The sequence below is a fragment of the Argopecten irradians genome, chromosome 13, assembly GCF_041381155.1.
Source record: "Argopecten irradians isolate NY chromosome 13, Ai_NY, whole genome shotgun sequence".
In the NCBI taxonomy this organism is placed as follows: Eukaryota; Metazoa; Mollusca; class Bivalvia; order Pectinida; family Pectinidae; genus Argopecten; species Argopecten irradians.
This window is the reverse complement of record NC_091146.1, coordinates 16,451,039-16,556,521: the sequence shown is the minus strand read 5'-3', so window position 1 is coordinate 16,556,521 and position 105,483 is coordinate 16,451,039. Positions and strand designations below refer to the sequence as shown.

The window sequence follows — 105,483 nt, the reverse complement described above, 5'->3', positions numbered from 1 at the left end:
TTTAGCGATACGGTAACGTTGACATGTCGCACCAGTCCAATCTTCTAGTCTACTATAGCACACTCTGTGTGTCATACTTTTATCAGTTTTGTGAAGTTTTCTTGGTACAATGAAATGTTGGTTACGGGAGGAAAATACAGGTAAAAATAAAGAATAGGAACACGTGCGTCGCTAGGCCGTGAAGCTCCCAATTCAATGGACCTAGGTTACTTTGGTCTTTTATTGACTCGGCGACTCTCGTGTGTAGGAACGTTAACGCTATGTCGTCTTTATTTGACTTTCGTCAACAAGGACAGGATATTGTAAGGAGAGAACGAACTGGCTCAGAATACACTCTCCAGGACAAAAGACGTGAATACATGCGGTGAGTAGTTGTGGAAAAATACATACTCGTCAAACGTATTTTATTATCGGTTTTTGTATATACAGTATTCAAGAGAGATATAGTGTACCAAACTGTATAACCGGATAGGAATGGATAATTAAAAATATTCTCTCGGTCGATCAAAAATTGATGAAAAAAATATTCAAAGTTTAGTTTTAGTTAACCTCGAACAGTCAACCCGTAAACGTTTCAGTTGCGACAGTTACTACAAATCGAATGAAGGCGATCAAAACGAAAGTATACACTCTAACAGGAGTAATTCTTCCTGGTTCTACATAGTTATACAGCCAATCCTAACTGGGTTACGTGTGCTTTGTAATAGTTTACGGGAATATAAAGGAGGGGGGTCTTTTGAGGATTTACACTTTAAACATTCAGTTTGATTGGGTCTGGTTGTACTAGATCGGCGATACGACCAAGTCCGTCGTTTCTGTGGACTTTTGAGATCAGTTGCTATTTACCGTACATGTGTGTGTATCGGCCAACACAACGGGGTACCCTACACACACTCAAATACCACACCTGAATGGACAGGTAAAAACCAGCCTCGTTATCGCCAAACCACGTGGAGTAAGGCATATACATACCGATATAGTAGCTGAACGTCACATCGTCGACCCGGAGGGTTAAATGTTTATTACGGGCTCGTAAAACAGTTATCGAAACTCCCCAAACGTCAACACGGCTGATTGGTACACGGACGTACATCGACAGGTATGTGTGTTTGATGCTTATATAAAGTTGTGAGGTGAGGGGCTGGATCTGTGTTAGAGGTTTGGCGTGGTCCTTTGTTTGATGGCTACGGGTACATGTTGTAGCTAGGTCAAGCACGTTTCACAGGTTACTCGTGTGTGCGTTATACGCCGAACTAAAAAAAAAAAAATGTTTAGGAATCAAACTCGATTGGATAGTTTGATTTTCGTCTTGTCGGAATGATGTTTTAATGTCGTACTTTGGGAATAAGTGTATTTCCAATAAATTGAACTACGATACCTGTATTAAACTTTGTTTTCACGATTTTTCGAGGGTGAAGTTCGTACAATGGTATTTTTTTCGTCAAATATATTGTTGGAATTACCCCCATTAAATTGACGCTTGACGTCTTTGTGCATTGTATTTACCAAAACAACGCTGGTCGAAATTTAGTTCGAATGATAGTGTGGACGGTAAAATGTTATCCATAAAATGTTTGTTGACAGGGAGCGTTTCCTTGAGATCGTGAATTCTACGTAATCCGGGAATACACGGGTAAAGATAGCTCCCGCAAGTCACGATGAACCTAACGTACTAGTGGACATTGTATTCCTTGTCACGTTCTCAAAAGTTTGACAATAGAAAGAACACAACATATTGAAATTTTCTAACCGAAAATAGATTTTTTTTTTTTAAATACCTCAACAGAGATCCTTCTACGATAAATATCTGCAGACAGCTTTAATATCTTTACTAATGAAGTTTAGAAAACTTTTATTACTTTTTCATCGATATTGATTTATTTAATTCTCGCTAATCACAGTTTGTAATCTACTCATATTAAATCGATGGTGTACTTAAATATGAGTTGAGGGTTATGTGCTTTCTCTATCGGCTGTAATAGTATGATTACAGACTACGTAATACTTAATCGCTTAAGTTACCAGATCTAGATACGTGTTATAACTTATTTGTATAATGATTATTTCCCCCACAGAACAGCACTACCCCAAAATAATATTATATCTCTATGGTATTTCCAGAGCTGTTGTGAGTCCAATCAATTTGAAAATTCATAATGGACCATAGTATGAATTAAATTGAAAAAGTACCTTTCTGCTGATTTTGGAATAATTTGATTTTAATAAAGATAATTTTAAATGGGAGGGAGGGGGCAATTTCATTACGCCACACATTTATCACGCCATGAACGTCATCGTGACGTCATACCGTAGTATACAGATTTATATGCTGATTCATTTTCCGTGATCAACCTGTATTTGCGTCGGCAATCGTCATTTATATTATGGGTTCAATGTACGAATTTTGTGTATGACAGTTGGGTGTCATTGTTAGTCTCGCATACCACACATTCGTATCACGTGTAAGTATATAGGCTGCTTCAGTATTCCATTACAACTACATTATCCTCGATATTTTACGGACATTTTGTTTTCGGAATTTGAGAAACGGTCTAGTCTTCATCGTAGTTGTTCTCGTGTCGTAGGACGTTACTTCTCAAGACGTCCAAACAGTACCGCGTGTTTGTCCTATAGCTAATTGATATAATAAATAAGCTAAAACGCCATAATGTGATATTCAATTTGGCCTTGTTTTGTTACTGACTGATAATTCTGTGGTAATCTATGTGTGAGCTCAAAGAGACATTGCGTTTCGCAGAATTATTTTTGTAGCAACCAAAAGATATTCATTTTTAATGTATTCGTTTATTTGTGATATATTTTCTATATCGGCACGTAACGGATAGGAAAATCGCACTATCAAGAATATCATGGATAGACATGTTTGTAAACGTATCCTGCTCCAATGAAATCCGTTTGAGGTTTAAATTTTGTGTTGAATAGTATTTTTTATTGACGTCTATAAAACAGCTATGGGTGCACCTGGACCAGTAATATCTTTACATAGGCAGCATATTGGGTATTATATTTTAAAAACCTCGATACAGGTATAGACTAAAGGTGCCATGAACACAGAATTTCATTATTGTGAAAAGATCTCGATTTAAAAGAGATGGTGATTGTATGGCTTCTTTCTCCAAAGTATATTTTGATTCTAAAGCATTTACAATTCTTGTCTTGTACATACTTGTAATGAAGGTGCTAGAAGATTAAGTAAGGTGTCTATTAGTTAAACAGCACAAGGTTTTCATAGACATCGTATCGCAGACCGGTACGTTTCTCCAATGTTATAAGGCCTATTTTAAAATTCTTGCCTTATCTGCTAACCGTTTGTGGATGTGGATCTATAGTGTTGCAAAGATATGACTAATATGTGCACCCATAATGTTTTTCTTGCTAAAAGTACTTTATTATAATATGCTAATATTCCTAAGTAGTTTCCACCCTTTCAGACGTCATTTGTTTGAAGGTACGCTTTAGTAAGTTATGTTCTATGTCTAAGACTAGGCTAGCGCTCTTTAGAGATTAAAGCCCACGTGGTTTTCGTCATACATATGTGGAGTGGGTCTTTATATGATTTATTGCACATGAACCGCGTCATTTGTCTGAATTTATTGTGTTGCATGGTCTTAAGTGTGTTGTCATTAGTTCCGAAAATGTTTATTTTCCGCTTCCGGCATTGGTATGATGATGCCGGAAAGGTTTTTGAGTGCTTAATAACGTACTGGGATCGTATGATGATGTCGGAAAGGTTCCGGGTGCCTTATAGCGTACCCGGATTCCAAAAATACCGCTAGTTTTTAAATACGGAACTGCAGTATCATAAAGGGGTGGGGCATTATCAACATAACTGGCATCAATATATTTTATGTCCATCCTCTTATTACGAACAAATACAGTATTGTCAAAGCTACTCCCATTAGAATAGAGAATGAATGCTTGGGTGTCTGAGTCCAAACTCAATCAAGAGCGACAAACCAATGTTAGATTTGCGATATATATATTTATATACTGGTCGGGATACTGTCGTGGTGACAACAATGTGCGATAATCCCGTTCCTTAAATAACATTCCTCAACTTCAGTTTTCACCTGTTGGTGTGGAGAGCCTTGTCGTCTCAGTGGTATCCTGTGTTGTTGTATCTTAGCGCCAAACTATGGCCGATCTTACCATTCCTGATGAATCTCGTGTATTTGTCAATACGGTTTTAGTATCCCTGTGTTGAATTTTACTACTGGGTCGTGCATAACTCGGGAGTCCACCTCTATTCACCGAGTTACACCGCATGTTCACACATGGATTACTTTAATTTTGGAGTAATCCCCATTTCTCGGATGATAGACGCTCATGCATACCGTACCATGGTTGTTCATGTATATGAATATATATACGACAGTTCTACTACCGTAAAGGGATTATGGGGAAATACTCAGGGATAGTGAAGCAATGGTAATGTGATGATGGTCTTTATGAATGTGTCATAATCTTAACATCTATTTCAATTTGAAAAGTCGTGGATAAATAGTCCATCTTTGGACGGGAATTGGTCTTGAACGTAAGTCTTGGTCACAGACCCAAGACCGGGTACAGATGAAACACATAAGTACGACAAGATGACCAGTCATCTGTTCAAAGTAATTTTGAACCAGTTAGGTATAGGTCCATACATGTAGCTATACAATATATTATATGTAGTTGTGCCTTTCCCGAAATATAATTATTTGTTTAGCATAGTATTAGCAGCTATTGTCCAAAACTATTTTTGGAACTAACATCTTAAAACCATACATACATATACCCACTCTGTATATAAATATAGGCGTTTCAACAAACATATAAATATAGGCGTTTCAACAAACACATGTTTGTTGTGAATCAAAATCCGGTCCTACGAGAATACCGTTCTGTCGTAAAGAACACTTACCTACATAGTCCGAATATTTACATAACGTTTTACCTGTGGCAAACACCCCCTACATCCTCGCCTCTCGGCTGCCTGTAAAAACTAATAACGCACCATTGGTGAGACTTGCCTTGGAAGCTCAAGAAAACCTTGTAAATGAATGACAAATTTACATAATGCAAAGTCTTGTTGCCTCGAACTTAAGATTCAGGATCTGAGAGTTAGCGTTATAAGAATTGGCACATTGTAATTAAAATATTTCACCGCCATTGTAAATTGTATGTGGCGTTTAAAATATACAGAAAAACTTATTGTATGTGCTGTTTTGGAACTCATGGTGTGTTTACGAGATTGTCATAGAACTCGCTAGTTTGTGCGTCTGTGTGAGGACGTTTTGGTGGGTGGTGGGAGGGGTGATGGAGAATACAGCTGTCAGTTCTTGCAACTACTCCAAATGACTTCGAACTAGAGACCCAGAGGTGGAGGGCTTGTGTAGTAATACGTCGTGTAGTAATACGTCGGGACATCTTAGCCACCGCGGCCCCATTACCATTTGTGTCTAATGTCCTGTCCTATGTGTCCCGTGACAACATATCGTCTTTAGTACTGTCTTTGTTGGACACGAGCTTTGTTTGTTTTCAGGCTTACGTGTACAAAGTAGGCCAGGGCAGTAGGCCACAATGGGCGGGAAAGTCGGGTAGTGTTGTAAGCGTGAGTCGTGGGAGTTCTCTCAGGGATACAAATGTTGAGGGAGGAACTGTATAAAATATCGATTCTTGATGTTTTAATGTATACAGAATGCATTAAATTTATACTGCTTGGGACTTATGGCTATTGCATTGACTTGTATTCAGTCATGTATGTTTAGAACATTTTTGAGCAATTTTGAATCATCGGTTATTGTATAAGCAAAACACACGTGCACGCCTTTAAATTAAAGGGTTTCAAAAGACAGGTTGGAACGGTTTTCGCATTTGTAAGATCTTTATGCCTACATATTAAGATCTTTATTCTTAGGGGGCTATAAAAGGTGTCTAATTTGTATTGGTAGCGAGAAAGAAATGTGAAATAATTTGTCTGGAGGACGTGCTGGCTGTTCCATAAACAGGATCCTCCTCAAATATAACTGGATCCCTCTGTGGTACGGACAAAAAAGTGGGGACTTTTTCATTTTCTGCGCTCATAGAGTATTAAATAGCATTGATAAAAGGGGATGAGGGCGGTTACCACGGTAGACATAATTGTGTAAATCAACCACTTATGGTGTAGGTTTTTGTTGAATTTTTAATTGAATTTAAAAATTGATTGATGACATGCGAATAGAAATCCTTTGTTTTAGATTCCGCCCGATACCACCAGTAGAAGTGACAATTGTGTTAGTCTTACAGGGACGTTGTGTGGCCATGCCTTGTGTATTGTACAGTTACGGTATATATACTACCAGTTCTAGCTGAATGTCAGTAGAAAAACCCGGGATCGCGTTTCTTATACTTATGACAAAATATTTGGTAGCGCGCCAAGCGACGCTAGGTTATTAACAAACGAGATCAGTAACAATGACCGGCTTTGTAAGGATTTATTGTCGTAAATTTGATCAAGTTCGGACGCGGTGTTGAACTTATTATATTGCAATGGAATTAAATGTTGGTGTCGGGGGTCAAGGTCGACCTGTTCATTCAATCTTGTATATGTGCACTGACATCGTCACGGGGTCAAGGACATCGTGTCCGTCGTATATGTGCTCTGAGCCGCTGACACTGTCATAGGAAAACTATTGATAATGCAATGTGCTATGCATTTTGTCCCCGATGCCGTTTGATGGCAAGACAACATTAATATTTCAATGTCCATATTACCATAGTAGTATTCATTTTAAGTTGTCAAGGTCAAGAATTGCACATTCATATGCATCGGAGTTTAACTCTGTAAGCGGCGTAGCTTACAAGACTTTTGGGACATTGAAGGCTCTTAATGTAGTACAATGCAACGACCAAACAACCAGACGCCAACAGTCTCTTGTTTGGACGGGGGGAAATATGCATTATCAACTGTACCAATCAAGCACCCAAGTACGGCAGGACCACAATGTCCATTGTTGGCTCGGTTACTTAGGATTCGACCAAATCCGACATTCTCTATTCTCCCATTTGTGAAAACAGCACAACGCTGCGTTAGATGTGTGCAGTAGTATGTGTGATTGACGTGTTTTATGACGGTGTATTGTTTTGAGTCTGGTACCTAGTATACAGGGGAATGTAACTGATGACCCCGCTCATGGTGTATCATACCTTATTATCAGTTTGTGGGTCTGGCAGCTGACTGTGCATTTGTTGTTTGAATTTCAAAATTTCACATCCCGAAACACCACATGCATCTGACGAGCGGATAAAATGTCCGTATTGCGAATACTTTGAACGTGAAATGTTTGCGTATAACATCTTCACAGCAGAACTAAACGGCTGTCGTCCATTGAACTTTTGAACTCGTTTTCTTGTATAAGTCATAATTAATGGATTTGTAATTACAATCTATTCAGTTTTCTCCGATTCGCATGCTATAGAGGGATACTTGTGACTTTCAAATCGTTTATCCGGATCCAGATTGGTTCATTACCAGAACGAGGCTTTAAGTGCCCGGATGGTTGAGTGATTGGATCATTGCAGTGACCGTTGTTCTAATTTACCGAGTCGGCAAATGCCATCCGTCCACCCGTAGCCACCACAATGGTCGGGTTCGATCTGATAACGTCGGAGAGATACTCCCGTCCGATTGTAAGCCCTCTTCTCTGATCTCTGGCATGATAAGGCACCAAACCTCGACTCGGGATATAGTAGTGTGTTTAGTCTCCAAACATCTTGTCATTTACTTGCTACTACTTGTGGGTACGTGTAGATGGGTTCCACGAGGAACGTACGCTATTTGTATACACAATTAGGTCATTGCTAGAACTAGTTAAAAGTGCATTTCTGTCATATTTGACCTTGCATCATATTATACTAAATAGGGTTGTATCAAAATGCCTGTGCCCAAGTCACATTTTACGTTCAAACAATTTAATCCTTTTCTCTGTACGGGAAAACATTGAATATTGATATTCGTCACGGTTAGCAATGAATGAACGACCAAAAAAAGAGATTATAACATAACATGTGTTATAAATCAGGAAAAGGTATATCGAATACGTGTGTACCGTTATTGGACAAACGGGTGGTATATCCTATAAACGTGTAAGTCTATGGTTTCAGCTATTGGGTATATCTTGTAGGTGCGGCTGCATCCGGTAAGTAGTTGGGTCACTGGATCTGGACACACAAATCCTACCCACCTGAAAACCACAAAGAAATTTGATATTACAAGTCATGTGACTTGGTATTGTTACCATGGTTACAGTGGCTGACTGTGGTCAGTTGGGTGTGTACTGGACTTTGTGGTCAGTATTGTTACCATGGTTACAGTGGCTGACTCTGTGGTCAGTTGCGGTCTGTACTGCTACTAGAACCTTCCGTAACAACAAAGAATCAGTTCTTCTGCTTGGATATCGGTTTCTTTGTGTGGAAGTCGATATCAAGATCAGTGTTCCCGTACGTAGGGCCCCGCCGGTATATCTATTTTATATCTATGTACCCGGTTAGGATTATTTCATACATTGTACTCAAGGTAGTTAGAAGTAAGGTTAATGAAATATTTGGGGAGAGTATCCGGAAGAAGTAATATTAATGAAATATTTGGGGAGAGGATCTATGCAGAAGGAAACAACACATGAAAGTTATAACGGAATTTATTAGGTTTCTACAAAGCTTCGAATTTTCTGTGACTTCAACGAAAGGAATCAATTGCTCTTTTTAGTTTTATTTTTTCACCAATATTTTTAATAAAGTGAAATGTTGGTAGTTAGAACTGCAAGGTGCCCCTTACGATGACTTGAATATAATCGGTGCGGTTATAAAGAACACGTACTTGGTTTTCTTGGCGATGTACATATGTAGAAGGTTCGCTCTCGTTCCTTAGTGCCAGCTTAGATATCCAATATATTCAATATGTATGTACTTGTAATGTATGAATACTTGTAGGATCTTGACAGGGGCTGGACACTAACGTCAAAAGATCGTATACCGATAATATATGCATCTCCGTATAAAACCACGTATACAAAAACATTTTATACATACAATACTATTTAAATACCCTAACAACACGTACGTTATTTCCGAGTAATTATTCTCATTTATTCTCATTCACAAGGGTCTATTCTCAAGATTCCTGGCCGTATAGAATAACAAAAGATTGATAACTATTGAATAGATAAGAAGCGCTGCCATGAGAATTACTCTGTCGCTTGCTGAAGGTCATTCGTAGTCTTCAAGGACGTTCTTCTTTACGTCAAGGACGCGCGTTCTTAGGTCGGTATTGAGTACTGTGACGTAAATCATTTTTAATTGCCTTTATTTTCATATATTTATTATTTAGCGTAGAATATAGAAAAATCTGTATGAATATAAGATTATCAAGGTGGGTTATGAACACGATAGCATTGCTCATCTTGACTGTCTTTACACAGAACCGCCAGCTGAACTTATCTGCTTTAGTGATATTGACTTTAACGCTCATCAAATCAAATTCTTCCAGTTGAGGGCATAGTTGTAAGACGCAGGCAATCAATACGTAATGTGTATATTGGATGAATATTTTTATGTAGGTATGTGATACAAGATAGCTAGTATCTGAACGCTCTTCACAAACTCTATTGAAGACAAACTAAAGCGTATATGACACAGGTTTTGACTCTATAGATATACGGATTCTATATAGGTATAATCTGGACCATATATATCTAGGTATTCGTATATGTATAGAGTCAAAAGCCTGTGACAGGACATTGTCGTCTTAACCGATATACCGATATTATTAGTCTTGTTTAAGTGCATAGTCATGATGCAGTAATATATATTTAATTCCAATTACTTTATTTCAGCACACAATATATAGTCTATAGATTTCTTCAATATGCTATTATAGATATCAAACAATTATAATGGTTATCCAAGCTGTTATGGAAGTAAAACATCGGGTTTCTTTCTTGCCCGACAACTCAAAATACCCCGTCATTGTACTATATTACTATAGTATAGGTTTCAAAGAAACCTGAAATAAGTATATGTTAAGAAAACTACCTGTTTAGATATCCAATATTGTATATAATTTGCATTAAACTGTCAACGCTTTGTGAATGTATGGTTAATCTTTTAGAGTAATTTACAAATTAGGTGCAAAGAAAACGTTCAAGGACCACATTATTGTCGTGTGTTTACATTATGTTTGTTAAACTGTGGTATTGATATTTAAAGTCGCGTTGACATGAAATTAACTCGGTATTGAGCGACAATTTGTCGACTTTATATTGAACCCTAAATCGTCAAGGTTAAGATCTGTTCAGTGATGTATATTCAACTACATTATAGTAAAGTTAACATACTTTTTCAAACCGTTTTCTAAGATCTTTGACGTCAAATCTACTTGGGTATTAATATCCTTGAAAATAAGTTACGCAAGAATTGAACTTCACTGACACTTAATTGATATTTTTAATGAAATTTTGTTTGATCTAGAATTAAAATATTGCTTCACATTATCTGTAAAAAGTTACATTGTTGTGAAGTTTAATTAAATTCCCCGGTGTATTGTATAACATATATCCGTAATAATTACTTAAGAAACGCTCCGAATGCCACAACAATTGTAGCATGTGAGATAAGCCTTGATATAAACAACAATAGTGTGTGAAGGTTACATTAAAATGTTCATGAAGCAGTTTCTAATCGGCCCATACCTGTCAACATTTAATTTCTAATTTGTTTTGCCCTTCAATTACTTAATTCGATTAAGGTGTTTAACGTATAGTTACAGTCTTATTGCCTGAATATTTAACTCATTCCCCCCTGAAGACACATTTAGCCCCTCCTAAATCAAAGACTACACCAGTCCATTATGAAATTTCAGGGGTGATTAAGTCAAGGCATTTAACTTCTAACTCGTAAAAGAAATATAACTTCGGAAAATTAAAGCAAAAGTCGATGATTTGTAAAATCTTTCATAAAACTTTATTCAGTTATATTATCTATTCATTTTATTATAATTTGATTAAGGAAAATTGGAGTACTCTGAGAAAAACTTCCGATATGTTTCACGTTGCTCTATTAACTACTTGGTACACAATAGAAATGTCACGTCGGACACTAAGTCGGTTAAAGTATCCGACATGACATTTGTATTACCTACATATTCCGATTTAAAATTTGCTTAATGTGTAATGTATAATTATGACGTGAGATTTAAAATTCGTATCAAAATCCTTTAAATCCCGGTGTAATTTAGTGTTGGCACTAGTAAACTGTTCCCTCCATTAACAGTAAAAGTCTTTCATTCAAACAAAAATCGTGTTTAAGTAAATTATATCATTTCAGTTTACCTGTATTGGTTTTTCACAAGTATATATCTGTACTCGAGCCTTTCCGCTATTGTCACTTGTAACATTTTAACTCCACACTTAAGAGCTCCCTTTGTTGTCTCGCCACTAACCCTACCGTAAGCCTTCGAGTACCCCTCGGTCTTTTTCGCCTGATTACACATCAATAAAGACCTTTTCGGTAAGCCTACTGACTCGGATAAGACGATTTGGTTCAAAATCATGTGCTGCTCTGCTATTGATGGCTGGCACCGCAACACCAATACCCTTACCTCTATGGTGGGAAGTTTAACACGACCAGGCCAGACAAAACAAAATATATGTTTTAAATTGGAGATCTATATCAAACAATGTAATATGTCATCTTTTTGTCGTTCATTTGATGTTGATCATATGATGACGCCGTCGTTGGTATTTTGCAGTCATTTGAAATGATCAGGTTCAGGTATTCCTTGCATGTAAACCGCCTTTTCAAACCTCTTTTGTATTATCAAAATTTATCTTCTTAAGATGCTGGGGCTTCTTGTACAATAAAAGGAAGCAAATAGATTTTGTGAGGTCCTGTTTGTTACATCTCATTAAAAATTCCCATGGTATATCAGAATTCTACTAATCTGACCTTGAAACTAAGTTTTAATTAGGCGTGTCCTAAGCTGACAATACGAAGAGGTTATTTACAATAGTCGTATGTAAAAGGTCATTAAATGACTAAACGTTGTATGGTTAACCTTTAGGTTCGGGCTTCATAGTTTGTGTCATACATACTCGTGTAATTATAGTCTTATCGATATGGATTATAATGGTGCCACTCTGGATTTCTTTGGGTGAAGTTGGTAGATGTTAGCGAATTTGTATCGAAACTCTTGCCTTGATTAATGGATTAATATCCTTGTTGTTCCTAAAGGTAGTTAAAGTGTGCTCGATTCACATTTCATATGCTCTTTTTTGTATGCCTTTACTTTTCATTTGCTATCTAAAGAAGTTGTTGAGTATTTCATGTTTGGTGAAAGTGGACCGGAACCGGAAGTAATAGGCGCCTACTACAGGTCGTGCTGGATGCAATCGTTCATATTCACGTGAATTGCACCTGTCCCGGCCTGCTGTAGGTGACCTACGTCATCTGTCTGCAACGGATTTGTTATCGCCTTCCGTTTTCGATATTTGCTGTCATTGGGATCGCTTTCGGACTTTGCTAGGACGATATGGTCGTATGGCATGCTATGGACTTCTAAGGATGTTGGACATATTTTGTATCTGTGGGCGTTATCTGATAGTTTTATTGCCTCGCTTGGAAGACATACATTTTCAGGATGTTGTTTGGTCATTAGTATCTGGATTTGGGGTTTTTGGCCTCCCCTAAGGTTAATAGTTTGTTTTCAATATATAACGCTCTTGATAAGATAAAATTGTACTTTCATTATTTACGTATAAGTATAACCTCACCTCTATCTTAATGTCTGTTTCACTTTTGTGTTTTGCAGGATGATAGAGAAGCCTACAACTTCCACTGTCGTCGTCGGAAGTAGCTGACAGAACTTTGCCCATCCTCAATGATATGCAACTATCCGAAAAACGTGATGTCCGTCCCAAGGACACTGGTCATGGTGGACCTTAGATTATGCCTGTTGCTTCTCTACAAACACGCTCTGGGATAAACTCGGCATTTGACACGAACCTCAGCTAGGAGCAGATCACTCCATAATACAGACACGAGCCGAAATGGTCTTACATACTAGCAGTATTCGTGAAATTGAAAGTAATCTCGGCGAACACCTTCCTTCCAACGCCATCTGATTTGCTGCTAGAACGTCGCCTCGGTCGTCAAATATAGTTTTGTCTTTACGGTAATATCCGTGATTCCATAGCAATCCTGTGTTGTGACCAATATTTCATTTGGAATTTCAAGCCAATATCCTTTGTTTTCTTTAGTGTATTGTTTGTGGTTAGCGTCAGTCGTTATTTTGTTTGTGGTACGGTTTTTGGTTATGGATTGATTAAGTCTAGATGATTAAAACACTGCTCCAAGTGAAGTGAGGTCGCTTGTAACAAGTCTGGAAAATGGTGTTCAAGGGGAGGCTACTCCAACACGTATACGGTGTGGTTCCGAATCTGAAAGGTTCATTGACTGCGAGTTTGGGTTACATGGCGGCGATAATAAAAACAAATCAACACTTAATAGAGGAATACAAATGTCACGAAGAGGTCTGGACTTGTGTAATATTTGGTTGTTATGATATCCAATTGCACTCGTCCCGGCCTGCCCCGTGACTGATATGCTGCAAGCGTCTCGAAGACGCAGACAATACTTGGAGAGGACTGTGTCAATTTCTTGTTTCAAATTCCAGATTTGTGTTTATGTTTAAAACCTCTTCGTGTTGCAAATTGCTAATTATTTTCATTCTACAAAGTGGTTTGACTTTAGTCAGCTGTGTATGATAAAAAGTTCTCAAGACGGCGACAATGAGTTATCTTATAATTTCACGCACAATGGTTGTTTTATAGTGTATAGTAACATATTGGTAACCTGGTGTTTCATTCTCCATACTAACGAGTTAATTTTGTTTATGGTGAGAAAACGTATCCTCAGATCGACAAATTGATTATTACGAAAATGCATGTGACCTTTGAACCAGAAGAAGAAAAAGGCAATGATTGGAGCAGGCGTGACTTTTGCAATCTGTTTACTCTGAAATTTCAAATTGCACTCGTCCCGGCCTGCCTCACCTTGCCACATCTCGTCAGCTGACGTCTTCAAGGCCAGGTGTAATGGCATCGAATGATGTATCTGGATGGGGACTTTTGGATAATGATTTATCTGGATGGGGACTTTTGGATAATGATTTATCTGGATGGGGACTTTTGGATTCGATCAAGTAAGTTGTACTCCTAGCAATGTTTGATTTAGTTCCATATGTTATATGCTTCACGTCCAATCAGCAGTTAAGGTCATTTGAGGTCACCGTTTTATTTATGGTGATTGAAAAGTATTTGGGGAGGAATGTATGTTTATATTGTGTCTTCTTGCGGTTGTGGAACACTCTGTATGACGCTATTTCTGACACACCCAATGTGATCACATCATTATACTTACGACAGGCGAACATTCATCGTGTTATTTGCACTTTTAAAACAGGAATAGCCTACACCAGAAAATTGGTCATTAAGACTGATTTGGTGTTAAATCCTTTATAATCGTGAATAAAATCCCTTAATCATGATCGCGCTAATAGAAATTGATCTCCTGTAAATCATTACTTATATGCAGTTTGTGTGTTATTCAAGTCTCTTTGCAGCTTTCAACCAAACACGCGGAATTCTGTTGTCTCCATAGAATTCAGAAGTATGTGACGTCACCGGAAGTTATTGCCTGACCAATGGTGGACATTTTGAAAGTTAATATAAACAGTCGTGCCTGTTTGGGAGGACTGCGTCATTCGTTGATTATTTGTGAATTTTACAGATGTCAATTTATCCCGAAATAAAGAAAAATACGAAAATATAACTGCGTTTTTGTCTGTGAGTCTGAAAAGAATTAATGGTTTAGTTATATTAAACTAACGTCCTATTAACAGCCAGGGTCATTTAAGGACGTACTATGTTGAAATGGTGGACTAAAACCGGAGTACCTGGTGAAAAACAACTAACTATCAGTACCTGGGAACTGCACAACATAGGATTCGAACTCGCGACCCAGACGTGAATGACTAAGGCAACTATTCATAGGACGTGACTTTTTTATACACTAAATGGATCCGACATTGGGCCTTTAGCAGTTAGGGTTCAACTGATTAAGATATATCCTTATAACCACTCCGTTCAATAGAGGATCTGACAACATCCCATAAGGGGTCACGTTGTGATGACCTTTATACCACGTGGACTTTAGATCAAATGCATTTTTTCTACATCTTGTTTTCATTGGGCGATATTGTATATATTGTATTTCGTCTCCTGAAAGTAACTTCCGAGAAGCAGCAATTAGATTGGCCAGTTCCATAGGTCGTAAGGACGTGACTCCTGATGAACTGTCGGATAATTTATTTTTTAATCTTATTGGTTAGGGTCACGGGCTAAAAAGTCCATTCAAAATATGAATGAACGACCTTCATTCGGGGTCAGAGGCGTCAAATTATAAGAAATCTTTAGAGGGGTGGGGCAGAACTCGCCGGTAAAAATTAACTTTCCTAACTAAACTTGGTGTGGATTCTAGAACGAATATACGTACCCGGCCTACTATACCTTTCGGCCGGGTATGAATTGGTCCCTATGTGTCGTAGTGGAGCACTGCCTCCGAAAATCACTCTGGCACAATTTTCTATTCTTTTTTGTAGGTTTCCAATTATTTAATGGGTATACATGCATTTACATATTGTTTTTGTCCAAAACAAACATAACTACCATTCATAATATCTACCGTACCGCTCACAAGACGTCAAATTCACAATTTGTGGACTTGCCGTATAAATACCCTTCAGAAAGACCTCCACATGTATTATGTAAAAAAATAATGCCTCGATGAGAATTTGATATTTTATGTGGTTCAGTTTTATTGCCTAGTAGGTTGGCGATATCAAACAAGTACGATAAAATGCCAACAAACGTTTTATAATGGTTTGCATAATCATTACTTTGCTCCATTAGCAGTAATAAGCATCAATTGTAGCTCTAAAGACGACACCATTTTCTGTCTAAAAGTCTTTTGAGCTACAATATTGCAGCTTGTGTCGATTCTATCAGCAATGAGTCCGGTAGCGCACATTTACGGTGACCTCAAGTTTTATTTATGAACACACCAGCCCCAGGCACCTGTATTATTAAATAGCAACGGTTTTGGAAACAGAGAGTGATCTTTGATGTTTGTGGTGTCTTTGTTGATACATTGAACTTGTGATCACTAAATTTGCACTAACCAGTGAGTTCAGTATCTTCTCATTAGGGCTTCGATGTTATCTATATCATTCAGTGTCAAAATGTCTAAGTCTCTTTTCAAAGGTTTCCTTGGCAACAACAAAACCCCTCTGGAACCTAACGATGAATGCTACACATGTAGTGAAGAATAACCATGTTTGTCCAAATGAGCAATTTAATTTCATGCAAGGTCATAGCGGCAAGCTACATCCCAACAACTTCTTTTCAATAATTTTAAAACCAGATATTCATCATGTTTGCTTGCAAACATTTCACAAAGTTTCGTGTAATTAGCACAACTGGTCAACAGGGACATGGTCTAACAGAGTTATCTCCCTTCACACACCAAACTCTTGTTACAAGCCCCCTGTGTCCGAATCTAATTAAAATTAGACTTGTAATTCCGCTCTACGTTACTCTTTTATTGGAGCGTAACGTAGAGTATCGTAGTGGAGCGGAATTACAAGTCTAATTTTAATCCCGAGTCTCTCGGTCTAGTGCAAAACGACCTACCAGAATGGGACGAACAGATTAATTAGAGAGCAGGATAATGGCATTTAATGGAACATGAGTATGTTCAATATTTTGGCTCTTAAAATATAGCAGTAGAAGAGTAAATAAAAAAAAGAGTAAATAAAAAAAAAACATATAAAAATAAATTGGAGATGCGGGGGATCGAACCCCGGGCCTTTCACATGCAAAGCGAACGCTCTACCACTGAGCTACATCCCCGCCATATTCACTCATAATAACTATCTCAAATGGCTCACTACCTAAAATAAACTATGATTGTTCACAATTATGACGATGGTGTAATCTTCTGCCACTCGACATTTCTGTTATCGTATCTATAATCAATAAACAACTTTAGCATGTATCTAGCTGCAGTAGTAGCTGGTGGCTAGGTAATGGAATGCTATATACATTGGATATTAGTCCGCTAAACCTGCCTATATTATTAGGCTTTTTTATTTATCTATTTTTTGCCTAATATATATATATTAGGCAAAAAATAATTAAAAAAGCCTAATAATATAGGCCAGTTGAGCGCACTAATTGTATATGTGTACATGTTTGGTATAGACAATAGACAATGTTTATTAAACCAATCAAGGTCCCGCACGGGGCATTTACATACAAAACATTTATGATTACATAAAGTAGACATCATACAGGACAACTTTTAAAGTGAAAACGCACTTATATGACGAGAGATTCTTAACCAGATAACTATAAAGGTTATATAATAGTATAAAGCCAGTACGCTGACCCACAGGGACCTGGCACGAATTTCTAATCAACAGTATATAGTATTATAGTATCAAATGTATGCAATCTACGGTAAAGAAAAACGGACATATTGTTGTAATCCGAGGGTTTTTTTTTTAAATAAATGGGCTCTATATATCAGTGATACATATCTTACCTTAAAGAGAAATAATTCATCTTTCCAATGAGTGCTTGATGAACAATGATATACATTTTTTGTATACACGTATATACTTTTGGTTAGAAATTCGTGCCAGGTCCCTATGCGCTGATTTGTTCACTTTGTGCCTTGTGGACAAATGACAGCAAGTGAGAGTCATTCTGTGCAGATTTTGTTCTACACTGCCCGATTTAATTGCAAATCGATGCTCATCCTCAATGGCTGTTTCTTTGTACATTGTACACTAAGAGCAACACGTATGATAAAACCACTATAATTTATATCAAGGGGATGTAGCTCAGTGGTAGAGCGTTCGCTTCGCATGTGAAAGGCCCCGGGTTCAATCCCCGGCATCTCCAATATTTGTCACATTTCGAACCATTAATCTTTTTGCAACCATTTTAACATTTATTTTAACATTTGAAATATTTCGTTTTATACATGTATATAGGTGTGGACATACATCGAATACGATAAATACCCCATGTACATGTATTGTAGTGAAATCAGTTATCAACTGTTGATTTCTGCGTTAGACTTGTACCTGTTGTCCCTATGGCTCATTGACTTTCCTCTTTCTAACTATGTTCTTCCTAACGTCTCCCTTGACACCGCCTCACTTTCTGTGAAGTAGGTTTTGGGTTCTTTCCCCTCATCGAGACACACCATAGTCTAAAAGGGGGAGTGGGACGACTGGTTTGCCCTTTGGCAGTGTAATGTGACCGGGTGATATGTGATACTTATTCGAGATACAGTGGCATTGTTCGCCCCTGTGAGGAAGGCTCTGGGTTCTGTCCCCTGGCCGAGACACACCAAAGTCTATAAAAGTGGTAGTTTCTGCTCCTGCTTAGCGCTCAGCAAAAAGGGAGTGGGACGACTGGTTCGCCCGTTGTCAGTATAATGTGACCGGGTGGGGTGTGTTGCTTGGTGTCTTCGGCGGCATGCTCCAGTGATATAGCACTATAAAAAGGGCAACAGTTCCACTATACAAGAAGACACAACATGAATATACCGCAGTCCCCCGAAACACGCACCTCGCACAACATACACGCAGCACACCGCATACATGGGAGGCCGTCCTTACATGACCATAGCTGTTAATAGGACGTTAATTAAACAAACAAACAAACAAACAAATGGAAGATAAAAATGTAATTGGGGAGGGGGGGGGGGCAAAGGTCCTCAATATTTCGTCAGCACCCCACTCCCCCATCAACTATATAAACTAACCAAGGCAAAGTGAAGTATATGACGGTATAAGTGACACTCAAAACGTGACCATTGTGACGTCACTAATGTTGACGTGGTGACGTCAACTGATCACCGTCAAAATGGCTGTTCCATCTTGTGGATTAAATTGCCGTTGATAAACGGTTTTCCTGGTCTAGCTTAAACAATGTTAATGCAGAGACCCTAAAATGAGTTGATATTAAGCCTTATTTGTTTTAGATATACTAGCTACAAACCTGGTATATACTATATACAAGACAATTAATCAAAGTACATTGTTATGTTTGAAATTATGCTCATATGGCATTGTAATTGTGGAATCATATATATAAACTTTAAAGCTATTCATAACGATTAATCGATTCATATTGAAGAAACTGTTTTCATCATTTCAACTCCAAATATATAAGTATATCACCTTTTCAAAAAAATTCATCAATGGTGCATTGGATTCGATGAAACAGTTCTTATAGTTAAACTATCATATGTATTTATAAATTGTATCTACTAAATGAAATATGTGATCAATTTACAGACGTGATTTTGGTATCATGATAGAACTGATAATTAATTGTCTATGTCCATTTCTTTCTTTATCCAATACTACTATTTAAAACAAGATACATATACTTATCTATTCTTATTGAAATTCTAAACACTTATTTTGCATTATTTATTACCCATAGATTCATTAATGTTAAGGTATTAAACAAGTAATGATATGTTGACGGATATACTACATGCAGTTGATCTCGACAAACTTCAATTTGCTTACTTTATTTTTTTGTATAATAAATACACTTAATCCGTACAATTTCCCCTATTTTATGAAGATAAGTGATTACCATCAAAAGGAAATATGCTTACATATACATTTATTTAAGCATTTCATCGGGGTATGAAAGAAATTTTGTTTGCAAACCGTGTGAATCCACGTAGTGAAATGACTTAACAATGTTACATTTGCAATTATCTATCAAATCTTTTCGATATAAAACGATCTTGTCATATGGGGGACTTACTGTTCAGTAACCCATGAAATATTTGTATACTATTATTATTTTTCACGTAGGCAAATTATATACTAAAACGTTTTAGATACAACTTGTTTCTGTGCTGGCACAACGTAAAGCTGCGATACATCTGTCTGAGTTATCTCCCTTTGTTTACTCCATGATGCAAAAATGATACAAAAAAAATGAAAACTTGTTTACCCGAAACGCTTATATGAGCATGTTTTTTTTAAGTTTATCTTATGATCTGCATAATACAAGAAATAATTCCGAGTCCACAAAACCGCTTCCTGACTACTTTTTTTTTTTTTTTTAAATTGGGAGAAATCATTATTTCTGACAAAGTTTATCTCATTTAAAATGTTTGAAAACCCAACAGTCGTTATTTGTATCTGAAAATTTACCAAAATGTTTATATTGAAAAAGCCGTTTTGCTCTCAGTATCAACACTTATTTCAAATGTCGAATTTGAATAGAAATCTTAAAATAAAAACGAACAAAAAACACAAACTGGTCCCACTTCACTTTTCAAATAAACTCAAATTCATTACAAAAGAGAATATACTCGACCTATGCCAGCTGAAACAAAAATAATTTCCTTTGGTGAACCTGAATAAGCGTAGCTCATGACTTTGAAAGTGATGTCGAAAGCATTACAAAATACGAAACTACACACTCGGTTAGCTCCATATCTGTCATAAAAACAACATGGCTGCGCCCAGTAACTGCAATGTGTTTTAGAAAACAACGAGTAAATTGACATCTGTTCACAATAAACTCTACATCGTAAGTAGATATCAAATCAACTGACGAATGTGGTATATCTCTAACTTTCTGCAATAAGTCTCTCATACTACATACAGAGTTTTCAATCTAATTTACAGTCGAATCATCGTGTTGTCGCAGAGATTTAAATCTCTGGTTGTCGTAAGGGTTTTTCTTTCATTAAATAATAATGATAGAATTGATTAGACATATTTCCTAAAAAAAACCTCGGAACGGATAAATCAATATGTGGTATTGTATATTTATTGTTTATCATCATATATATAAACGATAGGCCTACAATATTTCGTGAATTATTGAATTTAAAAAAAAATCGTAACAAAAAAAAACTCTTTCAAAAATATGGAACGCTTCACGAATTTGCGTGTCATCCTTGCGCAGGGGCCATGCTAATCTTCTCTGTATCGTTCCAATTTTAATATATGTACTGCCGATTAAAGCGAGTACATCTACCGTAGGACTGTGACACTTTTATATACCCGTGTGTAGCTTTCGTCGATCAATCTAAGTGATGAATGATTTGCATACCACTGGATATGATATATGTTTAACGTATTGTGAACGTTGAGAGGGGAGGTAACTCCCTTAAGACATTCATAAAATGTGTTACGTCATAAAACGTATTATAAACGTTTCATATTACTTGATAGATAAGGGGAAATAACTCGTATAAAGTTGATAAGGTCCAGCATACATGTGCATATATATACGGCATCGTTAGAATGTCAATAATTTCTGCATATTGCACAAAGATAATAAGGACTTCACTTCATAATCATATTCATCGAGATCAAACTGTTTCGTTACTAGCCTGAAGCAAGTTAACTTATAATTATTGACATTGAATCATATACGAAGTCAAGTGCAAGCGGGTTTAAAAAGAAATTAAAAACAAATAATAATATTTTAAAAATATATGTGGAGATGCGGGGGATCGAACCCCGGGCCTTTCACATGCAAAGCGAACGCTCTACCACTGAGCTACATCCCCGACTTATTTAACATCATTGACATACTCGACACATAAGCTATTTTTAAAAAAAAAAACTTTTAATGTCATTTTAATGGGTAAAACGCACTCTTTTTGTCCTCTTAATGGTTTGTATACCCTTTTAATATAGATTCCCTACTGAATATCCATCGCTGACAGATTTAGAGTTAGCCACCGGCTACTACTCTCAAGACACTATCCTGTTCGGTTCGACCAATCAACCCTATTAGGCACTAGATTTCTAGGGCGACCAGACAGAAATAGGCTTGTCATGCAACCAATAGGTCGAGGTCACCAAGACACCTACCCAAAATTATTTTTATTGTTAATTTATAACTTACGTTCACGCAGTGTGGTCATCTAAACTATTGATATTTTGTATTTTTTAGTAAGAAAACTAATATAGATAAATTCAATGAAGTGAAAAACACTTTTTGCAAAAAGCTTGTGCACTTCTTTAACCATTAAAAATGAAGTAAGATTACAATATAATTACATATATTAATAAAAAAAATATGGAACGCTTCACGAATTTGCGTGTCATCCTTGCGCAGGGGCCATGCTAATCTTCTCTGTATCGTTCCAATTTTAATATATGTACTGCCGATTAAAGCGAGTACATCTTATACAGGACTGTGACACTATTATATACCCGTGTTTATCTTTCGTCTATCGATCTGGGTGATAAATGGTTTGCATACATTGTTAATGACGTCATCAAACGTATAATAAACGTTGTGGTATTTAGGGGAAGTAACTCCTATTGGTATATCCTATTTTCACATCGATCATAGCTGACCACAATGAATTTTACAAAAGCCACAGAAGAAACCTATAGAGGAATTGTTTAGAAAAATCTAGTCATCGAATCAGTACAACACGTGGTTTAACGTGTTTATGAAAGATGAATCCCCAGGAACTAGCATGTTATATCAGTGGGATTCAACTTATTGAGCTAGTACCAAATATATTGTTGAGGATATATCAATTTTTGATAACAACACACAATCTTATTATTTTTTTTTATTTAATTCGATTTAAGTAACATAGAAAATGACAAAATTGTCTAAATTAGACTAATATTGTGTCACATAGTTTATAAAGTTTTGTTCTTCGTGATATAGAATAAAAATAAATGAAATGTCGGAATATAGTTGAAGGATCTTCGCAATGAATTTGTTCCTAATTAGTGCAGTGAGTCCCATCCTCCACAGGAGGCGCGCCGATTGGAGGCGCGCTGCAGAAATTATGAAAACTTATTCGAGTTACTTCCCTTTATCTGTGTAGAATGCACTAACTAATCTGGGTGTGATGCAGAGGCTAGACTTCAATATCAAACGGTTACTGAATCTATATTTGCCTGTATATATGAAACGCGTAATTTCAACTGTCGATATAATCTGCGAAATCAAATCCATTACGTTGAATGAGCCTTACCTATTAGCCCCTACATTTCAAGAATAACCCTATAAACATTTGTTAATTAATTTGAAAATAATCCATCCAGCTATCATAAACGATACTCATCATTTTAACTATCAGTATAACACATACATGTAGTGCCATAGATTTTATAAACAATTAATTATTTTTAATACTTTTATCTTGAAGTAAACTTATAAACTCAAACTTTTCAATGGCGGTAATGGTGTAAAGTAAGTAACTTTTGTAATGGAAGAAAAAATACTACTATGCCTGCTCCTGTATTTTTTATTGGGAAAAATACTATTTGTCAGTGATGGAGCATTTTTAAAATGTTCCACGAATTATTGAGGAAATGGCAACATAATTTGGAATCATTTGTACGTAACGCAACATAGTCTCATATGCATTGTCATATGATGAGCATAGCATAAAATGATATGCATAATGGGAAGAAAACGTATATAAAAATGAACTTGGAGATGCGGGGGATCGAACCCCGGGCCTTTCACATGCAAAGCGAACGCTCTACCACTGAGCTACATCCCCTACACATTTCAAAAAGATTGACACATTGAACAAATCGTGAGTATTTCTATTTGTAGCCCACATTCCTTGTAATCCCTTAGGATAGAGACGATCGTCACAATGTGGATAACTGGATAGTGTTCACACGGTAGCCCCCAGCTACTACTTAATACATTACAAACTGTCCAGTATTAGACAAAGAAACCTAGCAGTTCAAAACAAACAAACAAAAAAATAGTCTGTCATTCAACTAATAGAAATCAAGCAAAACAGCCGAGATATAAGTTTAATCTCTTAATTTGCTGCTGCAGACAATATGCTGAAATTAATCAAATGTTTATTTATTTTATTTTTATTGCGAAACGGCAAAATGGGTACGAGTATATAAATTCTATGAAATAGGACTGAAACAATTTATATTTTTGAAATCAAGGTCACCTTCATTGTGATATTTGAAATAAATCGTAAGAAATATCTTCACAGAATTTTTAATGTAAAAAGACCATAAAAAATATGGAACGCTTCACGAATTTGCGTGTCATCCTTGCGCAGGGGCCATGCTAATCTTCTCTGTATCGTTCCAATTTTAATATATGTACTGCCGATTAAAGCGAGTACACCTCTTACAAGGACTGTGACAGTATTATATACCTGTGTGTAGCTTTCGCTTATCGATCTGGGTGATGAATGATTTGCATACAGCGTTCTCTGACGTCATCAAACGTATGGTAAACGTTATGGTATTTAGGGGAAGTAACTCGTATGGTATTTCCGATTTCCACGTCGATCATAGATGATCAATGAATTTTACAAAAGATAAAGAAGAAACAGAGTATGGTAGCAACTTTATAAAAAAAATCTAGGACTCGAGAATCTGTAAAGAAAATGGTTAAATCTATAAAACTTATGACAGTTGAAAAGCAACTAGAATTTTATACCAGTAAAATTAACATTATTGGGTACTTCAACGAAACGAAAGTACAAAAAATAAAGTTTTCCTTTAAGGATAATTTTAATTTTTGATAACGTCACACAATCATAAAATTTCAAATTAAACCGAACTACATAATGAAAAAAATAAATTGTCTAATATTATGCATACATAGTTTAGAAAGTTTTGTTTTTCATAAAATAAAATAAAAATGAATAAAATGTCGGCATAATCGGATGATCGGAATTTAAAATATGTTTTATCTTATGTATTAGTGCAGCGAGTCATAAAAGGGTGGCCCATCCCTGGCCAGAGGCGCGCTTCAGAAATTATGAAAACTTATTCGATTTACTTCCCTTTATCTGCACTAACCGGGATGTGACGGTTTATCTGAAACGTGTAATATTTGCGAAATCAAATTCATTTCGTTGAATGGGCCTGATGTCCATTAGCCCCTTCTTTTCAAGAAAACACTCCTTAATTTGATTATCTAAAAATGATCCCTGGTTTATTGGGGAAATGGTAAACTAATTAGGAACTGATTGTACGTAACGCATTCAATGTTATTTTATGAAGGAAATACATTAGTAGATTTTGTTCATCAAAGAAAATTGATTAAAAGTTTGTAAAGACCGCGTAGTGACATTAACTGCACTATCCTTAGTTTAAACATATCATGTTGTCATAATTAGCAGCATCCTCGATACTCCAGGGGTTCCGATCACTTACGATTGGAACACCTGTAATATCAAGGATGAATTAGCTCATGGATCGATCAAAAGTTAAATCAAACTTGCAAACGCAAACAGTCATAATAGTTGAATCAGAGATGTACTAAGTATTTGAAATTCGACAAATTATTCACACTTTTGAAAATTTCATGGATTTTGGGGCCAAAAAGAACCCAATTCATACATAGTCCCTTGCACATTATAGCTGAATCAGAGATGTACTAATTGTTGAAATTCGACAAATTATTCACAGTTTTGAAAATTTCATGGATTTGGGGGCCAAAAGGGGCCCAATTTGCACGTTTATTGGAAACAAGACAGTTCTAATGGAAGTTGGAGTAGTTGGGATTATTATAATATACAGACCACTTGCATATTACAGAGTTATCTGCTCTGGCGGGTAGGTATTGATTGTGACGTCATGTGTTTGCGAGTGTAACGTCATACTTTTCGGAGAAAACGACGTGAACTGCGCTCAAAAAACAATGACGTAACAATCGATACCTACCCGCAAGGGAGATAACTCTGTAATATGCAAAGACGGTGCATGCACCTGCTTAATCGTATTGCCTTATACGATTTGGAATTTCAACGTTGCCAATTAAAATACTTAAAATTCCACTACCTTCCAAGTGGCTTTTACTTTTTTAAACGAATTGTAAAACAATATCGTTTTTTTGTTTTTTTGTATTTTTTGCAGAGACGCAAAAATTATTAGATTAACTTTAATACTACACTCATCATCATCTTTTGAACAATCTAATTGAAATAAATCAAATGTTAATTTTCATAAGACGGGTCGTCCCAATTACCGCTCGTTTAGTTGACTATCACTGCGCTAGACGGTAAAAACAGCGAAATGAATCTTGATTGTTCATATAGATAACGGAGAGAATTTTCCATTTATTTGGTGTTGTAACCTCATCTTTGGCCATCTATATATATGTTCTTCTGTTAGTGTTGGTTTTAAGATACTCGATTTTTGTTTTGTTTCGGAGAGGTAGTGGGCCTTTAACAATGTCTTGGAATTTGTCAATAGTTTTTGTTTTATGTTTCATGAGGAATGTCGAACAATATACTTATGCTATATTTTGCTTCGTGGTTATCATATGTAAATGAATTAGCCTATTGATTGTGTCATTGTGAATTAAAGTGTTACACACCTCGGAAACCAATTATCAATATCTAATATATATTTTGGAAATTCCAAACTAGTAGATATAGTCGATCCACTGAAATCACCACACACAAAGTTTAACATGTAGACTCTAACACATCTATTCAAAATTATAACTGGTTTTATGAAAAAGGAAAGACACCAATGAGAATACGAAATAATGTAATTGTTTTGTTGTTAAAGTTTACGTACGAGCGCTCTGTTTATGTGTTAGTGCTTCCTTAAACTTTTATGTATGTTGTATTGATGTGGTTTTAAAAACGCTTTCATTGGCATTTAGGAAGACAAGAGTCTGAAAGATTATGACTAACTCCGATTTAACACGTTAGTCGGCGTCACAAAAAGCTTAATTTTTAATGACAACTAATTCATTAATAATTTAATATCTGCGACAAATAGTCTAATAAGGGACATCAAAGATACGCCGCTTATATTCGGGTATAGATCTTAAAATGACTAGCCGTCAGACATTCAAAAGGTGAATCGCTGGAGACGAATTCCACATAAAATAAAATACCGACATCATTTCGATTACTATGGTTACTCGATCGTAACATCAGAGCGTGAGAAAAAAATGCATCGATATCCAATAAATAGCTTTGTCGTTCTAAATTGATTGGAGTTATGTCCCTTGCTTGGTCACGATCCGAACTCGGTTTTTAGTTGTCAATATCTAATTCTAATTTAACTATAGATTTACATATATAATATGAAGATAAGTATATTACTTTAAGTAATGTAAAATTTGAAAAAAACATGTATATTAGATAATATTACTGATAACAATATACATATATGTGGTAAAACCTCGAGCACCTGATAATCATCATTGATGCATCATCGATAATCCAGGCGTTAACTATTTCTATCTCATCCTCGATGCTCCAGGGGTTATTATTGCTGATGTTATATCCACGTCAGTGATAGTAACTCCTGGAATATCGAGAATGTCACTTTCATGGATATAATGTCAGTGATGCTAACCCCTGGAGCATTGGGAATGTGATTGTCAAAATCCTCAACTGGCTATATCTATTTGTCCAGTCAAGGACGTATACATCCTTGGTCCAGTACATATGTCAAAAGACAGGTATATGACGGGAAAGGTGATTTTTTTAAAATAAGGAAACCGTAAACGTTTTGCTTAAAATGTAATACATGTAAAGTTTATCTTCCACAGTAGTTTTTTTTCCTTATCTGTTCCAAATTATAGAGGTTCCGTAAAACGATCGCACAGGGGTTTGTTTATTATTTAAAATGTATTTATTTATTTTTATATACTTTGATTTTATGCGTTTATATTTTTAAATTAATGCGTTTGATGGGCATTGATCTAAGTCTAAATCTAGACCCTTGTAACATTTACTAATGGTTTATGGACACTACATCATCGAGACTCCAGGGGTTACTATCACTGTCGTTATATGCACCCCTGGACTATCTCATTGTAACACTGGCGGCAACAGAACACTCATTAAGTCCTCAATGTACATCAAAAGTGTCGTATAACGGTACACTGTGATTGACGGTGTGGTTTTGAAGTTGGGCGTCGCTCTCTCTGTAGTCTTCATTGCAAGTCTTTGCAGACATGTGATTGGTCAGACTTTTTCTGCTGAACTGTTTTCAGTTTTACTATGAGATAGTGCAGGAGTGGATGTAACATCAGTGATAGTAACCCCTGGAGTATCGCGGATGTGGACACTAAGGTGGGTTCGAATAATATGTAACTAATTCTGAGATCCATGTGGGAGTATCGAGGTCGTAAAAAGTCTGAATATCGGTAATGAACTGTTACAAACACTCCTCAAAATAATCAATTAAAGTCATTATCTTGATTTTCTTACATAATTTATATTTTCACTTCTTTTCATTTCTATGTACAGTAAGAATTAAAGTTGTCAAATCTACACAATTTAGACTGTAATTAAATTGCCAAAATTATGATTTAATATGTAACGGTAAAGACGACTCTGATTTCAATCATCATGAACATGTATTAATCACTGCGAATGGTCTTTTTTTAAGTATATGGTGTCTCTATCGTAACAACCCTGTCACCAGTGTCATAGCGATCTATTCCATCAACTAGAACAGCTTCAATAAAACAATGCCTCAATGTCTGCCATTGTACGTTTAATCTGTCAAGAAATATATCATGCTAACTTCTTATTAAAACTTCAGTCTGAAAAAAAATAAGAGAAGTCCATTTTTAATTCCTTTGTCTTCTAATTCCAAAGTCTACATGTAGTAAAAGATTCGGTATTTACTTCGTGTTAATGGATAATCCTAAACTGATGTATTGATTACAACTTTTGTTTGTAAGATATGTTACATTGTATACAAGTCAGTGTCGTATGTACAAATGAACCTGAAACTCAAAATATACTTTTAACATTTAGACCAGAGCTTCAACTATCAAACTGTCAAGGTATTCCGTTGAATGGTCGATCAACTCTGAGCTGCAAGTTAGAAGCCCATGCTATGTACAGAAAGAACATTTTTTTTATGATTTTTTGAAGTGTAATCAGGCTTTCACATCTTGAAATGATGCTGACTGGTTTTGATGACATAAAACAAACAACAATATTAATGATAATAATAATAATAATAAAAAAACAACGTTTTCATGATAACATAAACGAATTCATTATTCGTCGATGTCTGAAATATTTTTAATAATTTTTACATATCAAATGAGTATGGAATGTTAATACTATCTACATAGTACGTAGTAGTATTCGATCGTACGTGTAGTAGTATTCGATCGTACGTGTAGTAGTATTCGATCGTTCGATCGTACGTGTAGTAGTATTCGATCGTACGTGTAGTAGTATTCGATCGTACGTGTAATTCGATCGTACGTGTAGTAGTATTCGATCGTACGTGTAGTAGTATTCGATCGTACGTGTACTAGTATTCGATCGTACGTGTAGTAGTATTCGATCATACGTGTAGTAGTATTCGATCGTACGTGTAGTAGTATTCTATCATACGTGTAGTAGTATTCGATCGTACGTGTAGTAGTATTCGATCGTACGTGTAGTAGTATTCGATCGTACGTGTAGTAGTATTCTATCATACGTGTAGTAGTATTCGATCGTACGTGTAGTAGTATTCTATCGTACGTGTAGTAGTATTCGATCGTACGTGTAGTAGTATTCGATCGTACGTGTAGTAGTATTCGATCGTACGTGTAGTAGTATTCTATCGTGTAGTAGTATTCGATCGTACGTGTAGTAGTATTCGATCGTACGTGTGTAGTATATTCGTGTAGTAGTATTCGTCGTACGTGTAGTAGTATTCGATCGTACGTGTAGTAGTATTCGATCGTACGTGTAGTAGTATTCGATCGTACGTGTAGTAGTATTCGATCGTACGTGTAGTAGTATTCGATCGTACGTGTAGTAGTATTCGATCGTACGTGTAGTAGTATTCGATCGTACGTGTAGTAGTATTCGACGTACTTCGTCATGACGGTAGAACCTGTATCTGATTCGATTTGTACAGTAGAACCTTGTTAGTCGACACTTTGGTTTGTGTGTACAGTAGAAACCTTGTTAGTCTGGACACTTTGGTTTGTGTGTGACAGTAGAACCTTGTTAGTCTGGACACTTTGGTTTGTGTGTACAGTAGAACCTTGTTAGTCTGGACACTTTGGTTTGTGTGTACAGTAGAACCTTGTTAGTCTGGACACTTTGGTTTGTGTGTACAGTAGAACCTTGTTAGTCTGGACACTTTGGTTTGTGTGTACAGTAGAACCTTGTTAGTCTGGACACTTTGGTTTGTGTGTACAGTAGAACCTTGTTAGTCTGGACACTTTGGTTTGTGTGTACAGTAGAACCTTGTTAGTCTGGACACTTTGGTTTGTGTGTACAGTAGAACCTTGTTAGTCTGGACACTTTGGTTTGTGTGTACAGTAGAACCTTGTTAGTCTGGACACTTTTGGTTTGTGTGTACAGTAGAACCTTGTTAGTCTGGACACTTTGGTTTGTGTGTACAGTAGAACCTTGTTAGTCTGGACACTTTGGTTTGTGTGTACAGTAGAACCTTGTTAGTCTGGACACTTTGGTTTGTGTGTACAGTAGAACCTTGTTAGTCTGGACACTTTGGTTTGTGTGTACAGTAGAACCTTGTTAGTCTGGACACTTTGGTTTGTGTGTACAGTAGAACCTTGTTAGTCTGGACACTTTGGTTTGTGTGTACAGTAGAACCTTGTTAGTCTGGACACTTTGGTTTGTGTGTACAGTAGAACCTTGTTAGTCTGGACACTTTGGTTTGTGTGTACAGTAGAACCTTGTTAGTCTGGACACTTTGGTTTGTGTGTACAGTAGAACCTTGTTAGTCTGGACACTTTGGTTTGTGTGTACAGTAGAACCTTGTTAGTCTGGACACTTTGGTTTGTGTGTACAGTAGAACCTTGTTAGTCTGGACACTTTGGTTTGTGTGTACAGTAGAACCTTGTTAGTCTGGACACTTTGGTTTGTGTGTACAGTAGAACCTTGTTAGTCTGGACACTTTGGTTTGTGTGTACAGTAGAACCTTGTTAGTCTGGACACTTTGGTTTGTGTGTACAGTAGAACCTTGTTAGTCTGGACACTTTGGTTTATGTGTACAGTAGAACCTTGTTAGTCTGGACACTTTGGTTTGTGTGTACAGTAGAACCTTGTTAGTCTGGACACTTTGGTTTGTGTGTACAGTAGAACCTTGTTAGTCTGGACACTTTGGTTTGTGTGTACAGTAGAACCTTGTTAGTCTGGACACTTTGGTTTGTGTGTGTACAGTAGAACCTTGTTAGTCTGGACACTTTGGTTTGTGTGTACAGTAGAACCTTGTTAGTCTGGACACTTTGGTTTGTGTGTACAGTAGAACCTTGTTAGTCTGGACACTTTGGTTTGTGTGTACAGTAGAACCTTGTTAGTCTGGACACTTTTGGTTTGTGTGTACAGTAGAACCTTGTTAGTCTGGACACTTTGGTTTGTGTGTACAGTAGAACCTTGTTAGTCTGGACACTTTGGTTTGTGTGTACAGTAGAACCTTGTTAGTCTGGACACTTTGGTTTGTGTGTACAGTAGAACCTTGTTAGTCTGGACACTTTGGTTTGTGTGTACAGTAGAACCTTGTTAGTCTGGACACTTTGGTTTGTGTGTACAGTAGAACCTTGTTAGTCTGGACACTTTGGTTTGTGTGTACAGTAGAACCTTGTTAGTCTGGACACTTTGGTTTGTGTGTACAGTAGAACCTTGTTAGTCTGGACACTTTGGTTTGTGTGTACAGTAGAACCTTGTTAGTCTGGACACTTTGGTTTGTGTGTACAGTAGAACCTTGTTAGTCTGGACACTTTGGTTTGTGTGTACAGTAGAAACCTTGTTAGTCTGGACACTTTGGTTTGTGTGTACAGTAGAACCTTGTTAGTCTGGACACTTTGGTTTGTGTGTACAGTAGAACCTTGTTAGTCTGGACACTTTGGTTTGTGTGTGTACAGTAGAACCTTGTTAGTCTGGACACTTTGGTTTGTGAGTACAGTAGTACCTTGTTAGTCTGGACACTTTGGTTTGTGTGTACAGTAGAACCTTGTTAGTCTGGACACTTTGGTTTGTGTGTACAGTAGAACCTTGTTAGTCTGGACACTTTGGTTTGTGTGTACAGTAGAACCTTGTTAGTCTGGACACTTTGGTTTGTGTGTACAGTAGAACCTTGTTAGTCTGGACACTTTGGTTTGTGTGTACAGTAGAACCTTGTTAGTCTGGACACTTTGGTTTGTGTGTACAGTAGAACCTTGTTAGTCTGGACACTTTGGTTTGTGTGTACAGTAGAACCTTGTTAGTCTGGACACTTTGGTTTGTGTGTACAGTAGAACCTTGTTAGTCTGGACACTTTGGTTTGTGTGTACAGTAGAACCTTGTTAGTCTGGACACTTTGGTTTGTGTGTACAGTAGAACCTTGTTAGTCTGGACACTTTGGTTTGTGTGTACAGTAGAACCTTGTTAGTCTGGACACTTTGGTTTGTGTGTACAGTAGAACCTTGTTAGTCTGGACACTTTGGTTTGTGTGTACAGTAGAACCTTGTTAGTCTGGACACTTTGGTTTGTGTGTACAGTAGAACCTTGTTAGTCTGGACACTTTGGTTTGTGTGTACAGTAGAACCTTGTTAGTCTGGACACTTTGGTTTGTGTGTACAGTAGAACCTTGTTAGTCTGGACACTTTGGTTTGTGTGTACAGTAGAACCTTGTTAGTCTGGACACTTTGGTTTGTTTTGTGTGTACAGTAGAACCTTGTTAGTCTGGACACTTTGGTTTGTGTGTACAGTAGAACCTTGTTAGTCTGGACACTTTGGTTTGTGTGTACAGTAGAACCTTGTTAGTCTGGACACTTTGGTTTGTGTGTACAGTAGAACCTTGTTAGTCTGGACACTTTGGTTTGTGTGTACAGTAGAACCTTGTTAGTCTGGACACACTTTGGTTTGTGTGTACAGTAGAACCTTGTTAGTCTGGACACTTTGGTTTGTGTGTACAGTAGAACCTTGTTAGTCTGGACACTTTTGGTTTGTGTGTACAGTAGAACCTTGTTAGTCTGGACACTTTGGTTTGTGTGTACAGTAGAACCTTGTTAGTCTGGACACTTTGGTTTGTGTGTACAGTAGAACCTTGTTAGTCTGGACACTTTGGTTTGTGTGTACAGTAGAACCTTGTTAGTCTGGACACTTTGGTTTGTGTGTACAGTAGAACCTTGTTAGTCTGGACACTTTGGTTTGTGTGTACAGTAGAACCTTGTTAGTCTGGACACTTTGGTTTGTGTGTACAGTAGAACTTGTTAGTCTGCACATTTTTGTGTTGTGTGTACAGTAGAACCTTGTTAGTCTGGACACTTTGGTTTGTGTGTACAGTAGAACCTTGTTAGTCTGGACACTTTGGTTTGTGTGTACAATATTACACTTGGTGTGTTAACTGTACACTTTGGTTGTGTGTACAGTAGAACCTTGTTAGTCTGGACACTTTGGTTTGTGTGTACAGTAGAACCTTGTTAGTCTGGACACTTTGGTTTGTGTGTACAGTAGAACCTTGTTAGTCTGGACACTTTGGTTTGTGTGTACAGTAGAACCTTGTTAGTCTGGACACTTTGGTTTGTGTGTACAGTAGAACCTTGTTAGTCTGGACACTTTGGTTTGTGTGTACAGTAGAACCTTGTTAGTCTGGACACTTTGGTTTGTGTGTACAGTAGAACCTTGTTAGTCTGGACACTTTGGTTTGTGTGTACAGTAGAACCTTGTTAGTCTGGACACTTTGGTTTGTGTGTACAGTAGAACCTTGTTAGTCTGGACACTTTGGTTTGTGTGTACAGTAGAACCTTGTTAGTCTGGACACTTTGGTTTGTGTGTACAGTAGAACCTTGTTAGTCTGGACACTTTGGTTTGTGTGTACAGTAGAACCTTGTTAGTCTGGACACTTTGGTTTGTGTGTACAGTAGAACCTTGTTAGTCTGGACACTTTGGTTTGTGTGTACAGTAGAACCTTGTTAGTCTGGACACTTTGGTTTGTGTGTACAGTAGAACCTTGTTAGTCTGGACACTTTGGTTTGTGTGTACAGTAGAACCTTGTTAGTCTGGACACTTTGGTTTATGTGTACAGTAGAACCTTGTTAGTCTGGACACTTTGGTTTATGTGTACAGTAGAACCTTGTTAGTCTGGACACTTTGGTTTGTGTGTACAGTAGAACCTTGTTAGTCTGGACACTTTGGTTTGTGTGTACAGTAGAACCTTGTTAGTCTTGACACTTTGGTTTGTGTGTACAGTAGAACCTTGTTAGTCTGGACACTTTGGTTTGTGTGTACAGTAGTACCCTTGTGAGACACTGGACACTTTGGTTTGTGTGTACAGTAGAACCTTGTTAGTCTGGACACTTTGGTTTGTGTGTACAGTAGAACCTTGTTAGTCTGGACACTTTGGTTTGTGTGTACAGTAGAACCTTGTTAGTCTGGACACTTTGGTTTGTGTGTACAGTAGAACCTTGTTAGTCTGGACACTTTGGTTTGTGTGTACAGTAGAACCTTGTTAGTCTGGACACTTTGGTTTGTGTGTACAGTAGAACCTTGTTAGTCTGGACACTTTGGTTTGTGTGTACAGTAGAACCTTGTTAGTCTGCACACTTTGGTTTGTGTGTACAGTAGAACCTTGTTAGTCTGGACACTTTGGTTTGTGTGTACAGTAGAACCTTGTTAGTCTGGACACTTTGGTTTGTGTGTACAGTAGAACCTTGTTAGTCTGGACACTTTGGTTTGTGTGTACAGTAGAACCTTGTTAGTCTGGACACTTTGGTTTGTGTGTACAGTAGAACCTTGTTTGTTAGTCTGGACACTTTGGTTTGTGTGGACAGTAGAACCTTGTTAGTCTGGACACTTTGGTTTGTGTGTACAGTAGAACCTTGTTAGTCTGGACACTTTAGTTTGTGTGTACAGTAGAACCTTGTTAGTCTGGACACTTTGGTTTGTGTGTACAGTAGAACCTTGTTAGTCTGGACACTTTGGTTTGTGTGTACAGTAGAACCTTGTTAGTCTGCACACTTTGGTTTGTGTGTACAGTAGAACCTTGTTAGTCTGGACACTTTGGTTTGTGTGTACAGTAGAACCTTGTTAGTCTGGACACTTTGGTTTGTGTGTACAGTAGAACCTTGTTAGTCTGGACACTTTGGTTTGTGTGTACAGTAGAACCTTGTTAGTCTGGACACTTTGGTTTGTGTGTACAGTAGAACCTTGTTAGTCTGCACACTTTGGTTTGTGTGTACAGTAGAACCTTGTTAGTCTGGACACTTTGGTTTGTGTGTACAGTAGAACCTTGTTAGTCTGGACACTTTGGTTTGTGTTTAAAGTAGAACCTTGTTAGTCTGGACACTTTGGTTTGTGTGTACAGTAGAACCTTGTTAGTCTGGACACTTTGGTTTGTGTGTACAGTAGAACCTTGTTAGTCTGGACACTTTGGTTTGTGTGTACAGTAGAACCTTGTTAGTCTGGACATTTGGTTTGTGTGTACAGTAGAACCTTGTTAGTCTGGACACTTTGGTTTGTGTGTACAGTAGAACCTTGTTAGTCTGGACACTTTGGTTTATGTGTACAGTAGAACCTTGTTAGTCTGGACACTTTGGTTTATGTGTACAGTAGAACCTTGTTAGTCTGGACACTTTGGTTTGTGTGTACAGTAGAACCTTGTTAGTCTGGACACTTTGGTTTGTTTGTACAGTAGAACCTTGTTAGTCTGGACACTTTGGTTTGTGTGTACAGTAGAACCTTGTTAGTCTGGACACTTTGGTTTATGTGTACAGTAGAACCTTGTTAGTCTGGACACTTTGGTTTGTGTGTACAGTAGAACCTTGTTAGTCTGGACACTTTGGTTTGTGTGTACAGTAGAACCTTGTTAGTCTGGACACTTTGGTTTGTGTGTACAGTAGAACCTTGTTAGTCTGGACACTTTGGTTTGTGTGTACAGTAGAACCTTGTTAGTCTGGACACTTTGGTTTGTGTGTACAGTAGAACCTTGTTAGTCTGGACACTTTGGTTTGTGTGTACAGTAGAACCTTGTTAGTCTGGACACTTTGGTTTGTGTGTACAGTAGAACCTTGTTAGTCTGGACACTTTGGTTTGTGTGTAAGTAGAACCTTGTTAGTCTGGACACTTTGGTTTGTGTGTACAGTAGAACCTTGTTAGTCTGGACACTTTGGTTTGTGTGTACAGTAGAACCTTGTTAGTCTGGACACTTTGGTTTGTGTGTACAGTAGAACCTTGTTAGTCTGGACACTTTGGTTTGTGTGTACAGTAGAACCTTGTTAGTCTGGACACTTTGGTTTGTGTGTACAGTAGAACCTTGTTAGTCTGGACACTTTGGTTTGTGTGTACAGTAGAACCTTGTTAGTCTGGACACTTTGGTTTTGGTGTACAGTAAAACCTTGTTAGTCTGGACACTTTGGTTTGTGTGTACAGTAGAACCTTGTTAGTCTGGACACTTTGGTTTGTGTGTACAGTAGAACCTTGTTAGTCTGGACACTTTGGTTTGTGTGTACAGTAGAACCTTGTTAGTCTGGACACTTTGGTTTGTGTGTAAAGTAGAACCTTGTTAGTCTGGACACTTTGGTTTGTGTGTACAGTAGAACCTTGTTAGTCTGGACACTTTGGTTTGTGTGTACAGTAGAACCTTGTTAGTCTGGACACTTTGGTTTGTGTGTACAGTAGAACCTTGTTAGTCTGGACACTTTGGTTTGTGTGTACAGTAGAACCTTGTTAGTCTGCACACTTTGGTTTGTGTGTACAGTAGAACCTTGTTAGTCTGGACACTTTGGTTTGTGTGTACAGTAGAACCTTGTTAGTCTGGACACTTTGGTTTGTGTATACAGTAGAACCTTGTTAGTCTGGACACTTTGGTTTGTGTGTACAGTAGAACCTTGTTAGTCTGGACACTTTGGTTTGTGTGTACAGTAGAACCTTGTTAGTCTGGACACTTTGGTTTGTGTGTACAGTAGAACCTTGTTAGTCTGGACACTTTGGTTTGTGTGTACAGTAGAACCTTGTTAGTCTGGACACTTTGGTTTGTGTGTACAGTAGAACCTTGTTAGTCTGGACACTTTGGTTTGTGTGTACAGTAGAACCTTGTTAGTCTGGACACTTTGGTTTGTGTGTACAGTAGAACCTTGTTAGTCTGGACACTTTGGTTTGTGTGTACAGTAGAACCTTGTTAGTCTGGACACTTTGGTTTTTGTGTACAGTAGAACCTTGTTAGTCTGGACACTTTGGTTTGTGTGTACAGTAGAACCTTGTTAGTCTGGACACTTTGGTTTGTGTGTACAGTAGAACCTTGTTAGTCTGGACACTTTGGTTTGTGTGTACAGTAGAACCTTGTTAGTCTGGACACTTTGGTTTGTGTGTACAGTAGAACCTTGTTAGTCTGGACACTTTGGTTTGTGTGTACAGTAGAACCTTGTTAGTCTGGACACTTTGGTTTGTGTGTACAGTAGAACCTTGTTAGTCTGGACACTTTGGTTTGTGTGTACAGTAGAACCTTGTTAGTCTGGACACTTTGGTTTGTGTGTACAGTAGAACCTTGTTAGTCTGGACACTTTGGTTTGTGTGTACAGTAGAACCTTGTTAGTCTGGACACTTTGGTTTGTGTGTACAGTAGAACCTTGTTAGTCTGACACTTTGGTTTGTGTGTACAGTAGAACCTTGTTAGTCTGGACACTTTGGTTTGTGTGTACAGTAGAACCTTGTTAGTCTGGACACTTTGGTTTGTGTGTACAGTAGAACCTTGTTAGTCTGGACACTTTGGTTTTGTGTGTACAGTAGAACCTTGTTAGTCTGGACACTTTGGTTTGTGTGTACAGTAGAACCTTGTTAGTCTGGACACTTTGGTTTGTGTGTACAGTAGAACCTTGTTAGTCTGGACACTTTGGTTTGTGTGTACAGTAGAACCTTGTTAGTCTGACACTTGGTTGTACAGTAGAACCTTGTTAGTCTGCACACTTTGGTTTGTATATACAGTAGAACCTTGTTAGTCTGCACACTTTGGTTTGTATATACAGTAGAACCTTGTTAGTCTGCACACTTTGGTTTGTATGTACAGTAGAACCTTGTTAGTCTGCACACTTTGGTTTGTATGTACAGTAGAACCTTGTTAGTCTGCACACTTTGGTTTGTATGTACAGTAGAACCTTGTTAGTCTGCACACTTTGGTTTGTATATACAGTAGAACCTTGTTAGTCTGCACACTTTGGTTTGTATGTACAGTAGAACCTTGTTAGTCTGCACACTTTGGTTTGTATATACAGTAGAACCTTGTTAGTCTGCACACTTTGGTTTGTATGTACAGTAGAACCTTGTTAGTCTGCACACTTTGGTTTGTGTGTACAGTAGAACCTTGTTAGTCTGCACACTTTGGTTTGTATATACAGTAGAACCTTGTTAGTCTGCACACTTTGGTTTGTATGTACAGTAGAACCTTGTTAGTCTGGACACTTTGGTTTGTGTGTACAGTAGAACCTTGTTAGTCTGGACACTTTGGTTTGTGTGTACAGTAGAACCTTGTTAGTCTGGACACTTCGGTTTGTGTGTACAGTAGAACCTTGTTAGTCTGGACACTTTGGTTTGTGTGTACAGTAGAATCTTGTTAGTCTGCACACTTTGGTTTGTGTGTACAGTAGAACCTTGTTAGTCTGGACACTTTGGTTTGTGTGTACAGTAGAACCTTGTTAGTCTGGACACTTTGGTTTGTGTGTACAGTAGAACCTTGTTAGTCTGGACACTTTGGTTTGTGTGTACAGTAGAATCTTGTTAGTCTGCACACTTTGGTTTGTATGTACAGTAGAACCTTGTGAGTCTGGAAACTTTGGTATGTGTGTAGATTCAGATTCTTTTATTTCCTTGTATTTTTTTTAAAACATCGGAGAGTTGACATAAACATATACAATATAACAATGCAGACAGTGCTGGACAAACATAGAACCTAGTCTGGATTTCGATATAACCTTTTATGAACCCTGGTTGTTCTATGCATTCGAGCATCGCTGGTCCTGACTCTCTTCCCAGACCATGACAGTATTTTGCTATATTTGCGGTTTTTTGGTTAGACACATATATAAGTTTTCAATTTGTATAATCTTTTATAACGTTCATGGAGATTTGGAGTATATTAAATTCTTTATATCCAGACGAATCCTGAAAAAAGTATTCGGTTCTGTAACTAAACAATTTAACATACTTTGTTTAATTAGAGAAAACATTCCCGAAACAAAATCTCCCAGTGTGATCTTAGTTAATAACTTAACACGGAAGATTAATTTCGCTGTTTTGTCGTCTGGCGCAGTGATAGTCAACTAACGCACGGGAAACATTTATTTAATTGAATAGTTCAGAATGTGATGATAAGTGCAGTATTTACGTTAAGCTTTCCTAATCTGTAAAATTATTTATCTCGTTTTTATATTTCATTTTAAAAACCAAAAGCTGTTTCAGAAAGTTAGTAGGCATTTATAGATGCATTCGATGGCGGAGCCTTCCTTTTACAACAAAAATAAAACAAGGTACATTATTTATTTATCAACAATAAAAATCGAATCAGTCAAAAGTTATATTTTAAAAAAAACTATTAACATTGAAATATCGGCACAATGTGATAAAAAATAGAGTTTATCATTACAATTACAATCGAATGTCGCCTAAAAATGATAAAAAATAAATGCCAATCGAATAATTTCAGCGGTAAAATAAAGAAACTACCCTTGTGCAAGCTAATGAATATTCAGTAGATGTGTGCATTATATATGATACATGAGAGCATGGCTAGCCTGTCCGTCTCGTGGCCCTATTGTCTCTGTGTCTCGCCGACCGTATCATCTGCCCACATCTAATTGAACAAACTATCTAAACAATAAACCTAGTCAGTTTGACGGACGGCAGAGATCACGAAAACGTCCGGATATTTTTAACGTGTTGTTTTATCAGTTTTATTAGATGCGTTTGCTAGACTAAAGTTAATTGCATGTTTTTTCTTTCAATAGTGAAAATTGTTTTTCAATTTGTCAGATTCGTGAAAAGAATATAAGTATTTATTTTATAAAGCTTCTCACGCCCGAACAAGTTGTCTCCTACTCGAGTATCGACTACTTTAGGATGGTAGCGTTAGCTTTGTTCTCGACTCGTAACTGTAGCGAAGCAGCGCCATGTTGGCGGGGCGGGGCTTAGCTTTCGTCTCGTGCGGACAATGGATTGTCATTAGTGGCGCGTGCTCTTAATTGGTTGTCAATTACCATGGGGCATCTGGGGATTTATACACAGGTGCGAACGTGGTATAAAGTTATAATTATGGTCGATAGCTGGACATCGTATTCTATTCTATTTCAGCCACCGAGACAAATAATAATGAAATTGTGAGACGTAATTTTTTTTATCTCGCGTAATGGTGATAATGAAAGCTAGAAAAAGAGGGAAACATAGAGACAGGGTCCTAGAGTTTTCACACTTACAAACCATCTAATCAATATATGTAATAATTAGAATGACTTCTTGTCTATGACCGTCCGATTCCTCGCGAAGTATTACTTATATTTATATATGACCAAAAGGCAATCGTAGAAAAAAGTATAGCAACATCTGTTAACGGGATAGTAACAAAAGCTATAACACGGAACACTAATTAATTATAAAAGATGGCATTAATGCGATTTTTTTTCTGCGTAATTTAGACAACAAGACCTTCGATAAATTAGACCTGAATGAGTTAATCAGCGATATACATAAAAATTCCTTTCGATTTAGAAGAGCGCGTTATTATTTTATATGGTTTTAGCTTCAAGTAATTTAATAAAGTCACTTTCAATTCTACGTGCCAGTGTAATGCATTGGTTTTAAATTTATGTGAGATACGGTTATTCTAATCTATTAGCCATTGAATTTTCTGAAAAAAGTATAAATTAAGCCATTTCTTTCTTTCAAATAAAATACTAAAAAATGCAGATAACGAAATGAAAAAGTGAAATAAAATAAGTAGACTTTTCTTAATGGTGCGCCGTTTTATCAGAAACGGTCGACAGTTATTTAATGTGATGCGTAAAGAAACGGAAATTCAATTTAGAAATAAATTATTGAATTCAATCAATCTCGGCATCCTTTATTTTTTTTATCTTAATTGAATCCTCCAACATGTTGACACTTTGATAAAATCATTTATTTCAATTTTATTTACTCTGTAAAATAAAACAGATTTGAAATTCTCTTAATTGAAATATCGAGTTTAAAAAAACCCCATAAAATTATCTTCAAATTGAAATAATTTCAGTACACGGAATTATGCCTGCAGGTATGTTTGCGTTACCTGTATACAAGTAACGTCATTTTATCTATATTCTCTCAATAAATATTTTGATGAAAAAATCTTAGACATTTGGCGACGTAAATCTGTTAAAACAGAAAATAAAGTATAAAATAAGATAGGATTGTTTATTATCGTTATTTTTTATTATAATATCCGGAATAAACGATTTTCTTGCTACACAGAATACAATCCGTCATGGCGTTATTATTTCGGGGAATGAAGTCAAAAGATCGTCCGCGACAATTCAGTGGTTTAAAATAGAGTCGAGCCCTTTACTGTCTATACTATATAGCATACACACGACTAGTAACATACCTCTCCTATATAACATAGACCAGGCCCGCGCCAAAAAGTCTAGACCGATCACGTGGGAGCAACGAACCAATCAAATAACGAGATATCAGAATAGCTAGCGAGGTCGCAGCGAAATTCAGGTACCGTGTGTTCCTTACTGCGAGATATTTACCGAGCTTCCAGTTTAATTTGTACAAAACATCCACAAATAAACATGTATAATGTCAAACTCGATAAGAAATCCACAGAGTGTTTTAAATTGTGCACCATATGTTAGTGGACGGGGTGGTTTTATGTCTGGACACTAAAAACTACCACTAACGTTAATGAATAGCTCAGGTAAACTCATGACCTTAGCCCCCGATTTCAGAATGGACTCGTCCGGGTCATACAATTGGCGAACGATCTATGAGAAGAAGGGCTACACTGTGTCGAGAAATACCGTATTTTGGATGTTTTATTGAGCTTTAACCTAGGTATGGACACGGGGATTGTTTTGAATGTTCCGAAGAATACTTGTGATCCGAAAACAGGATTTATAAACGTATGTTAGTGGTTTGTTTCGCCGAAATAGTGCGATAGACTTAGTGTCTCCGAGAGATAAGTGGAGAAGAAAGCAGACTTCGGTAGATATCTGTGTTGTTTGTAGACCAAGCATCATTTTGTGGGATTCTCAGAGTGTAGTTCACATGTGTACAGTGTTATTTGTGGTCGTGTGGATAAAATTAACATCTATGGATTAACGACGGACGTGGTATTATTAGAGAAATATATATATATATATATATATATATATATTGTGTGACCCCGGAGTTCTGAAGTTCATATACGTGTATGTGTACATCCTCACATTCCACGGCCTCGCGTGTTGTGATTCCGAGGTTTCGGAACCGGCCGAGCGAGCAGGATTTAAGATGTTTGTTTACAATATGTAAAAAAAATCTTTCAAGATTTACACAATAATACACAAAAGGAATGTGTATTCGATTGTAAGATTCTGTTAAAAACACATTCGGTGTATATTATAAACGAAGTATTACATTGTTGGCAAACAAATTCATACTATGTAATATTATTGTATGATTTAGCTGTATGTAAATTATTCTGGACCTAATTTACATAATTAACAGTTTGTTAATATTATATTTAAGTTTATGTTGAAGGGATATATTGAAATATCTCAATGTCCGATGCGTTTGCTGATTTATGTTCCGATCTAAACGATCAGCCCTCGTGAAACGTCTTTGGAAAAACAGATTACACAATGAAGCCACGGGTGAGAATGAAAGCTCATTATCCTTAAGTCCAGAATTGGATACTGAAATAAAATCTGTGGCTCAGAGTATGCTGAAACGACTGAAAGAAAAACAGTTAGAAATGCTTTGCCAGAGCATCGAAACCAAAGGTGGTGAGACCACTGGATGTGTACTTTTACCAAATAGTGATTTGAGGTTAGGGAAACGGTCAGTGGCTCCTCACATTTTGTGTTGTCAGTTATGGAGGTGGAGTGATATCACTCCAAATACAGAACTTAAAAGACTGCCCCACTGTGAGTCTGCGGATGACCCCGCATACATGTGCTGTAACCCCTACCACTGGAGTATCCAACAAAAGACAGGTAATTATCAATTAACAGGTAAAAGTTTTAAGGACAATTCATAATCATATAATTTGAAATTATTCATCGACTTCAGGTAAAATTCTCACTTTATAAGTTAACTTATGAATCTATGTAAAATGTGGTTTTGATGCTTCAGTAATTTTCTTTTATTATATATATATTTGGACTATTAAAACTGTAAATTTCATACAGTAGATTGGCGAAATCAAATTTTAAAGTAATTGATTTAATGTAATTTTATTTCAAAGTTCTGCAATCCTATTTGGGAGAAACTACACGTTTGTACATTAAATTCATTCATTGATTGACAAAAACATGATTTTCCTGGTATAATCAAATAATGATTAAAATATCATCTTGATTATTTAATTTGTTCCTCGATGGTGACCCCAGTCTTTGATTCTTCTGTGAAGAATTTAGAATTGACCTGAACATGAACCAGATATCCTAAATTTGAAGATACTGGCAGCGAGAGCGATGCATGTTGTTGTTTTGATGGTTGTAACAGTAACTGGATCTGACTGCAGTCTGACCTGCTCTAGTTACAATTTAAACGTTATGTTATATAAACAAATACATGTTGATAGACATGCAGGATGACCTATTACTTATTATATATCAACCACTTTATTATGTGGTCGAAGCAAGGCTGGAATGAAACATGTACATTAATATTATATATCATATTTTAATTTTAATTTGAACTTGCAGCAGGGAAAGCATAAAATATCATTTTGTATGAGATCTATGCATACATGTAAATGCTTGTTTTGATAGTTGATTTGTAGACTTGAGATCTTGTAATTTTAATAGATATCTAAACTTTCAAAAAATTTGGTCCAAAAGAATGAATATGTCAGATGATATGACTCTTGATGGATTATAAGGCTAAATGATAGACATGTAAAGCTTGAACCTGTACAGCCACAATATAAGGTAAATTTTTAAACTATTGCACTATCACTTGGATAGAGGGGGGTGGGGAATAGAGTGGGGGAGGGGGGTAAGATACGGAAAATTGTATCCTATTGGATTTTGATGGAAGAAGGTGAATGATATATTGGCTCGCATGGCATGGCACATTCATGAATACGTTTGTGTGAATGAAACCTCAGCTATATCTAGACAAATTAATTTCAGTAATCAGTATGTAAATGAAGGCTGCGTGTGGAATAATTCGTGCATTGCGTATAGTACATGTACAGGTGGTCATATGTGTGTCAGACTTGTATACATGTGTACAACATGTGTATTCTCACTAGTAATAATATTGTAGTATACCATTCACGATGTCGTATAATATTAAACCATTTTATATACAACTGTATGACCACTAAACTGTTTTTGACAGCGATTTCGTAAATCTAGATTATCTCCCCCTACATCGGATCTTGTAGAAACAAAACTGGATCATCAAGTCAATTTGTAGGCCTTCATATCATATTGAAATTTGTGGCAGGTTTGGGGGGGGGGGTGTTATAGCCTTAGAATTATTGCTCTCCAATTGTCATTAGCGGAGGCTCTCGGGTATTTCTATTTATTGACGATATTAAACTTTTATGGGGATACTGTTGTCACACCACTTTATATTTTGGTTCATGTCTGAAAACTTTTAGTTCATGTCTGAAAACTTTTTTCCTTGAAGCTTAATTTGTCTAATTGGGTTACATGGTTGAATTGGTAATTTTACTCATTCAAATTACGCATTCACATAAGTATAATTGTATATGATTTTTATTAAATTTAAAACTTCTATGGCAAAAATCATAGTTATAAATTTTGATTTATATATAAATGTTAATACATGTTTTTGTATGAGTACATTAACATTTTCTCAGATATAACCTGAATTTGAGATGAATATGGATCAGGTTAAAATATTTCTAGAACACTAATAAACATTTCGGAGACCCCTTCAGCTAAATAATATTCCTACATTTTTTTTTGCATTTTTGTTATGTCTGTTAATAGAATTGTTAAGGATCTTCCATTAAATCAGTGGCCATTTAATATGGAATTCATTAACTTGTATAGAATTCATTATTAATACATATACTTTGAATACACATGCATTAATTTGCTAGTAGTATGTAGCTTGAATACACATGCATATAATTGATTAATTAGCAAGAAGCATACATTATTTAACGAGTTTAGATCAATTTTTATTGTAAAGTTACTCATGAGAGATTCTGTTTATCACAAAACTAATAAGTTTCATTTTTTGTTGACGTTTAAAAATCTCTCAATACACCGTAAAATTAGGAACCTAAGAAAATACATGTTTATATGTCAAACATTTTCCTGAATATGACATCATTTTAGATTTTTTGATTTCTCCATAAGGGGCAGTGGTGGCTGAGTGGTTTAGATGTTTAGATAACATATTATCACAAGCTATCCACCTGTGGGTTACAAGTTTGAATCCCAGTTGGGGCAGTTACCAGGTACTGACTGTTGGTTGATGGTTTTTTCTCCAGGTACTCTGGCTTTTCTCCACCAACAAACTTTGCATGTCTTTATTACATGGCCCTAACTGTTGATAGGACGTTAAACTAATTAAACCAAAACTTACACAATGGTATTACATGCATATGTCCAACACTGATGACAAAGCATGCACAAAATGACTTGACAAAACATGACAATAAAATCAGTTACATGGTAATTACATATAAGAGGTCAGAGAGACATCATGCTCAATGTCTACAGGCATAAAGTGGTCAGATGTAAGCGTGGATGATAAAGAAACTAGATTTCCAATATCCATAAAAATGCTTGTTCATCTTTCCGATTTGAGATGGGTTGAATTAGAAAATATGTTAAAAAAATGCCTTGAATATCTTCTCAGAAAAAATACAGTTTTTTTTGAAGTGGTGAAGTTTTTGGATGGGTTTGAGTGTGTATTTTTAGATATGGGTACACAAGCTGTATCGGTTGTGTGTTATATAAACCTATAACTCTTGTCTTATACTTGACTCTCATACAACAGGTAAAACTCTAGTGTTATGTACCAGCTAAATGTACCTATTGCCACAGCCCCCCAACCCCCACCTCCATCTCCCCCCTCCCTCAGACTTCCAGCTTGTCTATCTAGCATGCTACATATCTATCTTGAGAGAAAGACCTAGTTTTATGATTGATTTAATTCCCCAGCAGCTCAGAAAACCAAAATGCATTTTTTGAATCTTATACCTTAAAAAACCCTACTAGGAATATATGTGTAGGATACTTGCGTCACTGTACTCAACTACTCCTACATTCATCTCCATCCCACCACAAATAAACCTACAACCCATATATATATAGTTTTAACATTAGATAGAAAGCACTTTCCTGTGTCCCTCACAAGACTTTTATTATATTATAGGGGCTTGGGTGGCAGCAGAGTGGTTAAGATGTCTCTATTGTCTTCCATATATTACCACAAGCCCTCCACCTCTGGGTCGCAAGTTCGAATCCAATATGCATGTGGGCCAGTTGGCAGGTACTAACCGTGGGTCGGTGGTTTTTGTCTGGGTACTCCAGCTTTCCTCCACCAACAAACCCCGCCTTACATGATGCTGGCTTTTACTAGGACTTTAAAAAACTAATAAACATAAAACATAACCTTTCTCTCTTCCCTGAGATCTGTCTCCATTTTTGGTGTTTGTAGCCGATCTGTAAATAGTTAAGATGTCCCAACATATTACCATATTATTACCACCCTTAGGGGGCAGTTGCCAGGTACTTAATGCTGGTCGATGGTTTTTCTCCAGGTACTCCGGTATGTTCTTGTCAGCACATGGACTTGTAAAGTGTCTGAAATCATGATTATTGGCAATGGATATATGTATGCTGTCCCATTTTGTCCTGTCCCACAGGCAGCAGCTCCGAGTCCCATGCATTTTGTGTGTATATGGGTGGATGGGGGAGGGGATGGGGGGTGGGGGATATTTCTGTCTCTCAGACAATACTAGCATATAGTTATAACAGTCATTATTAAGATTGATCTGAATTTCAAAATTTGTCATCTGAACTTTGTAAACAGAATCTGGCAGTCAGGAAAAATTCAAACCCGGACCATTTGTACTAGCCATGGGGACAAAATGTTAGGGGATTATCAAATATTGAGGGTCAACACCAAGTCATATTGACCCTTGACCTTGTGTCCTGTGAAACATCTGATATGTAACATTGAGTCATAGTATTACTATTGTGGCGCCCATAGTACTTGTTAGTATAATATTGTGTATCGAGGGTGGAGGGGTGTGGTATGTAGAGCGAGGCGACAGGAACTAAAACACTGGCCAAGCTGCAGACTTATACAGGGCGAAACAGTGGTGGGTTCATGACTTGAGGATGTTTGGAGACATGAAGACTGAAGATCGCAGTGTGGGCTGTGGGGTTCTGCTTCACTCTGCACGTACATATACAACATACATATATTGATATAGCAGATGAACAGAATAATGTAGGGTCTAAATATGATTAGTAGTGGGTGGCTTGGTGTATCTGGGGTGGGTGGGATATATTGATGTAGGCTAGGAGAGGCAGGATAGTTAGATGATGGGGGTCAGATTCACTCTGCACGTGCATTTACAACACACATATTGATCTAAAAGATGAACAGAATCATGTAGGATCTTAAAGTCTTAACTAATTGTATTGGGGTGGTCAGGAATTCAATTTAGGGTGGTTGTTGGTTCTTTGGGCAGGGGGGGGGGCAGGGGGGGGGGCAGGGGGGGGGGCAGGGGGGAATGAATTTCAAATGAGATAGCTATTATTGCCCTCTGTATGTAGGGTATAGACCTATGGTTGGTGACTTGGATGATTAGCAGAGATATGTTTATATAATATAAAAGGGGGCTAGTTGGTTTTTGGGTGAGCCTCCAGATTGAAGGGGATAGGGGTTGGATGGGGGGGGGCGTGTTGAGGAGGGAGGGGGGGGTTAAGACATATGGGGATCAGAATTGTCTGGAGCTGAGAATGTCAGTGGTATGGGTATAAAATGTATATGATATAGAATTGATAGGGGTGTGATATGAAAATTTGGGATTTGGATACCAGAAAGGTGGATAGTAGTGAAGGTTAGCTTCGTTCATTCCAGAGACTTAGAGTTGAAACTTTAGGCTGAAGCTTGAGGCTGTCAGTTGGGTTATGATGTACTAGAGTTGTGGTTGTCATGTCTGTCCAGGGTATGGTGGGGGTGGGGGGGGAGTGGGGGATGGGGGGGGGGGTGGGGGTTACTTGGTTGTCATGTCTGTCCAGGGTATGGTGGGGGGGGGGGTGGGGGTCACTTGGTTGTCATGTCTGTCCAGGGTATGGTGGGGGTGGGGGGGAGTGGGGGATGGGGGGGGGGTCACTTGGTTGTCATGTCTGTCCAGGGTATGGTGGGGGGGGGGTGGGGGGAGTGGGGGTCACTTGGTTGTCATGTCTGTCAAGGGTATGTGGGGTTTGGGGGTGCATGGGAGGGGTCTCTGATGGTGCTGAAGTGGACCTCAACTAGCTATCAGCCAGGCTTGTTTAGATCAATGTTGATGATTATAAAGAATTATGACAATGACAACATCAATGATATAATATAATTTTGTTTTGTCGGTTTGATCATCTCTGTAGAACAAGCTAGTCTAGGTTGATTGTACATCAGTCTGACAAAATATACATCCCATTCGAATTCCCCCAGACCAGAAGTGGAGAAGTCCTTATCAGAGTGTAAAGTCATTTCACGATTTAAGCAGAATTTGTGTCTAGTGAAGATTGTACTTTACTGCAGTTTTTCCATGTGTTTTTTCTTCACAATAAAAGCTATGACTAATTTTAGCGTTAAATCCATTGATAATCCTCTGACCTTTTGCTGGCTGCCAAATGCAGTTTCCTCGATAATCCCATAGGACTATCTATCACACAGCTTCCAATGCCCTGGTAAATAAAACACCTGGGTTTTGTTAGATTTCCTGTAATTTTTAAATATCAGAACAATTTGTTTGCTTTTATCGTTAATAGGTTAATGTGAATCTGTCGGCTGTAGACTGCACTAGTTACCATGGTGATGACATTAGACATTTGTACAGGTGTTGTAAATACCTGTAATAAATTGGAGAAAAAGTTTTTAGCTCCTCCGAATTAAAAAAAAAGGTTTGATGGATGCACTTCACACTTAGTCCTTTTAATTCTCACTCACAACTCCCCCACCCACCCCCCACCCCCCCCCCCCCAACCCCCGCCAACTCCCCCCCCCCCCCTAAAACATTTGAGCTCTTCTTATTTAAAAGTTGGATGAGTTCATTATGAACTTTTAAAGGTGAATGGGTTAATAAGGCCTAAACCAGCAGAATATTGAAATAAAATTGATTAATTCATATCTCTAAGTAAGTAGGTGTTTTGATTTATATATACGTTAAAACAGGATGTTTCTTAAAATCTCTATTTTGCTTCAAATAATTGAGGTATGAAATGAATTCAATTTTTGAAGTGATGCATATATCAATTTGATTTTAAATTGGTTTTATGTACATTTATATAGGGACATTTAGGAGTAGTTCTGTTGAAATGTATCCATGACTATATATATATATATATATATACTAGTGCATATTTGTGTGTATAGTTAGATGATTACATCTTGAGATCTCTAAGGCTGTACGTATACCATTCTAAATTTTAACTATCTCAGGGGGAGATAACCCTGTATAGGTATGCAGTGGAAGCATTCATATTAAATCTTTAATGAGAATTTTGGATATCAGTTTAGCAGCCTTCATATATATAATATGTATATATATATCCGTACAATTAGATTGGAAACTCCTGTTTGTTTTTGTATAGCCACTTATAATGATTGTGGCCAATATTATAAAAGTGGATCCTAATAATTTGATTTCTTCAAATCCTGACTTCTATACACATGTATTACATCTACACACATACTGGTACCTGGTATATATATCCAAAGTAAGAGACGAATGTAGAGTAGTATGACCTTGACTTTTTCTATGGTCCCAACTTTATACGTTAATAAAACAGATGATTGTTGTCAAGAAATTCAACTTGTTGAGATGTTTTCAGTAAAACAATACATGTGGTGTGCCTGGATCCCTTCACCTCTAGGTATCAGCCCTTACCCCAAAGGTTGGTGGTATATCTTCAGGTACTCTGGCTTTTCTGCTACATAAACCTGGCATGTACTTATATAATTAAATGACCCAAATGGAGAAAAAAAAACCAGTAGTAAATTTTTTTCCAGTGATTTATGGGACTGGCGCACCTTGACGAGTCCTGGACTCATGATTTTTCTGTGGGACTTACGTAAATTTTGAGAACCCTCTATATTTCTTTGTACTGGGACTCAAAATTTGAAAATTTGTGTTCTGGACTCACCTTAGAAAATGCTACATAAATTGTGTGTATGATCAGTATTCAAATTTTCAAAAGTTAACTATAACTAATACTGGTATGTCATTCTAATATTTGACTTTCTGGTGCGAGCTGTATTCTACCTGTGTTGTTTCTTTGTGTTTGACTTTCTGGTGTGGCTATATATATCCTACAAGAGTGTATTTGACTGTGTATGCTACCTGTGTTGTTTCAGTGTTATATATAAGAACTGTGTAATAACACAATCTGTTACATTGTGGTAGGCCTTCAAGGCCATTAAGACAACCCCAGTTGATGACAGGTGCTTTCATAAACAGTCAGACGTGACAAAATGCAGATATTTTTCTTCATGATTTTTTTCCACACTACCAAAACACTTACAACAGCTCCAATGTAGGCCAATTCATTCATAATACCTTCACACAACCTGCTGCGGTTAGACTGTTTACATAGGAAGTGCATGGTAGAAAAATTTGACACCCACATGTAGTGGTTGGGGGAGGGGGAATACAGAACAAACACTCTGCACCATCAACAAGTACTAGGCAAGAGAATTCCTGTAAGGAATTACTGTTGTAAATGTCTAGGTATTGGCTAAAGTACACACATATGTATATATTCAGAAACTTGAGGACTATTTAAAACATGAATTAGGACACAATTTGTGGTGTCATGATCAATGTTTACATTATATATATGAAAAAGGAGAAAGAGAGAAGGAGGGGTGAGGGATGGAAAGAAAGATAGAGGGAAGGGGTTAGGGATATATACAGAGAGGGATGGGAAGATAGAGGGAGGGGCTGAGGTATGTATAGAGAGGGATGGAAAGAAAGATAAAGAAAGATACAGAGATCTAGAGGTATGGAAGGAAAGATAGAGGTAGGGGTTGAGGGATGTACCGGTATATGGAGAGAGATTAAAAGAAAGAGAGAGGGAGGTGGTGAGGGATGTATCCGGAGAGAAATGGAAAGGATACAAGAGGAAATGAAGAATGTGGATAGAAAGAAAATGGAATGACAAGGATAGAGAGAAGGTGTACTAACGGGGAAATATGATGATCTGGATAGATAGAAGGTGAAAGAAAATTGAAGGACATTGATAGAGAGAACTTAGAAGGGGTAAGGAAAGTTTTAAAATCTTAGCTATGAATAGTGAATGGACATGAAAGATACGGATAGAGAGATGGAGGGGAGGTTAGGAGAGAGAGATGATGTAGGGAAAGATTAGTTGAGAAAGAAGTAAAAGAGGAGGAAATTAACAGAGTGATTGGAGAATTAGTGAAGCAATGGTTTGGAGTGAGTTTAGTGTTGGAGTATAGGGTATATGGATTAAAACTTTGCTGGTGCATCTCAAAGGCTCCACCACCATCAGCCTGTCTCTACCACTATCTATATATACTGGGGCACCATAGGGGGAATCTCTCACATCAGCCTGTCTCTACCACTATCTATATACTGGGGCACCATAGGGGGAATCTCTCACACCAGCCAGTCTCTACCACTATCTACATTTACTGGGGCACCATAGGGGGAATCTCTCACACCAGCCAGTCTCTACCACTATCTACATTTACTGGGGCACCATAGGGGGAATCTCTCACACCAGCCTGTTTCTACCACTATCTATATATATGGGGCACCAAAGGGGGAATCTCTCACACCAGCCAGTCTCTACCACTATCTACATTTACTGGGGCACCATAGGGGGAATCTCTCACACCAGCCAGTCTCTACCACTATCTACATTTACTGGGGCACCATAGGGGGAATCTCTCACACCAGCCAGTCTCTACCACTATCTATATATAAGGGGCACCATAGGGGGATATTTCACATCTGCCAGTCTCTACCACTATCTATATATATAGGTGCACCAATAGGGGGAATCTCTCACACCAGCCAGTCTCTACCACTATCTACATTTACTGGGGCACCATAGGGGGAATCTCTCACATCAGCCAGTCTCTACCACTATCTATATACTGGAGCACCATAGAGAGGGAATCTCTCACACCAGCCAGTCTAGATCTCTACCACTATCTTTATACTGGGGTTCCATTGGGGGAAATCTCTCACACCAGTTGATCTTTGTCACATGCATCCTGACAGTTGTAATTAAAGATTGCAATTTTAATCTGTTTTTGAAATATTTCAGATACCCCCTATACAAATGGGAATTGGTCCAAGATCTCCAGACTAAAAATTACAGGTAAAACATTTACATATTAGTATCTAATGCTACATACTCTGTAAGAGTCTGTAAAGAATATTATATGTATTCAACAATGAACTTGGTAACTGTGCAGCAGCTATAGATAACACAATATACATTGTATGCACTCTGTTGTCATTTTGTTATTAGACCTCAGACTTGTAAATTTATGTATCAAACACAGGCAGTTGTACACTTGTATAAATTTACATTGACTTGCATATCAAATGGAACTATTTTAAGAATCATGTGTCTATATGTGCATCAGAAAGATGCCTCGTTATGTATAATTACCAATGATAGATATTCTGAAATCTGATGAGAATGTTTCAATAGTAAATATATGATCATGGTCAGCTTAGTGTTTATCACTGACCAATCACCAAACTGTATGTAGCTACGCCACGTGCTCACATACGCACGTGGACCAATTCAATGTCAGAGCAAACATCACAGCATACACGATACAAAATGCAAATTAGTCACATGCGGTGTGATTGACAGCTAGTGATATGTCAATACAGATCTTGGTTAATTATAAGCTTAATTTATGATCCTAATCACCTGAATGTTTTACATATAGTAAAATGTGGCATAATGTCATATACATGTTCTAACAAATATGGCTTCAATGTTTCAGAAATAGACCATATAGATGAATCTGTGATGGATGTTTCCACGGAAACGGGAAACACACCTACGCCTCGTCGCTTGGACTTTTCAGGTATTTATGGTTATGGGGTTGATTGTGTAGGAAACACAAAAATAACCTTTCATATATACATTGATGATATATATCAAGTGAAGTGGGAAATTTTCCCTATTGGCATGTTACAGAGTTATCTGCCCTTGCAGGTCAGATTTGTTTTTAGCGCCATGTGTTTGAGAGCGTAATGTCACACATTTCAGAGAAAAAGATGCAAGTGTCGCTCACAAAACTGAATGATGTCAAAATGGATACCTACCCTCAAGGGTTAATTGAATTTTAGCTTTTGTATGTCTTGGTTCCCAGTTTCACGCTCTTATCAGGAAATTCCTCACTTATTCCCAATAGGAAAGCATATATCTATATATATCAACATGTACAGCCAGTTTGGTGGGAATGTAATGGTTTGTATTATATAGAGCTTGGCCATTTGAGGTGCGACAAAAGTTGGGGGCGGATATAAAAGAGGCAGTTTGAGTGAAACAATGCCAGTAGTTGAGAAAGTGGAGCCATGCCATTCCTAGGGGATCAAACCATTCATAGACAAGTAGATATATATAGTTGTACCATTAGAGGGGTGAACAATTTCGTTGCAGATTCATTATTAGATAGAGAAACTGGTCAAGGATATTAACTATGAGGATGATTTAAGACATTTCTAGAGGACAAAAGATGTACATATAAGAATTAAAGAATCATATATCTTTAAAAGGGAAATGAACCATTCGAGGGAGCAGAAAATTTAGAAAAGAAATTTTGAAGAAGGCTAGAAAAATTAAGAAAAGTTTCAAATGTTTCAAGACAGAGACATACTTTTCCAATGTCCTTTGAAAATTTCTGGACAGTTTAAGAAAAATACTCGAAAATGTTCAAAAAAGTGTAGTGATATCATGGATTTTGTGTAAAATATAGTGATAGTAGGACGAAAGTTTCATGTATTAGGCAGGGAAATTGTTTTATAGACATCGGTAATAAGTTGAAGACTGTGAATGAAATGGGAATCCTGAATATGTAATGGCGGTGGTCTTCTCATGCGGTGTAAGATGGGTATATTATTCCTTGATAAACTGTATTTCTATTAAAGACTACAACATAAGCGTGAGTCAAAACCATCAGAAAACGTGTACAGCAAAGTTAGGGACATGTAAAAACTGGGCCACTATACACTGACTGACAATTGTGTAAATGTAGTGTTTAAACCACCACCGATTTAAAGCTCAGTTAACTCTTATCATCAATATATCACCTCATAAAATGAATATAAAATAATATGATTCCTCTTAAAGTAAATTTACAAGCACTTTGAATTAAATTTTGAACTTATTTGTTATTTTGTAATATGGATTTGTGGGTTATTTCAATATATTTTGAGGGTTTGATATTTTGGATAATTTGAGGTTAAGTTGTCTAGGCTTTGTAGACGTGTGGCCAGGTAGATTGTGTGTGTACAATCCTTGGTAAAGGTATAGAGCCCAATGTTAGCCACCACTGTTATCTGTAGAGTGGCTGTTCGCTCAACATATAGTCATCTTAACAACAAAAAACATTACACCCAATAAACATTTTAAAAACATTAAATCTAAAAGAGAAAATAATTCAATATGTCAACTCACAGAACATTTCTTATCAGAATCCCCCGATAAATTTTTTTGAGTGCATGAACAAAAATTTATGAAATTTTGTGAAAGTTTTGCTGTTTTGCCGGTGTGCCCGGGTAAGCTTACGGGCTATGAACATTGGAGTATAAACCCGAGTTATCAGACTAGTGATCTCGCCATACAATACTGGAGCCGGCTAGCCTAGTGAAGCTGGCTCACTGGCGACAAGGGCTGGGTGCGTTAACTTAAAACGTCTAGGGCTTATACAGGTACAGTAAACACTCAGATAGGGGGATGACGCACACGTCAAATTGTCTATATAATTCATAATTTGTTTACTGGTAATGAAGTAATTTTGGTAAGGAAGTGTTTGAAATGTACTGTAATTTCTAGGTATTTTAATTTGTCTAAAATTATACGCACAGTACTCCTCTATTTTAAAAGGAATTTTGATGATTGTGTAGGGATAGATTAAGCAAATTATAGTGACATTTTGAAAAAAAAATTGATTAATTTTATGGAAATTTAAAAAAAAAAGTGTTTTGCATACATTTGAATGAAATATGCAACACTTTCTGAAGTAAAAATCATGTCTCTACCATCACTAACTAACTTTAATGTCTAGAGTAAAATTGTTTATTAATAGACTGGAAAATGGTTTGAAAACAAAGGGAAAGTATATTTACTCTCTTTTATGAAGATTTTCATCAATTTTACTTCTATGGGCAATGATGGAAAAAAGGTTGAGAAATTCATTAAACAGGCCTTTTGGACCTTTTGTAGATATCACCTGAGTTTGACAGAGATGGAATGTCCAGTGTCGTTGTATCTTGTTTACCTAGCGTATTTGTTTGCTGATTGTTATTGAATTAATGATAAATGATGAGATTAATATAGGAAAAAATCAGACATTTTGTTTTCAAATACTTATGATGTTGACATGCATAATTTAAAAAACTAAAAATTTATTTCAAATATTTCAGTTGTTTATTGTATGTAGGCCCAGACTGTGAGATTTTGTATTGGGCAATTACTGTATAGACAGGTGGTAGTTATTAAGGTGGACTATTATTGGCAATAGTGCCGGCTTTCCTCTGTCGCCACCGTACTAGACATAGCATAAGGGAGACAAAAACAAGAAAGGACTCGTGTTTAGAAAATAATAAAAATCTGTCACCGTACTAGACATAGCATAAGAGAGACAAAAACAAGAAAGGACTCGTGTTTAGAAAAAAAAGGAAAATCCTTCGGAACTGTATAGACATTTGCAGGAACCTGTCATAAAATGACGACATGACAAAACATTAATATTTAAATGTCGCATCAACAAGACAAAATTAAAAACGAAAATATGTTCAAGGAAAGAGATTAGGATTGTTCTGTAGGGTTGTCTGTGTACAACATGTTGTGAAATGACCCGGTGCAGAATTTTAAAATTTAATTGGAAAAGAGTCAAGGAAGTATGTTTTAAAAAGGATGGTGTCTTTAAAAATGGCTGTATCTGTTTCATATACTTAACACAGGATTTGAAATATATTGAGACTGTTAGGTTGTTTTCAAGTCGATGAAAGAGACAAAAGAAATTAATAAATTATGAGTCATTATTTCTGAAGAACAGCAGGGATTGGATGCATGTCTGTTCTCATAATTGGGTGGGGGGAATAAAAAAATATTTTTTTACCAAAAGTTAATAAGATGTTTAGATATTTGTGTTATAGTTTGATGTGCATTGTTTTCCTTTCTGTGAAGGAGATAATGAATCCATTATTTTTATATGAAAACTTCACGGATGATGGAATCAGCACTAAAAATCAGTTAAATCAATTAACATAAAATTTATGAATGGAAAACAATAAAGGAGAAGGACAAACAAGTGAGAATTATATCAACAAGGCAGACGCATAAAACGCATGTTTTAATTGGATAATTAATTTCTCACAGCCAGCCATGGTATCCTGCCCTATTAAGCACATTACTTGATTTGCTTCATTGTCATTGGATATCAGTCTGAGGAATCCAGATGCCACCTCTTTAAAATTAATGACATAAATTTTTTTTTTTTTAAATAACAGCAAGCAACAAAACTTGTGTCATCATCTTTTTAGTAAGATATGATATTTCAATTACAAATGTATGTATACTATTGTAATAAGAGAAGGAGGAGGGAGGGGAGAAAACTCTAGATTGATCTAATACTAGATAATGGCATCTTCAATAAGCTAAAGATCTGGCCACGATTTCTTGAAACAAGTCAAAAATGAGCTTAAGTTTAAATTATTACCATATATATCATCATAGAAAAAACTTCAGTTGTAAATTTTGTTTTGAAAAATCAGGGCCAGATTAAAAACAGTAGATGAGTTCAAATTGAAAAAGGGGAACAATCCTGTTTCATTTCTTTCAAAAGAAGAGAAACATAAAAAACATTGGTATTGACTATTGTGATATCACTCCCAAATTTTCCAGTTTCTGTGTTTAAAAAGGCGTTGTTGTGGACATAACGAGAAAAAACTTGATGATTGACAGTTATATTGATGACTTCACAAGGGGAGATCACTCTCAACATGGCCCTTTAATGAGGTGTGTGTTTGTAGAAGTGATTAACAGGTTTATAGGGGCCAGGGTTTGTTTGAACTCCCCAAGGATCGGTTTGATTGAGCGACAGAGCTATAATCCTTTCTCAGTCGATGTGGCTTGCTTTGGTTGACAGCTATGGTGGCCGACTCCTAATTTGTGAAAAAAATAATAACACATATAATTAAGATAATATACACTTTATTAACTGCTACATGCCAGCTTACCAAATGATTTCACACTCATGAATAGTGTAAAGAATTGTGTAAATAGTACACCTTTGTGTTGGTTTGTGACACAATGTAGGGTAGAGTTTTCACAGGTAATGTGCAGATTTCAAACACATTTCATAAACTCGTTTGTATAGGATTCACAGCTTTGTACATTAACTCTCAAGCACACACCACTAATTAGGATAAAGTTTTCACAGCTTAGGCTAACAAACTATAATTAGCTAATTTATGTAAGGCATTTCATCATTATAATGCATGATATCTGTATTTATAGTATTTTCCATATGGGTCATAATGAACTTCAATTTTCAGATATAATATTGCCCATTAACTTTTTGTGCTGAAATTTTATAATTCGTTAATAAAAGTGATGTGTTTTATGATGATACAAACTTAAAAATTATATTTTGGACTGGAAATAAATTTCATATAAATGATATCCTAAGCAATATTACTGTTAAGATGTTTTGAGTTAAAAAGCATCATCATTATATCCATATGTTAATAAATTATATTTTATTTCATAATGCAATGATGTAAATTATAATCCATGATTTTTCAGAATTTTATTGAATATAAAGGAATTAATATACAAATTTAAAAAAATCTTCTCATTACAATGGGAATTATAAATCTGTATTTATAAAACAAAAGGTATTTTATCATTTTAATCAATAAGTCGAATGAAATAAACATTTAATGTAAATTTTGTTTTGAACATATGTTCAGTATGATAGCATAGGATTTGACATAAATATTATTTTTTACATGTAAATATGTGTATTGATGCATATCCATTGAAGTAGGTAGTGGGTATTTAACCCCTGTTAAACCTCTCAGCCAGTCTACTTAATCCCATATACTACAAGTAGTCACTCGAGTTCACAATCCTATTCAATGTATAAAAAAGTACTTACCATATAAACACTATATTGGTCTGAACCATTTTGATAAACAAAGCAAGAAATAGCAAGATTATTGTCATATTTAATTGAATATATTAAAAAATGAGTTATTCATTGTGACATAAACATGAAGTTATGTCTTTTCCACAATATGACTGTTAATGTCATTGGAAAATGTTTCTTTGGCTCAGTGGACAAGAGCAAATTGTTTCTTTGGCTCAGTAGACAAAAGCAAAATGTTTCCTTGGCTTAGTAGACAGGAGCAGAATGTATCTTTGGCTCAGTACACAAGAGCAAATTGTTTCTTTGGCTCAGTAGACAAAAGCAAAATGTTTCCTTGGCTTAGTAGACAGGAGCAGAATGTATCTTTGGCTCAGTACACAAGAGCAAAATGTTTCTTTGTCTCAGTAGACATAAGCAAAATGTTTCCTTGGCTCAGAAGACAAGAACAAAATGTTTCTTTGGCTCAGCAGACAAGAGCAAATTGTTTCTTTGGCTCAGTACACAAGAGCAGAATGTTTCTTTGGCTCAGTACACAAGAGCAGAATGTTTCTTTGGCTCAGTACACAAGAGCAAAATGTTTCTTTGGCTCAGTAGACAGGAGCAGAATGTATCTTTGGCTCAGTACACAAGAGCAGAATGTTTCTTTGACCCAGTAGACTAGAGCAAATATAGTAAACGAAATTGAAACCTGAAAAAGGGGGAGGGATGCTTATATTTGGTCAAATTTTCTATATGCACCACTGGTACTATGATGGGCGGGCCTTATAGGAGCTACGGTATGGCCCCAAGGATACTTCGAGGACACTTGTGTTAATTCCAATCAGGAACATTTCAACTTTGTATAAGTAGGCAGTGTGTAGCTAAATGTACAATACGTATTGTTGTGGTACGATCACTTATATATACATGGTGTTAATCCTTACGCTGAAGTGGGCTTAAAGAGGCATGTGGTCATACAATAACCGGCGCACTAATGTCATGTTCTGTTTCAATATTGGCTTTACTAGTTAGACATCATTCATGAAGTCAAAAATCATACTAGTCGTTTGTTGAAACAATAATATCTTTGATATTTTAATGAAAATAACATTCTTTTCTGGTTTTCAGGTGACATTACCATTAGAATTCGTACTTTGGGTGTAAATGTATATGTTATGGATCAAAGAAATCATATCAATGGTAGTTTTCCAGATGATACTGAATATCCTTAAAGAAGTATGTCTGTTATGGTTATGGGTCGCGATAGCCACTGAATATCCTTATAAATGTATGTCTGTTATGGTTATGGGCCGCGATAGCCACTGAATATCCTTATAAACATATGTCTGTTATGGTTATGGGCCGCGATAGCCACTGAATATCCTTATAAACATATGTCTGTTGTGGTTATGGGCAGCGATAGCCACTGAATATCCTTAAAGAAGTATGTCTGTTATGGTAATGGGTCGTGATAGCCACTGAATATCGTTATAAATGTATGTCTGTTATGGTAATGGGTCGGGATGCCACTGAATATCCTTATAAACGTATGTCTGTTATGGTTATGGGCGGATACATGATATCTATAATATGTCGGTTATGGGCCGCGATAGCCACTGAATATCCTTAATAAACATATGTCTGTTATGGTTATGGGCGCGATAGCCACTGAATATACTCATAAATGTATGTCTGTTATGGTTATGGGCCGCGATAGCCACTGAATATCCTTATAAACCGAGATTTCAAACCACATATAAGATACTGAAGTGAGGTTAATGGTTTATCGTCAGTGGTTTCCTCCTGTACTCTGGCTTTCTACCACTTATTACACCTTCTTATATATGACTTTATCTCTCATTCAGATGAAACTGAAATGTTTCATTTATGCTGGAAGAACTAGTACTAGTGTAACGAGAGAGGAGAAAACGTAGAGTTAAGATCAGTCAGTCAATAGGAGAAAACGTAGAGTTAAGATCAGTCAGTCAATAGGAGAAAACGTAGAGTTAAGATCAGTCAGTCAATAGGAGAAAACGTAGAGTTAAGATCAGTCAGTCAATGATCATGAAAAAAATCTGAAGTTTTGACTTAGCCAATCATAAATGACGTAACTCAATAAAACGTCAATATTATATTAATTAATTGACTATGTCAAAAATTAAGACAGTTTTGGCTTAGTCTATTTTAACGACCATGAGGCCAGCTAGGGCTCGAATTAAACACTGATGTTCTGCTGATTGTGATTGAGTTATTCTGTATTCAGTTATCTGCCCTTGTAGGTAGGTATTGATTGTGACGTCATGTGTTTTCTATCGTAACGTCATACTTTGAGGAGAAAATGCTCACAAAATAATGACATAACAATCGATACTTACCAGCAGGGGAGCTAACTCTGTAATGTGCAAAGACGGAATACCTAGCCACCAATAATCGACTCGTTTCAATCCTGCTACACTACTATGCATTATGGATAACAGCCCCATGGACCTCTTGAGTTGATCACCACCACTTGATATAAGAAACAGTATTGATGGCCCTTTTGGCTGAAGTCGTTCCCCTGGTCAGATGATAAGCTGCTTATTTTGTCATAAAATCGTGCTTCAACAGTCCTTACCGAGGCCAGGCACACAGGTTTATGGTCTCGGGGAAAGCTCTAGAGTTTTAAAGTGAGGCACTTGATGACCTTTGGCGATACGGAATGGGGTTTTGATGAAAGGTCGTCAGATTTAGTGAAGAACAAATCGCTACATTTGCCAGGTTGAAATTTTGAATATTCGATTATTATATTGTCGGGGTGGGAAATGTTTTTATAATGGAAGTTTTGATACTCCAAAGGGAGTCTATGGTATATGAATAGTGCATGGTTACGTGTTCATCGTCTGTCTCAAGTTGGTACCTCAAACGAGGACTAAAAATGGAGGGAAAAGTGTTTACAGTTTAACTTGATGCCTCAGGATGACCTCTTAGATGTTAATGTGAAAATGTTTATAAAAAACATGTTAACCATGGTATTCACAAGCTTTTCCAAACATGCATATTATTTTCTGTCTCAAAATGGCCTTCAAGGGAGAAAGAAGGAAAGTATAAGCAAGGTTTCAGCCGCTGTTTGCATTAATATGTGGGTAGTCAGTAATGAAAATAGAATAGTCTGTCAGAAAATGGCCTTGGAGACAGGGAAACAAATAAAAACCTAATTTGTCCACTGTATATTGCATGTTTTATATGGATTATGGAACAGATTTTCCAGTCCTCTGTAACAATCCTTCTGCCACATCTATTAGGGGACCATTGGTCAATTCTCCATCCCGAGCACATCTCTGAATATTGTAATGAGAAAATGTCACCAACGTGTGGACCTGTCGGAATAAATCCATGTTGTTATCATAGATGAAACATTTTTGTGATTTCCAAGTTACAAATTCTAGGACATATGATGAGGATCGAGACAATTATCGCCATTTATCGGGCAGTTCACAGGGTCATTTGTTTGATTGGTGTAATATGTTATATAACAGCTTATATTAGGGTCATTTAAGGATGTGTCAGGTTACATGGTGGAGAAAAGTCAGAGTATCAGTAGAAAAACCACCGACCAGTGGTCAGTACCTGACCTTTGCCCCACATGGGATTTGAACTTGCATCCCAGGAGTGGAAGTTTTGTGGTAATATTTAGGGACATCTTAACCACTAGGTTATTTGTGTATTATTATCTACTTCCTATATTTTGTTAGATAGCCATCAGCTACTACAGCTTTAAACTGGACTGGGATTACCCTGGTAACCTATTACAGAAGCAAATATATGAAGGAGCAGGATAATGCACAACCGGACTGGGATTCAAACCCAGGATCCTCCAAACACTAGCCGGAGTGCTTTAAATAGGCTATACTGGGTGGTATCAGAGCGACCTGAACTGTTACATATAAGTTATCTGAGATGAATTTAATTTTGTAGCGACCTCCATAAAAAAGACAAGAAATGTTTGAAAATAAAAAATTTTAAAATTCAAAAAAAGTCTTGCAATAATTAATATGATTGAATTTAAGAAGGGAAAAGGAATTTTAAGATGAAAGTAAGAATAGTTGAATACATTTAAACAAATCTTCTTTTTCAGGTTGTCATTGTATTTCCTTGAGGGAATTTTGAGTATTTCACATATCCTAGTTGATTACTTATCTGTTTCAATCTATACAGGTTGTACCTGTTTGGAATTCGGCCAAAGTGTTGAAATTTCGTTCATTTAAACCTTAATGTATGTTTAGTTTCAACATCGCAGTAGTCATGATTCGAATTAAAACCAAACCTTAGAACAGGATCCCCAGACAAGATCTTGGTGTAGGATTTTAGTGGGGAAGTGGGCATAGGTTCAATTCTTAGATTTTAGTTTTACTGACATCGGCCAATGTTTATAAAGTTGTACTGATTTAATACTTAAGAATTTTCGCAGTTACAAATGGTACCAGGTATAAGGTTTATTAGCAGCTATATAAATTGGAAGTTATTTTTGGTTTGAAGTATTTCAGAACATATTCTTGTGTATTTAGGAAATTTTATACATGTTGTTTGTGAATTAAATGATTTGGTTTTAATTCACACAGTAATCTTATTTAAGTGCCATAGAGAATTGAAAATCAAACAGAACAGTATCAGATTTAAAGTTTCATTCAAATAATGAAACACAAAAGTAATCCTTTTTGTATTCAATATTTTTAAAAAAAATTGATAAAAATTGATTTCAGATTTGTTTTCAATAGCTTAAGAAACACACAGAGACTAAATAAAGTAAATAAATGAAGAATTATCATAATATTATTCAATATTTTTCAAAATAATTGATAATAATTGACTTCAAATTTGTTTTCAATGGCTTAAGGAACACACAGAGACTAAATAAAGTAAACAAATAAAGAATTATCATAATATTATTCAATGTTTTTCAAAACCATTGATGAAATTTAACCTTAGAAATTTGTTTTCAATGGCATAAGAGGCCCGCGTTAGTCTTACAGAGTCAATATTCCAAGTCTATAATAGTAAGCCTTTAAAGAAATATTAGGTTTACGGGCTGTGTCAACAATGAGGCTCCCCACTCAATTCAAAGATCAAGTGGAGAGCCTTTGTATGTGAGGCTAACTGTAGGACAACTTAACATGTACTACGTTTGTGATTGTCGTCGTCATCGGAATGTAGCGGCCGTGTCAGATTTGGGTGTAATGTGTGTGTGCTAAATAGTGCCCTCGCTTGATTCTATAATTGATTTTAATGTGTAAAAAACAGTTTATAGAATGTTTGCAATTATTTCGGTTATAGGTGAATCTTCAAAACTCGGAAAGTGATACAAGTTTTCAAACTCGAACACAGAAATGTATTTAATACAGGTTTTCAAACTCTGGTACAGAAATATTTAACACAGAAATATTTAACACAGGTCTTCAACTAGCTATATAGTTTATAGGTTTTTGGTGTCTGTAAATTCTTTGTAGTGATCAGGCTTCATTCGGCCTTGAATGTTTTCTTATTCGTATGTTGTTTCTTTCAATATTCTGAAGGGTTGACCTATTTAGATGGTCACAATTATAGGGATTCCCCCAACCCCAATTTTTGTTTGATCATTCTGTAAAATTTCTCAAAGATCAGGAAAATCTCAAGCAATACATTTGCTATGGAGATTGTAGGGATTGAATGCACCCCTCCAGAAGTTTTAATATACATATATGATAAAGTTTGATTGGAATACCCATTCTTCTAAGAGATTGTATATTATTTTATTCTAAGTTGATTTAATTAGCTCTCTGGAATATTATGTATGTACTTATACAAGCAAACAAACTTCAGTGCTAGCTTTTACGAGGAAACACATAATAGATTACTTTCTAATTAAATCTTACACTGCCTGCGTAGATGTTTTTCAGAGCTATATCTCATAGAATTGTGTCAGATGACAGATTATACAATTTCATATTATGTTCTGAGGACGATTCAGTTTTCTGATACAAAACATGCAAGGATGTATGACCTGAATATAGGATATGTGAATGTGATCGTTTTTACCGAACTTTCACCCTAACCCCTATACCACCTTGGGTGGTAGGACTACATGTATGTCATAGTCCGAAAGTGATACATTTTTCAGGGCGTAGTTTGGGATAAAGTTTTAACTATAAAGCTTAAATACAAGATCTTGCACAATTTGAGATATATATGAATAGCTTCTCAAGTTCCCTTGATTTTATACTGCATTTGTATGTGCAGGGCCTGTATCACATTCAGCAGAATTATCTCCCCTTGGGATGAAAGAAGTTTATATTACTTTTGAGCATGAGCCTTCTAAATTTTTTCCTTGTTACAACCTTAATTTTCTTAAAATTTGATGGTAAGAAAGTTTGTAACTAAGTTGAAGTGCTTTATATATTAATAGACTGAATTAAATGTAACTTGCAGTGATTATTTTTTAAACGTTCAAGGGCGTCTGCCAAGGTGATGATATTGGTCAGTCACTTTTTAAAACCATAAACAGGAAAACACTACACAACAAACAACAAACTAAAAAAGTAATTTATCATTAACAATATACAGAGGTTAATGTTGATGGATGATTAAGAGACCACTTTAAGAAAATTTTCATAAAATTTTCATAAAATTTTAATCATGTTAGGTCAATCAAGAGTCTGAATGGCTTGTACTGAAATTTGATGGAATCTTTTCAGTTAATTATAAATGTAATGATTGCAAGAACAAACTAACGACCATTGAATTTTGGAAAAAATATATATATGTAGGTTTAACTTTTCAAGAGCCAAGAATTTCAAAAAATGTTATAATTTTCACTGGAAGAAAATATATTTCCTACAGTTAATTTGCTATACTTTAAGGAAATGTGTTCAGTATAATTATCTGTTAATCACATGGCGGTATTAAGTTTACTCATGATTCAGACATTATTGGCATATTTCGGCTCTGGCCAGCTAATTTCAAGCTGAATCTGTCACCCTAGCCATTTCTGAAGGCCACATTCCCTTGACGCATACAGTACCAAAGTTTGTCACCCAATACAGGGAGAATGTTTTGGATTTTAAACTTCATTGTATGTTCTACTAAATATTGGTGGGCATCGATTATAGCATGTGGAGGTAGTGGACTTGTGAATGGGCACGAAACGTTTGAACGGGATGGGGATAATTACATGTATGGTTACCTTTCAGCTCAATCAGTGCTGCCATCTCATTTCTCCACTGTGAGTCTGTGTCACTGAAAAGCTTGTTAAGCTTGAACTGTCAAACATTAAAACGATTCAGAACCAAAGTTTCACAGAGAAAGTTTTGGAAAAAGTGTTAAGATGGAAAAAAAGTATAAGAATACAAGCTAGAGTGATACAAAATCTAAAAATAAGTTTTGATGAGAAGATCTGAGATTAAGATCTGAAAAATGACGCCTGTTAGAAGTAAAGCTGACGATCGTTACGGGTACACTGTTCTGGTCTCTAACCATAGCCAACCAAAATACCATATACACAATAACACTATTTTTCTCTTTGAAACCCAATGCTTTGTTCTGGGGACAGTCAGTGAAAAGATTTGTCAATTTTAAAGTTGTCGTCTGCATAATGCTTTTGAAGCTTTCTGTAAGCCTTTCTGAGGGACTGTTGATCCTTCGAGGGTCAGAACACGCCAGGCGTGATTCTCCCTGTCGGTAATAGCTGCTCTACACCAGGTCGACGTTAAGTTGTATAGACCTTCATGAAGTATGATCAAGTTTCTGACTGTCACATCCCATTATTTAAAGCCTCGTTAATCTGTTAAGATATTCGCTCAGACTTTTGTAAAAAAACTTCTCCTTATGATACTTAAATGTAAAACCATGTCGGCATTCTGTTTAATATGTCACACTTTAATTCCATATTCAAAATTAAGCTGCAAAACTTTCGAACTGTCCACAATGTAGGGGATTGGAGAAATGATAATTGTTAAGATTTTTAACCATTGAACAAGCTTGAACCATTATTTACTTGTGTATATTGAATGTAGAAGATGTGTTTAAAAGCTCCAATTCAGTACGTCTCTGGAGTGTTTGAGGACTTGAGGTTGAATGTGTTTTGAATTGTATAGAGTATTTAAATATGAAAATGTTATTTTTGTTGAAGAAACACAAAAGGCTTTTGTTATTCTGAGCATTGTTTATAAACAATAGTTTTGATTTTTCAACCGTATGGACTGATGTTTTCAAATCTGTTATTTTAACAAACAAAAATCATATTTAAAATGTAATGATGAATATGTGAAAAAAAGGGGAAATATTTCTGTCAAACCAAAGTTTGTTGGGAGGGAGGATAGTATAGATGTGTGTTTGGGAGGGGAGATAACTTCCTGTCCCCATGCCCTTTGTAATATACAGATGTGTGTTTGGGAGGGGAGATAACTTCTTGTCTCCATGCCCTTTGTGATATACAGATGTGTGTTTGGGAGGGGAGATAACTTCTTGTCTCCATACCCTTCGTAATATACAGAGGTGTGTTTGGGAGGGGAGATAACTTCCTGTCTCCATGCCCTTTGTAATATACAGATGTGTGTTTGGGAGGGGAGATAACTTCCTGTCTCCATGCCCTTTGTAATATACAGATGTGTGTTTTGGAGGGGAGATAACTTCCTGTCTCCATGCCCTTTGTAATATACAGATGTGTGTTTGGGAGGGGAGATAACTTCCTGTCTCCATGCCCTTTGTAATATACAGATGTGTGTTTTGGAGGGGAGATAACTTCCTGTCTCAATGCTTGTAATATACAGATGTGTGTTTCGGAGGGGAGCTAACTTCCTATCTCCATGCCCTTTGAAATATACAGATGTGTGTTTTGGAGGGGAGATAACTTCCTGTCTTCATGCCCTTTGTAATATACAGATGTTTGTTTGGGAGGGGAGATAACTTCCTGTCTCCATGCCCTTCGTAATATACAGATGTGTGTTTGGGAGGGGAGATAACTTCCTGTCTCCATGCCCTTTGTAATATACAGATGTGTGTTTGGGAGGGGAGATAACTTCCTGTCTCCATGCCCTTTGTAATATACAGATGTGTGTTTGGGAGGGGAGATAACTTCCTGTCTCCATGCCCTTTGTAATATACAGATGTGTGTTTGGGAGGGGAGATAACTTCCTGTCTCCATGCCCTTTGTAATATACAGATGTGTGTTTGGGAGGGGAGATAATTTCCTGTTTCCATGCCCTTTGTAATATACAGATGTGTGTTTGGGATGGGAGATAACTTCCTGTCTCCATGCCCTTTGTAATATACAGATGTGTTTTTGGGAGGGGAGATAACTTCTTGTCTCCATACAGGGGAGATAATGTCTTTTCTCAATGCCCATGTAATGTACAGATGTTTATTTGGGAACGTTATTGTCTCTATGCAGAGGAGATAACTTTTTGTCTGCAAGCTCCTGTAACGTACAGATGTATGTTTTTGAGGGGAGATAACTTCTTGTCTCCATGTCCTTGTGATGTTAATTCGTTAAATGAATTAGAAGATGACTATAGACAATTTCCATATTCCCCCTGGGAGTTGTTGATGAATGGGGACGCTATAGCAGAGACAACTATACTAGGTATGGTGGGGGTTTAGCGTCTTACTTCTAAACTCATCGCGTTAGAAATAAAACAAATTACGACTGTCCACACCAAATATAACCATCTCACACAGACAAGGTTCTCAGTTAGCAAACGATTCTGTAGAAGTTACATCAGCTTTAACCTTAAAAGGCATAAACACCAGAGTTAAAGTATAGACAAAAGTCTCCGTGTCAAAATATAGTCCCCATGATATTTCTCTAGTTCTCTTAGTGTTTAAGTTTTTAACGTTGTCCTTGTATGTTACGAGACAACATTCTAGATTCCATCATGTAATCCCTGTAGAGAAGTATCAACAAGATCAGTGCCGATGCCTGAATCCCTAGTCAGGACTCATGGTGTCTGAATTCAGGCTCGGTGGGATTTTATGTCATCTTTGGTTGACAGATTCATTAATCACTAAAATTGTACAAGTCAGCTAATTCTGGTTAATAAAAAAACAAGCAATGTTGTTTACTAGGATAGGGAAAGTGAATGAATGTCAAAGTCATCACTAACAGCATTGGAAGTAGGGGTGATTGAAGTTTTAATCTAAAGATGGAAAAAAAAAATCCTAGACTTTGGTTAGAATGGTATTAATTAATCACTGAATACTTTTAAGTCAAATTCTTTTACTAAAAGTGCTCATAGGTATGAACATTACGTCATTCAATGTTAATTGTAGTCAAGGTTTTTGCTGAAAATACAGAAAATTGGATGATTCGTACTATAGTTTAAGGAGAGATAATACATGATAATATAATCATGATTTCATTAGATACACAGATTTAAAGAGTCTAGTCCAATCTCAGAAGAGATATAAACTCTAAGGCTGGCGGAGTTATTGGATTATCAACTGAATTTAGAAATATTTGCTTAGCCATTATAGATAATATACTTTAATTAAATTATATATAATAATCATATTATGAAATGTTTGTCCTGCTCCGATCCACTGGAAAGCTATATTAGATTAATGCATTAGCAGTCAGACGAAATCAAGTTTTAGAAATTTTACATTTGCACATGTTCATTTTGGTGTCCTGTTTTAATTGCGGCGATTTGATAATTTCCAGTAACGACTAATGCACAGCGAGGGTCGGTGTTGGTGGGCTCTAACTGATTGATAATTGGAGAAAGCCGGGTTCCACTCGACCCTCTGGTGCCTCTAACACACTGCTACAGCCAGTGATCTGAGAGGCTCACAGATCCGTCGACGAGCTATTTTTTTTAGACACATAAATGCACTCAGGCAGAGGTTTATTTCAAACACATTGGGGACTAACTGTCCTAATCAAGTACGCGTCCGATTCAGAGCTTGTTGTATCTCCCACAACCGACTCAGATCACTGGCTCCAAACATCTGTGCGATCCAGACAAGCTTCCGTAGGATTGAGACTAGTGCCTCGACACTCTGAAGTGATGGAGACTGTGTTGTACGTGATTTTGTGATGGTACTCAGCTTGAGAAGGAAAGTCGGTCTATCAACTGAACCTGGTGTATGAGTTGGTGCCGTAATGTTTAATGTCTTATTGTGTCATATCTCTAATCATCGTATAAACACTATATAACTCCGCCGACAGAAACTCGGTCACAAGACCCGTCTCTGTTTTATATGCAGCCTGCACTGTGGTTAATACTACTGTTAATGCGCATTCCTCTGCAATCGTAAACATTTTCTTAGTGTTTCTTCACTGTCAGCTTCAAATACACAAGCTGTAACATTACAAGTAAAAATATTCACTGTCAGCTTCATATACACAAGCTGTAACATTACAAGTAAAAATATTCACTGTCAGCTTCATATACACAAGCTGTAACATTACAAGTAAAAATATTCACTGTCAGCTTCATATACACAAGCTTTAACATTACAAGTAAAAATAGACGTAGGTTATTAGTGAATACCATTTAAACTCAATTAAGGTATTTGATTTAACTTAACTTGATTATCGTCTTAATACATTAAAAATATTATTATTGAAAATCTTCTAAAATGACTTGAGGAAACATTAATTTGAACTGAAATTTTGTCATAATATGTTTAGATATTTTATGGTCTTCTTTTTATTACAACAATTTACTCTACTCACCAGTATAATATGTGACTGACGATTGATAATTTGTATATCGTTATACATCGTTTTGTTTATTAGTTTTTATGCTTCTCCTTGTTTACATAATTCACCAAAATGTTATAGACACTATATAGATCTATCTATATATATAGTTATTTAATTAACACATTGAAAATCAACATTAATTGAAATGACCTGTTTTCATGGAGTAATTGAAGTGGGTCTTGAAAGCAGGATTTTTTTTTGTATTAGTATGCTTAATGTATGTAGATTTAAATAAAAAGAGAACCTCTGTTTATTGATCAAAATAACAGAAAAACAGATTACGTTTCCAATTAATATTTAGATAACTACTGAGATTTTAGAAGTGATAATAGGTCTAATTGATTAATTTGAATAAAGTAAACTTAATGTAGGCAGGAAGGGAATCCTATACATATACCAGTTAGAATGAACCCCTGCTTGTGGAATAAATTACTGACCCCTAACTTTTAAGAGATCTTGAAAACCAAGAAAACTTTGTTTTGAGAAAGTAACGGATTGACTACAATATCAACTATTTGTAAAAGTCTTCGTAGCTATTTCTCCACACTGAAAGATTTAATGATAAAGTCAAAGTGTATTTTGTCCATTTGATACAAAATGACATTCTCGTGTCTATCTATAGCCCGAACATAGACCTTGGACTCCAGTAGTCGTGTAGTTAGACTCCATAACACCGTTACACAGATTCCCCATATTAATTGGAGTAGGAATATTATCTATATGTTGTCTGATGTGAAGGGGCACCTTGCTTTAAGTTCCCACCATCAATGAAAAAAACTAGCCCTCTCGGATTGGAGCCAGACCCATTACGGGCAGTGTAAGCTGCCTAGTTTTATTAAGGCAGTATCAGCCCAGTAGTGCTTTCCCTAGTTCAGGGATGATGTCGCCAGGGGAACAGACAGATTTAAGGGTAGACAACTCTCCCGGTGTTTTAATTAAGATGATTGATCACTGCCACTTTTATATATTGTGTTTATGGGATTTTACAGAAATGCTCTATATATATTCTTAATGGAAATGTTCTAAATAGATCTAATGTAGGGATCCAGGTTTAAATGGTTTAGTGTTGTAGGGAGAATGTACCAATGTTCTGAAATAATGATATTGATAATGGAAGCAGGCTACGGATAATGTGGTTTTGTAGATTTAGTTAGGTTAATTGTGTGAATCAGACTTATTTTGAGTGAAACACAGAATATAAACAAAATTTACTTTAGATAGATATGAAATCATGGTAAAAACTAATGATAAATGTTTATCTAAACCGTCAGGTAAACAAAGAGGTAATTACTGTAGGTCTGTGGTTTTTCTCCAAGTACTCAGACTTTCCCACTACCTCATAAATAAAACACATCTTCAAATGATTCTAATGTTGTTAATTATAACCAATTAAATCATATATACATATACTGCACAACTAAGCCCTGTCCTCTATAATTGTCAGGAAATTCTGTCATTTATCAAATCTTGATAAATTTCAGCTTAAACCAATTGTACATATCAACTATAAGTTATGATATCCAAGGTATTTTAGCCAAAGCCTATACAAGTTATGTATAGTAATAATAATCCACGTCTGTGGGACTGTCGTGAGTTATTTCAGGGAAAACCAATAATATATTCATGTTACTATTACCTAGTCCATTAAAATGATGAGCATAGCCGATGATTTACGCAGGAAGACATGACACCTTGTTAGAGTGGCGCCCCTCGTTCACTGATCAACGGGGATCACGACGAACGTAGGCGGGATACAAAAGAGAAGAAACAAAATAGTTTTGATTACTTTGTTGTTGTTCAACATACAACATATAAAGATACTGGTAGTTTTTTGTTGGCTGGCTACAAAAACTGGGTAGAAAAGAGCTTCATAGCCACAAAACACAGGCTTGTTTCTACACCGCTGTGAGTTTAGTAGGAGAAGGATAGGAGAACCTTGTCGCCTCTCCGAAAGACTAACTGTCTGGGCAGTGTATACAAAGTTATGTACCTTATAGTGTGAGTGTATACACCAGTATATAGGTTCGCCTGTTATAACGCTGTGACCCAAATATCCAGAAAATAGATATAAGATTTTAACTAGGCTCGGTTTTAGCTAGCGGGGGAATTATTTTTGTTCGTCTTGTGTCGTTTTTTGTCCGTCTAGCTGGGTGACTTAATGAGATGGGATTGTACTTTTTATTGTGTGTATTTATATGTTACGACCTGCTCACTTTGCTATTTGAAAATGCTGAAGTTTAAAATATGAGATGAAAATGAGAAATGTTGTAATGGTGGTTGTAACGAAATCAATAATGTTTATACATAAAAAAAAACTATTTATTTTATGGCATTTCATTATCAATATGATGTTGATGGGAGAGATGTATTAAACTGATCAGGTGAATTTAGTGGAATCTGATATAAAGTATGTCCAATTCTAATTAGATGATAATATTCAGTAAATAAAATGAATGAAAGGACACATACAGAATATCCATATGTCAGTGTGGATCGTTGGATGACCTTCTTTCTCACCTTGATCTGTTTGGATACAAAATCTGTTCATCTCAGATAATTTCTTTGAAGGGATTACATTTATTGCTTTTAAAGTTTGTGTATATATGTCTGTTAAGTCTGAAGTTGTAAACCAATGTCAGTGACTAGTGTCAGTGACCAGTGTCAGTGACCAGTAGTTACCAGTGTTAGTGTGTCCTGGAGGAACTGGCCCCGATTTCTCGAAAGAAACTGGCAAGTCAAAAATTGACTTATGCCACAATTTTTCACAAATAATGTTACATCAGGAAATGAAGTTTTAACTTTGTACTTTTGTTTTGAGAAATTGGAGCCTGATGAACTTGTTTGATTGTTTATTGCTGATCGTTCTGATCACGTATCTCCAGCAATCTGTGACTGGGAGATCTGGACTATCTTATGTGCTTAAAGGCTCCGGGTTTGAACCCCAGTTTAATTGATAGTGTACTTCCCCACAGCTACTTGACATAAATATCTTCATGTTACTAATTTGACTATAATGCAGTTTCTAGATCTGAAGATTATTGAACTTTTTTGCTGCACTTTAAATCCCAAAGATATTTTACTGCGCTTGCTTCTATATATAAAGTACTGTTCTCAATTTCTCCTATATAGTACAGTATATATGTTTACAATGGTTTCCCTCTCTTACCAATGATTGGATTATTAATGAAAATCCAATTACTACAATAATCAAGCCCTTGTGGGGCCCTGTATATCAGTATATATAATATTCATGGACTTTAAATCACTCCCTAGAGCTCATATACATAGACAGACTGATATCATTACATCCCCATATGGGACACTCTAAATGTCTTTCTAATATATGCAGGGTTCTTTCCTTAGTGAAAAATCAAGGTTAATGTATTGTGCAAATCTAGTAATATTCCTTGGCATGTAAGAAACTAAAATCATACACTATAGGTGAACCTTATACCATGTTTACAGGGCCGTTGGTTTAGTACTTGTATCATAGTAATGGTGTTAAAACTGTATACATATATCATATCTAAAGAGTTTAAAAATCCCCCTCTGGACCCCAATATTACAGTTAAAGATTCCCTGTCTCAAAATAACAATATGTATAATATTTGCAGGGTTAAATTTCCCCCTGTGGGCCTCTTTAGCAGAGATTCTGAATGACAGTTAGGCTCCAGTATTGATTAATAGCACTGTTGATATCAAACCTGCCCTCCCCTCGGCTTCTTGGCAGATATGGACTGGCCCACTGGAGCCAAGAAATGATAGGCCTCCTAGTAAAGTCTATAGGCTTGTCTTGTTTACCTCATACCAGTGTCTGTGGCCTTCCTCTGATAGTGTAGAAGTGACTCAGTGGTCCTAGGCAAGGAATGTTAGAAAAAAACAGGATAAAAGACAAACAAATACATGGTCAGACCAACTAAAAGACGTTATAGATTGAAACAAGGAATTTACATAGACGAAAACAATTTTGATATGTGGGGCAATAGACAAATGGATTTGATAGACTACATATAATACGGTCGAGGCAAAAAGAGAGAGAATTTATGAACATGCAAAACTGAGTTCTTTAAAATATCATAAGAAAGAAATTATTGTTATACAGAGATATACAAAGATGAATATTTTAGAAAATAACATTTTAAGAAATGAAAAGACAGAATACAAAAATGGCAAATAAAAAGAATTTGTTGAATGAACAATCTACCTAGCAAGGTGTATACCAATAGCTTTTGTTAATGCAGTTGTGTACAATACTGATGTATACACACACAAAAGTGTCTAAGAGACCATAAAGCACCACATGCTTCTGGCTAATGATTGGAGGTCCTTTGTCTGAAACCTGGTCCTCATCTGTTTTTATTTTTCAAGTCAATTCCTTCACCCTGAAGATACATTAAGACCCTTCTAAATCACACAATAGACCAATCCATTATAAAATTTCAGGGTTAAATGAGATATCAAGGTTTGACTGTTTATTCCAATCTCCTGTCAGACTTACATAAAATGTACAAATGACCATTACTTAATGTTGCTTTGTTTTTGTTGTTTTAGGCGACACCACCAACTGCAGTTCGCGTGGACCCCATTGGTGTACAGTCGCGTACTGGGAACTAAGACAACGGGTTGGACGACTATTCACGGTGTTTGACTCGTCTATAAATATATTTCAATCGCTACCTCATGGGGGAGGTCTCTCCCTGGAAGTTCTTCAACAGGGGACAGCAATGGAGGCCGTAGCAAGAACTAGAGAGAAAATCGGCTTCGGCCTCGTTCTGAGTCGAGAAGACTCGGGAGTGTGGCTGTATAATAGATCACTATTTCCGGTATTTGTGAACTCATCGTGGTTCGATACGCCGAATTCAAGGACGCCAATTGTGATAAAGTTGTTACCAGGGCGATCGATAAAGATATTTGATTATGATTGTGTGGAATTTCTTAAAGGCATGAAGGATGCACGGTTCGTGGACGGGCCTTACGACCCGAGGTCAATAAGGATCTCTTTCGCAAAAGGGTGGGGTCCCACGTACCACAGACAGTTTGTGACTTCTTGTCCGTGTTGGTTAGAAGTGTTACTAAATATAGATAGATGATATTAACTCAAACTGGTGCGTGGTCTGGCATTATTGTGACAGTGCTGTTATTGTTTATTTGTTTTGTTGATGAGACAGGGCATTTGTAAGATGTCACATGTTTTAAAGAGGAGAGAGCCTAAAAAGTCCAAAATTTCCTGGATTGTACTTCAGAAACATGGAATGAAAGTAATATCGGACTCTTTAACAACAAATTTACCTGTTGCCTTGGTAACCACTCGATTTATCACCTGGTTTCACAGGTGGACAGATGTTCTGACTTATAATGCTTTACCTCTAATTCCAGTGCTACATGTACCATAATTACTATAGAAACGGCCTTGACCTTGAGCAGGGTCAAAGTGCCATATTGTGTGAAAATTTTACATACAGAAAATATCCTTGAACCTAGATTTGTTTTGTATAATTTTGAAATTTTTCAATGATTGATAGTTTGGAGTGATCAAATATTTTGATGACACTGAACGTTTTTTTTTTTTTTTTTTTTTCGTTTTTTTTTTTTGGTCTAGTTTGATTTTTCATCAAAAAAATGAACTTCAAGGACATTTTCTGTAAATGTTGCCAAAGATCTGCCATAAATATATATATCACACCACATATGATATCATCATCAGAGAATTGGATCATAGATTTTGATGGCCATGCTATTAGAAAGTTCAAATTATTTATCTAAAATGTGTTACATTAACATCAAAATTGTTGCAATATTCATAATATCATTCAATTGCTAATATATATATACACTTTAAAAAGTAATTTAATGAATTACATATTTATTCTAAAAGAGACAAACTTTGCAGAATCTGAATAACAGTTGTTCAGCATTTGGTAAATATTCTAAATTATCTAGGCCTATTTATTTTAAAACAAAATGAATTGATTTTATTATTTGGAGAAAAGATTGTTTATATCTACACAATGATTATAATAACTAGTGTTTGTTCAAAGTTAACTTTTTAGGTCAGTATATATATATATATATATAAATTAAATGTTGGTTGATTTAAACTTTTTCACCACTATGATTCCATTTGGACCATTCTAGTTTCATCATTGGAGGAGTCCAATGTGTCTTTGTAGGGGTGAATCAGTTTCACAGTATAATAATGTTTTTACTAATGTTTATACTGAAGTAACAAAAAACGGGTATAGTGGTACATTATACTCATACACTCTCTCACTGAGTACCATTCTTCTACTGATATTGTTTTATATTTTAGTCTACTAATGTCTTCTTGATTCCTTGTAGGGCATATTCCATATTTTCATAATGCAGAGTTATCTTCCCCTATATGCATGTATAAACCTATTCACCCACTGATCACCAATTTGAACTCTTCCTGTTCTCAAGAATGGACAAGTCTATTGGTCATTTCAGGGGTAAATGAGTTTATGTTACCGCATTAGTTTGAAATCTCAGTAAAAAAATTGAATTAATTCCTTTAGAACATATCTGTAATTCAATTTCAAAATTTGATTCAATGAAAATTGTAACAAAACTGTAATTCAAGCTCAAAATGTACAAAATTTAAGATTTTGGAAAGCATGTCATTTCATACATAGTTCTTATAAGAAATCATTGTCAATAAATCGCCAAGAAAAAAAGGATCTGGCCAGTGACATTTTGACCATATATGGTATAGAAGTTAAACAGTAAAACTCAGACATAGATCATAACACTTTGACATAGTATTCATCAATTTATTAAACTTATCTGGCCACCAAATCACATCCCACAAAGGGGAGATAACATCATACAAAGGGGAGATAAATGTACTATAAACATATTGAATACTGGAATTTATTGGTCAATTATTCAATGATTAAAAATGATAGATTTTCATAATTACCTAAATTTGTTGGGAGACATGTTATAATTAGTATGCTTGATATGATCATTATGCAAATGGAATTCTGTACTTTGATATTACATAGTTCTCTCCCTTGCAGGTAGGCACAGGTTGTGATGTTTTGTGTTTGAAATGTCATTAAATTTTTCAGAGAAAAATATTTGAGGTTTCCTCACAAAATAATGACGTCACAATTGATACTTTTGAAGGCAGATATCTCTGTATCTCCGTCTTTGCATATTACAGAGTAATCTGACTTTGCGGGTAGGTATATTGATTGTGATGACATATGTTTGTGAGCGTAACGTCATACTTTTGATGAAATGACGTAAATTGCATTCACAAAATAATGTCACAATGGATACCTACCCGCGAAATAAAAGAGCTAACTCTGTAATATGCAAATACAGAATAAGCCAAGATGGAGGACATACTGATTTATTAAAATAAAGGGAGACAATAAAGACATGTTTTATTTTAACAATGATTCAAGACTGGTAACAATTTTAAAATGGCTGTATTTCCTGGTTTAAGAGACTAATTTAGTTTTATGTTACTAATTAAGTGCCTTGAAGACTTAAGTCTTGTAAAGCATTGATTTGCTGTAGTGATTGAAACAGTTGCCGTCTCCAGATATTTTACTCTGAACATGTTTATTTAATTTTAGTAGAACAATTGTTTTAAATGTGGAAAAATTATATTTGTTGCAGTTGGATAGGTTTTGGTATGAACCATTGATAACTATTTGGTGTTGTATATTGGTGAAACCTGTAACATTGTCATGATATTAGTAAGTTGATTATATAAAATATTTATGAATATTAACTCATTCACCCCTGAAAATTCATGATGAACTGTTCCAACCATTGAATCAGAAGAGTCCAAATGTGTCCTCAGGGGTGAATAAGTTGACTATGACACTATTTTACCTCATTGAATGCAAAATCATGTGCATCACCACTGATAGGCAAATATTACACAATAAAAAATGATCAAGTTTGACTTATTCACTCCTGAAGTTTCATAATGAACTATTCCAGTTTTAGAATAAGAAGAGTTTAAATGTGTCTTTAGGGGTGACTGCGTTAAAGAACTGTTGGTATAATTTACAATAAAAAAATTCTTTCTCTTACTTCAGTCTTGTAGTAAAATAAGATCAATCTCAAAGTTGTTAACGATAATTTTACACAACCAATTGCAATGTTTCTAATTTTGATAATGACTGCTTTCTTCATTGGGCCAGTTTTAATTGACACTCAAAAAATTATGATTTGCTTACAATACATGAATGCTTAATAGATTGTAGAAGGTATCACTGTGACTAGATGGTAAAAATGGCTTGCAACAAAACATAATTGTAAAATTATAACAGGCCCCAGTTTATCAACATTTCTTAACTTTAAGGAATTTCTTAACTTGAAACTCCCCTTTGAAAAGCATTACAAAGTTAAGGAAGGCTCCTTAATCTAGATATGGACATAAAAGTTGGCTCAATGAGCTTTGTCTCTACAAAATTCAATCTAGGGGAAATAACTTGGGATCTACATAGTAGTTTTTGTGGTTGTGAACAAAATGGCCTATATAGAAACATTCTGAATGGTGTATGGAGATGTCAGAAGAGGATTTTAAGTGAAGGAATTCTTTGAAAATTAAGAAACTTTGATGAAACTGGGGATAGGTCTCATGAAGATGTTGAAACGTCAAAATTGGTTGTGTTAAATAACATTTACAAATCTATCATTTCCAATCTGAAGAATGTGTTTCAGAGGTTCAATTTTAGTCTTCCTAAAACGAGTGTAATAGTGCTTTTATTCAATATAATTCATTTCCCATCAATTCGAGAAACAAGTTCTCATACTTTTGACTCAGGAATACTTCATATTAGTTAAGTATGAAACATGACGGCATTTTTCTTTAGTAATCTGTCATTTGTTCAATATGCAGGATTTTTTTGTTGTATAGCTAGAAAAAAAATCTCAATTTTTTTTTATTCTTTTCTGTCTATATGAAGCAAATCATTTATGATATCATATTTATTTAACATTTGTTTTCTTTATTACTTCTTCCCAAAAAACAAAGAGAACCGGTACCTCGTATTTTGAACTTTGACCTACATTGTGTAATGTAGTGCTGCTTTCCTTTATATCGATGGATCCTGTTGAAACAGTTTGGCTTTGAATGGTGTTGGTGTACCATTCTGATCCAAACTAGACACATCAGACCAGCATTGATAAAAGAAAGCATCCCAATCGCTCCGACGTTACTTATTAAGTTTTTTTTTTTTGTGTGCATGTGTTGTTAACCTGTCCAGTGTAAGTTCTATATAATATCACCACACATTAACTTGTTTTTGAAGGGAGATAACTTTGTATTTTTTAACAAAATCTAATATCAAATACGTCACATTATATGCATATATATAAAAAAAAGAAGTAAAATTATTTTTTCTGAGAGCCATCTTTGAATATTAAAGTAAACTTAAATGTTTTCTCCTATTATTTGATGAAAAATTATTGAATTGAATAATCTTAAAATGCTTTTCTACATCTGTAGCTCTATGTACCTTATTTGCCTTAATTAACGCCAACGGAGCTTACATCTAAAAGCATTGTAACAAAGTGCGTGGGGGCTAATTAATGAACCAAAATGTAAGTTGTGGACGAAATATTTTAACACTTTCTGTACTCATGACACATTGATCTGTTGCAGTAAACGTGCATGAACCATTTATATTTTGAGAAACATCATTATGTCGTGATTCACATGTAAAAGACTCGCAATTACAGGTAATATGGGATACACTGCTAATGTTAGAGGCATCACATGTTGTTAAACATTGTTAAATCCATGGGATGGGGGCGTTTATACAACTTCAACTCTTCATTAGAAAAGGGAAGGGCGCTTATAGGGGGAAGGGCACTAATTACGGCAAATATGGATTGTGTTTATTGTATTTATACAAGTCAGATTAACAAAATCAACAGCCAAAGTGAATTTATTTCCATGATAAAAATGTAAAGGTTATCTCCCTTGAATTATCTCCCCTGTTGTTGATTGGACCCTACAAGCCAGTGTTAAATGTGTAGACAGTTACAAGGTAGGATATTTTATACATAAGATATATATAAGTACAAAACATTATTATGTGTATAAAGAAATTGCATTTTTAAATGTGTAATTTATATAAGTCCATTATGAGTGTGTGTATATATACTGAGTATGTCAAGACTGTGGTGATAGATACAAAATTGTCGCATTTATTGTGGGAGACACATGTAAAAGAAGAATGTCTGTGATCATGTGTGTCTGTGTGTGTGTTTGCACATGTGATGAAGGTATCAATGTCACATATGTGGAGGTGAGTGTGTGTGTGTGTGTGGTAAGCTGAAAGCTGTCCAGTGATCAAAAAGTAGTGGTGAAAGTTTTGTATGATTTACAAAATAAAATTGATCTTAAGAATTATAATGTTTATTCCGAGTTTCATTGATGAGTAACAAAGCTAAGTCCTGTAAGTCTGGTGAAGCCAGATTATACCTCTGCCTGCCCTCCTCACTAGAGAGAACATTTTCAGCTTGTTCAGTTGAGAACCAGGCTAAAGTAATCTAGAGGTCCTGAGTGTAATACCTAGCAGTTACTATGTTTATATCAAGTCATGCACTCTGATACATGGAAGGCATGTACAGACTAGGAATGATACTTGGCCATGCCCCACAAGAATTGCGCTATTAACACCTGGAGATTTCCTGGAAGGGGATTATGTAACCCTGGAGATGACTATAGTCTCTATGTCTCACCGACTAGGGAGAACTTCTCTTAATTTTGATTGTCTAGCCTCAGTCTACTAACCCAGAGGTTTCGAGTTCGATCCCGTCCGGAGGCAGTGATTCAGTTCAAAGTCTCACTATACTTCTCGACTAGAGAACTTCTCTTCATCTTATTTGTCTAGCCTCAGTCTACTAACCCAGAGGTTTCGAGTTCGATCCCGTCCGGAGGCAGTGATTCAGTTCAAAGTCTCACTATACTTCTCGACTAGAGAGAACTTCTCTTCATCTTATTTGTCTAGCCTTGGTCTACTAACCCAGAGGTTCCGAGTTTGATCCTGTCTGGAGGCAGTGATTCAGTTCATGTAAAATCATGAGCACAACTTCATACAGATTTTGCTTTCTTGACTAAGGTCTGTTAACTTGAGCTTGAGGAGGAAAACTTCATTTATTGAAACTTCATAAATAGTGTTTAAAGATGCTCCACGGCCGACAGAGCATAAATGATATTCATTATTTGAACAACAATTGGTGTTCAATCATGTGTATGTATGTCTAATTAACACAAAAAATAATATATATTTATTCATTTTGCCTTTGGCGCATGGGCAATCAGTACTTCATTCCATATAGGATATAATGCATCGGAATTTTTGCGGGATGCAATTAATTATTTTTCATAATTTTAACTTGACGTAGAATTAGAAGCTCAAACTTTTCAATGGTGGTAATGGGGTAAAGTAAGTAATTTTTGTAACTGAAGAAAAATACTAAATCGTCTGCTCCTTTTTTTGATAGTGAAAAAAATACTATTTATTCCGTGGTGGAGCATCTTTAAGTAAAATCATCTCTCTTTTCTGTCTGTTATACAAAAGAGAAACTTTAATCAAAAAGTTTTCCTTGTTATTAAAGAAAAGAATAATGAAAATTATACAATGTGTACATGAATTGGAGAAGCAAAAATGCATGAATGAAATATAAGTAATGTATATATATATCTTAGACGTGGATGGAAATACAAGAAAGACAGTTAGTTATGGTACGATATCTGTTTCATTTTAAATCCAACACTGTACAAAAAAGCACATACTAAATGGTTTAGATTTTATTACTGCTTAGTTTACCTTAACTTATATAATAGAGCATCAAAATACTCAGGGTCATAATGCAAAACGACTATTTAATTTATATGGCACAAGGATTATGACTTTTGAAATAAACCTAAAATGTTCTTGGATTGCTCTCATCCTAATTTTCATTAACACAATAAAAGTGTAGCAGAATTAGACTAGGTTGATCATCAGTGACCAGGTAGCTCAGTCTGTAGAGCACCCGGCTAGTGTTTGGAGGGTCCCAGGTTCGAATCCTGGTCTGGTCGCTAAATTTTCTCCTCTCCTATACAAATTTTAATGTTCTCTTAGACTGAATTGTCCCTTTAAGCAGTTTACAACAAAGCACATATATTACATTCGCAGTCATTGAACAGCTTTCTTTATAGTTCAACCCAATTATAAGAGAATGATATCTCTTCATATGAGAAATATCTAATGTGTATAAAACGTGCGTAATCATTGTTTAGTGAATGCACTCTGTTATTATTTGTGGTTATTTATTTATAATGATCGAGTATTGGTTACAATTAGGTGTGAGTAGTAATTAATTCACCCCTAAAAACGCATTTAGATTTTTCTAGTTCAAAGGATAGAATAGTCCATTATGGAATTTCAGGGGTGAATGAGTTACCTGTAACTGTAATCTGCAATTGTTCACCAAGGTCTTAGATTGATCTTGGAGGTCTAAAGGGACATAACTCTGTTATGCTAATAGTCTATTTTGTCTAGTATCCCTGTGAGTTTTCCCCAAAAATTATTTAACACCCATAGAATTTAAAGTTGTTTAGGTATACCTTGCAGTTTCTAAATTTCTACTATACTAGAAGTTAGCTCATTAACCCCTGAAGACACATTTAAACTCTTCTAAATCAAAGACTAGACCAGTCCATTATGAAATATCAGGGGTGAATAAGTTAAGTCTCTCATTTTGTTACGATAGTTTTAGAATAAATACTTTGGAAGATTATTTACACATTTTCTGTCATGGCTTATCTAATAAAACGTCTATCTCTGCAGATGACTCGGATGACTTAAGACTTAGTTTAGAAAAAACATGATAGTATTTATTGAACAAATTAGATTAGATATGAAATCTTTTGAGTCATGTGTTTGATAGGTAGATAGTTCATTGGAACAGCTCCTAATACAAATTTCGAAGATTTTATCAAAAGATCCACTGTTGAATGCACTTAGTTATCACTTAAACTGTTTTCATTCATATGGTTGGACTTTTTACCATTTGAAAAAATAACTATTTCGAGTGTAAATTTTGATACGAGGCTATGAGAGGGTGTCGGGAATTTTCGTACCGAAACATTTTCGTACCGGAGACATTTTCGTACCGGGGAATTTTCGTCCGGGTATTTTCGTACCGAAAATTTTTATTTCGTTTTTAGTGTTCCATTTAATTTTATTGATGATTAGTCTTGTCAACAACATTATTTTGATTATTTCAGGCGATTACAGACCTGTACACATTATTCAGTTTACGAAACTACGTAGTCTCTACGTACATGTGTTGTTAACTTGCTGGCACGTGTCAGCGTCGTTGTAGTAATTACGTTGTCATCTAGAGCCCTTGGGGTTTAATTGGGTGCTTGTTTAATGAATTACAAGTACATATATAGAACAAAATGAAACTGATGAAAATGTTATCATGATTAGCTAAAGATGGACATGGGTCAATATCTCAATAGCAGACAATTTTCGTCCTTGATGTTTATCTCTTAATCAATTATAATGCACGAAACAGAGACATAAATTTCGGCAAGTAATAAGTCTATTTAGGACAGCATAAAGAATAGCTTCTAGGTTTAAATTAAGCAAAATAATAATAAAAGTTAGGTCTATTAAACGATTTTGAAGAAAACATGTCACTGTCAAATGTCCTTCCAAAACGTACACGTATGTATCAATTTCTCACATTGAATAATATAATGGTTATTGAGTTATTTCTTCAAATACTTGAACCAATATAGCACACATTAATCAGAAAAATGTTTAAAGAAGTCTATCTAATCTTTACAATGAATACTATTCTTTCTATGCATGTCATTATCGTTACAGTACGGCACTAGAAATTGTTGAAAATGTTTGCCTGTCCTTAGTTATGGCAACATAAACCTCAATCATTGCTTACTATTTAAATTTTAACTGTTATTTTTTATTGTTCAGCACTTTGCCATTTTCATTATATCAATATACATTATACATGTCTATAAATTCGGAAGAACTGGGCTGGTGACACTGCGTAAAATATGTATTCTTACCTGCATGAATTAAATTATCTGTCAAACGCTTCTTGAAACAATGTATGCGCATATTCTTTATTTTTCACTAATCTAGTAGTTTTACTGAAAAACCTCACACAACTCTTAATCAAGTATTAGGGTATATTTACAGGCCTAGCTAATGCCTAAATAAAATTGACCTTTGATATATTTTACAGGGTTTAACAGCTTAATAATTTTGTGTAAAATTTATTATGAAACATGTTCGAGTCTGTTTATGATCTTACAGGGCACTTACACTTTTAATGTATTTGAAAAGTATTTCGTTTTTACAGACATGGGATGTATAAACATAGGTATCACACAAAATGATCTTCATTAGTAACTGATTGCTTGCACCAATTTTTACTGTAATTTTTGTTTTATCAAATACAAATGTATGATAAATATAGTGTACACGTGTAATCATTTTAAAAGCTGATTTTCCTTTTTTGGACTGTCTTGTAAAAAGAATAGATCGTCATTTTTAATTAAAGGAGGATGTTAAATAAACCAAGGACTTGTAAATCCTTGAATAACCGAAAACCCTATACATAATGAAGATGTATGTATCACAAAATTACTTTCTTAGTAGTAACCGGTTGCTTGTGCCAAAGCCTTTCTACTTTTTGTAAAACAGGTCTGTAACCCCTAGAAAGTAACTTTCGAACAGAAGTTCAATAGAGAGACAATGAAGATTGAGAATAAACGGATTGCGTCAATTTACACATTAGAAAAAAATATAATTTACTGGCGCATATTTCAACTTGCGAGGTACTGTGAAAAAACAGGATGACCCTAGCAATATATAAATTCAACATACATATGTGTAACGATTGTAGAACACAGTTTGATACTGACGTGCTCCCGTGCACGTGGCTGTTCCTTTGATCAATCAGTCAGTCAGGTATAATTGACAGGCACGTGAAGTGTATGACTCCTCCCCCATTGAATATCATTGGCTGGCGAGCTCTCACCACACGTGTCAGTCAATATAATATTACAGATGATTGACAAGGCGGTTTCCTCAACCGACCGGTGACTCAGCTACCTTTTCTTTAAGACATGTTTCTAAAATAAATGGCATTTTGTATGATTTTTAAATCATGGTTCACCAGAAAATCTACTTGGTTCAGCAGATAATCTACGACTTGAATTTGTGTCAAACTAAGTACTGTTAGATACGTCATGTAATATATGTTACTACCAAGCACTGACTGCCGCGATGTCTGAAAAGCTAAATACTGTACGCAAAAGAAATCGTCCATTGTAATTCATAGAGTAACTCAATACATCCACAGCATTAATAACACAACATTATATCATGTAAGTATATCAATAGTTTTGCGGTACGAAATTTCCCCGGTACGAAAATTCTCCGGTACGAAAATTCCCGGTACGAAAATTCTCCGGTACGAAAATTCCCGTATTCCTATGAGAGCTTTGTCACGGCTGATCTGAAAACAATATAAAATTACCAGACCTGTCATTAATTCATAAAAGAACAAACATATAAATGAAAACCGACCTAGTGTAGCTTAACATAGTGCAATTAACTTGGGGTCATCAAGGATGCATACCCATGCGATTCTATGAGTCATTCCTAAAAATTAAGTGAATGTGAAAGAAATATTTGTAATGTCTGTTCGGAATGCTTTTGGGACTTCATTATACTCTGCAAGTGATGTTATCAGAGGTGTTCCAAATGGTATGTTTATTATGATTTGTCTTTGAAACCTTTAACCCCTCTTTTCAGCAATAATCATTGATTTAAAAGTAAGACAAGGTCATGGGGTCAAAGGTCACATAAGACAAAGTTTGAAGGTTAATTATTTGGTTTGTTTTGATATGTTGATGATATATATATATTTATAGATAAATGTTTATGTTTGTTGTTTACATGAAGTATATGTACAGATGTTCATAATGAGGTCACTGACATGTGTCATTCATATCATTATAAACGCCAATAAAAGAGGGGCAAGCTAATGTAGTGTTTGTACTTATTTAGCTCACTAGTGCAAAGGACCAAGGTGAGCTTATGCCATACCGTGGGTCCGTCCGTCTGTCAACTATCAACTTCTCCATAACAGCTGGTAGGAACTTAACAAAATTTGACTGGAAGCATCCTTATGGGTTACTGACTGAAAATTTGACAAATGATGGGGCCGACCCCCCGGGGGCCTGAGGAGCAGGGTCAAAAGGGGTCAATTTGGCTATATCCATATAAACAACTTCTTTTCTGAAACTACTAAAACATGGGATAGCACTCATAATGCAATAGTAGCACCCTTATAGGCTGGGGATTCAAAATTGTACAAATGATTGGGCTGACCCCCGGGGGACTGAGGGGCTGGTTGAAAAGGGGTCAATTGGCTATTTCCTTATAAACGACTTATTCTCTGAAACTAAGCATGGGATAGCACTCATAATGCAATGGTAGCATCCTTATAGGGCGGGGATTCAAAATTGTACAAATGATGTGATTTACCCCCTGGGGGTCTGAGGGGTGGGATCAAAAGGGGTCAATTTGGCTATTTCTTATAAACAACTTCTCTGAAACTAAGCATGGGATAGCAATTGTAATAGTCTTTGTGATAATTACTTAAGAAAAAAAAACAGGTGAGCGATACAGGGCCTCTTGTTTAGAAAGCTTGACACTTTACATATCAGTACTCCAGGGGTTAGTTTGCTTTCATTTTATCTACCGCCGTCACAGCAAAACTGAAGGTTCTGTGTGTGATATTTAATGAGACTGGTAGTTTGGTCCTTGTTAAACCTACCCCTGGAGTATGTCGTAAAAACTGAAAGTGCTTTGGATGACAACAAATTAGAGGGTAGTTTGGTCAATCGATGTACATCAAAAGCTTTGAATAAGTGTACACTGTGTGGCTTTGAAATTGGGTATCGCTCTCTATAATAGTCAAAGGAAGATTGTGACTCCTCTTAGTGCGAAAATCAGCACGTCGATTAGGACGAGGAGTGATATTTTTGAGGCTATTGCACAGTCGGTGTGACTGGAATATTAGGATAGACCACAGGCTTTTGGTTCTATAAATGTACATACACCTATATATATGTGTGACACCGTGTTGCCACAGGCTTTTGGCTCTATAGATATATACACCTCTATATGTATGTACAGTATATTACTGTGTTACATAGTATTACATATGCCAAAACTGCCTTAAGTTTAGACTTAGCCAATCAAATATGACGTTACAAAATGTTACATAATTAATGATTGGCTAAGTCTAAACTTAAGTCTAAGATTGTTTCATGTTCAAAGCACCATGACATTTTAGAGCCTATACTCTTTACATTCAATATCGGACACTTAGAAAATAGTGAAAATTGGCTGATCAAATGAAAAACCTTCACAAAATAATTGAACCAGAATTTTTCAGACGAAAGAAAAAATGTGGATGCCAAGTTTTCTTCTCAATATTTTTCATGATTGTTTCTTCATTTAATACAAAACCATATATCTGTATCTTATTAAAGATGAAACTGTATAAATGAAACGAACTGATAAAATATCGCCGCATTTTGAATACTGTAAACCAACTTCTGTTCGCGTGCGAATTATTTTCACGAATTTCGTGATCAAAGTAAATTCGCGAAACTTAATCTCCTTCAAAAAAATTGAAACTGAAATCGCGAAATAAAGTAGCCGCAAAAGAGTAAATGAAAACAATATAAAAATGATAAAACCTCTTAAAAAATTGAGAGTGTGTTTAGATATAGAACCAAGGTGAATATCTATGGAAATATTGTCGAAAACATTTCAAAAATATGTACCATACATGTACATATCATACATGCGCATACATTATCGCATTCGAAAACACAAAAGACATTTCAGTAAGTTTTGAAATAGGATCTCACAAAACATCTATTATGAGTTTCGATTTTTAATCATTTGAAATTGCAATATGCTGCGTACTCTGCCGCTTCTCCATAATATCACATACCAGATGTTTCCCTTTTGCCCCAATATTATCATTACCAGTACACAAAATTAATTTCCTATTTTTCTAACCTGCAACATTTTTAATTTCGCCTTTTTTGGTATGAACAATTTAAACACATTTTTGATTAAACAATGCTCATTATTAAAACAATGTGTATCTAAGTGTCTAATCAACACAAAAATACATCTAAAATGATTTAATTTACTTTTGGTGCACAAACAATCAGGTCTTCATTCCATATAGCGCATCAGACTTTTTTTTCGAGATGCAATTAATCATTCTTAATATTTTTATCTTGAAATGAAATAAGACGCCTAAACTTGTCAATGGTGGTATTGGTGTAAAGAAAGTAACTTGCTCCGTTTTTTGATAGAGAACAAAATATCTCTCGTCAGCGGTGTAACATCTGTAACTGGATTGTATATCACCAGTTCTCTCTTGGCTTTGTACCAGTCCAATATGACATAATTAAGGCTAATTATCAGATTAGAAATCTACACTATAGCAGCGGCAACATCTAAATGTACATTACAAAAACCATGTTGCCCTAATAACACCTAAAGCTGGGCCTTTCCTCCCCAATTAAATTGATAAGATGAAGATAAATCAATTAACATTTTTATAAGATTCATTTATTAATACTTCATTTAAGGCTTACTCAATATTTCTTCTTTTTTTATCATTTATTATTTGGTATATACATGTATATAGGTGTATATATAGGTCTAGATAAGGGTCAAAGAGGTAATGTCAACAGGATTTTCCAGATGACACGGGATCCCATCAAACATAAGTCTGCAGTATGATACGAATTACTTCAAATGGTAGATATGGGACAGACAAGTAATTCCAACCGTGTGGACAAAAAAAAGTCAAATTTTCGAGGCGATCTGACCCTCTATCAAGACACACAAAACGAACATTATAACATCATAAAGAACATAATACGAACAGTAATTAGACTATACAGATAGGTATAGATATAATATCATCTACATTCATATATGTATATACGTGTTTGATATATAGATATTAGATATATGATATGCGTGATTTTCGAAGAACAAAAGTAAAATAATTTAAAATACTAATCAAAATAATTAATTATTCAATATCATATTATGAAACTTTTTTTTCGATAAAAATGGTCATGATATTAATTAGTCTCTATATCAGACAATAATGTATCATAATGTTTATATTTCTGATTTACATCCATATCATCTAAATCTCTCACCATTTTAACTAGACCGATTATTTAAAACATGTTTTTGAAAATAGTTAGAAAAAATGTGTCATAAAACCAGAAACATATAGTATTATGTATATATATATATAATTTTCTGATGAAACTGAAGGTCCCTCTGTCGTCAGCAGAGGTGGTTGTTTTATAAATGTATCTTGACCTATATGGTATTATATGAGAAAAATAACTATAAAAACATAATACATATAAAAATATCCGATAAAGAAAAAGATCTGATATGTATTTATAAAAAAATATAAATTGTATAAAAAAATCTGTTTAGTTGTTTCAGGGCACAGTTCATCTTATCAATATTTATAAACGTCTTAAAATTATTCATATCAAATAGTTGCCCTTAAAGAATGTTTTCTCAAGCCCTGTCGTACTTTTCTTTGCGACAGGGAAGTTTTAATAAATGAATTTCATATTTTTAATAATTTAAATATTTGAAGTCTTACAATATGATGTTTGTGCTAGTATTGAAAAGATAAAGATATGATCACTCAGTACTTACATCTGAAACACTCAAATAGCAATGTTTTGTCGATATACTAATTTTGATGGTATTTAAAATATCTCATTTGATTTTAATTAACTTTTATCAACGACTGCTAAGGCGAAGGAGAAAAAGGCGGGAAGCTAGTCTCAATAGGTGGCGCTTATCGGATTTGAAATTCTGCCTTGTCAAAGAAACGCTTTGAAGGGCTTTTCCGCTCATAGCATTCAAGCAAAGTATTGATATAGACTAATTACAACGCCAAAGCTGGGAAGGCGGACGCGCAAGAATCCGCCATTTTGTGTTTATAGAATATAATACAAAATTCGACGAATTCGTCAAAGAAGAAACTCATGAGCTCCTTAAATGAGCATATTTGAGAAACAGGTAATTATATCTAATTATTTTGACAGTTGCTGTCACTCATTACGCATATTTATAAGTGTGTGGTCATGAAAAATGTGTTGCGGCCCGCATCCGGTTTACGTTGTAGAACGAAAGGGACATTTTAATTTCTAAAACCGACTTCGAACCGAGTGATTGACGAATATGCACACATTTGAAGATGCTCCATTTAGACTTTGTGGTTGAACTGAGATAATAAATGATGTATCATTTTTACTGGTTTGCTTAGCTTTTATTGATTTAAGTAAATAGTATTTCTCTGTTGGTTACGTCATGTAAGATACGACCTGAACATTTTGAGCGAGACAAATCAATGAAATAAACTCGTCGTTGCAGTCGGAAATATGGCAATTTGGTTGTGGAATAAACAAGACCAATACAATGGGAAGTATGGGTGGCAGTGTTACATGCTTTGATACGAAGTTACATGTGGTCATTTCACAATCAGTTTCCGATGACTTTGACCTTATTTAGCGTGACGTGGTTTACTGGAGACTTACACAAGTCCGACACGAGGTGAAACAGTAGACTATTATATCGATGTTATTTTTGACAGGTTATGGAAAATTCTATTTAGGCTTATATTTGTTATGTCAAGGATTAATCAGTGAGAAGGATTTGTCAATTTCTCTTTACACTACTAACCACCGCAAGAGATGCCTATGAACTGGGAATAAAAAACATTTTCTAAACAAATACTTTGTCTTATCAAGTCAAATGAAACACCAATGTAAAGCTTAATAAATTTCAAGACATCCTATATCATCTTATCCTTGCTTTAAAGATGCTTGCAAGAATTGAACACTGTTGACAAATGATATTTTTTCTCTATCAAAAACAGTAGCAGACAATTTAGTAGAAAATTTGAGCTTCTAAATTTACTTAAAAACAAATTTTAAACAATAAGGGGATTTCAAGATCCAAAAGGACGTGGGTAAAGTACTATTTACCGTCGATTAGTCCCACCTTCCAGTGATTATGACATCGTCATTTGATGTGATTTTTGTGACGTCATAATCACTGAAAGGTGGGACTAATCGATGATATATAGTACTTTACCAACGTCGTTTTGGGATCTCGAAACTGCTGTATTAATTGCATCCCGAAAAAATATCTGTTGCTCTTTTTTTTTGGTAGCTATGTCCTAATTATAAATGGAATAAAGTATAGTCCTGATTGTCCATCCACCAAATGCAAAATAATTTATTTGATGTTATTTTTTGTGTTAATTACACATATATACAATGAAACATCAAATATGGTTCAAATGATAAGTATCATTTAATGCTCTGTCAGTGATGGAGCATCTTTAAGGATGGAACTTAGAAAGGTTTAAAAGAAATGTTGTAAATTTTCATTAAAAAATTACATTTCATGAAGCGTTGGCCGAAGGGTAACCCTCGCACCTGCAATATACATCAAAGGTTGTGCTGGCGATATCAAAGAAAAATCAGTTGTTGCCCAACGTTATGGTCAGTGCATAAACCGAAGAGCACTTGCGAAATATATTCGTCAAAACCTTGAGTGAATCAAATAATATCTCCTCATCTACATCCTTGTCAATGTTTATTAAAAAAATGATTTTAATGAATTTGATATTTCCTAATATCAGAGATATCTTTAATTTCTGCTTACCGATGTAGTGGGCTAGTGGAAATGGACTGGGTCGATAGATAGAGCTCTGACTCAGAAGAGCATCTAGACTTGTGTTCAGGGGTTCTGGCCGCTATAATAATTAATCACTTAGAAATAGAGCAATCAAAACCTTACCTTTTCAGAGTATCTAATTATATAATAGACCCATGAGAGTATGTTTTTGACTCTCAAAAATCATATACGAGTACTTTTCGGTTTGAAGTATATCTATTTGTCACAGATTTTTACTCTTTTTGGATTTCTGAAAAATGATGATTTCTGACTTCTGAATCTACTAAAGTCAGGGGTCAACTGCATGCCCTGGGCCCAGTTTCATGAACATTCCTTAAATTTAAGATATTTAACTTAAAATTCTCCATAGGGAAGCATAACAGAATTTAAGGAAGGCTCCTTAACTTAAGGTTTTTTCCTTAACTTTTGTAATGCTTTTCTATTTATGAGCATCATACATCATTGGAGTGGAGTGTATATATAATTACAAAGTCTAATTTATCGAAAAAAATAAGAGATGCAACTCCTGAGCCAGGTACTAAATGGTATATTCTAGGTTCATCTGGTGCTGCTGGTTGCCGACATGTTTCGGCCTTAAAGGCAGGCCGTCATCAGGGCACATGTACAGCTTACATGGTGTACAAATAGTGCAGTAATTAAAGTCAATAGAGGTCATGTGATAATAAGTCTGATTTAGTTACATTGACATCTGGTTACGAGTGGATCTCAAGTGTAATAAGCCAGTGGTTTCAATCTACCAACTGCATGAGCATAAAAAGGATTCCTAGGCAGATTAGGCGTTTTTGCACACTTCCGAAAAATAGATATTAATGAAAAATAATAATGTAAATGAGGAGTTAGACTAGTAGAAAGTGTTCATCTTTTATGCATTTATGGTAAGTAATTGATCAAGCGGTCCCAACACTATATATATATGTGTATATATGGTTTTAATTCTGAAACACAATACAATGTATATTCATATCAAAATCACTGATGGAAAGTTAGAAAAAAATAACTGCAAAAACTCTATTTACGATGTATGTTTAATTTAAGCTGAGGAATTGCTGATTTATGTAAACATTTACAGAGTCATATTCGTTCCCAGTAATAAGTTTTGACTTTCTTTTTTAGTAAAATGGAAACTGAGAATCAAACAGAAAAATCTCCATCAAAGACCGGGAGTACCAGGAAAACCCGTGGGTCAAAGGGCAAAGTCCAGGAACCTGAATCACCTGTGGCGGGGTCATCAAAGGGTCAGAAGGAGACAGCTGTCATTGCAGACTTTCCAAAGGCACCAGTTCTACGTTCAGAGAAGGAAAAGGCAGCATGGGAGAAATATAAAGATCAATTTGAGACCCTGGTAATTGTCGACCATTTAGTTTACTTCTCCATATAGTAAATTTTGATTACACAACTGTTCATAGATTTATTAAACAAATTCAATTATTTGATATGCCAACTGGCGTATGTCTTTTGACAAAACTAGCTTGTTTGATAAATGGTGTATTACATCTACAATTTTACATAATTCTTTACGTTTTATGTATCAATTAGTAAAACATATGTTTGATTATATATATAACTACAGGCAATTTGCCAGTGCAAATTACATTAATCTTGAGTTTATTTCACAAGATCATAGGTATTGCCTAATTTCACTTACCGTATTCGACCCAATAATTGCCCAGGGCGTTTAAAAAATAGAAAAAATATAAAAAGGTGCTAATAAGACAATATTATTGCAAATCTAGACAGTATTTTGTAGTTTTTAATACAACGCGACAAGCGTTTGTATTAATGGTATCCGGTTTACTATATTGATGTGTAGGACTGAGTAGGACTTGCCCTACAATGACATCTAGTGGTGACCTTTGAACCATTTCATTCATAAACTTCCATTCATAAATTCCCTATTCATTGGATAATTTTCCTTTGGACCAATCAGTAGTCATGTGAAGACTGCCTTCTGATTGGTAGAATACACAGAGTGTGTATAGAATACACAGAGTGTTATATAATACACAGCCCATCTAGGTCAACTGTTGCCTGCTGGTGACTCCTCTGTCCAACTTACATAATCTCTGTTAATAATCATTCAAATTGGACTTACTATCTAAGGCTTAGGGACATAAGAGTTTTAAAGTAAACTAATCATATGCCCTTTTGTGTACCTTAAAATAATGTTTTTAAATGAATGTTAAACACAGATCTGAGGTAAAGGCAAAATAACTTGTAAGGCTTCCCTCATATGCATGGTTTTACCAAAATAAATGTATGTGCAACGTAAGAAACAAGAGTATATTAAGGATAAAAACTCATTTAGATGAAGACTTTTGTTTTCTTTGTAATTTTCATGTAGGAACTTTAATTAAGAAAAATGTCAAACAAAACATATGTATTTTCTGTGATCAGTTGAATATTCTTGAAATAATTGATATTAAAGTCTTTATGATATGGTTTATATATTTTGATTTTGGAAATTCATTTTTTTTTTCTGTTTCTGCTGCGTTGTATTTGCGAATCGACAAATACAATAATAATGTATTTTAAGTAGATATTGTATTGTTTTTCTCAGATGAGATTGTTATAGTCGTGTTTCTGTTACAGTGTGCTGCTCTGAAGAATGAAGGTGTTGATGTGATGTTGGTGGCCAGTTCTGACAAAGGTAGGTATATACATCCAAAGATTCACAATCTTTATATAGGCATCCATAGCGTCAATGAATTTTATTTATATCTTTGTAGTTCGTAAGCCATAGATTCTTGTGGTGTGTGTATATGTAGAAGTGTAGATGTAGAACTCAAACGCAGACTGGTAGCTGGACATTTATTTATTTATTGAGTCTTAGGAATTGACAGCCTGACATGGTAACAATCATCCTTTATATAGACCTACATATCGGTTGTATAATTCATTTTGAATGATACATACACATTGTTGATATTTACACTGTTATTCAAGGTACGCTTGACTATTCAGACAACATGGGACACTGCAGACCCCGTGTGTTATTCAAAATTACTCTTGACCAGTTAGATAAGATATGAAATGACAGACCACACCCAAGGCTAACAGTTACGATCGTTGTTCATATAATGCTGTGTCAATATAACCTGCAGGATATTAGTAATTCAACAACAGATAAGCATTGAAATAACATTTATGAAATTAAAACTTCATGTACGTTTATACACCAAACACAAATAACAATAAGGTCTGTTCATGATCTATTTAGTATCCAACATATCTCATTAGTAATCGGAAATCGTGATATTTTTGACTAACTTAAAAATAATTCTTGATGTATATGTAAAATGCACAGACATCGCGAAATTTGCCGGTCAGACGAACATGTCTGGCAAAATTCTACTCGTACCGCCTATTTTAAAATCCGGTCCGGACCGACTGTCCGGCAATTATTGAGTACCGGAAGTCAGTATATATGGCATCTCTGATGTATTATGCAGGTGCTGAGCCTGCCAAAAACGTAAATTGCATAAGATAATCACGAGAACAGCTGCCTGGATACTTATAGCAGGAAGTTATGTTCACTTCAAAAGTTCACATTAATGTTCGCTCCGGCAAAATCTTGTTCGGTCTGGCTTACTCACAGTCCTTGCCTGTCTGATTGTCTGGCCATTTTTTTTCAACTTTCGTGATGTCTGCATACATACTATGATAGGGTGCACATATTTTAGCATACTATCTATCATGGTGCAGAACACCCAATGTATGGTACACACCATTGCATGTCAAAATATGCAATCAATGCTTAATAACTCAACATATATAGAATACTAACCACATAATTATGGAACAAATTTCTTTTTCAGACGGAAACAAAGAGAAGGCAGGAGATGAAAAAGACGGGGATGAAAATGATCAGAAATCAGACGAAAGTGGAAATGAAGATGAGGAAAGTGAAGAAAAAAGTAAAGAAGTTAGAAAAAGAGGAAGGCCTCCAAAAACACCTTCAAAATCTAGTGAATCTCCTGTCAAAACAACTGAGGAGACGAAGGAAATCCGAAAACGAGGCAGGCCTCCGAAAACACCCGTCAAAACACAGAATGTAGAACAAGAGAAGGAGGAGAATGTAGAAGAGAAAAGAGGAAAAGGACAACCAAAGAAAAAAGATGATAAAGTCACAGAGGATGAGTCAGATAAAAAAGATGATGCTACTAATGATGACGGGGGTGAAGAGGATGTAGTAGGAAAAGGAGGAGGAAGTCAGAAGTCTGATTCAGTTGATACTGGGGAGATGGTTGATAAGGAAAATGACGCTAGTGTTGAGGAGACAGAGGAAAAAGAAGATGAGACAGACACGGCAGATCCACAGGACAAAGAAAGTCAAACTCCGGAAAAGAAAATAGATGATACACCAAAGGGTTCGGACACGGTGAAGCGTGGTAGAGGCAGACCTCCTAAGACACCAAAGGGACCGACAGAAAAATCCACCGAAAATGTCGAAGGTTCTGAGAAAGTGGAAAAACGAGGCAGACCGAGAAAGTCAGTCAGTCAGGAGGATGGCGAGGAAGATAAAGAGAAGAAGAAAGCTGTAAAAAGTACACCTGTCAGAACACCTATACCTCTCGTAACATCCAGGTCCGGACGGGTCAGGAAAACACCAGCTCGGTTCCTAGACTCGGCTGTTATAGAAATATCGGACACCGAGGAGACTCGAGACAGTGAATCAGACGAAGAGGGAGGATCGGAGGGAAAGTCTTCAAGAGGAAGAGGACGTCCTAGAAAAATATTTATCAAATCTGAACCAGATAGTGAGGCTTACGAAAAAGCTGCGGCTGGGGATGAAAATGACAAAGAAGAGAAAGGAGAGGAAGGCGAGGAGACGGAATTGAATGATGGTGATACACCACAGGCTCGTAAACGTGGTCGACCACCAAAACAGACATCAGATACACCAAAGACTGAAGATAAAATAGGTGACAGTGCATCCAAAGGAAAACGTGGGCGGCCACGTAAATCTATAACAGTAGAGGACAGAGAGACAACAAATATACAGAGTGAGATAAGGAAGATAAAACAAGAGCCAAACGATGAGGGAGGGTATGGGCACATGAAGAGAACAGCCAGAAAAAAAGACAACTACAAGTGTGATCATTGTGACAAAGAATTTGTACTCGAGTGCTTGTTGGATCGTCACACGAGGTCGTGCGCCAAGAAAACTCCGAAACAGGAGAAGTCTAATGTGATCACTGTAGAGGAGACTGAGGATGTATCGGAAACAGACAAACTACCGAGCACAGAGAAAGCAACTGATACCTCTGATATGGATGTAATGGAGGAAGGAGAAATGGAAAATGAGGAGGCAATGGAAGAAGGGGAGGTAACGATGAAAAGAAAAAGAGAGGATGATGGAGATGTTGATTCAGAGGAAGTTAAAAGACAAAAACTTTCTGAGGACGAATCAGACCAAAAAGATGAAGAGTCAAAAACGAAAGCTATTTCACCTCCAAAACGAGGGCGAGGCAGACCACGACGACAGATTTATAAAGAGGAATATGACGACGATGGCGAGTTTCTGCCGGAAACTCTAAAGAGGGCTAGGAAAGATGCCTTGAAGAGGTACACACAGTCTGATTTGCTTTACATGCAAATGAATATTAGTGATGATGAAATTGAGTGTAAGATATGTAGCAAAAGGTTCAAAGACGTGAAGTACTTACGACGTCATATGTCTATTCATGCAGGAATAAGAGATTTTGTTTGTAAGATTTGTAGGAAAAGCTTCATGCGAAAGTACGACCTTCATATCCATATGATACGCGTACACTCATGGGTCAAAACAGGCCGAGGAAAAATAAAGACAGAAGATGACCTTGAAGAAGGGGAGATTACTCTAGATACTCCAAAGTCGAAGAAACTTGAAAGAAGTGTAATTGATGAAGATGTTGCTGAAATTGAAGAACAAGAACAAGAACAAGAAGCAGAAAATGGGGGGAATTTTGAAGAAGAACGAAAATTTTCATGCGACATCTGCGAAAAGAAATTTCGTTTTGAATCCTCGTTGAAAATTCATGTCCAAACTCACACTGATACTAAGTCATTCCTCTGCGACTTGTGTGGAAAAGGATTCTCATTAGATAAGTATCTTGCCAAACATCGTATGCGACACGAGAGAGAAGGAATTATCAGTATGAAGGGGGATGTCAAAATATATAACTGTCAAGTTTGTGAGAAGACATTTGATGTGTTGTCCGACTATCAGACTCACATGAAATCTCACAAGGATGAGAACCTACGAACATTCCACTGCGACCAGTGTCCTAAAGGTTTCTTCAAACTCGCCCATCTGAAACGTCATCTTCTCACCCATAACACAGATCGTACATACAAGTGTGCTCTGTGTGACAAGACCTACAAAGATCCAGACACATTACGCAAACATCAGAAATGTATACACATGGTCAAGGATGAAACCACTGGAGAAATGATTGAGAAGAAAGCATTCCCGTGCGACGAATGTGGGAAAGTTTTCTTCAATTCTGGACATCTTAAGAGGCACAAGTTCCGTCACACGGGAGAAAGGCCTTTCCCCTGTTTAACCTGCGGGAAATCTTTTACAGAGAAGAAGAGTCTTGAGAATCACACCCGCATTCATACCGGTGATCGTCCGTATCATTGTGAGGAATGTGGCAGGCGGTTCATACAGATGTCACACCTACGTCGACACAGGTATCTACACACCCAGATCAGGAATTATGAATGTCCACAATGCAAGAAAAGGTTTTTCGAAAACACAGATTTGATGAAGCACATTCGTGTACATAGTAATATTCGGCCTTTCAAATGTGATCTCTGTCCGATGTCTTTTGCACAGAAAAATGTCCTGATCTGTCACCGAAGACGTCACACTGGTGAGAAGCCGTTCATTTGCGATATTTGTAGTCGTGGATTTACACAACTCGGCTCGCTCCAGACTCATCGCCGTCTCCATACAGGGGAACGTCCATACAAATGTCAGTACTGCGACCAGGGATTTGTCAGCAAAGAAAGGATGAAGTTTCACACATTTATTCATACTGGTATTACACCACATATCTGCCATATCTGCGGAAAAGGATTCCGACTCAAATTCAAGCTGCAGAGCCACATTGACTCCCATGAGGGTGTTTTCCGACACAAATGCCAGTATTGTGCGAAGGGTTTTCTGGAGCGAGCTAAATTAAATCGTCATATGAAGCAGGTCCACAACGATGAGGGAAGTAAGAACATATCCATGTATGGATACAAAGGATTGGTTAAACTAGATCATGACAAAGCAGAAGAGGTCGAAGGTCATCAAGAGATCATCATTCGAAATCTTGGCCATTTTGATGGGAAGGAAAACAGTAACGAGGAAATTATAGAGACAACCTACGTCACGATCCCCACCGAACTTACAGAAGGACAAGATCATGAGACTGACAACGCCATCTCTCACATCACCTTGGATGCTAGTGAGGTTTCCGCGGCAACAGCGGCCAATATCGGAGCATTGTTCGACGGAACGACAAATAGTATCACCATACCCCAGGACAGTATCATATACGAGGGTGAGGGAGGTACAGTTGGGGAGGAAGTCGTGTATGTAGTCATCCCAGAGGAAAACCAAACTGTCATTCTATCGTAAAATGTGTTAAACTTTTCATAGGAGTGAACATGTTTTTATCAGATAGGAAGAAAGATATTACCTACACATTGTTTAGTTAAAGATGCTACACCGCTGACAATTTTTTTTTCTCTGGAGGAAAGGAGGAAATGAATTATTTTCTTCAGTTTCAAAAGTTCTTACTTTACACTATTACCACCATTAAAAAGTCCAAAGCACTATGTCCTATATTAAGGAATGAAGTACTGATTATGCATCCATCAAAAACAGTACAAGTTGTATTATTTTGTTTTGTTTTAATAAAACTTACATTTACATAGGTAATTGTTCAAATGATGAGAATCGTTAACGTTTATGCCCCATCAGCGGAGGAGCATCTTTAAGATTTATAGGATATTATCATGGCCAGAATTGTTTTAGTATTTTTCCTGTGTATTAATAATGGGAAAAAAGAGCTTATTTATACGTCATTTGCTAGAAAATGGTTTTTGTATGTATACGTACTATCATGGTGTTATATACAGGGCAGATATTGAGGGATGTTACGAAAGATAAAAGTATTTAAAAACATACGTGAACGTAATTTAGACATTCAAATGTATGAAATAGCTTTATTTGGTTATTATATTGACAGATTACCAGCTGTCGATCAAACTGCATGTGACTTCGCATTTTGCATTGTGTTTGCCTCAATAATTGCTGACATTGAATTGGTACGTGTGCATTTGCAAGCACAAGGCGAGGCTTCATACTGCCTGGCAATCATCTTTCCCACGAAGGAGAATCAGAAAATAATGCTCAGAGATTTGTTGGAATCGAAATACACTGTACAATGTATTTAAAATATTGATGTTTGTATCAATAATTTTAAGTGTCTACAGCTAGTCATTTAAATGTATTGGATTTTAAAGTTTTAATTTCTGGTAAAAACAATATGTATTTATTTAATTACACTGGTGGAAATGATTTTTGACATTTTTTTTTTGCTTTGCATTTTCAAAAATTTTGAGTGTTGGGATTATGTTGTTTTGTGAGGAAGAGGTATCATAGAGATTAAATGGAGTTTGATTACTAGGAGAGTTATTCAAGTTCAACCAATATAATATTGTATTTGATTTTGTATTATGGGTTGAGTGACGAACAGCTGAGAAACCAAATTTACTGGATAAGTAATGTGTTTGAGTGATTATATAATTAATAAAGCAGTGAAAAGAGGATTGGCAGTTCAACAAGAATGGGTGGTATACTCATTTTCTTTCTTCTAGAGAGAGAGAGATGATTGTGTACAGTAGAGGGACAATGTATGCTTAAGTTTTACTATTTATAAAAAGTATTGAAATTTGATTCTATCATGTTTAAAAATCCACTAACTGTTATCATTTTTTATCATTAATTTTGTTGTGGCCAGTTGGATATTTTGTGCAGTTATGGGGTTCGAGGTACCAAACCGAAGTGGGTAAAGTACAATTTCCATCAATTTGTTCACTTTCTATTGATTTTGACATCACTGTTACATCTGACAGAATACAACATCTCAATCACCGGAAAGTGGGAGTTATCAGCTAAAATTGTACTTCATCCTCGTCATTTTGGTATTTGTTATCTCGAAATAGATGTATTGCCTCTTTGTGAGCTAAAAATGAAGAGTTTGTGTCATTCTGATCAATCATAGTTACCTCCCTTCATTTCCCTCCGTCAGTACTTGGGGAGTTACTTCCCTTTATTTTACTCCATTACAAGGCAATCGAAACACCATGCCTGCTTCTGCAATAATTTTGGAGAACATGATTAGGTGATCATATTAAGTTATCATGACTATATATGATTTGAATGGTTGGACGTAGTTGTTTGTTTATGAATTAAGAGACGGATCTGGTGATTTTGTTTTGTTTTGAGACGAACCTTAACAAAGCCCTCGCAGGCCAAAATCTGCAGGTTTGTCAGGATTTATGCTTGAAATAATGACCTTAACAAAAGGTAGATCCAGTTGTTCCGAATTTAAATGAAAACAGCCCAGGTAGTAATGACGGAATATAATAAAGGGAGGTAACTATAGTAGTTATCAGAATGACAATGATACAATTGGTACTATTTAATATATTACTTGAGATTTTTACCCAATTCTTTGTCCTTTATCATTATCAAGGCTAACGTTATCTCCCCAACTGTGTGTTGTTGAGTGAATGTCCGTATTAACAGAAAAATGGGTTTTCCAAATTTACGACTTCTATGATTTTAATTCCACAAGAGTTATATGTTCTATTATGCAAAATACACCAAAGTTAATACCTCGTTTTATTTATTTACAGTAAATCAGAAGAAAAATGTTAAAACATCTAAGCTATTTAGATAATTTCATAGGACAATCTGAATAAATATTTCACAAAATTTTGAAAAAAGTAAACTTTATAGCACAACCTCTTTTTTATGTTTGCTAGTTTTTTAGACCACAAATTTAACTAACTTTTGGTTTATAAGTGTTCAAAATCATTGTTAAAGGTTTAGGTTTCCTGAGTGTGTTCCAAACTTTGAAATTAATGTTTGTTGGATAATTATACTGTTGTTTCTTCAGTAAATCTTGTTGAATGTTTGTATGATTTGTTTAGTTGTTCATTTGTTTTGTTTCTGCTTTATTTGTTAGGTCACCTGCCTGAAGGGCAAGTGAGCTTATGCTGTGGTGCAGCGTCTGTCGTTCATCCGTCCGTCGTCCAGCCGTCAACTTTTCCATTTAAACTGCTTCTCCTCCAAAACTTGGAGACCTAGAGTCCTGAAATTTGACTTATAGCATGCTGGGATGAAGGGCTACCAAGTTTGTTCAAATGAATGACCTTGACCTTCATTCAAGGTCACACGAGTCAAATAGGTGAAAATCTTTAAAAGACCTCTTATTTAATTAATAACCAACAGGCATAGAGACCTGATATTGGGCTTGCGACATGCTGGGATGAAGGGCTACCAAGTTTGTTCAAATGAATTGCCTTGACCTTCATGCAAGGCCACAGGGTTCTAATACGCTGAAATATCTTTTTAAGACTTCTGCTTCATAACCAAGAGGCCTAGAGACCTGATTTTTGCCATGTAACATGCTTGGATGAAGGACTACCAAGTTTGTTCTAATGAATGACCTAGACCTTGATTCAAGATCACAAGGGTCAAATAGGCTTAAATCTTTAAACGACATCTTCTTAATAACCAAGAGGCCTAAGGACCTGACGCCAATTTCTCGAAGCAAACTTAAGTCCAAAACTGACTTAAGTCATAAATTTTCATATAAGTTACATAAGGAGAAAAACTTAAGTTTTAACTTAAGTCTGCACTTTTGTTTCGAGAAATTGGGGCCAGATATCGGGCTTATGACATGCTGGGATGAAAGGCTGCATAGTTTGTTCAAATGAATGACCTTGACCTTCATTCAATGTCACAGGGGTCATATAGGCTAAAATCTTTAAACGACATCTTGTGAATAACCAAGAGGCAAAGGGGCCTCTAACATGCTTAGGCATGATATAAATTCTTATTTACTCTCCTATTGGGCCCTTGTTTATAGTTTCACTTCAAGATAATGTTATTTCAGACAATGATATTACAGACACTAGTAAAAGGTCAATGGGACCTGCATATCAGGGCCCAGTTTCATGAACATTTATTAACTTTAAGGAATTCCTTATTTTAAAATTCTCCATAGGAAAGCATAACGGAAGTTAAGGAAAAACCCTCACATTAAGGAGCCTTCTTCCTTAAAATCTGTATTGCTTTCCTATTCCTTAAAGTTGTATTGCTGCTAATTTCACTGTAACGATATGTAACTTAAACATTTGATATTTAAACATTGACATGTAACTTGATGATTTAGCTCCCCAAAAGCATATGTCGGCCTATAAGAGAGCAGAAATCTAGGAATCACATATTCCTAGTTTTGAATAAAGCGCCTTCAATCACCGCCATGTTCAGTGACTTCGGGTTTTGTCGGATTCCTAATCGTATCACGTGACTGACGTTCGACACGACCTGCACGTGGTGAGCCAGGTAACTAGCGTAAGCACACCTGTGTTTGTTTACGTTTTCCTTCTGGCCTATATGAGCAAATTATGCTGGTTTATGTCCACAGATTGAGTATTTGAAACATCCAATTTACACATTACCGTAAAATGTTGTGTGTATCAAATATTGTAATGTGCGAGCATTATTTTCTTTGTAGACAGAGTCTGATGAGGTCGACCACATGTTTTGTTTATGTAAAAATTGTTGATATTTTCTCTTGGTTTCACAACTCTCGTTTTACTTCGAGATTGTTGCGACGATGTTCGGAAGAGTTCGGAATGATTCGGCATCTTTAGAGCCTATTTTTCACGTGTACACGTTAAAAAAGATTTTTTACTTTTATAATTAAAGATACTCCCAGTGCTGCAACTTTATAAAAAGTGGTAAAATTAGGAAGTTAAAATCTCAGGCAGACGGAGAAAAATATGTATAACACTTAAACAGTTTTCACTATGACCAAAAGAGCGAAAGTTATAGACCATACAACTTTAAATTTAAGGAATGCTTACGAAACTGGGCACAGTATTGATATAATACCTAGAAAACCTAATGATGACTATTTGGCATAGATATATAGTGACCTTGCAATCACTGACCCTCGGTGACCTTCAAATCACTGACCTTTGGTGACCTTTCAGTCCCTGACCCTTGTTGGCCGTCCAATCACTGACCCATGTTGACCTTCCAATCACTGACCCTTGGTGACCTTCTATCACTTATAAAATAATCATTAATTGAAATCGAAAACTTGTAAAACTTCAATTCATGTGTATCATTTGCATGTCTGAAAAAATAGTTGTATATGTTTTTTCTAAATGTTCATTTAGATTCTAGGCACGTATCGAGTCAATATACCCCACTCCAAGTGTTAAATTACCGTCAATTAAATACATTCGAACAAGTTTACCAACATTCGTCAAAAACTCTCGCATGTTGTAATGACTAACTCCAGAAAACATTTATCAACTTGACAATATTATCAACTTGTTTTAGAGCCTTTTAAAACGTAGACCACCAAGAGATTCCTATATCCAAGGATTTATAAGTGAGAAGGATTCGTGACTGTCTCTTTACATTACTAAGCACCACGCGAGACGCCTATGAACCGGGAATAAAAACCATTTTTCTCAACAAATACTTGTCTTATCGAGTGAAACGAAACACCAATAGAAAGTTTATTAAATTTCACAACGTTTATAACTTGCTTTAAGAACGCAATATTTAGAGGATATGTCTTAAATTTGCGTTAAAAAAATACGACAGCTCATGAAATGACGGCCCGCTTCGGAAAGTAAGACGGTGACCCTCGCACCCGCAAGCTACATCAAAGGCTGCGCCGGCGGATATCAAAGGAAAATCAGTCGTCACCCAACGTCACGGTCAGTGCCCATCCCCAAAACCCAGTGTCACTTAACTCATATTTA

General features: G+C 36.0%; 2 protein-coding genes and 7 non-coding genes across 9 annotated transcripts; 3 read left to right on the top strand and 6 right to left on the bottom strand.

Moving 5' to 3' along the window:
- Nucleotides 1-16,934: 16,934 nt before the first annotated feature.
- Trnaa-ugc (transfer RNA alanine (anticodon UGC)) lies at nt 16,935-17,006 on the bottom strand. The gene has a single exon. It is a non-coding gene; the product is annotated as a tRNA-Ala (tRNA).
- A 984-nt stretch (nt 17,007-17,990) lies between these two features.
- On the top strand, nt 17,991-18,062 carry Trnaa-cgc (transfer RNA alanine (anticodon CGC)). Its single transcript has one exon. It is a non-coding gene; the product is annotated as a tRNA-Ala (tRNA).
- Nucleotides 18,063-21,068: 3,006 nt separating this feature from the next.
- Nucleotides 21,069-21,179, bottom strand: LOC138306802 (U6 spliceosomal RNA). The gene has a single exon (XR_011205920.1). It is a non-coding gene; the product is annotated as a U6 spliceosomal RNA (small nuclear RNA).
- A 472-nt stretch (nt 21,180-21,651) lies between these two features.
- On the bottom strand, nt 21,652-21,723 carry Trnaa-ugc (transfer RNA alanine (anticodon UGC)). Its single transcript has one exon. It is a non-coding gene; the product is annotated as a tRNA-Ala (tRNA).
- Nucleotides 21,724-22,232: 509 nt separating this feature from the next.
- LOC138306801 (U6 spliceosomal RNA) lies at nt 22,233-22,343 on the bottom strand. The gene has a single exon (XR_011205919.1). It is a non-coding gene; the product is annotated as a U6 spliceosomal RNA (small nuclear RNA).
- A 1,279-nt stretch (nt 22,344-23,622) lies between these two features.
- Trnaa-ugc (transfer RNA alanine (anticodon UGC)) lies at nt 23,623-23,694 on the bottom strand. The gene has a single exon. It is a non-coding gene; the product is annotated as a tRNA-Ala (tRNA).
- Nucleotides 23,695-24,180: 486 nt separating this feature from the next.
- Nucleotides 24,181-24,291, bottom strand: LOC138306800 (U6 spliceosomal RNA). The gene has a single exon (XR_011205918.1). It is a non-coding gene; the product is annotated as a U6 spliceosomal RNA (small nuclear RNA).
- A 17,478-nt stretch (nt 24,292-41,769) lies between these two features.
- Nucleotides 41,770-80,960, top strand: LOC138306331 (mothers against decapentaplegic homolog 6-like). The gene is made up of 4 exons (XM_069246762.1): nt 41,770-43,271; nt 52,785-52,838; nt 53,482-53,565; nt 75,107-80,960. The coding sequence occupies exons 1-4, from the start codon at nt 42,860-42,862 to the stop codon at nt 75,643-75,645; spliced, it is 1,089 nt and encodes a 362-aa protein (XP_069102863.1). The 5' UTR covers nt 41,770-42,859; the 3' UTR covers nt 75,646-80,960.
- Nucleotides 80,961-90,603: 9,643 nt separating this feature from the next.
- On the top strand, nt 90,604-102,222 carry LOC138306752 (uncharacterized). The gene is made up of 4 exons (XM_069247222.1): nt 90,604-90,741; nt 93,541-93,769; nt 95,017-95,074; nt 96,243-102,222. The coding sequence occupies exons 2-4, from the start codon at nt 93,545-93,547 to the stop codon at nt 100,037-100,039; spliced, it is 4,080 nt and encodes a 1,359-aa protein (XP_069103323.1). The 5' UTR covers nt 90,604-90,741; nt 93,541-93,544; the 3' UTR covers nt 100,040-102,222.
- Nucleotides 102,223-105,483: the final 3,261 nt, after the last annotated feature.

Bases quoted from the DNA above. Each gene is read 5' to 3' on its own strand.
- LOC138306331 (XM_069246762.1), top strand. From the start codon at position 42,860: ATGTTCCGATCTAAACGATCAGCCCTCGTGAAACGTCTTTGGAAAAAC. The intron at 52,839-53,481 runs GTAAAACATTTA...TCAATGTTTCAG, and splicing joins CTCCAGACTAAAAATTACAG to AAATAGACCATATAGATGAA. The intron at 53,566-75,106 runs GTATTTATGGTT...TTGTTGTTTTAG, and splicing joins TCGTCGCTTGGACTTTTCAG to GCGACACCACCAACTGCAGT.
- LOC138306752 (XM_069247222.1), top strand. From the start codon at position 93,545: ATGGAAACTGAGAATCAAACAGAAAAATCTCCATCAAAGACCGGGAGT. The intron at 93,770-95,016 runs GTAATTGTCGAC...TTTCTGTTACAG, and splicing joins AAGATCAATTTGAGACCCTG to TGTGCTGCTCTGAAGAATGA. The intron at 95,075-96,242 runs GTAGGTATATAC...TTTCTTTTTCAG, and splicing joins GGTGGCCAGTTCTGACAAAG to ACGGAAACAAAGAGAAGGCA.